This window comes from Haliotis cracherodii, unplaced genomic scaffold, assembly GCF_022045235.1.
Source record: "Haliotis cracherodii isolate W230 unplaced genomic scaffold, xgHalCrac1.p SCAF_17, whole genome shotgun sequence".
Lineage (NCBI taxonomy): Eukaryota > Metazoa > Mollusca > Gastropoda > Lepetellida > Haliotidae > Haliotis > Haliotis cracherodii.
Window position 1 is genome coordinate 17,083,399 of NW_027266272.1, and position 122,815 is coordinate 17,206,213.

The window sequence follows — 122,815 nt, forward strand, 5'->3', positions numbered from 1 at the left end:
AGAGAGAGAGAGAGAGAATATTTACAGTGTATGTGATGCAGCAAAGTGTCACTTTAGAGAGAGAGAGAGAATAAGCCGTCACCAGCGATGTAGCATGAACTACGATCTACGACATCGGGGTACACAATCATATCACAAATGAACTATCCAATCCAGATATGTCAGCTCCAACGGCACCCTATTGATTCCTGTAACAAGCGCGGTATATAATAGGTGAGGTGAAATGGGGTTTAACGTCGCGTCCAAGATTATTGCACTTATATAGCGACGTGCATGCACGTGTATGTGTGTGTGGCTGCTTGTACTAGTCCGGACTGATGCCGATTTATACTGCTAGCACACTGAGATACCATGCCGCAGTTTACCATGAATACCCCACTCAGACACAGTATACTGACTCCGAGCCGACCAGTCCTTTAATGCCGAGTGCGAGACAGGGTAACAACAAGTACCATCTTTTAATGTCTTTTGGTATGACGCGGCTGGGGATCGAACCCCGGACATTCCGCTCTCCGGGCGGACGCTCTACCACTAGACCACGGAGGCGGTCTGGGTATATAATAGCGATTTAGAGTTATTAAAGAACGGTATTCATGTTTATTCTTTATTTTCTTAGGTAATTTTCTTAATGTAATAGGTAAAAAATTAGAAGCCCCTTGAAAATATTACTTAATTACATGATTGTAATGTAAACACAGGCTATTTTGGTTATTCCTTAGTTATGGTAGGGTCAAAATATCTTCTATATTAAGTGATTCCTTTTCACAATCGTAACTCTTATTGACATACTATAGCATTACATGCAGCAACATGTAATTGTAGCGTATGTAGAGCATAACCGACGAGCTACAAGCAGCTACGGATTATCTGTCGCGATTGAACTAATGTTGTATGTTCCAAGTCACGGGGATGTAGGCAATGTCGAAAAATACAATTTAGTTGAGTTGGTGTGTTTATTATATACTGCAGTTTGAAAGACTCAGTTTTCTGAAGTTGAGAAAAGTGATATTTATACTGCAGTGAACATAACACTTGACATTTCACTGCAGTGAACATAAAACTGACGGAACTATTGGTATTAAAGAATTACCTCCCTTTAAATTGTCTCCCTTTATCGTAAGTGTCAAGCCCCAATACAAACCGTTGACGTTTTTTACACATTAGTTAAACATTGGCAACACAAAATATTGACAAATGGTCATTATGGGGTTAATATCACTTTTTGTCGTTTTTTTCATTCTCTCGAAAATGTTTCGTTATCAACGTTAAAATTCTCATTTTACTCGTCAAATCGAGACTGTTCGTTTCTCAAAGCGCCATTTTTGTTACTTGACCATATTGTATTCTTTCGCTTCCAAAAGCGGTCTTCTTGTTTTCAAGAATATTTTTGTTAAAGTTGATTTTGTATATATTAATCATATTTAAACATGTTAAATGTACGATAAATAATTTTGTTTATATTGTTTAAGATTGTTCAAACACGGAACTACCTTTTAAGTCGCAAGTACAAGGGATGGTGAACCGTTCCTGTGTGTTCGGTAGGGAGAATTTACGTTTCAAGGTTTTACATTTGTAATGAAATAATTTCATTTTCCGGTAGACACCAACACAAAGAGTATATAATACATAAGATAATTCATATATCTCGTGAAATATCATGTTTTTCTCACTTGTGAAAATATCTCCCTCGATGAGAGAAACATGATATTTTTCACACGACACTTGGAATATCCTATTTATTATATACTTTTTGTGCAGTTTTAATTTCTACAGGAAAATTATTATTTTTCATTAAAAAATGTAAAACCTTGAAATATAAATTCTCCCGGCATAACTTGCAGGGACGTTTCAACTGCAACTTAAAAAGTAGTTCCAAAATCGTTTATCATCTTTAATTATGTGCGACAATGCGTTCATATGACGTCACGTTTCTATGGACGTCTTCGCAAACTATGAACACGATAGAACAATCGAGACGAACTAATCACCATTAAGCAAACATTATATGGCCAGAGATAATTATTGAACATAAATCATGCCCGGGTGGTCACTTTTATATCAGATATCTTAAATGCGCGATTACTCCTCATACATTTCAGGAACACGAAAATGCCCCGGTTACACGATTGCTGAAAAGGAAGTAATTGTCATCTTCGCAAACCTGGTCCACACCTTGACCTTCTCCAGCATTGGCAAGGTCAACTACGGCGGAACAAGCATTGTCAACATACGCCCGACTGAGAATTTCATGGTTGCATCTCGGAGGCAAAATACATGAGAACAGTTACCCCAACGACTGGAACCATACCAAGCGACGTTTGTACGAGCGTATTAATACATATTGGATGCGTAACATAGTTCATGAATGTGCTTGACAAGTTCAAACACTGTAACACTCTACTTTAATAAACACCCAACTAATAACCCCACCGAGGTAAAAACTACGGATATATATATATTTAACAGAGGTTAAATTGTTTTGTACTTTTGACACATGTTAACGATGACCAATTTACCTTCTTTGTCTGTTTATGGTGGGTGCCACCATTGGCAGGATACGCTCACCTTTTCGCAAACACCTGGTATCACCGCCCCCCCCCCCCCCCCCCCCCCCCCCCCCCTCCCCTCCCAACACAAACGTCTAGGCATCTTGCACACCACTTAATTTGTCTTGGCATCCAAGTTAAGATCTCTTGAGTCATACCAGTGTACACAGCATTTCCAAGTAAGTTAGATTCGGATTTGAATGAAAGCATGACTATGCAAGCTTATAAGCATCAGCGGCAAACCCTTTTCAATAATCAAGACTAATCGTTGCTGAAGGCAGACTCTATTGTACGATTCCGAATACATGTACAGTAAAGTACGGTTATAACGACCTCAAAGGGACGACTAATTTTTAGTTCGTTTTAACCGTAGTTCGTTATAAGCATATATACATCATAACTACAGCAAAAAAAAGTTCGTTATATCCGTAAGTTCGTTATAAGCGTGTTCGTTATAACCGTAGTTTACTGTATGTCAGAAGCATGTCTTTGTGAATCACTATCAAATAGTGACACACTTAACTGAACAAAATGCACCCCTCAAATTGTGACATTTTTTTGGAAACTCAGAATGAGTTATCCGGTGGGGTATTCTGTGCCGGATCCTTTGACACCCAGATTAAGGTATCCGGTGAGATGTCCAGTGCCGGATACCGCGGATCTGGTATTCGGCAAGGTATCTGCCACCAGATACCAGGATGCGTTTTGGGTAAGTGTCCGGAGGTTTTCGGAAAGGATCCGGATACCGGAAAAAGCATTCTTTTTCCTGTGAATGGTACTCGGTAAAAATGTAAAGTTTTAACGCATCAGCTTGTTCTCCGGGATATTTACCAACTGCTATACATGCCAATAATATATAAGACAGGTTGGCATTGTATAAAGCGGTCTTAGTGCTAAGGTGCCTAAACTTCCGTACCTTAACATAGACTTACGAGAGTCGTAGCGCTAAGGTTGTTTTGTACAACGGCATCCTTGCCAGGCTTAGTCAGGCATCTGTGTTAGGATTAGAAAACTAGGCTTACATCATGTGTAATGCGTGTACATTAAACAACGATATAAAATAAATGATTCAAGAATAAGAACATTTGCTGGTATTACTTTAGTATTTGTAGTCAACGGCTGACCATGGGGATTCTGTGAAAGAAAAGGTTCCAGGGAACCTAGGCTTGTTCTGAGAGTGATTAAAACGGAACCCGTGAAGATCCGGGTAGAAAAGGTCTTCATGATCAGCAACCGATGCTTGCCGTAAATGGCGACTATGCTTGTCGTAAGAGGCGACGAACGGTATCGGATGGTCAGGCTCGCTGACTTGGTTGATGCATGTAATCGATCCCAATTGCGTAGATCGGTGCTCATGATGTCAATCACTGGATTGTCCGATCCAGACTGGATTATTTACAAAACGCCGTCATATGGCTGGTATATTGCTGAGTGCGGCGTTAAACAATAAACAAACAAACAAACAAAGATTAAAACGGACTGTGGGTCGGGCTTAATGAGATCAGGGGGAGTGTGTGTCATCGCGCCACACCGGCATTGATAATTCTTTCCATCGTTGGATTGCCTGGTCCCTCGGTAACTTACAGACCGGCCGTGAAATCGCTGTAATATTGATGTCTGTGGCGTACAATAACATTTATTTTCATGTTGAAGCTTTATGTTAGGAATGAACCCGGCAGATCCGGGGTAGAGCAGAACTTCAGCAACTCATTCTTGCCGTAAAAGGCGTCTGTGCTTGTCGTAAGAAGCGACTAACGTGATCGGGTGTTCAGGCTCGCTGACTTGGTTGATGCATGTCATCGATCCCAATTGCGTGGGTTGGTGCTCATGATGTCAATCACTGGATTGTCTGGTCCAGACTGGATTATTTACAGACCGCCGTCATATAGCTGGAATATTGCTGAGTGTGGCTTTAAAGAGCAAACAAAACAAACAAAATTAATATTTTACATACGATTAGCATACGATTCAACTACAACTACTACTTCTACTGCTACCTGCACTACCACTTCCACAGCTACTACTACTGCTACTACTACTACTACTACTACTACAACGACTACTACTACTAAATTGGCCCGTGAAGATCAGGGGTAGAATACGTCTTCAGCAACCCGTGCTTGCCGTAAAAGGCGACTATGCTTGTCGTAAGAGGCGACTAACGGGATCGGGTCGTCAGGCTCGCTGACTTGGTTGATGCATGTCATCGATCCCAAATTGCGTGGGTTGGTGCTCATGATGTCAATCACTGGATTGTCTAGTCCAGACTGGATTATTTACAGACCGCCGTCATATAGCTGGAATATTGCTGAGTGAAGCGTTAAACCAAAAAAAACCAAAACAAACAAAAGTTAGGAAGGACTTGTGCATTTTATGCCGCTTTCAACAGTACTTTGGTGAACCCACGAACACACCAATAGTGCGGACAAATGACAAACCAAGGATCGTTAGCATGGGTCTCTGTATCCCCATGTATGAAACCTGCATTATATATTTATATTCAATTCTTTATTTCAGTATAAAGGCCATAGGCCCACGTACAAATACTCATTGAAAAATACAGTATGAGGCAGATGAAAGAGGGTATTAAGTGACAGTATTTCGGATTGCAAGTGCTTCCAGTATATACTTAACACAATCAGTTACAATACTAGTGCGGTTACAAGATATTAGAGTATTATATTTAAATAAGGTAGGATTGGAAGAGTAATAAATAGGTAAATACTTATTTCTTAAATATCTGTAACATGGGCAGACAAGCATAAAATGAAACTCATCTTCAATTTCCTGTAAATTACAATATCTGCACTGCCTATTACAGTACTCTATACCGCATCTTCTACCTAAATTTACCATCAATGGCAACTCGCCAATTCTTAACAAACAAAACATACGTCTATAATGACGGCTTGTGATTTCACAGAGATACTTTTCAACTGTTAGCAATGACTTATATTCCTTATACATTGATAATTTACGTATTTCACAAACTTTACAATACCAGTCCTGTTGGTTACAGTCTTTTACCCTTTGAATAAATGCATTAATAAAGAGGGTCTCATTACCAACTTCCTGCGAAATCCACACGTGGCCAAATCCATAACTGAATAATAGTCTTTTGACACAAGTTACCCATGTAGTGCGATTAGCTTCATCTAAAGATTTCAGCATTAAATAACATTGCTTAGGGTATCTATAACTGGGTAAAGATAACAATTTCAACCAATATTTAATACATTTCTTGTGATAATCAATAAATAAGCCATATCTACCACATTCGCCAAGGGCAGCAAAATTTGTAACATGACTTCCAATTCCAATAGTAAATTTACAGAATTTAATCTGAAATTTTTCAATTGCTGCAATTTTTGAATAGCCCCATATTTCTGAAGTGTATAATAATACAGGCTTAATTTGAATGTCAAATATTTTAAAAAGTATATGTACGGGTATGTTCTTCAAACAATGCTGTAATTTCTTAACGACGAACAGAGCCTTATTTGCCTCTTGAACAAGAGAGTTGATACCAGTCGTCTAACACAGCCGATTTGAAAATAACAAACCTAGATAATTATAATAGGTAGATACATTAACATTAACATCTCCAAACCTCCATTTCTCAGTACTCCTAAGTTTTCCACCATTTCTGAAAACTAAAATTTCAGTCTTACTATGGTTAACTTCTAAACCCCATTTAGTACAGAACGATTTAAGGATATTAAGTTTTCGTTGGAGACCAACTACAGTATCATCAATTATGCACAAATCATCGGCATATAATAACAACAAAATGTCTAGAGATTCTTGACTCACAAATATTCCCCTCTCGCCGGAGGAGTGCAACATTGATTCTAATTCAACAATAAGCAAAGAGAACAATATAGGGCTAAGGGTGTCAGCCTTGGCGTACACCACTTAGCGTTTCAAAGTAGCAAGTTGCTGTGCTATTTGATAACTTTACAGCCGATTTCACTTTTAAATACATATCTTTAATGACATAAAATAACTTTCCATGTATACCCTTATTTAACATGACATACCACAACAATTTTCTATTTACACAATCAAAGGCTTTTCTAAAATCAACAAATAAACAGTAAAATCTGCCATTAGCTTTAGATAAGTATTTCTGTATTAGACTTTGCAACACAAATATATTATCAATGGTGCTGTATCCAGCCCTAAAACCTGCCTGAGACTCTGGTATCTTATCGTAAATGTCACAAAACATAGTAAGCCGTTTATTAAGAATAAAAGTAAATATTTTACCCAATACATCACTAAGTGTAATACCCCTATAATTGTTAACATCAAATTTGCTGCCTTTCTTATGAAGGGGAGTAAGTAAACCTCGAGCCCAATCCTCAGGAAAATTACCACTATGCAAAATAGCGTTATATAATATAACTAGATAAGGAAGAAGATTACCCTTGCAACACTTTATCATTTCTGGTAGAACTCCATCGGGACCAGCCGCCTTACCATCTTTCAAATGATTAATAGCATGTAAAATTTCTGGTTCAGTGATTTCACAATTCAAAATATCATTTAATTCTTCATCATTACAGACAAAACAGTTAGATTCCTCGTGTTCATAAACAAAACTCTCAGTGGAAGCAAGATTATCATGATCAACATCATAATCAGTTATATTCAAAATATTTTTAAAGTAGGAGACCCATTCTGATGGAGCTATAAACTGAGTTGCATTACTGTTTTTTGACACAAGTCCCTTCACTTGGTTCCAGAAGATCTTAGGACTACAAGTATGAGACATTAAATCCTCAAGTAATCGCTCTTCAAAAATCAATTTCTTTTGTCTACACATATTTCGATACGCATTTCTTAACTGTCTAAACTGTTGTAAATAGTTCAGATCACCAGTTATTCTAAACATATTAAGAATACGATATTTCTTATGTTTCAACTCTTTACATTCGCTATCATGCCATCTTGCTCCTGAGAATGTACATATGTTTGAGCTTGTAATTACCTTCATATCACTGACAGAAACACAAGTATATATTTATATATCAATTCACAAAAAGGAAATTAAATCAGATAGTAGCGTAAAAATATATAACCTTTTATATAAATAAAAGCCACAAAACGCTTTCCGCAAAAATAAGAAATATCTTCGGCATAAAGTAGTCCATTGCAGGACATGACACACAAGGCATGACAATGATGCATATCGTATGACAATGACGCAAACGCCATGGCAAGAACCCACACGTCATGACGGACGCACGCGCAATGGCAATGACGGACATGTGATCAATTCACTAAAAGGAAATTAAAACAGATGGTAGCGTAAAAATATGTAACCTTTTATATAAATAAAAGCCACAAATCGCTTTCCACAAAAATAAGAAATATCTTCGGCATAAAGTAGTCCATTTAGGAGATAAATATTTCGTTTTGTAAGATTTGCGTGATGTTATGCTGAATGGAGTGTTCAAATGAAAAAATTCCGTACATCCATTCAGCATAACATCACGCAAATCTTACAAAACGAAATATTTATCGACATTGTAACATGAACGTTAATTAAATCGATATTTAGGAGGAACTAATTTACTGAGCGCATGACACAACAAAACTGTCGTTAGTGATACGTCTCCTCGTGCTCACCTTCGAAAAGATGCATGATATGGGGTGCCGCGAAACCGATCAATGGTTTCGAGGTACTCCAATAATGAGGGTCCATTTTACGAAAGGGGTGGTCACATGTTCAAGCTCATTTCTCAGAAAATAAACAAACAACAGGAAATATCACAAATTCAATTCTTTATCACAGTTCCTCATCTTACTCGTAATTTGTAGTTATGCGTATCTATGAAATACAAATAATCAAAATTGGAAAAGACGTACATGTACATACTGTTTGGCCCCTATACAAGACAGTGTCAACTCGCCTGAAACTGAGGTGGTGACAAGAGACGTCAAACATGTGCGAAATTTCAGATATGCAGCTTAGCTTGGATTGAAAAAGTTGTTTACTGTTACAGTGGAATAACATATGTGAGAGAGGCCGTGGAAATTAGCAGAAGAATTAACCTGGAAATTATTCACGGAGCAGTGGACAGTGGCAGGATATTTGTATCTTTGACAGGTACCAAATTACGTTCGTTAGCGAGCTGCTGCTGTCTCTGAAAAATGTTCGAATAATGTCGTTTTTGAGACGAGCTCGAGTCAATGGAATACGACTTCAACGATTCATCGGTTTTGTGGCCGGTAATTCTGCAAATCTCGCGATTTTCAATACCTGCGTTTGACAGCAAAGTGACGGCAGTTTGCAGTGTGAAATTCCCGGTCTTGGATAATGTTTATGCTGCGCTCAAATGGCGGTCCCCTGATGTGCCTGTGTATGGCAGCACGCAACCCAACAAAACTCGATTTTTAGTAAAGGTCTCCCTCAGCATTTCTGACTTCGGCATAAAAGAACCCCAGTCTCTCATTCAGTTGAAAAGCAGGAAGCTCTTCGAACGTGGGTTCAAACCTCGGAAACCAAGCCATTCTGGAAGTGAAAAGATTGCCTTGTTCAGGGTACAAATGTGACGGTAAGTGGGAGTAATTCGTTATTATTACGGTGTCGTGTTTAAATGAAATTTCCGTATATCCAATTAGTATAACATATCTCAAATCTTACAAAACGAAATATTTAATTTATGTTAAGATTTCGGTCAATCTCGTTATATTATTGCCAATTTTTGCGATGACACATTGGTCACGCTTTACATTGCTATTATGGCAATGGTGTAAGGGAGGTAACTCTCGCTGATGTTGATCGACTGCGTAGGAAATTTTGGTATGTGTTTATGTATTCTTTTATGTTTCAATGGCTTACGTCGAAATATTTTAACTCCCAGTAGATTTGGAGAGGTTCCCATCCACGATGTCCTGTACTGCTTTTTTATCAAGGGACGCGAAGCGGTGACTGGACGCTTGAACTTTGGGCTCTACGGAAACGCTGGCTGTATTTCCTAGTTCAGGGGCCATCTCAGAACGGTTTTCAGCTTCAACAGCTTTTTGTGGGTTATAATAAGAACAAAATTAGGTGGGTGTATGAAAGTCATAATAGAGTTGCAATAAATGTTTTTTACTCTGTTAAAAATTGATTTTGTTTTGTTTTTTCCTTTGGCCAAGCCCAAGAAAATTACATTATTTATGATTATGATTTTGTAATAAATGGAAAAAGGTAAATTTCATTTACCTTCAAATTCTTGTATTATCTCAGAAAATGTCTCGTCGCCCCATTCACTCAATATTTCATCGAAATCTCCGATGTGGAAGTCAGGGTCAATTTCCATCTGTTCCTCCATGTTGATGATTTCAAAAATAGTTCCATTAATTAATGTATACATACACGGTGATGAGACCCCCAAAATTCAGCGATGTTATGCTCATTCGGCAACACTTTTTAACCAATCAGATCAGGGAACATACCTACATTTATGTTACAATGCAGGACATGACACACAAGGCATGACAATGATGCACATGACATGACAATGACGCGAACGCCATGGCAAGAACCCACACGTCATGACGGACGCACGCGCAATGGCAATGACGGACCTGTGACAATGACGTACACGCCGGGTCAAAATTGTGAAGACAATAGTTTCTGTGACACTTCAGAAGGTTTAACGTGAAGGTTGTACACCCAAGCATGGGATGACGGCACATGTAAAACAATGTGATTAAGACTTAAGTCTTCCAAATTATAATCTCGGAAAATGATCACTGGTATAACAAGAAATAAACGACGGATTGGAGTTGTTTATCGTACAATAAAACACTCCACGGTGAAAAAAACATGAAGGGCACAACCCCAGGTTGTTTATTCCCTATGCAGTGGCTAATTGTACGATAAACAAAGCCCTCAAGTTCTGGAATTATTGGAAGGTGTGGTCGGGGTCGTGCGGCTACTAACCGTTTGGAGGACAATCAGCGAAACCCCTATAACCTGGAACCCGTCTACTCCGGACGATTCCTGTAGGGGGCGTATCTGTAAGTATCAGCCATAAGGGTAGAATGATCAGGGTATAACATTCCGATATTGGCATTTAGCGATTCTCAATGCTGATTGGTTAATGTAAGCCATATGACGTCACAGAGTTTGAATATACACTATGACGTCATCCATGGTTCATGACGTCATAATGTGATGATATTACGTCACCTGAACTATGGGCTGCCTCTCGTGACATTTTATCTGTAGGGTTGACATTGCATACATTATCTGCTTCATTTTCTCTCTTAAAATATCAGGGGGCACGGGTGCCTCATTCGTCTTAGGCGCGGCATTTCGCTGTGCAGGGTTGCGTCCCTTGGGCAGGCCAGAAACCTATGGTCGTGGGTTCCAATCATGCCCGATAATGTTTCTAGGTTTGTCAGCACCATATCCGTGCTCGTTGGTCTCACCAAAGTGGTGACGGTTTATACCTGCATCACTTCGGGCTTTCCTCCCACATTAAGCTGAGACGCCGTAACTAGAATACTGTAAACAGTTCAAAGCGGCGGTTAACCCAACTCGCTCACCCAATCACTCACTCTCACAATGTCAATGCAAAATAAACAGAATAACCTACTCCAAACTCGGAATTATGGCTTATTTGTTTGTCGTGATCCAAAGGCTCGGGATTACCACTAATGGTATTCATTCTCCCGGGAAAGATAATCCATAATTCCTCGTAGCTCGCTGGTTATATATATGTATTTCTATAATTATACAGTTTGAGACTTCTTTCAAGGATCTCTGATCCGGAAATTCGCTCAACCAAACGATTTCACTATGATAATACCGTACGCATTACCGGGGTTGCACCGTGTCGACAAACAAGTGACGCTGCTGCATCGTACGTCAATGGGAGGGACCTTCACTCACATTATTAATCACCGAACTGTCTGGTCCAGATTCGATTATTTACAGACCGCCTTTATGGCTGGAATATTGCTGAGCGCAGCGTTAAACACTTCACACTAACACATCAGCATGCTCATCCTCACTTTCCCCAGTCATCCTCCTTATCACAATGGACAAAAAGGCTGGAAGTGAAGTAGAAAAATGTAGGACACCTTTTAATATGTGTGGAAGCTAAATATATTATTTTTTTCTAAAGACACTACAGGACGACATTTCCCATGCACACTTTACACTGTATGACACTGAATGACACGGCATGATGCTGTTCACACTAACACATACCCTATAACCACATAATTAGTAAGCGTACACTTTAACAATATAATCAATGAAGCATACACTTTAACAATATAATCAATGAAGCATACACTTTAACAATATAATCAATGAAGCATACACTTTAACAATATAATCAATGAAGCGTACACTTTAACAATATAATCAATGAAGCATACACTTTAACAATATAATCAATGAAGCGTACACTTTAACAATATAATCAATGAAGCATACACTTTAACAATATAATCAATGAAGCATACACTTTAACAATATAATCAATGAAGCATACACTTTAACAATGTAATCAATGAAGCATACACTTTAACAATGTAATCAATGAAGCATACACTTTAACAATATAATCAATGAAGCATAGTTATTACACTTTAACAATGTAATCAGTGAAGCATACACACCTTCAGACCAGGGCACCGCTTCACAAACCGATCTTACTGCTCCACATACGATTGTTCTATGTATAGGAATCAAGTTTAGTATTAAGATCGCTTTGTGGTGCAGTTTCCATATTTCCGACATGCATATTTCAGACAAAGGTTGTCATGAAGAGATTGCTACAAAAATGATTGGCAATGCTTGATTGCTACAATACAAGACTGTGCCACATCGCCCTCAATATCCCGAGGCAAGATAGTTAACTGACTATAAAAGAGCAATTCCCATCCTTGCCGAACTAGGCTGGAATTCCCGAGCTACATTTTGGCTGGACTAACGAGTCTATGCATAGTGAAATCAAAATCGCGTAACGAACTGGACATCCAGTTTGTAACCAACACGGATTTCAATGTAAGATTTCGGTCGACTGCAGGCTTGGCAACGCATGTGTACCGCCAACTGGGCGTCGACAGATATTTTGCAAATCTTTTCCTGTTTTTTACATCAAGGTGCTCAAGTGATTTGATGCACTATGCGGGGTAAGGCCCGTTTTATTACAATATAGGTGTTGATTATCGATCAGATCGTTTAGACTGGGTGCCGCCATTTTGTTTGAAGCAAATGCAAGTGATATGAGAAGTGGAATCTGATTGGACAATAGGGGAGACATAGAAGGGACATAACTCGTAATAGCCACTGGTGGCGCTACGATCGAGCCTAGAGATTCCAGCCTAGTTCGGCAAGGGTGGAAACTGGACTTTATAGTCAGTTAACGGCCCCGCCTCGGGAAAATGCATCGCCCTGTTGACGTGTTGACGTATATTGTTGGTCTTCTCATTGGCAATGTGGCCTCTAGGCTCTCTTGCACACAGTGATGTTGTTTTCTGGCGGACGGACGCCAGCCACTGTACCTATCCCGTCATAGACCATGGTATTTTCGCAGGAAAATGTAAATTCCTTGAGAAGACTTGCGAACATCATCACGACTTCCCTTTCAGCAATAGCTGAACCGGCGCACTTCCTCGGTCCTGAAATATGGGTAAATCATTGTGATACAATAACATATCATAAACCTGAAACATACTGGGCTTAAGAACTGACACTCGGAGACGAATTAAAATTAAAAAACATGACGTATTTGCCTTTTTGTAGTTGTAACAACAATAAAAACCTATAACTTCTTTGAGTGGCATTTAGAAGTTGGTGTGATGAAGTAAGACGAGTTCTATGGATGAACAACTTCTTTATTACAATTGTTGCGACGTTTCGGTGTAGAAACTTATATGTCAATAAGTATATATATACCTATGTTGTCTAGCCCTATCCATCACTTGTTTGATAAAGGTGTTAAGATCTACACCGAAACGTCGCACCAATTGTAATAAAGAAGTTGTTCAACCATAGAACTCGTCTCACTTCAATAAAAACCTATGTCATTTTGATTTTATTTACCCTTTTATTGAACACATCAGGGGGCCATACAAAGTGACGCGCATGACGTGTTATATCATCTGATATTGCTCTTCTCTTCTGCATTAAAATGTTGAACCTGGGACCAAAAGTAATTATGTATATATTCCACCTGATACATTTTTCTTGCTCTTATATTAGATGTGGTGAAGTAAAATGGGTTTTAACGTCGCGTCCAAGATTTTTACACCTATATAGCGACGTGCATGCACGTGTGTGTATGGCTGCTTGTACTAGTCCGGACTGATGCCGATTTATAGTGCTAGCCCACTGATATCCCATGCCAGTCTTACACGAATACCCCACTCAGACACAGTATACTGAATCCGAGCCGACCAGTCCTTGTTTTAGCCCCTTAATGCCGAGTGCCAGACAGGGTAACAACAAGTACCATCTTTTAACGTCTTTTGGTATGACGCGACCGGGGATCGAACCCCGGACCTTCCGCTATCCGGGCGGAAATTGGAAATTGAAACAGATAAAATACTTGTAAAATGTCAGTCTACACAGATGAAGGGTGAGGGGGAAGAGAATTTTACCTATTCCAAATGGCATAAATGCGGGAGGAATTTTGACCCTGCCGCCATCTAGAAACCGCGAAGGATCAAAGTCTTCCGGGTTTTTCCACTGGGTCTCGTCCATGTGGGCCGATCTAATATGGGTGGCAATGATTGTCTGTCCTGGAATATGGAAACCATTCAGGGTCATATCCCCCCTAGTGAGATGAGGTGCAGAGTTGGGAACTGGAATGGAGAGAGAACCGTAGCATTAAACATTAATATTGCTTTGACAAATCTTAGAAAACGTTTCCAACTGACACATTTCAATTGGCCTATTATTATTATTATTTTATTTTGTGTTTCGGAACATTCAATAATACTGGAGACTTGTGGTGGTAACCGACTTCCTTTTCAAATGCGAAATGCATACATATACATACTAGTTTCCCAACTAACATTCTCGTATATCCATCCATAGATAGTCTTTGCAATCTACTGCCCATGAACAACTCCGAACTACGTAAAATATAGACTTGCAAATTCATTTCTCTGGGTTTTTTTCATAAAACGTCAACAAACCATACTGTTTACTAGGGACACGAGGCCTCTCAGTTCATAAACAAACTCGCTGTGCAGAGTTGCGTCCCTTGGGATCGCCAGGAACCTATGATTGTGGGTTCGAATCCCGGTTCGCCCCAATTGTTTCTAGGTTTGTCAGCACCATACCCGTGCTCGTGGGTTTCACCGAAGTGGTAAACGTTTGAGACCTGCATCACTTCGGGCTTTCCTCCCACATGAAGCTGACACGCCGCGATATAACTGGAATACTGTTAAAAGCGGCGTTAAACCCAACTCACTCACTCACTCACTTAAAAACAAACAGGAGTTGCGTTAGCGAATGGACAAATGATCTGTTTATAATAGCCTGTTTGTCGAACCAATTTAAAACGGTTATGTAAAGATAGTCCTCTTTGATTCAGAGCTTGACGAAGTTAATTACCGCACTTGTAATATCAGATACATTCATTCAGTGTTTATTGTACTAAACAGATTGTATGTCAGTGCAAAAATAAAGACGTATCATATGCTGTACTGCTTTTATTGCAAACATCCTCCTCACCACAAACGGAAGATGAGGATGAGTAAGATGAGTATGGATTCCTAATACAGTGCAGTAAGTAGCTTTTGGTAAATCCATGACGATACTTTGTAAACTGCCGGGCAAAAGAAAGTATACACTTTAAAACAAGATTTGACAAAAAATTGCAAACTTTATCAAAATGTTACCAGGCTCAAAACAGTCGCCGAAACACAATAAACGTAAGGTCCAAGACACAACTATGACGCCCGTATCAAATACATCACCATTACATAACCTTTTATTGTTTGTTTCATTTTAGTCAGCATCAGACATGGGTATACTTTCTCTTTTCCAGTGGTTTATATGCATGTAATAAACGTACATGTATAGGTCCATATTTCCTCACGTATGAACCTACCTACAAAACAGGGTTTACAGATAAAGTAATGGAATTCGCTGTGTAGAGTTGCGTCCCTTACGTGTGTCAGGATCGTAGGTTCGAACCCAACGTTCATCCTTATCGTGTGTCAAGGTCACGCCCCTGCTCGTGGGTAAAATCTATATAGTAACCGTGTAAGACTTGCATCACTTCCGGTTTTCCTTCCTAATTAATGTCACAGGACATGAAATAACTGAAACTCATCAACTCACTCACCTACAGTCACCAGACGCTGTGTTTCATACAATGCAGCACGCACATTGGGCAGATTATCGATGTCCGAAAATCTGACTTGACGGGATTTGCCACATACCTTGAGAACAGAGATGATATATATTACGGTTTTTCAAAGGGTATTGCAAGTGAATATATATTCCTGCACTATCGCTTCCATATTTGTTTCTCTATATGCTTCTCGACCCATGCGTATTCTTTCTTTTCATCCGAGTAATATATCAACGTCGTTAATATTTATTTACCTATCCATGTAAATATCGAATCATCCATCAACCGTGGGATATATGCAACTACTTTTGATAAAAACAGGATTTATTTGCTGTCGCTGTACGTACAATAAAAAATACGTTCAAAACACATATTTTGCCGAATATCAGCCATGTCCAGCGATCAATTTATTTTATTTGGTAAAACCTGGTGACAAATGATCTTTTTCCAGGTTTTTTTCAGGAGCAAATAATTGTTAAACGCCGGACTCCCAGCCTTTTGACGGCTGTCTGTAAATAATCGGGCTTGGATCAGAAAATCCAGTGATTGACATAATGTCATTGAGCATCGTTCTATGCAGTTGGATTACGATGATTGCATCAACCAACTCACTGACCAAGCGATCCCGTTAGTCGCCTCTTACGACAAGCATGGGTCGATGAAGATGGATACTAAACCGGATCTTCACGGGTCACCATGTTTAACTGTACTCCACTATCATCAGTCCATCATCAGCAGGGATGTATCTAATCACCTTGTCGATCTCTTCTTGGCACGTGGTTTGCACGCTGGGATGTCCCGTAATATGAATCACAGCCCACCCGAGTGTCCACCCTATGGGAGGTCCACCTGCGGTGAAACACTCCTCCATACCCACAGCAATGTTTCCATCTGCAGGACAAATGTTTGTTTGTTTGTTGTTTAATGCCACACTGAGAAATATTACAGCTTTTTGACGGCGGTCTGCAGATAACCGAGTCTGGACCAGACAATCCAGTGATTGACATCATGAGCATCGACCTACGCAATTGGGATACGATGACATGCATCAACCAAGTCAGCGAGCCTGACCACCCGATCCCGCTAATCGCCTCTCACGGCAAACATAGTCGCCTTTTACGGCAAGCACGGGTTGCTGAAGGCATATTCTATCACGGTTCTTAAAAACTTCTGGATCGAAATTGTGATAAATATTGATCAAATGTTTTATCGATTAAGTGTAGTATCCATTTATTAAAGCCGAACGGTGTTTTATTTTCAAATGTCCATCAAGAAATAAAAATAAAAAAGCATTCCTCCGGAGTCAAAATCCAGTTTCTTTTAACAACTTTTTGTCATCCAATCAGATCGCAGGATAGTATATATATATATATATATATATATATATATATATATATATATATATATATATATATAATACCCGAATATGGTGTTGAGTCAGGATTGTTTCTTTGTTCCTTGAGGAAGAAGTCAATCACAGAATTTGGACGGCCCCCATCATAAGTTGGCTTTCTGTCTTCGAGCTCTCCCATCAACATAGCATGTAGACCGTGGTATGCTCCTATTAAATTTCGATATGCCTGAAAAACCAATGTTTGTGATTAACGAACCTGTTAACAAGATTCTGTTGATATCACACAAATGCTTTCGGATACAATGACACCTGTTTTTGCTCATCCATCAGTGATGCTTTGCAGTGATGTTTGTTTCCAACTAAGTGTCTCTAAACCATTAATAGCGCGGCCAAAAAAATATTTTGTAAATCTCCTTAAAACAGGTCATTGTGATCACTGACACTGAGGACATCTCATTACAGCTCACGTCAGAACGATCTTTCATCCGACCAATCAGAGCGTCGCTTACGAGATGAGGAAAGTGAAAATCCGAATGTGTTTTCTAAATGATGCAAACATGAAAAGAAACAGTAAACCGGAAGCATTCGGAACAACAGTTGCGGGTTGTGCGACTGATTCCGTTAAAACAGTCGTCCTTCGCTCTGTGAATATTTGAAACTGTGAGAATTTCCACAGCCTGCGGAAAGTACTGTCATACAATCCCGTTCGTCTATTTGGCATTCCAGAATTTTCATTTATCCACTTTTCAAATTTTGAATCAAACACTTTCAATTGTCAAAATACTTTCAAAGCGTAGTGCGAATGGATGTCTACATTTTGAAACTTATGCAGTAAAGGTCAAGAAAATAGTTTTCTAATTGGCTGAATCTGATTTCCTGTTAGTAATTTCATTGGTCGGTCAAAGTTCACCGAAAGGTCGTGCTGACGTGAACTGAAATTGGATGTCCTCGGGTATTTTTGGTATTATTTTAATGAGAGTGATTATTTTGTTTGACTAACCTTGCCAGTGAACGGAAGGTACTTCAGAAGAGGTACCATTGCCACAGGGGAGAGTGTCCCTCCATACTTTGAAATGTCATCTAGATATTTCAGGACCTTCTCAAGCTTAGGATCAGTGTGTGTCAATCTGAAACACCAATTACAAAAGAAAGTATTTACATCAGCCTGACATATTTAGGATATATTTTATTCTGTATTCGTGTATAAACCACAGGTTGTATCCCCAATCATTTTCATGATTGTGTGACTTTTGATTACGTCGCAAATAATTTACAAAATCAGATACCACCTTCGAAGAGGGGGCCGCCTCCGTGTCCTAGTGTTAGAGCGTCTAGCTGGTGAGCGGAAGGTCCTGGTTTCGACCCAAAGCCGCGGCAAGCTGGTGAGCGGAAGGTCCTGGTTTCGACCCTAAGCCGCGGCATACCAAAAGACAATATTGCACTTGTTGTTACGCTGCCTGCCGCTTGGCATGAAAAGGCTAAAAGAAGGACTGGTCGGCTTGGAGTCAGTATACTGTATCTGAGTGGAGTATTCATGTTAAACTGTCGATTGGCATCTAGCACGGGGGTCCAGCACTAAAAACGCGGTATTAGTCCGGACAAGTACAAGCAGCCACACACACACACACACACACACACATACACACACACACACACACATACACACACACACACGTGCATGCAGGTCGCTATGTAAGTGCAATAATCTTGGACGCGACGTTAAGCCACTTTCCTTGATGACCCCTTCAAGGAGATCTGTGTATGTCCCGAACCCTAAAACGATGTCTGTGCTTTTCCGGACCACCCCGGAAGGGTCTGTGTTTGTCCTGAAACCAAAGGAGGCATGGTGTCTCATCAAGCGCTCCAAGGAGATATGTGTTCCTCCTTGAACCCTCTTGGAACCCTCCTGGAACCCTCCTGGAACCCTCTCATCTTAGTATTTCAAATTAAGTCATACCTCTTTCCCGTAATGGCGGCATATCGACACGACAGGACTGCCATGTCAATGCTTCCCCCTGGCTGGAAACTGATCTTTCCTTCGTTGGAGAAGTCATCAATAAGTATTTTGACTTCCTCGGTTAAGATTTGTTCGTATTCCACACTCCTCAGGATGGTAGCAAGGCCTGATCGCAACAGTTTACCTGGACCCACCCAGTCCTCACCACTGGCGAACAGAACTCCTGGAACAAATAGTATGTCAAAGAAGGTAATTTGTTGTCTAATCAGTGTTGTGTGTCAATGTTAGTGGCGGCAGATACTGTTGTAAAGGTATTTGGAGTAATGGCCAATGGCAGCCAATTGTTAAACAAGTAGAACATATTTGACAATAGTGTTCGGCCACAGCAAGTAGTACTTTTGGTTTTGTTCTAGAATTTAGAGTTATTCGCCCTTGTATACATGAACATCAAGCTCCTTCCCAGCGCGTGACACCTTCGTTACACTATCGGACTATCGCTGTGAGGAGCTTGCATGAACATGGCAGGAAGCGTGAAAGTTAGCGGGGCCTTTATAAATTCAATATGTCAACCTCGGGGAATAATCAATCTTGAGTGTCTCCCGAAACAGATTCTTTTGCGCGTCGTAACAAATTCGTAACATGACATACTCCCGTCAACCAACATAACGCTGAATTAGTAGTTTCCACAGGGATTGTCTGTGACAACATCCATTTAACAAATACACCAATTATATGCTATATGCCCTGTGTCTCCTGAAACTGTCAGATTAATATATATTGTTTATTTGTGTAAGTCCCCTAACCAAGAGCCTCCTGAAGAATAATGAGGCGATTTATGCGTCAAATTGATAATATCTGAGCCTCGTAATGACATGGAATAATGCCAATTCTAGATTTCAGAAACCCAAGGTGAATTGATTCTGATGGCCAGACACATCGATAAATGAAATTTAATAGATGAGCTTCAGTGCATTATTAGAATTCTTATATAGTGACAAATGTGATGTCTGATGCAATTCCCTTGTTTGACTTGCACCATATGTTCCCGTGTTTTTTCATGTGAACAATTGACTTGCCTTTGCATGTACTTTTGACGGGTGCCACCGGTTGGCAGGATAGGCTTGGGGTCATCACTATTTGATAGTGATTCATAAAAACATGCTCATGATAAAGTCACAATCGCACTATCGACTCTACTTTTCCATTGGATATGGAAAGGGTTTTGTCGCTGGATTTATATGATAAATGAGTTTCAGTGCATTCTTAGAATTTTTAATATAATTTATTTGTGGTCAACACACATAAAACCCCTAAAGGGAAAAAACTTCTGAGAACCACCACTATTTTTCATGAATGCACAAAATATGTGTTGACCACAAAAACATATTGTGCACACGGAAGGTCAAAGTGCAAGACAATGATGTGTGGTAGGCTGGAAAAGAGGACAATATACACTGTTCACGTAAACATTGGAATGACCTTGGAGGAACAAAACACAATAATCTAAAATGTGTATTACGTGAGGATGTTATTTTAATTATATTTCTGAAAACAAATATATGTAATTTCGTGTAAAATAAAATAGCTACGCAACAAATCGCGAAGAACAATGAAGAACGAAGCGTGATTTATTTTACGAGAAATTCTTGTTCTACCATGACGTCATTTCTGAAGATTCGAACGTGCGCTCGCAAATTGATTGAACGGCGTTATTTTTGAGAGGGAAGAGTTGTTCCCCATAGATGTAACTGGGCCATGCAGATATACGCTATGGCCGAATGATTGCATTCCAAAATGGCCGAGATACGACAATCGGTATTGTTAGAAAAGGTGCAGATAATCGACGTGAAAATTGTGAGATGACCAACCTCAACCCTCCTGTACATATTCATAACGCTAGATCACTCCCAATACATACCTTTACCCAGGCGTTTTATGGCCTTAATTCCCGGGAGAACGCTAGGTCTGTCGATGGTGTTTTCTTCCTGTTTTACAAACGCATCATGTATAGCGTCATATCCCGACACAAGAATCATAGGATATTGTCCAAAATATATCCTGGCAACCTGGCCGTACGTCTTGTGCACCATCGGAAAGAAGCGATGAGTATTCTCTCGCCCTAACAACGCCATGTTGAGGTAGGAGCCAAGGAGGGGCCATCGTGTTGGTCCCGGGGGCGAGCGTCTTTCCCCGTCCCTCCGACAGATGAGGTACAGGGTACTGACAAGGAGGACAAGTACCGCTATCCCCACACATGTCAGAATGGTGGCGTTCTTCTCTATCCACTGCGCTGCTACATCAACTGCAGCCCCCATCCTGAATCACACTGTGCTAGCTTTCCGCGTTCGTTCACTTTTGACAAAGTAGCAGCTGTGGGTAACGGGGTCACATAAAGCACCCAGTGATAGAAGTACATGCAGTTTGAGCGTGATATTATACCGTGTTTCGCTACGATGTTACGTGAATCCTTCTTCCAGTCACATGTTGACCTTGAGACGGTTAAATTTCCTGTTTGGCTCAGAGCAGACTATTGCTCGCCATGCTATTTATATGCAAGCTTTAGAGGACACACACACACGATCGTATGCAAGGTGTGTCGATGCATTGAAGCAAAACGTCCTCATACAAACCGAACATTGCACTCCCTCACATTCAGTGATTTCAACCAGCCAAGCAAGCGTTCGCGGTTCACAGTGCAATGAAACTAGTAGAGTGTATCAGCTGTTATTGCTATGATCCACTTTCAAACGCGGCGGATCCACAGGGGTAGCTACTCTTCTTGAAACATACTATTTATACTATTACAATGTCATTGGGTGACGTATCTTCAACAACAAGTTGTGCCTCCCGAACTATGTCCATGCATTTATTAATTGTAAGGATTGTGGAATGCTTGCTATCCGAATTGGTATCCGGTGCTGGATAGTCGAATTGTGGAATGCTTGCTATCCCAATCGGTATCCGGTGTTGGATAGTCAAATTGTGGAATGCTTGCTATCCAAATTGGTATCCGGTGCTGGATAGTCGAATTGTGGAATGCTTGCTATCCCAATAGTTTCAGGTGCTGGATAGTCGAATCGTGGAATGCTTGCTATCCAAATTGGTATCCGTTGCTGGACAGTCGAATTGTGGAATGCTTGCTATCCAAATTGGTTTCCGGTGCTTGATAGTCGAATTGTGGAATGCTTGCTATCCAAACTGGTATCCGGTGAAGGATAGTCGAATTGTGGAATGCTTGCTATCCGAATTGATATCCGGTGCTGGATAGTCGAAATGTGGAATGCTTGCTATCCGAATTGGTATCCGTTGCTGGATAGCCGAATTGTGGAATGCTTGCTATCCGAATTGATATCTCGTGCTGGATAGTCGAATTGTGGAATGCTTGCTATCCGAATTGGTATCCGGTGCTGGATAGTCGAATTGTGGAATCCTGGCTATCACCATTACTATCCGGTGCTGGATAATCGAATTGTGGAATGCTTGCTATCCAAATTGGTATCCGGTGAAGGATAGTCGAATTGTGGAATGCTTGCTGTCCAAATTGGTATCCGGTGCTGGAAAGTCGAATTGTTGAAGGTCTGCTATCCAAATTGGTATCCGGTGCTAGATAATCGATTTGTTGAATGCTTGCTATCCCAATTGGTATCCGGTGATGAAAAGTCGGATTGTGGAACGCCCTCTATCCGAAATGGTATCTGGAGATGGATATCACAGAGAGGGTATATGGACAGGTGTCCGCTAGGTGGTACCTGGAGTAAAACCTACACCCAAAGTCACTTTGGGCTTTCCTATCGCAGTAACATGTCACGACATAATTCCATTGAAGTAGTCGTCAAAGTACTGATAAAGGCCAACATCCTCACATATTTTGAACACGGATCACATTCCGTTCGCGTCATTCGTGTTATTTGGACCGCGTACATTACATTACATTTCATTTTGAAAATCCCATCAGTTTACATGTACGGAACTTGTTCTAGCATCATGGCAAAGGCATAAACTTCTGGTGTTGGGGTAGTTATAGGTAAGAACCACATTGGTCACTTGATGTAATTATTGCAAATGACGGGCGATGAGGTAACCAAGTGGTTAAAGTGTACTCTTGTCACGCGGTTTGAGTCCCCAGTTCGAGTCCCCACATGGGTACAATGCTTGAAGCCGATTTCTGCAGTCCCACAGCAGGATATTGCTGGAAAATATTGTTGAGTGTGGCATAAAAATAATACTCACTCACTTACTATTACAAATAACCACAAAATATATTGTCTGAAAACAATACTTTGCCCATCTGGAACTATACTATTAATTATTTTTTGTCCTACGTGTACCGTGTATCGTTTTTGTGCATGATCTGACTAAAAGATATTTTGTTGATACAATAAAATTCATTTGATCTTATAAATGATGTATCTAACACTGAACCATTTGTCACAATATGCCTGAAATAGTTCCTACGTTATTTTATTAAAAAATTAATGTTACACGCATACAATAAACACGTACGCAAGCCCATTGCCACCGGGACGTTAAACCAAGCTCATCATTAACTTGATGAAGGAGCCAGAAGTACCTCTGAAAGAATGAATGAAAGAAGATGCTATCCATAAAAAAAGTGTCATGTGTTTATGTTAATTGGTGTATTGAGTTAATTGTTAATTGTTAATTTGTCACAGCCAACTTAAATGACGGTCAATGCGTCTTGTCGATTGTCTTGTCAGCTCTCTTTTTTAACAGCCGTTCTACAGTTGCTTAGCTACTCTGCTTGTATATTTGTTCTGGTTTATTAATCAGTGATTATTGTCAGTGTCAAATCGGGTCTTGGAACATCAGATTGCCTGTCTTTGGTTAGATTTAGCTGATAATAATAAAACTTGAGTTTTACCACGTTTTTATTATTACTTTATTCTTATTTATTCATCCTGGTCGCAGATCCGGGGAAGAATAGATCTTCAGCAACCCATGCTTGCCATAAAAGGCTGACTCACTGGATCGGGTGGTCAGGCTCACTGACTTGGTTGATGCATGTCATCGTATCCCAGTTGCGTGGATCGATGCTCATGATATTCATCAGTTGATTGTCTGGTCCAGACTCGATTATTTACAGACAGCCGTTATCTGGCTGGAATATTGCTGAGTGCGGCGTAAAACAAACCAATCACCCTGGTCTCAGAAGCACAGCCCCGTGACTCTCAACCATACACACGTCAACAATCTACACTTGCTGGGTGGCTGTAGTAGAATTTCACCAATATATTAATCACAATTATTGTTTGACATCAGTGTTCTTGTTGTTCAAGGATACATAAAAATTCAAACGGATTCAACGAATTGGGAGATTCAGAAAAGTGTGATTGCAACCATCCCGTCTACCATCAAAATGTCATTGACTTCGCTACCATGTATGTGTATCGTCGAGTATCACTTACAATGACAAAACTCTGACCTTTGTTAACGGTTCTGTGGGTTCTACTTCCACTTGACTGGTCAACCACGAAACCAGATCACGGCACGAACACCAGCAAATGGTGTAAAAATACTCAACAAACTATTTAGGAATCTCGAGAATCAGTTTATCTCTAAATTGCGTCTACAGTACATGTATATCTAAATCTTCTGACACATTATTTATTTTATAGGCGAAGTGTAGTGATGTGGAGAAAATTGAGGTTTAACGTCGCGTCCAACGTTATTTCACTTATATATAGACGTGCGTGCGTGCGTGCGTGTGTGTACTCGCTTGTACTAGTTCGGACTAATGCCGATTTTATAGTGCTAGCTAGTTTAACATGAATACCCCACTCAGACATAGTAGACTGACTCCGAGCCGACAGGTCCTTGTTTTAGCCCCTTAATGCCGAGCGCCAGACAGGGTAACAATAAGTACCATCTTTTAACGTCTTTTGGTATGACGCGGCCGGGGATCGTACCCCGGACCTTCCGCTCTCCGGGCGGACCACTAGACCACGGAGGCGGTCGAGCGAGTGAGTTAGGATTGTCGCCGTTTTTAACAGTATTCCAGTTACATCACGGCGTGTCTGCAAAATGTGGGAGGAAAGTCCGAAGTGATGCAGGTATCAGACGTTTACCACTTTGGTGAAACCCACTACGCGGATTGGTGCAACCTACTAACATCACCCGGTCAAACCGGGATTCGAACCCTCGATAAGAGGTCCCTGGCCTGCCCAAGGGACGCAACTCTGCACAGCGAATTGCAGCGCATTAGACCGGACCTCCCGTGTCTCCATAGACGCAAGGAAAAGCACACACGTCTCGTAATTAACAAATACTGGGATTGACAGGTAACAGCAAATAAAATATTTGAGCAGATCAAAACATGGGTCGGATGTTCGACAGTGGGCTTCAATTGTCATTAACATTTACTGTTTCGTTTCGCTTTTTGCATTTTTTCGAGGTTGTTCTTTTCACTCGCCGACAACGCCACTCGCAATGAAAATAAAGGCTCGCATTTTTATGTTCTTATTTATTTATTCCTTGCCGGATACGCTCACCTATTTACGAACGCCTGGAATCGGCACTATTTGCAAGCGATTCATAGACACATGCTCATAATATAGTCGGAATTGTACAATCGACTCTTCTTTGGGGAGATAATTTTTTTTTATGAATATAGAAAGGGTTTTGTCGCTTTTGATTACTGAACTCAATGAAGTAAGAATAAAATCACTGGTTTGTTTTTCGGAGATATTTCTCACAAAAGTCTTGCACTACAAAGATTTCATCAGTTTGTGCATCATGTATCATATTGTCAAATTCAATCCGATTTCGTATCCTCTGTTCTAGAATTGATGGGAATATTTTACCTATAACAATAAAGAGCGATGGTGTGTGTGTGGGTGGTGCGGGTGGGTGGGTGGGGGAGGGGGGAGGGGGGGTGAACCCAATCGTCTAAGGCGCCGCAATTTGCTGTGCAGAGTTGCGTCCCTTGGACACGCCAGAAACCTATGATTGTGGGTTCGCTCCGATTATGTTTTCTAGGTTTGTCAGTACCATACCCGTGCTCGTGGGTTTCACCGAAGTGGTAAACGTCTGAGACCTGCATCACTTCAGGCTTTCCTCCCAGATTAAACTGACACGACGTCATATAACAGGAATACTGTTAAAAGCCGCGTTAAACCAAACTCACTCACCTACTCACTTATAAAGGGAGAAAATCATTCCTGGGTTCCAATGTCTTCTAATCCACTACAATCAGATAAAGAATAAAAAGTAGATTTAGATATTGTACAATATTTGTAGAATGTTTGTAAATATCATGCCTACACCAGGTGCTTTACCAGTTCAAGCTTTTAAACAACTGCCCTTACCATACCATCGGTGATGGTTGTGGATAGTGTATCTGTATTTGTAATGTTACAGAAACACGACTACATTAAACTACGGTTATAACGAACACGCTTATAACGAACTGACCGATATAACGAACTTATTTTATAGTCCCGACCATTTGTTGAATATATGCTGTATATCTGCTTAAAACGAACTACGGTTATAACGAACTGAAATTAGTGGTCCCTTTGAGTTCGTTATAACCGTAGTTTACTGTATTATCATGGTCATGTTTTACAATGAAGTCTTTGACATGTTTATCAACATCACTTTGCTGTTGTTTATCTTTGATATTTAATTTTTTTATAGTAGTTTTGCCAATGTGGACTTGACACACTGTTGTTAACAGTGATAAGGATTTGATCTTTTTCCGAACATTTTACAGTCGCTTGCCTGTACGTATACTGGGCATTCAACTTTCCAGCACGGTATTCTAAATGATCTCGGCTTTCTTTGGAAATGTATATGCTACACCCCATCTGTGCAACTGCCCATTACGTACATTGGACAGGCAGGTAGCCCAATGGGTGCAATGGGCAATACAGCTTACCAAATGCACGCAATGTGCAAACAATTATCTGCTTATTGTATGCAATTGGGCAACAGTTGTGAATGAAAAATAATTCTCAAAATTTTTCACAGCTTGCTCATTTCACGCAACTGACAGGTAATTGTTCTACCCAAAGCAAGCAATTAAAATTGGTATTGTTTTATATGTTTTGTTTTTGATTAAGTAAATTCAATTATTGAGTGCATAAACAGTAATAAATAACAACAAATATGTGATCAGGAAATACAATTTTGGGAGTTGATATATATACACGAATATATAATTCTTTTAGCACATTCAGAGTCAAGTCAATGAGGTTGTCTCTATCAACTTTGTACAGTGTTCCTTTAACGACCTCGAAATGATTGTCAGCCCCATAAAGTTATTTGACAGGTTTTGCAGTCCCTGCACACACACACACACACACACACACACACACACACACACACACACACGTGCATGCACGTCGCTATATAGTGCAAAAATCGTGGACGCGATTGTGACTTCGTTAACCCTCTGGATGCCATTTGGACATAAATGTCCCTACACAAAACGCAGTTGCTGTGCCAGAGGGACATATATGTCCTTCTGAAACATCATGTTAAAAGAATTGAATTACCCCAAGCCCATAGCAATTGCAACATCGCAAAAAGCAGTAAATTTCCAACACATCTGTGTCATTTTCACAACTCTACAGTAAATAAATTACGCATATGGAGTTAGTCAAGATCCCCTTGTTTACACTTTCGTTCAAATGTGCCGCCATTGAAATATTTTTTCATTTCGAACAAATTGCACCGACTGACTGAAAATCCACAGGAATGTTTGAAACCTTCATAAATATTTTGGTTGAAAGATTGAAAATGGTCAAATATCTACCCATCTATGTATTAATTAGCTAATGAAACCAACTAAATGCCCAGTTTATCGATGGTGAATGGAGTGTATATTTATTTATGTATAGAGGACATCAGTTACTCACTATTTGACTTGCAGCATCACATCGACATCGATTATCAAACTTGCCGTTACCAAGCCATGCCATGTATACCTCAGTAGAGATTCAGTATTTGGTTTAGTCTGTTTGTGATGTCTATTTTCGAAGCTGTGTGTACGCACATATTGTGTCCTGCCATGAACACTATGTAAACACCAACCTTTAAACAGTTCCAGTAGAAGTAAGACGTTCATGTTTACAGTATTGCTGTTGACAGACCCGTGAAGGTCCGTGGTAGAAGAGGTCTTCGGCAACCCATGCTTGCCGTAAAAGGCGACTGTGCTTGTAGTGAGAGGCGACTAACGGGATCGGGTGGTCAGGCTCGCTGACTTGGTTGATGCATGTCATCGGTCCCAAATGCGTGGATCGATGCTCATGATACCAATCACTGGATTGTCTGGTCCAGATTCGATTTTTTTCACAGACCGCCGTCATATAGCTGGACTATTGCTGAGTGCGGCGTCGAAGAACAAACACACAAACAAACAAACAATTTAGTTCTCACCATATCTGCTACATTTTCTACTGGTTTGTCAGTCTTAACTCTCTCTTTACGATGTAGTCCGACTGATGCCTTATCCCTGGTTTTATTTCCATGTCACAGCAAGCTTCTAACAAATTTCGCAATAAATGGTTCATCACTACCACATTTTGGGTCAACATTTCCAATTAACAACTGCTCAAAAGCGCCTTGACAATAATTTAATTGCATGGATCGATGCGCATGATATTAATCACTGGATTGTCTGGTCCAGACTCGATTATTTACAGACCACCGTCATATAGCTGGAATATTGCTGAGTGCGGCGTTAAATAACAAACCAACCAACCAACCAACCAACCTGTAAGTATGCAGGAGCCAAACTATGCATTTACGGTACTGTACATTTAAGATACGACATAACAGAAAGCAATGATGAATTTATACCTTTAAGATACATTAGACAAAGCTCTCAATAAAACACACTTCAATCGAAGCTATGTAAAACAATGCAGTGATTCCTGTTCCGTAACCTTATTTATTCTCGAAACAAATCCGTTCGCGTGACAAATATAATCACTTGACCATTTGAGCGTAATTACTTGCGTTTTGTGAAGAGTATGAGTGAAAAACAATGTCATTGTTCTAATTCGATTAGATCTCGGCGCCTTGCCAAGCATAGAATATTTTTTCTACAATCTTGAATCTTTTAACGCACGACTCTGGAAACAATATATGCATGCATGATATATTTGACATTCATCCGTCAATCCACTGATCATACATAATCTCACTAATTGAGTGAGTGAGTGAGTGAGTTGGGTTTAACGCCGCTTTTTACAGTATTGCAGTTATATCGCGTGTCAACTTTATGTGGGAGGAAAGCTCGAAGTGTACAGGTCTCAGACGTTTACCACTTCGACGAAACCCACGAGCACGGTATGGTGCTAACAAACCTAGAAGCATAATCGGGGCGAACCGGGATTCCAACCCACTGTCATAGGTCCCCAAGGGACGCGACTCTGCACAGCGAATCGCGGCGCCTTAGACGCCCACTAAATGGATATGATGCATGATTCAATGTTATGAAAGAGATCAAATATTGTTTTCACCTAACCCTAACCATAACCCTAACCATAACCCTGGGGAGCTCACCATTTGATATTATAGAGGGGCTTCGAGGGGTGCCTCGCACAAAAATCCTTTCAGAGTAAACATTTGTAGGTCTCTTGCAATCCCAAATCCACAACGGCATTGAGCTAGCACTATACATTGGCATCAGTCCGGACTAGTACAAGCAGCCACACACACACACACACCAAAATGCAGTTGCTATATAAGTGCAACAATTTTGGACGCGACGTTAAACACCATTTCACCTCACCTCACCTCACCTCACCTCACCTCTTCCATCCATGGCATCACCGAAGGCTGAGGGAGGTACTAGAGTGCTGGTGTCCGGGGACCCAGAGAGGGAACATATGGCACTGTGTACACAGCTAGCTATGGCAGGGACACCCTGTCACGCGAAGCAGATTCGATTTGCCGTCAGTTATCATGCAACATGATGCAACACTGTATATGTCGATTCCAACGATGATAGAGCACCTAGGTCTCGATCAGACTGCATTTAGAAACATGTGCCAAACTTGACATTGGCATTCGATTTAGTGTTTAACAAGGTCATTCTTCACTTCATGAAGCCAATCCACGGAATGGGAACGGGAGGCCAAATCGTTTGAGCCCCGATTATGTTTCTAGGTTTGTCAGCACCACACACGCTCGTGGATTTCACCAAAGTAAAAAACCATCTAAAACTGCATAACTTCACGCTTTCCACCAACATCAAAATGACACGCCATGGTGTAGTCAAAGTCAAAATAAGTTTATAGTACAAAAGGCCTATGCAAGAGAAAGTTAGCATGTAAATCCAATCATAAATGTTACATGCGATATACACGTTGTTTGATTAATTCATTTCTTTTGGCTAATGCATGCTTTATATATAGAGAAGGATTTGATATATTAGATTCGTTCTTTGGCGCCAGAATAACTCCAAAGGCGTTTATCGGTGACATTGCCATTAAATAATATTTTATATATTTCTTTTGAAGATCATTGTAAAATGGACAGACAAAGCCAAAATATATTTCATTTTCTATATCTATATCACATAATAGGCAAATTCTTCTCTAGACAGTTTTCTTCCTTTATTTACAAATAGGTCGAGTAAATCAAGTCGATATTTGATGCAATGTTTCTTAAGTCTCTCAAGTGAGTATTGATAAATATATTTCTGGTTGAAGTAAAGTCTTAAAAGTTTTGAACTATCCTCTTAAGTGGAATGCCATTTTAGGTAGAACATATATATAGACCGATTTCGAAATTCATTAAGAAACATATTTACATTTCCCAAATAAAAAAAAGTCTTATATGCAGTGTCCAAGTTTTCTTTCTAATGTTATCTAAATGTAGAAGCATGTTACAAGCTAATTGAGGGAGACGTTGTTCATGTATATGCATATAAACATCTAATCTGAGAGTTAATATATAATGGGTATCTACCAGAATCACCATTAACCATACAATTTGGTGTAGAAGATCCGACATAAAGAAACTTTTTACATGCTAATAAGTGAACCTTCTCTATACAGTCATAACGTTCAAATTCCCATACTTCAGAACCATACAATAAAATTGGTTGTAACGCGATGGTGTAACGGAACACTCTTTTCATGGAATCTAATGTTAAGAATGAAGATACACATACTGAAGATATGTAGGGTAATCTGCAGAAATGGAGATGGTCAAGTGTAAATGTGTTTGATCCATGGTCATGAGGAGGTGTTCATTCCGGGTCTAGTCGTTGCAATAATTATGTATGTGTATCTGAGACGTGTTTCTGTGCCCATTTTCCCGATGCAAGAGAGTTAACTGACTTTGAAATTCCAGTTTCCACCCTTGCCGAACTAGGCTGGAATTACTGGGCTCGATCGGAGCGCCACCAGTCTCTATTACCAGTTATGTCCCCTCTAAGCCTCTCCTATGGACCAATGAGATTCCACCTCTCGTATCACTTGCGTTTGCTTGACCCAAAATGGTGGCGCCCAGTCAAGACGATCTGATCGATAACCAAGATCTATATTGTGATAAAACGGGTCTTACGTCGCGAAATACATCAAATCACGTGAGCTCCTTGATTAAAAACATGAAAAGATTTGGAAAATATCTGCTGACAACGAATTGGCGATGCACATGCTTTGCAAATCCTGCAATCGACCCAAAATGTGCACAACAGTTTACGAATCAGTGTGCGACTTTGAATGGACTATGAATAGACTCGTTAGTCCAGCCAAAATGTAACTCCATAGTACCAGCCTATTCCGGCAAGGGTGGAAACTGGACTTTTATAGTCAGTTAACTCGGGAAGATGCTCTGTGCCAAAGACGAATGACGAATGTAAAATGCCGGGCAAAATAAAGTATACACTTGAAAATTGACTTGGCCAAACAATTACAAACTTTACCAAAACATTACTGGTCTGAAAACAATCGCCGAAAAACTGTAAACCTAAAGGCTAAACAACTACAATGATACTCGTATCAAATACAGCACCATCGAGACCCGTGAAGATCCGGGGTAGAATAGGTCTTCAGCAACCCATGCTTGCCGTAAAAGGCGATTATGCTTGTCGTAAAAGGCGATTAACGGGATCGGGTGGTCAGGCTCGCTGACTTGGTTGAGGCATGTCATCGATCCCAATTACGTGGATCGATGCTCATGATATCAATCACTGGATTGTCTAGTCCAGACTCGATTATTTACAGACCACCGTCATATAGCTGGAATATTTCTGAGTGCGGCGTTAACCAACCAGCCAACCAACCAACCAACATCACCATCGAACTATTTTTTGTTTGTTTCATTTTCAGCTACCATCATACTTTCGTTAAATTAGCAGTTACTGTGTCATTTTCAGCATACCGTAAAGAAATTACTAAATTGAGAGATAATTGTATTATATGTTAAACTACAAAACTGACAACATTAAAATATCATTTACGGATTCTGTTAAAATTACGAGGTAGGATAAAAATACCGGTATAGGAAAGTTCCATGTCCCAGTGTCTCACAATAAGCCTTTTTTTGTTATACTTGCACGATTTAAACTTTTGACGTGATCAAATACAAGAGAATGCCTTAAATTAGCGAGAAACGGTTCATCTGTACAGTAAGCCGAACTAGACTCGTGCGCCGCTCTTGTGTATTGTGGACTGTGTTCCGTCTAAACACAAGCATGCTTTTTAGATTTGCGCAAATAATCGCATTCTCTTCGCCACATGATTGTGATTTGTGCTGACGAGATATTTAACCGGTATTGTAACTTTAATGTATCAAATAACCCGTCCACGTACATTTCATGATTATCACATTACTTGCAACTGTTTTGTCACGTTTTGTCACGTTTTGTCTCCTGTGGGATGACATTGCTGCAAGGTTAAAGGTCAAGGCCTTTGTTCGTGAGTACAGAGGATAATTTCCATAATTGAATGTCTTCATCGTGATAATATTATGAGTTAAGATTTAAAAAAAATCCAGTTTGATAAATCTTCCCATGATCTGTTATTTGTTATCACTGTCATAGCGACTGATTTACGACTACCATTGTCTGAAGTACATTTGACTCCGAAGGCAAATTACCCTGTAGCCGTGTCTCCCAAACTTAATTGTTATTACGTTTTAGGCGCTAATCCCCGTTGTTAATCCACACCAACATTTCATTGTATATTGACTGACAGCCAAACTGGACTACTTTATCACTTCCCGTTAATTACTGTTATTTATAGTATGACATTTATTGCCTTAATTGTGTTGTGTCGATTCGTCACCCCCAGAAGTCCCATGTCCAGAGCAACGTCATTGTCTTTCCATTGTTGTTCATTACTATATATGTGCTACCATTACACTGTTACTAGGGTGATAGTCAGACTTTGTATTCCGAGTGCTGGTGTAGGGACGACCTCGAGCAGGATGTGCCGCTCGTAGGAAACGCCCTGAGGTGAGCTGGAGCTCCGCTCACCTCTTGTACGCCTGAGCTGGAAGGTCCGCTCATCGCTGTTTTTGTGTTGTCAGAGCAGGTATTCCGCTCATTGTGCAATTGTTGTTTATTGTTTACATGTTGTGCATAAAGCGTTCCGGGACAGTGATGTCGATTTTGTCCTTTATTCCCCGAAGAGCTAATTCCCCGTCAACATGCGCGTTGACATCACATTGAGATATTTGTGTCTACTTTCTATACGAATAAATACTATGTACTAATCATAAAATTGTGATAAAGCAAACTTTAAAAATTGAATGTCTGTTTCTTTTTCACCAGCAAGAGTCACCAGCTGATTAAAACAGAGCAAATCCAAAGACAGTCAAAGCGATGCACAAGCGAGTTGTGTACCTTAGTCGTGGAGCTTTGAGTGAGTGAGTTTTACGCCGCTTTTAGCAATATTCCAGCAATATCACGTCTGGGGACAGCAGAAATTGGCTTCACACATTGTACCCATGTCGGGAATCGAACCCGGATCTTCGGCGTGACGAGCGAACGCTTTAACCACTAGGCTACCTAACCGCCCCCTTTGAGCTTTGAACAAATATTCCAACCATGCTACCGACTCAGCCCTTCACCCGCTGATATACGGTAGACAGGGAGCCGGATGTCCGATACTCTTTAAGTGAATGAGTGAGTGAGTATGGTTTTACGCCGCTTTTAGCAATATTCCAGCAATATCACGGCGGGGGACACGAGAAATGGGCTCCACACATTGTACCCATGTTGGGAATCGAACCCGGGTCTTCGGCGTGACGAGCTAACGCTTTAACTACTAGGCTACCCGACCACTTTAAGAGAGGGCCCGTTACTCAATATTATTCAAAAAGACAAATCTTACTGACCTAAACACGTCGATGCGACCAAGAATCCTCTACGAAATAATTTGCTGCAGTACAGCCAATGTTGAATTGAACTTCATTTTCATAGCACGCTACTTTTAACACTTCAAATAACTAAAAAACTTCTTTCTTTATGAGTTGAGAGTATTTTAGCTCCAATGAACAATGTCAGCTGTTGTTAATTTCAAGCACAAGGAAGTGACAGAGATCACCTGTCACCTCACGGCAGGTGCCCACGTGTCAACTTGCAAATATAATTTCGTAATATTAGCATATCGTAGGAACATTTTAGTATATAATCTAAAGTAGTATTATGCTTCCAATTTCACCCTATGAAGTCATGACTAAGACATTTGTTTGCTAACAGTGACAAAACCCATAAAGCAAAATCCATAAGCAAGGTCCTTTCCACAATTTCCACTGTATCTTAAGCACATGTGTGTGAAAATCACTCTCAAACAATAACGTCACAGCGAATAGTTGCAAGATTGCTGGTGCGGCGTTAAGCAGTTATCAATTACTCACTTTCTCGAATGGTGATGATACCAGGTTTTCGCGAAAAGGTTAGCGTATCCTGCTTCATCGGTGCACCCGTCACAAACACATGCAAATGCATGTCAACTGTTCATTAAGAAAAACACGGGTGCAAAAAGGGATTTTCATCAGACATATTTTTTGCCACCCATGATGCGTCTAATTTAGAAATGTCTTCCACATGGCGAACACAAAACTTGTTGAAGGTTTACTGAGGACTGAGCTGTAACAAGAGTAATGTGACGCTCTTCGAACTCTTCGTTGAAAGAGCATGCGCCATTGTACCAAACAATGCGTGAAGTGTAAACACAAACACGTTTGAGCCGCTGGGGTATTGATCGACATGAACGGAGCGTTAACAATTTGAAAAGTGAAGTGATCGCCCTTGTCACACAATCGTGTGTATAGTTTTTTTGTCACTCTGAAACTTTATGCATAGATCTAGATATAAAACACATTGAGGCCGTGTCACTTATTTCCAGCTCAGTTGGGCAAATCTGTGTACAGGAATTGGCTATTTGTCAATTATGAGCCATATCAGATCATGGATATACTTGCTGTTTAAGTTAATCATCTCTGCCGAATTTACTTGTTTGATTTTGCCAATCTGAGCAGAAAATGTGACTTGCATCCTCACAGAAACAAATCCGCAAAAAAAAGGGTGTGGGGTGGGGTGGGGTGGGGAAAGTGAAGGGAGCATCTCTTGACACTAGAAATAATGAATTAGCTGACCGGGGGGACTATCAGCATTGCACACTCAGGGCAGGAAGGTATATCTGTATATATACGACATATACGACGTTTTGTATAAGAATTTACCGAAACGTTAGAGTTGACTGTACAGTATTTTATCCGGAAGTATTCCGAAATAAGATAATGAGACCTCTTAGGTGTATCTCGGTTACAATTCAAGCTACTCCTGGAGTGCAGGCCGATATTTCTAAAAATGTATGGTACAAATGAGAAACGTACATTTGAAAATATAGACAAAAAGTTTATTTTTTTGGTTTCAGCGTACAGTCACTATGACAGAATATACACAGTTGTTTTATTTCACAAGAAATGGAAAATGATGTCAGTATTCCACAGCCTGCGAGGAACCAAAGTGAACCACCATACGAACAGTCATTCCTTGACAACCAGTCTACCCGCTTGGATCCTCATTTGGAATTAAATGTTCTATGTTCTTAATAAGAGGTGTAGCTGCGTTTCTTTCCATAATATCCCCCTTTGCCCCCGTTGCTTGAGGAGGCCCTTGCACTAGCTCTAGCAAAAGCTCTTGCCCGAGCACTTGCTGAGCCGCCTGAGCCACCTGATCCGCCTGAGCCTCCTGAGCCTCCTGAGCCGCCTGAGCCACCTGAGCCACCTGAGCCACCTGATCCTCTTCTTCCTGCTGCACTTGCAGAAGCTCTTGCTCTAGCACTTGCTCTAGCAAGAGCTCTCCTGAGGAATGCGTATGCGCCGTTGCCATTATCATCATCACCATTATCATCGTTGTCGTCGTTGTCTCCCCAACGATCATCATCATCCCAGTCATCATTATCATCGTTGTCGTCGTCGTCTCCCCAACGATCATCATCCCAAAGATCATCGTCATCCCAATCATCGTTATCGTCGTCTCCCCAACGATCATCGTCATCCCAATCATCGTTATCGTCATCTCCCCAACGATCATCGTCATCCCAGTCATCCCAGAAATCATCATTATCGTCATCAAAATCATCACCATTGTCATCGCTCCAGTCATCATCATCCCAGCCAAAGTCATCCCAGTCATCACCATTGCCATTACCATTTCCATTACCATTGTCGCCGTTGCCGTTGCCGTTGCCGTTGCCATTGCCGTTGCCGTTGCCGTTGCCGTTGCCGTTGCCGTTGCCGTTGCCATTGCCATTGCCCCAGCCATTGCCATTGCCATTGCCATTACCGTTGCCATTGCCATTGCCATTGCCATTGCCATTGCCATTGCCGTTGCCGTTGCCGTTGCCATTGCCATTATCGTCACCGCAGTCGTCATCGTCATCATATCCAAAGCGTCCAAATCCTCCAGATCCGAAGCTTCTAGAGCGACTAGATCCGCGAGAACCTCCGGAGCCACCAGAGCCAAACGATCCAGCTCGAGCAGAAGCAGATGCATCAGCAGAGGCGCTAGAAGAGCCGAAATTGAAACCGCCTGAGAAACCAGAACCGGCGTTTGCAGCAGCACTAGCACTAGCACGAGCAGAGGCTTGAGCAAATTGACCTAGAAGGGCGGCGATGTTAGCAGATGCCGAGGCATCAGCAGAAGCCGAAGCAGAGGAGGATCCAAACCCACCAAATCCACCACCACTGGCACGGGCAGCTGCATTAGCTCTTGCGCTTGCACTTGCTGATCCAAATCCCAAACCGCCAAAGCCGCCACCGTTTCCGCCGCCAAAGCCGCCACCGTTTCCGCCGCCAAAGCCGCCGCCGTTTCCTGCGCCGTTTCCGCCACCAAATCCGCTTCCGCCACCAGCACCACCAGCACCACCAGCACCAGCACCAGCACCAGCACCACCGGAGAGCACGCTAGTGAGGAGGCTGACAACAGTTGAAAGAAGGTTGAGGATGGCCCCATCGTCGTCGTCGTCATCGTCGTCATCATCATCGTCATCATCGTCATCATCATAAATTTCGTATTCATCATCGTCATCATCGTCATCATCATCATCGTCGTCGTCATCGTCATCATCATCATCATCGTCGTCGTCGTCATCATCATCATCATCATCATCCCAGCCTCCTGAGCCACCACCTCCTCCACCACCTCCAGAGAGGAAGTTCAGGAGACCCGGTAGAGGTCCGCCAACGACTCCGATGGGGAAGCCTTCTGGGAAGGGAGCCTCTGGGTAAGGCTCTGGACGGCCGCCACCGTACAGCCAGCTATCATCGTTGCCATTTCCATTTCCATTTCCATTGCCATTGCCATTGCCATTGCCATTGCCATTGCCATTTCCATTGCCATTGCCATTATCATAACCATTATCATAACCATTGCCATTGCCATTATCATAACCATTATCATAACCATTGCCATTGCCATTGCCATTATTATAACCATTATCATAACCCTTTTTGCCATAGCCTTTGGACTTCCAGCCATAGCCAGGTTTGACACGGTCATCTGCAAATAGAAATGATACAGATAATTTTACAGGATAAACGTCATCAATGTTCAGATGATACACATGAAATGGCGTTTAACGTTAATTAACATTGTCAGTGAAGAGATATGTCTAAAGTGGCATTCACTGCACTTGGTAGAAAGCTCATGACGGGGCTGTCAGGTGCGAATTGTAATATTTCGTTATTAAAAATCTCAAGTCTTACCTTTTCTAATGGTGATGGAACAGTCGCATGTAGCTTGATTGTAAGCTGTGCCGACGGCACACCACATGGCTTTCCATCCTACCCCAGGAATGAACTGTTCAAACTTCCTTTTGTCCCCTTTGTATGGCCTTTTATCGCACGGTGCTATCAGTGGAGTAAAGAACAACATTGATACCATCAGACAAAAATGTGCAAGATATAGTGCGTGAGAGAGTGAGTGAATATGGTTTTACGCCGCTTTTAGCAATATTACAGCATTATCACGGCGGGGGACACCAGAAAGGCGCTTCACACATTGTACCCATGTTGGATATCAGATTTGGGACAGGGCCACGTTCCACAAAGCGATCTAAGAGCTACGATTGTCGTAAGTCTATGTTAAAGTATGAGAGTTGCGATCATCTTGTTTAGGGGAACGGGTACCTGGACACCAGCCCAAAGTGGAGCAAATCCTAGACGTTTATACCATTGGTTAACCCCCCCTTCCCCCCCCCCCCCCCTCTCCTGGAACAATAATCAGGTTTCGAGCCCATCCTGGCACGCCTAAGGGACGAAACTCTGCCCAATGAATTGTGAGCAGCATAGACGAATGTGCCATCCCTGCCCTACACACATTCATATAGGCGGTTCAGTGATCGATCGCATTAATCCATTCGCATACAGATATGCAATCTATCCACATGCGTCACATGTATAGCAATGATTGAATGCAGGTATGGATAGTTACTGATATTCAACAAAAGAACTGCACTTTTTTTCCACTCAAAGATATAGCCCGGCATTGCATGAACCTAAATCGGTCAGTAATAAATAAGATTTCAAGGATGTCATATAGGAGTTATTCTTTGATTAAATTAAAAAAAAGTATGTTCTTGATATGAAATAGGAGGCCGACGAAATGCTTAACAGTAACTTCAATCAAAAATTGTGTGAGGAATGGCCATTGCACGTTTGGCTTACATGTGAAACTATTCTAATATAAAATATACACACAATATATTTGTCAACAAAAAGGTTCTCATCTGATAAAACTCCGTACTCTTAGAAATAAATGCATCGAAAACCCACTCCATAACTTTAAGAAATCTTTCCTGAAGTCCTGAATATTGTCCACTATGCAATTCCCAATCCATGTATCTGTTTATAAATCAGTGTCAAATAGTGACGATACATGTGTTCGCGAAAAGGTGAACGTATCCTTCCCATCCGAGCATACAGTATTCAATAAACTTCGAAATACGAGTTACTGAATGTTATATCACAAAGACACAAACTCTATCACGCCATGTGATACCGCCTCCGTGGTCTAATGGTAGAGCGTCCGCCCGGAGAGCGGAGGTCTGGGGTTCGATTCCCGGCCGCGTCCTACCAAAAGACGTTAAAAGATCGTACTTGTGGTTACCCTGTCTGGCGCTCGGCATTAAGGGGCTAAAACAAGGACTGATCGGCTCGGAGTCAGTATACTGTGTCAGAGTGGGGTATTCATGTTAAATTACGGCATGGTATCTCAGTGAGCTAGCACTATAAATCGGCATCAGTCCGGACTAGTACAAGCAGCCACACACACACACATACACGTGCATGCACGTCGCTATATAAGTGCAATAATCTTGGACGCGACACTAAACTCCATTTCACCTCATCTCACCATCACGTCATGTGTGACATGGGTCTGGTCCAGAGGCTGAACGTTTGATCAACGATCCACGCCACAAGTAGATGACAACAATCAGGCAGATCAAGAAGCCTAACCACCCTATTTCCTTCGGCCGTTTCGACAGACATCATAAACTGAGCATTTTGTGACCCAACTGAGTTATAGGACATTCAATGAAAGAGACATATAAAAGATAATATGAAATAACCTACGTTTCTTTACTGCGTATCCTGTGGCCACCACCAAAAGACACGCGAGAGGGACGAAACACTTCATTTTGAAAGATGCGGGCCAACGAAATTCTGAAAAATAAAGAGAAAAATAGAATTCTTTCATTTGAAGAAGAGTTGTACCAAAATATCATGCTAACAAAGCTGAAGTACACATATCAAAAATAAAATACGCGAATGATTTTAAGAAACGAAGGTAAATGACAGAAATGAAGTAATTTTGAAAGCAAAATTAATTTTCCGAGGAATGTATTTAACATTACTGATAAAGTATAGAAGGTATGGAAAACAGTAACACAATATCCCAACAATGGTTTAGAATATCCACGTTTGCGGGAACAGTTCCGATTCTGTATGCCAATCCACTTTTCACACTTACTCACCTATTTGGCTCTGCCCGCCCGGACAGCTGTGGATTAAGCAAGGTAGCTGTTGTGGCGGATTCAGAACCTGTTTCAGTTTTATAAGCAACCCAAATGTTTGAGCATGCGCAGTGAAGTCTCCGTAATGCGCGTTGACAGCAAGCCAGTGCTACCTCGTGTCTACGTGAATTATTATTGGGCGGAACCTGGTTCGCCAAAATTTGCGACATGTGTCATTTTTATGGTGATACTACGACGTCGACACGGGATTGCCATAGAATGACCGCTATACACCACTGAACTTTACATTTGAAATCTCATAAATCACGAAGCCCGTGAAGATCCGGGTTAGAATTAGTCTTCAGCAACCCATGCTTGTCGTAAGATGCTTGTCGTGACTTTGTTCATGCATGTCATCCTACCCCAGTTGCTTAGATCGATGCTCATGATGCCAATCACTGGTTTGTGTTCCAGACTCCATTATTCACAGACCGCCGTCATGTAGCTGGTGTTAAACAACAAACAAACAAACAAAAAATCAAAATAAATAACCAAGAATTCTTAAAGAAAGTAAATGCAAAATCCAAATTCAAATAGGCCATTGCTTTTTAACAAACTGCTTTATCAGTGTTTTTATGCCATTCTGGACAGGTTCATAAGACTATGTTGGGGTCCGAGATTCGCCCTGATTAAGATTTGAAACGTACGTTTTGTCCAGATTAAATATAGGTGCATCAAATCATCGTTTGTAACCTCTACATTATTGCACATTTTCAAAGGAAAATGTTACAAAGACTTCATGATGAGTGAGTGAGTGAGAGAGAGTGATTAACGCCGATTTTAAAAGTATTCCAGTTATATTGCGGGGTGTCAGCTTAATGTGGGAGGAAAGCCCGAAGTGATGCAGGTCTCAGACGTTTACCACTTCGGTGAAACCCACGAGCACGGGTATGGTGCTGACAAACCTAGAAACATAATCGGGGCGAACCGGGATTCGAACCCACAATCATAGATTTCTGGCGTGCTCCAAGGGACGCAACTCTGCACGGCGAATCGCGGCGCCTTAGACGACTGGGCCAACCGTGCCCCCGACTTCATGATGAAGCAGCTGAATTAATTTAGCTTATCGATAGCTTGAGTTCAAAATGTATGAAAACCTTACTGATAAATGAATATCTTCAGGTCTGTCATAAGACAAATGGGACTTGGATGCTACAAATTGCTATGCAGAGTTACGTCCCGTAGACGTGCAAGAATCCAATGAACATATGACGTTTGGTTTGTTAGTGTTATTCTCGTGCTCGTGGGTTATTTAAAGTGGTAAACGTCTAAGACCTGAATTACTTCGGGGTTCCCTCTCTACTGATAGTATTGATATAATGTTAAAAGCGGAGGTGAGGTGAGGTGAGGTGAGGTTAGGTGAGGTGAGGTGAGGTGAGGTGAGGTGAAATTGGGTTTAACGTGGCATTCAAGATTATTGCACTTTTTGCGACGAACATAACCCTTTCATGCCGAGCGGCAGGCAGGGTAACAATAAGTACCATGTTGTAACGGCTTTTGGTATATGACGCGGCCGGGGATCGAACCCCGACCTTTCGCTCTCTAGACAATTTTCAGTGATACCATTCATTTCATCTGCACCACCATTTTGCCTTTACGCCCAATGGAATGTTTCGTGAATCAGTAGTTTTATTCTTTAATAAAACAGGGAATAATTTTATTATTTTATTTCACACACCAGCAACAATGAATCTACCATCAAAGGTTTATACCAACAGTGACATGTACTTTTAGCTCCTTTGGACAAAGCAACGTGTCTCGTGCAATGAACAATTTTATTAACACTGATTATTGCAGCATTGTGTAAATGCATGAATATTGGACCTTTGCGTAGGTATATGCTAGTTCAGATGCCTCGCATCCGGAGGAAAGCATTTAATCATTGTATCCGTACCTTTGGCATGGACGTGTCATGGGAGGTGTGGAAGGTATGTCATGTCATAACCGTTGGCACATTCCTGGGACATGCAATTGCGTGTCTTTTGAAACAAAGAGAGGCCCTCCCCCGCTTGATCGAGCAAACCAATGTGTAGATTTTGAAAAAGTTTTATCATTTTGGATATTCAGCAGTTGCTTTGTAGGAGTAAATTGGGAATATATTTCTGGGAATCTAAAGATGATCTGTGAGTTGACATAACTACTATTCTGTATGGCGATACAGAGGTGTGGTTTATTGTGTGAAAAGTAAGTTGTAAACACTCTCATAATATAACAATGAAAGAAGAAGTGCTTATACAAGGAACAGTAAGGTCCATCACTGTAACGTGTCGTTTAAATATGTTTTTAGTTAATACAAGTTGTAGATTATTATTAGGTAGGATACACTTGTAGATAAATAAGCATTTTGAACTGTTATCTGTCAGCAATGGTTCGGTTATTCATAAATTGAATTGTTCGAAACAGATTCATGCAACCGGGCACATTGCATTAACAGTTTTAGGTTTGGCCGACTTTGTTCTGTTGCCTGGATGCCATATGTAATTGTTCGCTTTCAAGCATGTTCACAAAATATCTACCTCAATGCGATGCTTGATCATTTAATGTAAAGAAATTTACATTAACGGCGTTGACAAGCAAAATGTACTGTTTAACCTTGAGACATCGTTCTTTTCAGTTTCTGATTTGTTGGGGACGATCGGGTAGCCTAGTGGTTAAAGCGTTCGCTCATCACGCTGAAGACCCGGGTTCGATGCCCGACATGGGTACAATGTGTGAAGCCCATGTCTGGTGTCCCCCTCCGAGAGATTGCTGGAATATTGCAAAACACGGTGTAAAATTCCATGCTCACTCACTCATTCTGATCTATAGAGCAGGAACATGATGTTGCAAGGGGAGACAACCATGTTTATTTCCGCTTGAGATAATCGTGTACAATATATATTGCAGATGCGATAGATATGAATTGCACGAGGTACTTGGTATCTCTATGATAATTAATGTGCCTGGAACGCTCGACTTTACACGACCGATAGGACGTGAAAGTACTATATGAGTATGAGTAGCAGTATCGTCATCTGCTATTGGTATGTAGGCTTACCACAGTTCGTTAAGATCAGAAGAACTCTGAGATATTCTGAAAATACTACAGTAACTACATCCAATGTTTATTAAATTTGACAAAATCGGTTCGCTGGTATATTGTCCTATCTAGATATGTACGATGACCATATAGAAATAGATGCAATGCTTTACACAGACGAATCAGTGGTTGAACGTCACTTTGAACAGTTTTTCAGTAATGTCACGGCATGTCAGAAGCCCAAATGGTATGCTAGGCTTAGACGTTTACCACAGGTATGGTGCTGAAGAGTCAAAAAACACAGTCAGGGACAAAATTGGATTCGAACCAAAGGCTGCTCACTGGATCCGGACGCACGTACACACACACACACACACACACACACACACACACACACACACACACACACACACACACACACACACACACACACACACACACACACACACACACACACACACACACACACACACACACACACACACACAGATGCTACATGGCATCTGATGCCAAACATTTCATTTACTTATGCTATGAACTGTTCTACTGTGGCTTCTACTACAATGTGTGTGTGTGTTGGTGTGTGTGTGTGTGTGTGTGTGTGTGTGTGTGTGTGTGTGTGTGTGTGTGTGTGTGTGTGTGTGTGTGTGTGTGTGTGTGTGATGTCACTTAGCATTAAGTTCAAACGCTGCTTACAATCTTCCTGAAATGAAGCGCCACACCTTCACAGGTGTAGTAACTGTGCCGCTGCTGTATTACGTCACAACAGATATTCATACTCCTCAGCTATTCTTCAAGACGAAGTGGAACTAAACTCAAACTATAACTATAAGGTTTATCATGGTTTATTCACGTCCAGTAGCTACACGTACATTAACGTTACATGAGTTGGTTCGTCTGTATTCCATTTTCACTCAAATCAGTAAATTGTAAAACAATATTAACAATTTCAAAGTGATGATGTATCTACATTCTCCATACCCATACTGTAGATTCCTTAGGAACCATTACCAAAAGGTGATATTCAGATATATTTTTACATGAATACTGATGTATGTCGTGAAATCGAACCCCTTCAACAAATATGTGTCATCATTGGTGGGAACAAGCATGAGATGTTGCAGCTTCATTGGTCAAGCGGTTCCAGGGGAGAATATGTATACAACGCACGATGTTTCCAATCTGGCTACTGGAAGACATATTCGATTTACGACCAAGATGTTCAGTACAAACTTGGAACTGAATATGGTGACCATCTCACCCATCACGTTTCAGACATAAGAACAGTTTTAGGTAACCACTAATACACACAGCACGCGTTTATCATGCGGATGTGGACGAAATAGGCATCCGATGTTTGCATTACCTGCGCTGCTTTCTTAAAATTCAATTTTAAACTATTATATGCAATAAGTATTAATTAAGTTATGATTCCATACGCCATCATTCATTTTATTTTATTGCATTATTAAATGAAAAACAACCTTTTATGTTTCAATTAAGAGGACTGTATAAAACTGTTGGTTTAGTTCTCCATCACATTGGAATGCATTCAGTCAAGGTTTGATTCTTCTAAATTGATTGCAAAGCATTTATTACATGACAATGAAAAAAGGAAGAACATATTACTCTCACATTAAGACAAAACGACTTAATCAATTTCGCCAGTTCAACAATTCTAAAACTGTGTTACATACATCTGTATAATTCCCTCAACGAAGTAGATGATATGCAAGTATTTAAATGGAAACGTATATTTAGAGTATTCACATTTTCATCTGTTTCACAATAATAGCTTTTACTGTGGGAGTAGTCGCCTACGGTCCAATGACACAGTGATGAACGTCTTGGGGATGCTTCACATTTGACTTGTGTGAAGCCCATTCGTAGTGACCCCCGCCTTGATATTTCGGGACAATTGCTCAAAGCGGTGTAAATCGCGACCCTTTTACTCACTGAATACAACTGGACGTCATATGGACGTAATATTCAGAAAACTAATATTGCACATCGAGTCATGGTATGCAAACAATACATTGATTAGCACCATAAGCAATTGGGATACGATGACATGCATCAACGTCGCCTCTTTGAAAAAGGACACGCCTTGATTGCTGAAGCCCTATTCTGTTCCGGTAAAAATATTGTATATATCAGATGACCTGTAGTAGTACTGGTTGGGGAACTACGACAGGCTATCATGTTGACCACTGGTGAATGGCGATATGCCATAGAATCAGATGACCTACTGTTGTTTGGAGATATGGCATAGAATCAGATGACCTACTGTTGTATGGAGTTATGCCATAGAATCAGAATGACCTACTGTTGTATGGAGATATGGCATAGAATCAGATGACCTACGGTTGTATGGAGTTATGCCATAGAATCAGATGACCTACTGTTGTATGGAGATATGGCATAGAATCAGATGACCTACTGTTGTATGGATCTATGGCATAGAATCAGATGACCTACTGTTGTATGGAGTTATGGCATAGAGTCAGACGACCTACTGTTGTATGGAATTATGGCTTAGAATCAGACGACCTACTGCTGTAGTGAGTTACGGCATAGAATCAGATGGCCTACTGTTGTATGGGGATATGACATAGAATCAGACGACCTACTGCTGTAGTGAGTTACGGCATAGAATCAGATGGCCTACTGTTGTATGGGGATATGACATAGAATCAGATGGCCTACTGTTGTATGGGGATATGACGTAGAATCAGATGGCCTACTGTTGTATGGAGATTTGGCATAGAATCAGATGACCTACGGTTGTATTGAGTCATGGCATAGAATCAGACGACCTACTGTTGTATGGAGATATGGCATAGAATCAGATGACCTACTGTTGTATGGAGTTATGGCATAGAATCAGACGACCTACTGTTGTATGGAGGTATGGCATAGAAGCAGATGACCTTCGGTTGTATGGAGTTATGGCATAGAATCAGATGACCTACTGTTGTATGGGGATATGGCATAGAATCAGGTGACCTTCTGTTGTATGGGGATATGGCATAGAATCAGATGACATAGTGTTGTATGGGGGATATGGCATAGAATCAGATGACATCCTGTTGTATGGGGGATATGGCAAACAATCAGATGACGTACTTTTGTACTGATTTTCAGCATACAATCAGATGATCTACTGTTGTATGGGGCTATGCCATTCAATCAGATTACCTACTGGTGTATGGGGATATGCCATGGAATCAGATGACCTACTGTTGTATGGGGATATGGCAAAGAATCAGATGACCTACTGTTGTATGGATCTATGGCATAGAATCAGATGACCTACTGTTGTATGGAGTTATGGCATAGAATCAGATGACCTACTGTTGTATGGAGTTATGGCATAGAATCAGACGACCTACTGTTGTATGGAGTTATGGCATAGAATCAGATGACCTACGTTGTATGGAGTTATGGCATAGAATCAGACGACCTACTGTTGTATGGAGGTATGGCATAGAATCAGATGACCTACGGTTGTATGGAGTTATGGCTTAGAATCAGACGACCTACTGCTGTAGTGAGTTACGGCATAGAATCAGATGGCCTACTGCTGTATGGGGATATGACGTAGAATCAGATGGCCTACTGTTGTATGGAGATTTGGCATAGAATCAGATGACCTACGGTTGTATTGAGTCATGGCATAGAATCAGACGACCTACTGTTGTATGGAGATATGGCATAGAATCAGATGACCTACTGTTGTATGGAGTTATGGCATAGAATCAGATGACCTACTGTTGTATGGAGGTATGGCATAGAAGCAGATGACCTACTGTTGTATGGAGTTATGGCATAGAATCAGATGACCTACTGTTGTAGTGAGTTACGGCATAGAATCGGATGACATAGTGTTGTATGGGGGATATGGCATAGAATCAGGTGACCTTCTGTTGTATGGGGATATGGCATAGAATCAGATGACATAGTGTTGTATGGGGGATATGGCATAGAATCAGGTGACCTTCTGTTGTATGGGGATATGGCATAGAATCAGATGACATAGTGTTGTATGGGGGTTATGGCATAGAATCGGATGACATAGTGTTGTATGGGGGATATGGCATACAATCAGATGACCTACTTTTGTACTGATTTACAGCATACAATCAGATGACCTACTGTTTTATGGGGGTATGGTATATAATCAGATGACCTACTTTTGTATGGGGATATGGCATAGAATCAGATGACCTACTGCTGTAATGAGTTACGGCATAGAATCAGATGACCTACTGTTGTATGGGGATATGCCATGGAATCAGATGACCTACGGTTGTATGGGGATATGGCAAAGAATCAGATGACCTACGGTTGTATGGGGCTATGCAATACAATCAGAGTATCCTACTGTTGTATGGGGATATGGCGTACAATCAGATGGCCTACTGTTGTATGGGAATATGGCATAGAATCAGATGACCTACTGTCGTAAGGGGGTATGCCATAGTTACAACTTTCATTCAGATGACTTTGTGTTGTATGCCCGAGATTAGCAGCGATAGCCATCTTTGTGTTTTACAAAATGTTGTTTGTGTGTTTGTTTGTTGTTGAACGCCTCCCACGCGGTCTTTAGCTATTCGAGTCTGCCATCATGGGCATCGATCTATTCAGTTGGCATACGATGACATGCACTACCAAAGTCAGCGAGCCTGACCACCCGATCCCGTTAGTCGCCTCTTACGACAAGCATGGGTTGCATAATTAGAAAAGAAGAAAATGCTGGTAAAGAAGGACTGTCTGCACTCGAGTATTAAATGCCCCACCCCCACCTCCTGAAATATTCAACATTAAGTCATACAGAAACGGCTTAATGTTAGATCTGCGTCGTACGTCATTTACAGATATTGCGTGAAAAAATACACACTACTGTAAACAGTGACACATTTTGTCGTCAGTGTAGTCCTAAGATTCTGGACCGCCCCTTGGTCTTGTGGGGAGACCGGAAGGCCGGGGGTTCGATCCCCCACCGCATCGTACAAAAAAAACGTTAAAAGATGGTACTTGTTGTTAACCTGCCTGGTGCCCGAAAACAAGCACTGGTCGGATCGGAGTCGGTATACTGTTTCTGAGCGGGGTATTCATGTTAAACTGATGCATGGTATCGCACCGGGCTAGCACTGTAACATCGGCATTAGTCCGGACCAGTACAAGCGCACGCACTAGCACACACGTGCATGCACGTCGCCATACAAGTGCAATAATCTTGAACGCGACGTAAAACCCCATTTCACCTCACCTCACCTGGAGTGATTCTGATTCTGGAGTATATATATCTGAATCTCTATGATAGCGTATGTGGACCTCGTGTAAAAGGTTCATTGAAATATTTAATCTAACGACACTTACAATTATGGTATGTTAACGAATATATGTTTATGTTCGATTTCTTGTTGCAGTGCACGAAAACACATTGATAAATCACCTTATTTATCAAAGAAAAACTTCATACGACATTGTAATTGTAATACATTAACTATACATGTTGGCCATGTACCCCTTAATGTTTATTGTCAGATAATGAAAAAGCAGCAAAATGAAGCCCTTGCTCTTTCAGTGAAAGGTAGCACTTTAAATAGACAAAAATAGGTAAATGTCAAAAAATTAACAATCAGCACATTATCTACCCTCTCGTAAACACGTCGCTAAAGTCGTAAAAGTGTCTTCATTTCAAATTACGACACTTGACGCTAGAGGGCGTGGGTGACATTTCCTTGCAGCGATAACATTACTTGGTGTTCAGAGCTCGCATCAGCGATTCCTAGTGGCTGAGGATAAAAAGGGCAAAGCCGTTCCGTTCATAGGTTCACTTCATTTGACTAGATGAGAAAGTTTTCTCCTTATAAAGGAAATTTCGGACAATAAATTATGAGGTTGTCAGCTTCTCATGTGACACATGGTATCATTAGTACAGAGTATTCATGTTATCAGTACTGTCTGAATACATTCAAGCAGTTGACATTTTCAATTCACAGTTACTGAGAGCAACAAAATGATATTTGATTTGCTTCCAATTATTTATTCTGAATCAGGTTAAGGAAATCTAAGTAATTTCAGATATTTCTACAACCCGAATATACTCTCTTTCCCAAATATTGAGTGAGTGAGTGAGTGAGTATGGTTATACGCCGCTTTTAGCAATATTCCAGCGGCGGGGGACACCAGAAATGTGCTTCACACATTGTAAAACCCGGGTCTTCGGCGTGACGAGCGAACGCTTTAACCACTAGGCTAACCGACCGCCCCACGCCACCCCCGACATTAAGCTTAACCAAAGTACTCGCAAACAGTAGGAAAGTCATTTAATTAAATTGCTTCCTCCAGATCAGTGATGATCTTACAACACATACAGATACGACCACCTTCTATATATCCACACATGTTCGACAATAATGATAGTATGCCTAAAAAGGATAGAATGCCTAAAAATGAAACCGCGCATCCTGTTATCCAAAGAATAATGCGAAATTTGAAAACATTTTCTTTTGTCAAATTATTTTTTGGCGTTTGAAAATGTTTCCTTTTTTTATTGTCACTTTGTCCGCACTGTATCCAGCTCATAACTGTAACACACAATGGTATGTGTTTCCTATTTGTTTGAAAATAACAGCTCTATAACACTATAAGCAAAAAAACATAATACATGCTTATTTTCCTTTCCAGAATAAATCAAGGTATCCCGCGAAATAGATTAAAATCTTATCAACACGCTCCTGCAGGTGTAAAGGACTCGTACCACCGCTCATGTCACGCGTCACGCGTCCCTGTCATTCGTACCGGTGTATTTAGAGTCCATATTAAATCCATAAAACTTAAATTATTCACGATACTATTTCTTCTCAAAATATATTCACGTAATCTAACAAAATACCAGTAAAATTATTTGAACTTTAACCTTGCTAATTTCTGTCAACGTCATGTCACGTGTCATTGTGACGTCGCGTGTCAGATTAGATACAGCCGGTGACCCTATGTCAGCAAACTTTGGTTATGTCCTCGTACAATTTTCAATAATATTTTGGTACAAAGGAGATTTCAAGATGATGAAGAATAAGATATATATGCACTTCCCTGTTGCCTTCGTAATTTGTAGGTCCTTGTTCAAAGACATAGTTGTTTGAGTTTAAAGATTATAATAAAAGGTACAAAGTCATCTCCACAGCCGCGGGAAATCTCAGATAAAGTCGGTTGTACAATTCCGACTATATCATGAGCATTTGTTTATGAATTACTAGCAAATAGTGGTTATACCCAGTGTTCGTTAAAGGGTAAGCATATCCTGCCTCACTTGTGGCACCCGTCCCAAACACATGCAAAGGCAAGTCAATTGTTCACTTGAAAAAACCGTGTTAATTTATAAAACTAGTCCAACTTCAAGGGATAACAGGGATATGCACCTCCCTGTAACTGGTGTAATTTGAAAGTCCTTGTTCAACCTTGTTATAGTTTAGAAAAAAACAATTCACACAAGAAAGAATTCAGTCATGTTTATTTGATCATATCTGTGAACATGTGACCTGTTTACACGTCAGTTACTTAGACAAGAACCAATGGGCGACGAAAAATTACGAATTATCTGCCCTAAGTTATTACATTTGTGATAATCGATAATTCCAAGTTGCGAGTTATTATTTATATTACACACAATATTATTTTTCGTGAGAAAAAGTAAATAATGTGTTTTATTTTTATCAATTAGAGACATGAGCTCAGTTGTCCTAATGTTGGAATGACGACATATAAATTCGTTTGTTGCGCCATGAACAAGTTGACGTAATTGCGATGATGCGTACATTTGCAGTCATATTGTCATCGTTTTTTTCGCAATTGACTGCCTTCAGTGAAGTTTCTCTGTTGGGCTGACATTGTGTCATTTCAAACGTTTTCTTCTTCTTTTTCTCTCTAAATGTCAGTGAGTAAATTAGAATAACCTATTCGAACCTCGGAATTACAGAGTATATGTCCGTCCTGAATCAATGCTGTAAGTCTTTCGGAAAAGACTGGGGGTTAACACTATTCATTCACACGGGACACACAATCCGCAATTCGTCGAAGATCACTGCTTGATCTCTAAATATGTCAGCAGATCTCTTCTGAGCACATCAGTTTACTGTCTTCATCAATGTATTTTATCCTGAGGTACAGAACCTTCGCTTCTCTTCATTGGTTCGACTCCGTATTCCTGTGCAATATCGTCCTGGAAGGAAAAGAATCTCATATTTTTTCCAATCTTTCTAGAATTGCCCTTTATGGATTGTATTGCAAATTAAAACACTATACCATATTATGCAATAAGAAAGGGCAATGCGATTACTGGAGGATTATGTGCATTTACATTATAGAATCATCTGTAGTATATAGTAAGGTTTGCGGTTGTGTGTCCCAGATCTTTATCATTTGTGACGTCAAATAAAGGTATGATCTCAAAACAGTATAACCTATACTCATTTAATTACAATGAATATTACTGACCAATAATACCGTGTGTGTGTGTGTGTGTGTGTGTGTGTGTGTGTGTGTGTGTGTGTATGTTGTGTGTGTTGTGTAATCTTGTGTTTGTTTCCGAGCCGACCAGTCGTTCTTTTAGCCCCTTTAATGCCGAGCGCCAGACAGGGTTACAACAAGTACCATGTTTTCATATGACACAGCCGGGGATCGAACTGGGACCTTCCGCTCTTCGGGCGGACGCTCTACCACTAGACCGCGGAGGCGGTCGAAGACCTACATGACTTTACATCAAGCTGTCACGTCGTGATTTAACTGAATACTGTTTAACGCAATAACACAAAACACACTGACTTACAGCGAAATGGATCTGGTTTTCATGGTAAGGTATTCCCCCTCTTCTGTCACACATCGCAATGTGGTTTCTCTCTGGGTCACCTGCTATCAGGACCTCCGTCTCTCCATCAGCCTGCCAACAATTGGTGTTGGAATACACTCTGCACCATAACGGGATCAGTAACGTTGGAGACGTCATAATTATATTCTGACAAGGTTAAAGTTACTAAGGTAACCTCGTTTCCTGATGCTGTAGGGTGATAGGGTGGGTAGCCCAGCACAGCAAATCGCAAAACATTCATTTACCTTTTAAACATCGCATTAAAACTGATGGAAACGAATAAGGGGAAAATGAAAGTAGAGTAAATTAAGCTTTACTGTAAGGTTGGTTGGTTTGTTGTTTAACGCCGCACTCAGCAATATTCCAGCTATATGATTGCGGTCTGTAAATAATCGAGTCTGGACCAGGCAATCCAGTGATTAATATCATGAGCATCGAACCACGCAATTGGGATCGATGACATGCATCACCCAAGTCAGCGAGTCTGACCACCTGTTCCCGTTAGTCGCCTTTTTACGACAAGCATAGTCACCTTTTACGGCAAGCATGGTTTGCTGAAGACCTATTCTACCCCGGAATCTTCACAGGATTAACTGTGAGGACATTTGAAATAGCGCGCATACAAATTCAACACACATCAGAATCAAATGTTGAGATGCGTTTGTGTGCATTGTTTCCAACGCGTAAACAAGACTGGGAACCCAGGATAGCATAATTTATCATTTTACTGTGTCTAAAACTAAATGTTCCCTTATTCATTTCAATCGATATATTTTGTTATAATATAGATTTTGTAGATGATGAATTGTCAACGCAAGAGAATAACCAGATTATCAAGATTATTCGCCGAAACAGATTCCATAAACAACAAAACAACAAAATGACATGAATGGACCACTGAAAATCTGTGAGGACAACAGGTGTTCGCGAAAAGGTGGTGAGGTGAGGTGAGGTGAGGTGAGGTGAGGTGAGGTGAGGTGAGGTGAGGTGAGCTGAAATGGGGTTTAACGTCGCATCCAAGATTATTTCACTTATATAGCGACGTGCATGTACGTGTGTGTGTGGCTGCTCGTAAGTCCGGACTGATGCCGATTTATAGTGCTAGCTCACTGAGATACCATGCCGCAGTTTAACATGAATACCCCACTCAGACAAAGTATACTGACTCCGAGCCGACCAGTCCTTGTTTTAGCCCCTTGATGCCGAGCGCCAGACAGGGTAACAACAAGTACCATCTTTTAACGTCTTTTGGTATGACGCGGCCGGGGATCGAACCCCGGACCTTCCGCTCTGCGGGCGGACGCTCTACCACTAGATCACGAAGGCGGTCGTTCGCAAAAAAGGGTAAACATCACCCGCGCTACTGGTAAGTATGTAGTTATTGCCTGACGCAGCACAGCAGTACTGCCATGCAATGAACACATACACTCAGATATTTTGAGTTTCTACAAAATGCATATTTAACGACAAGACCGCTCCGTGTTTAAAGTGGTCGAGATGTATATGTATACATGTGGTAAAATATAGACACACAGTTTAACACAGCATCATTCGTCACCACTCGCCCCTATCCGTAACCAGCAAGAAGACTCGTCCCCCGATAAATGGTATGTGCGAAAATACGACAAACCAATCAGAATGCGCGTATGATTTCAAGTTCTTCGTCAAAGAATCCCTCAGAAGTATTTTTTGATTTTATATATGTCTTGCATCTAAAAATACACCAAAGACACAGTTAAATGTGTTCAATCATACTGCATAGTTCCGCATGTCCCGATGTGCTTTAAATTGCATCTGAAATATATATAATATATGGGGAAATGTAAGTGAACCATTACGCAAAGAGTTGACAATTGTTTTAGGTATGCCCGTTTGCGCTGAGACGGAACCCGGTCGCAAAAAATGGCCATGAGCGGGGCACGAGTCGCTATTCGGCTTGTCCCGGAATAACACGAGTTGGTCGCGAATGACACAGAATACGTACCGGCTGTAGCCCTCTGCAGTGGCCAATCAGCTGACTCATCCTGTCCTCGAACCCAGGAGCAAAGGCACGGGGGTCAACGGCCATGAAACACTGACCCTACCGACCACAAGACAACATGTGTCACAATATACACTGAGCGATTAACCTGTACATAGCGGCATTAGGTAACAAAGATCTCACCTATATGGTCTATCAAACATACAAGAGTGCACAGTCAAATTATGGATATATTCATATATGTGCTACCTATATACTCGCTGTTTGTTGTGTTTGTTTTGTTTTTTGTTTATTGTTTAACGCCGAGCCCACGCAATTAGGATACGATGACATACATCAACCAAGTCAGCGAGCCTGACCACCCGATCCCGTTAGTCGCCCTTACGGCAATCATAGTCACCTTTTACGGCAAGCATGGGTTGCTGAAGACCTATTCTACCCCGGTTTTTCACGGGTCTTGTTTGTTATGATTTACATAATGCGTACAAATTACATTATCAGCATAACCGGCGTTGCCCTAGGCCTCATGCTAAAATTGGGGCACGGTTGGGCCAGTCGTATATGCCCCACAATTCGATATGCAGAGTTGCGCCCCTTGGGCACGCCGGAAACCTATGAGTGTTGGTTCGAATCCAGTGTCTAGGTTTGTCAGCACCTTACCCGTGTTCTTTGGATTTTCCTGAGACCTGCATCACTTCGGGATTTCCTCACACATTAAGGTGACACACCTTGCTATAACCGGAATTCTATTCAAAGCAACTCACTCACTCATGCTTAAATTGGTCAGGAATTAAAAGTTTATTTCTTTGATGTTTGACGTCACTGTCCAGTAATATCATGGCGGCCTCAATACAGCGTCTCCCATTCCTCTAGCGCCGATGAACGAAAGTTGAATGACATTGTCGTTGTCTTCATCAATGTTCTTCATCAAAAATGTGTTGGTTTGGGGACTCCGAGTAAGAATTGGCCCCCAGCCAACTGTGCGTTTGGGAAAAGGAGATTTAATGGATCCAGTTTTCAGGCTTGGTGTCAAGGTCGATAGCATGTCAAAGTTGCCAAAATGACGTGAATCGTTTCTTGTCAGTAGTTTGTCTGGTCCAGACTCGAATGTTTACAGGCCGCCGTCATATAGCTGGAACATTGCTGTATCCGGCGTTTAACAACAAACAAACAAACAAACAAACAAGTTACACGAGAGCATGCAGTTAATCCAAAACAAATATATTCTGTTTGTTCTTGACTTATCATATGACCTGTGCCACCGTCCTGTTCAACATATGTACCGAATGTCACATAAGGATGACAGCGAAATACTGTCGTACAGCTGAAGAATGCCCTGTTGTGTTCGTCGTGACAAGCCTGAGTGGGGTAAGACATGGGAGGTAACTCCTGACGGCTTACCAGGTTCGACTCATGCTGCGAATTTGGGTGTCTTACATCAGGACTCGTGTTCGATCCACTCAGAACGCTACTAAACATTTCTACCATCATAGCCAAACCATAGCCTTTGTAACCACCTGTGAATGAAAGCATATTACATAATTGATCTTCAATGTTAGTATCGTAGCCAAAACATAGTCTTTGTAACCACTTGTGAATGAAAGCATATTATATAATTGATCTTCAATGTTAGTATCGTAGCCAAAACATAGCCTTTGTAACCACCTGTAAATGAAAGCATATTATTCAATTGATCTTCAATATTAGTATCGTAGCCAAAACATAGCCTTTGTAACCATCTGTGAATGAAAGCATATTATATAATTAAACTTCAGTATTAGTATTGTAGCCAAACCATAGCCTTTGTAACCAACTGTGAATGAAAGCGTATTATTTAATTGATCCTCAATATTAGTATCGTAGCCAAAACATAGCCTTTGTAACTATTTGTGAATGAAAGCATATTATATAATTGATCTTCAATGTTAGTATCGTAGCCAAACCATCGCCTTTGTAACCTTCTGTGAATGAAAACATGTTATATAATTGATCTTCAATGTTAGTATCGTAGCCAAAACATAGCCTTTGTAACCATCTGTGAATGAAAGCATATTATATAATTGATCTTCAGTGTTAGTATCATAGCCAAACATTAGCCTTTGTAACTATCTGTGAATGAAAACATATTATATAATTGATCTTCAATGTTAGTATCGTAGCTAAACCATAGCCTTTGTAACCAACTGTGAATGAAAGCATATTATTCAATTGATCTTCAATATTAGTATCGTAGCCAAAACATAGCCTTTGTAACCATCTGTGAATGAAAGCATATTATATAATTAAACTTCAGTATTAGTATTGTAGCCAAACCATAGCCTTTGTAACCAACTGTGAATGAAAGCGTATTATTTAATTGATCCTCAATATTAGTATCGTAGCCAAACATTAGCCTTTGTAACTATCTGTGAATGAAAACATATTATATAATTGATTTTCAATGTTAGTATCGAAGCCAAACCATAGCCTTTGTAACTATCTGTGAATGAAAACATATTATTTAATTGATCTTCAATGTTAGTATCGTAGCCAAAACATAGCCTTTGTAACCACCTGTAAATGAAAACATATTATATAATTGATCTTCAATATTAGTATCGTAGCCAAAACATAGCCTTTGTAACTATCTGTGAATGAAAGCATATTATATAATTGATCTTCAGTGTTAGTATCGTAGCCAAACATTAGCCTTTGTAACTATCTGTGAATGAAAGCATATTATATAATTGATCTTCAATATTAGTATCGTAGCCAAAACATAGCCTTTGTAACTATCTGTGAATGGAAGCATATTATATAATTGATCTTCGGTATTCGTATCGTAGCCAAAACATAGCCTTTGTAACCAACTGTAAATGTAAGCATATTATTTAATTGATCTTCAATATTAGTATCGTAGCCAAAACATAGCCTTTGTAACTATCTGTAAATGAAAGCATATTATATAATTAAACTTCAGTATTAGTATCGTAGCCAAAACATAGCCTTTGAAACTATCTGTGAATGAAAGCATATTACTTAATTGATCTTCAATATTAGTATCGTAGCCAAAACATAGCCTTTGTAACCACCTGTGAATGAAAGCATATTATATAATTGATCTTCAATGTTAGTATCGTAGCCAAACATTAGCCTTTGTAACCTTCTGTGAATGAAAACATATTATATAATTGATCTTCAATGTTAGTATCGTAGCCAAACATTAGCCTTTGTAACCTTCTGTGAATGAAAACATATTATATAATTGATCTTCAATGTTAGTATCGTAGCCAAAACATAGCCTTTGTAACCACTTGTGAATGAAAGCATATTATTTAATTGATCTTCAATGTTAGTATCGTAGCCAAACATAGCCTTTGTAACCATCTGTGAATGAAAACATATTATATAATTGATCTAAATTGCTAGTATCGTAGCCAAACCATAGCCTTTGTAACTATATGTGAATGAAAACATATTATATAATTGATCTTCAGTGTTAGTATCGTAGCCAAAACATAGCCTTTAATTTGTAACCAACTGTGAATGTAAGCATATTATGTAATTGATCTTCAATATAAGTATCGTAGCCAAACATTAGCCTTTGAAACTATCTGTGAATGAAAGCATATTATATAATTGATCTTCAATGTTAGTATCGAAGCCAAACCATAGCCTTTGAAACTATCTGTGAATGAAAGCATATTACATAATTGATCTTCAATGTTAGTATCGTAGCCAAACCATAGCCTTTGTAACCTTCTGTGAATGAAAGCATATTATATAATTGATCTTCAATATTAGTGTCGTAGCCAAACCATAGCCTTTGTAATTATTTGCGTTAAGTGAACGACATCATCTCTGTATACATGTAATGATCTTCAATGTCAGTATTATAGCCAAACCGTAGCTTTTGTAACCACCTGCGTTAAATGAATGAAAACATCTTTATATAATTGATTTTCCATTTTAGTATCGAAGCCAAACCGTAGCCTTTGTAACCACCTGCGTTAAATGAATGAAAACATCTTTATATAATTGATTTTCCATTTTAGTATCGAAGCCAAACCGTAGCTTTTGTAACCACCTGCGTTAAATGAATGAAAACATCTTTATATAATTGATCTTCCATTTTAGTATCGAAGCCAAACCGTAGCCTTTGTAACCACCTGCGTTAAATGAATGAAAACATCTTTATATAATTGATCTTCCATTTTAGTATCATAGCCAAACCGTAGCCTTTGTAACCACCTGCGTTATATGAATGTAAGCATCTTTATATTATTAATTGATCTTCAATATAAGCATCATAGTTCAGGGACATATCTGTGATCGAACACCAACATAACACAGGGCATATGGGCAAAATAGCGATGAAAATGATGTGAATAGATCAGGGATGACACTACGCATTCATAAAAGATAAAGGGCAGTCATATCCTGCTCTAAAGGTAACACACAATTTCCCACTCACAATGACACGGTCAACCAAGTCACAACACCTGACACTCGGCCCCCTTGTAGGCGATTGCTGCGTTAAACATGGGATGCAGGGGATAGGTTCGTAGGATCACAATGGCATCACTTTGAGCATGTATCATAAGTATACATAAAACGTCACCGCCTCCGTGGTCTTGTGGTATAGCGTCCGCCCAGAGAGCGGAACGTCGGGGGTTCGAACCCCTGCCGCGTCATACCATGGCGCTCGGCATTAAGGGGCTAAAACAAGGACTGGTTGGCTCGGAGTCAGTATACTGTGTCTGAGTGGGGTATTCATGTTAACCTGCGGCATGGTATCTCAGTGGGCTAGCACTATAAATCGGCATCAGTCCGGAGTAGTACAAACAGCCACACACACACACACACACACACACACACACACACACACACGCGTGAATTCACGTCGCTATATAAGTGCTGTAACGTTAAACCCAATTTCACCTATAAAACGTAAATGCAAAAGAATAACCAGTTTAGGATATCCACCGAAACAGATTACATTTGGCGTAAAGGGCAAGAGAGCTGTAACAATGATATGAATGGCCCACTAGACATCAGTGATGACACCAGGTGTTCGCGAAAAATGGAAGCATGGCCTTCCCTACCGGTTGCACCCGTCATTCACACAATTTACATAAAGAGTACTAGGTAATTATTTCATCCCGCCGCACAGCAGTACTCTTGCCATGGGACAGCGGCCTGTAAACATACCTTCAATCAAGTTATCGATGAACCAGATATTCAAGTGGCACGATAGCGCGTTTATTGATGTTGTTGAAACCAATATAAACGATATGTTTAGTATGAATTACCTCTGCTGTGTACAATTGAGCTCTTCTGCTTCTTATAAGTAAAGAAAAACGTTAACGAAGTATATTCATTTTGCAACACAGTGGGGTAGTTTTAATGTCTGTAAATGCTAAACTTACTCGTCTCTTCCATTCCTCCTAAAGGGGTCAACTTTCTAGTCTTAAGAACCGAATCCGCATCCGTGGTTCCCTGAAACGTTAAACATCAATGCATCAATTTGTTCCACAGTGTCATATAATGAGGCCAGTGGGGTAGCCTAGTGGTTTAAGCGTTCGCTCGTTGCGCCGAAGACCCGGGTTCGATTTCACGCATGGGTACAATGTGTGAAGCCCGTTTCTGGTGTCCCCTCCGTGTTATTGCTAGAATATTGCCAAACGCGGCGTAAAACCATACTCACTCACTTATTCTCATACATGTATAATGAAACACTTTAAAATGTTTGGACTGAAAACGATCAACAATGAGATTGTAAATCAGCGAGGTCTTAAACCATCAATGCGACTTTACCGTTGTTATATGGCAGTGTAATTATTGTTAAACAATGATATCACATTGCATTACATTGTTTCCGTTGAGATTCAGTATCTAGAAGTTCATTGCATTGGACAATAAATAGTTGTCAGCAATGTAGTACGATTTAATGTAAGCAGTGGTGAGGAAGATGTTATATCTAGATGCCCGAATTATAATTGTGAACTTACAGAATAGCATGGATAGATGTCAAGCGTTATAGCAACATGTGGAATATTCTTTGATGTTCTAGTAACATTGGGCTAGTCAAGCACTGTGTGGAAAGTTCTGGAAGCTAGTTAGAAGTGCGCGATCCTGTCATCTCATATATCATCTGACATTTCATCCGACATTACATCAAGACCAGCTTTTGTGTGAAGACCACTTATCACCCCGGATTCCAAGCCTAGGCCTGTCTCTTAAGCATGAACACTGTTGCAGATAGGTGAATAATGTTATCACTGAACATTTTGCTGTAACCATTGCCATCATATTTTGTACCACTCTTCTGTGTACTGCCATTTTATTTGCAGTGCAGTTATGTATACTATTTGTTGGTTGTTTTCAAGCCACGTAAAGTACATATTTCTGGATTAACATATTGTTTCAATTTGGGACTCAATACGTAACTCAGAGAACCAGCGAATGCCATTTTACGCAACAGTCAGACATAATCGAACTTCGTATTCATAACGGCGTAAATAATCGATCCATGGATGACAACTGGAAAGATGATTCACGTCGCCTGAGTACACACAGCCAGGTAACACACTGTGACCACCAGATAATCATTTGTCGATTGTGCGATGACGTTAGACGTAACGTATAACATTAATCACTGGTTTGTCTGGCACCGACTCGACAATTTACAGGCGGAAGTGACATAGCGGGAATATTACTGACTGACTATACTTTGAGAGAGTGTTGTCCTGCGTCTCACAACGTCCTTTTCTTCAATATGTTTGTTAATTATCAACGTCTACTTTCAGATTTTCTCATAGTCTCCTAGGCTGCCATATTATAATGATTAATTAGCTATACCAAGCACAGGCATATTGGCCTCACTTTAGCAAATTTTGAATTATTCGAAATATTTTTTCTGAAAGCTATAATTTCAAATCGCTTAAATATTCACATTTATCCCTAGATCCCTTATCTATCAAACTCAAACTTCTTCTTAAGATTTAATGTCCAAATTGAGACTACTGTATGAATAATGTTTATCATCGGTGACTGTGGGGATAAACAACAGACAAACAAAAATCATGGTGTTACAATCCGTATCATCGTGGAACAATACTTGACCAGTGAAGATCAGGGTAGAGAATAGGTCTTCAGCCTATTCCGGTCAACCCATGCTTGCCATAAAAGGCGACTACGCTTGTCGTGGGAGGCGACTAACGGGATCGGGTGGTCAGGCTCGCTGACTTGGTTGATGCTTGTCATCGTATCGCATCTGCTTAGATCGATGCTCATGTTATTAATCACTGGATTGTCTGGTCCATACTATTATTTACAGACCGCCGTCACATAACTGGAATATTGCTGAGGGCAGCTTTGAACAACAAACAAACGGTACAATACTAAGCTAATCAGATAGCTAGATGTTTAAATGCTTCATGGTGATTGGCCGTAAACCTGGCCTATTAGGGAATTACATACACGCATGTCTATTCAACATTGGTAGAATATTCTATTGTCTATATGCATCTTACTTTCCCGTCGTCATCAACAGCCCAGCCCTCCGGTATTCGCTCTCCGAGACGATGTTTTAATTCAACCTGGGAAGAACAATAAGCGTGTATAAATAATAATAATAATAATAATAATAATGATGAAGATGATGATGATGATGATGATAATAATAATAATAATAATAATAATAATAATAATAATAATAATAATAATAATAATAATAATGTGAGAAAGTAATTCTTGAATACGTAGACGTAGTAGCAGTGGGAGTAGTATAGGTAGTAGTATAAGTAGGAGGCGTGGTAGTTGTAGAAGTAGATGTAATACATGACGTGCAGGTTGAGCTAACAGTAGTCGTGATTGAAGTAGTAGCGGTAGTTGCAGTAACAGTAGCTGTAGTGTCGTAGTAGTGGTGATAGTGGTAGAAGTGGTGTTGAAAGTAGAAGTAGTGCGTTGGTAGTAGCAGTAGTGGTAGTGGTAGTAGTGGTAGGGGTAGGGGTAGTGGTAGTAGCAGCAGCAGCGGTAGTAGTAGTAGTGGTCTTAGTAGTAGTTGTAGTGGTAGTGGTGTTTGGTAGTAACAGTAGTAGTGGTAGTAGTAGTTGTAGTAGTAGAAGTGTTAGTGGTGGTAATGGTAACAGTGGTAGAAGTGGTAGTAGTGGTAGTAGTAGTAGTAGTAGCGGTAGTGGTAATGGTAGTGGTAGTGGTAGTAATAGTAATAGTAGTAGTGGCAGTGGAAGTAATAGTGGTAGTGGTAGTAATAGTAGTAGTGGTAGAAGTAGTAGTAGTGGTAGAAATAGTAGTTATGGTAGAAGTAGTAGTAGTGGAAGTAGTAGTGGTATTGGTAGTGGTAGTGGTAGTGGTAGTGGTAGTGGTAGCAATAGTAATAGTGGTAGAAGTGGTAGTAGTGGTAGTGGTAGTAGTAGTAGTAGTAGTGGTAGTAGTAGAAGTAGTGGTAGAAGTGGTAGTAGTAGTAGTTGTGGTAGAAGTGGTAGTAGTAGTAGTAGTTGTAGTAGTAGTAGTAGTAGTGGTAGAAGTGGCAGTAGTAATAGTAGTAGTAGTAGTGGTAGTGGTAGTAAGCAGTAGTAATAGAATCAGCAGTAGTAATAGAAGCAGCAGTAGTAACAGAGGTAGCAGCATTAATAGAAGTAGCAGTAGTAATGTAATCAGCAGTAGTAATAGAAACAGCAGTAGTAATAGAATCAGCAGTAGTAATAGAATCAGCAGTAGTAACAGAGGTAGCAGCAGTAATAGAAGTAGCAGTAGTAATAGAATCAGCTGTAGTAATAGAAACAGCAGTAGTAATAGAAGCAGCAGTAGTAATAGAAGCAGCAGTAGTAACAGAGGTAGCAGCAGTAATAGAAGCAGCAGTAGTAATAGAAGTAGCAGCAGTAATAGAAGCAGCAGTAGTAACAGAGGTAGTAGCATTAATAGAAGTAGCAGTAGTAATAGAAGCAGCGGTAGTAATAGAAACAGCAGTAGTAATAGAAGCAGCAGTAGTAATAGAAGCAGCAGTAGTAACAGAGGTAGCAGCAGTAATAGAAGCAGCAGTAGTAATAGAAGCAGCAGTAGTAACAGAGGTAGCAGCAGTAATAGAAGTAGCAGCAGTAATAGAAGCAGCAGTAGTAATAGAAGTAGCAGTAGTAACAGAGGTAGCAGCAGTAATAGAAGTAGCAGTAGTAATAGAATCAGCTGTAGTAATAGAAACAGCAGTAGTAATAGAATCAGCAGTAGTAATAGAATCAGCAGTAGTAACAGAGGTAGCAGCAGTAATAGAAGTAGCAGTAGTAATAGAATCAGCAGTAGTAATAGAAACAGCAGTAGTAATAGAAGCAGCAGTAGTAATAGAAGCAGCAGTAGTAACAGAGGTAGCAGCAGTAATAGAAGCAGCAGTAGTAATAGAATCAGCAGTAGTAATAGAATCAGCAGTAGTAACAGAGGTAGCAGCAGTAATAGAAGTAGCAGTAGTAATAGAATCAGCAGTAGTAATAGAAACAGCAGTAGTAATAGAATCAGCAGTAGTAATAGAAGCAGCAGTAGTAACAGAGGTAGCAGCAGTAATAGAAGTAGCAGTAGTAATAGAATCAGCAGTAGTAATAGAAACAGCAGTAGTAATAGAATCAGCAGTAGTAATAGAAGCAGCAGTAGTAACAGAGGTAGCAGCAGTAATAGAAGCAGCAGTAGTAACAGAGGTAGCAGCAGTAATAGTAGCAGCAGTAGTAATAGAAGTAGCAGTAGTAATAGAAGCAGCAGTAGTAACAGAGGTAGCAGCAGTAATAGAAGTAGCAGCAGTAATAGAAGCAGCAGTAGTAATAGAAGTAGCAGTAGTAATAGAAGCAGCAGTAGTAACAGAGGTAGCAGCAGTAATAGAAGTAGCAGTAGTAATAGAATCAGCTGTAGTAATAGAAACAGCAGTAGTAATAGAAGCAGCAGTAGTAATAGAAGCAGCAGTAGTAACAGAGGTAGCAGCAGTAATAGAAGCAGCAGTAGTAATAGAAGTAGCAGCAGTAATAGAAGCAGCAGTAGTAACAGAGGTAGTAGCATTAATAGAAGTAGCAGTAGTAATAGAAGCAGCGGTAGTAATAGAAACAGCAGTAGTAATAGAAGCAGCAGTAGTAATAGAAGCAGCAGTAGTAACAGAGGTAGCAGCAGTAATAGAAGCAGCAGTAGTAATAGAAGCAGCAGTAGTAATAGAAACATCAGTAGTAATAGCAGGTCGTAGCTGTCGTAGTCGTAGAAGTAAATGTAGCAAATGCAACAGTCCCTATCACACACTTATCAAGTGACCATTCATTGATAAGCTCTAATCGGGATGTTCGCAGAAATTTTTTGACAAGTCACGTTTGTGCAGGACGCCAAAATGTCGCATGCATTAATAATAGAGGGTAACATCAAGTTGGTACCTTTCCGACAGCTACAGTCGACGTCGCCATATCCAGCACGAAACTGTCAGCGTTGTTGGCTGGGGCGGCCACGCTGATGGGGTTGGTACCGAATACACTCTGGAAAACACCGGGAACACAGAGCGTCAAGCCGGGAACCGACAGTGTAGTTTTGTACGCCGGTACTGTAGGGGCAGTGTTAAATCTATACTTATGTGACGACATGTTGGTTAAAAAGGGACAATCTTGAAACATATCCAGGTTCAGGGACCAGCCCTGATTGCCTTGGTTTTCGGTTGTGGGAGAAGGGAGGCAACTCCTTCACTCCTGTTCGGGCTATACTTGTGTTGATCTCGTGAGCCATTCATTGCGAGAATTTTCTCAAAAGGTAAAGTGCAGATTAAAAAAAAACACACTTTAACACATTCTGATTTCTAGTTACTGTATCATTTTATCATTAAATTAATCAAGTTGTGTGGGGAGTCTTCAAAGACGCTTTGGTAGTGCAGTGTTATGACTGAAATGGTACATAAATAATTATATATATACGACAAATATGGCCCAGTCGTCGAAGTCGCAGCAACCTATGATTGTCGGTTCGAATCCCTGTTCGTCCCGATTATGTTTCTAGGTTTGTCAGCACCTTACCTGTGCTCGTGGGTTTCACCGAAGTGTTAAACTGCATCACTTCGGGCTTTCCTCCCACATTAAGCTCATTAAGCTGACACGCCGTGACATAATTGGAATGCTGTTCAAAGCGGCGTTAAACCCCACTCACTCACTCACTCTAAGGACGGAGCAACAATGATTAAGGGGGGGGGGGGGGGGGCGGTGGGGGTTAGCTGTAGATTGTACACGTATAAATAAGAACAATGTTTAACTGCTGGAACGTTTAGGAGGTTGAGACTAACTTCAGTACTAACATTCACCATTTGTCTCAATCGTTCACGCATCAAAGAATGATAATGAATCTTACCTGTTTCGCTCTGGTTGGGACAACTGTAGGTGTCGCATTGCAAAATGCAATCCCCTGTAAACAGACGCAGTTTTACAGCAGTATAGTTTCATTTGAGAATATTAAAACAAGCAATTCCCAATAATCGCATAGGTATAGGTGACATTTTTTTCAGTAATTATCACTGAATATAATAACAATTGTTCCATTACAAGTATCCCATTGCTTGTCAGAGGAAACGAGTTGGATCAGGTGGTTAGGCTCAGTGAATTGGTTGATTGCATGTCGGATCAATGTCGTTAGGCCTTTTTAGCCCATTAGCATATAAACTGCCGAGCAAAAATGTCTTCATCCGTTTTTGATGGTGGTTAGAAATTAAACAGGAACTGGTTAATCGATATTGATGTATTTGATACGGGCATCATAGATGTGTTTTTAACCTTAAGTTTGCAGTGTTTCGGCGACTGTTTTCGGCCTCGTAACAGTTTAAAAACGTTATATAATTTTCAAGTGAATACTTTCTTTTGGGCTGCAATTTAGGTGTGACTTTTATAACACTTAAACTGAAATACTGTGGGTAACGCTGACAGTAACTAATATGAGTCTAGTGATGTAATTCAGTACAGGAATATCATCGGGGAACACTCGAGGGCGTCTGCTGTCACGATGGTTGCTTAACGTGATCGGCGAATCGTTTTCCGAATTGATTAGAGGTCATTCAACTTGAACTACTTACAGCCAACCATAGGTAAACATCACTTGGTTTCTTGGTTTAATGCCCTCCGTACGGGTACCGGGCACTGTCCTCGTTCACGAAATCCTCTCAAATAACCAACCTGGCCCTTATTCACACAGCGACCACAGAACGACGGCAGCCAGAACCTAGCTTCGTATAGGGTCGTGAGATCGCTTGTGAATAGGGGCCGTCGTGTATACGGATGACACAGTATTTACCAACACCGCCATTAATGAATACAGTCAGTGGGTTTGGCTTTTACGTCGCTTTTAAATTATTTAAGTTATTATATCACGACGTGTCAGCTTCCTGTGGCAGTGATGGAGGTCTTACACATTTACTATTTGAAAAAGGTGAATTTGAAAACCACGAGCACAGGGATGATGCTGACAAACATATTAAAACATAATTAGATCAACTGGGATTCTAACAACGATCACAGAAACTGTATCACAACGCTTTGTAGACAATTGTGACGTCATAGGTTACTATGACATCACAATCAAATAATCTCTGCCTCTGAACCTGGTCTACATTCTACACTCAGGACACTTGAATGATTAATAAAATTTCACCCTCGAGTCTTTTGATATCAAATACAAAAAGTGTTTTACATAAAAGGCCTCGAGGATGGGATACTCTATATACAAGTCGGTTGGCCGGCCTCACACTCCGTCGCAGTGGTGACTCAGCATAACACCACTGCCACAGGCTAATTTGCATATCACGTGACCTGACTTTTCTCTTGTTTGTAAAAAAACGCGCTTTTTCAGAAATCAGTATAGAACGGACTAATGCAAGTATTTGGGGCCGCTTTACATATTGTTTTGCATAACTATATAGATATGCTGCTACAACTGCGACAGAGAGTTGCATGACAATATATATTTACGCATCAAAGTGACCGTGTCGCTAGCTCCCCGTTGGGCTTCGATGACAGCACGTGGAGCCGTATAACCAATGTAAACATAGGAAAACTACGCAAAAACAAGTAGATTTTTACGTATTTGCATACTTTCTCAATGAAAGTTAACCATTCTTTGACATTTGTTTATGAAAATGTGTAGACTTGTCAAACATGAAAAGGATGAAAAGCATATGCAATATCTTGAATGGACTGTGAAAGATGTGACGAATCGTCACATGGCGCTGGCCTGTGGCAGAGGTACTATGCTAGCTGGCTGCCGGCCGCATGGAACTCTGGGTAGGAGAGTGTGCCGGCCTATATGTACATCATGACGTCATTGTGTTCCATATGACGTCATCTACTTGTCACGTCATTATTGCCCTTGGTACTGTTGTACAAAACAACCTTAGCGCTACGCCTGTCGCAAGTTAAGGTATGGGGGTTACGATCGACTTAGCGCTAAGGTCGCTTTGTACAACGGTACCCTGTTCACTTTCTACCAGACTGAACCCACTGGAGGGCCGTACAGCAGATATAGGGTCACTCAAACAATTATTGCCAAAGCCTCTGTACTTGTGAGTTCCTAATAATTCGTTACATGTGTGACTACAGGGGGTGCGTTCGTGTACACCATTCAACCTTATGTCTCGTGGCACACAAGTCCATTCAGCCTGTAACACTCCTCTCACCCAGCGAGGGACACGTGGCGTGTATAGTTTCCAGCAGGCAACGACGCATTGATGCTGAGCATGATCAACATGGCAGCCGAATAAAAGAACCTGCCTACGCGATTCATAGAGTAATCAAGGACCCGTGAAGATCCGGGTAGAGAATAGGTCTTCAGCAAACCATGCTTGCCGTAAAAAGGTTGACCACGACTTGGTTGATGAATGTCATCATATCCCAATTGCGTAGATCGATGCTCATGATGTCAATCGCTTATTTACAGACCCCTGTCATATAGCTGGTACATTGCGGTGTTTAACAACAAACAAACTAATAAACAAACAAACAAACAAACACTCCTAACTTGTCATCGTAAAGATGGACCTGACTATGGAGGAAAAAGTTAGAACTTCAAGTAAAATGTTTATGTACCGTTATGAGGTAAAATTGCATTCTAAAAACCTTAGAAAAATGACACCTACATTCTCGATGTTTTATAAGTGTTACCGAAATTAGAGACTTAAAGTCGCCAAGTTAAGAAATAATGATATGGAATTGATCGATGTCACTGATCCGCCTTAAATCCTCCGATCACGAAAAAAATAACAATGTCATGTGATCATGGTCTGATATGCTTTCTTAACAAATCAAAATGGAATTTCTGGGTATGAAGTTGGCATGGCAGGCTCGAACACCTTAAAAAAACTTTAATGGATAAGCGAGTAGTTTGAGGTCTTGAGATCGAGTCGAAGCTATGTGTCCCCAAGACGTCAATTCTATAACGAGCCTTTCTTGTCCAGGTAGTAGTGTATTGGAGGATAGACTGAAGCACAGTTAAGTTTAGCAATCGATTCTGGACTTAACTGAACTTAACTGAACACTTGTTTGCATGTGTTTGTGACGGGTGCCACCTCTTAGGCAAGCTAAGCTCACCTTTCGCGAACACCTGATATCTGATAGCGATTCACAAACACGTGCTTATGATAAAGCCGGGTTCGTACAAAGGACTATTCAGATTGTCGAAAGGTTTCACCGCTATTATTTAGAGACCGCCTCCGTGGTCTAGTGGTAGAGGGTCCGCCCCGGCCGCGTCATAATACAGACGTTAAAAGATGGTACTTGTTGTTACCCTGTCAGGCGCTCAGCATAAAGGGGCTAAACAAGGACAGGTCGACTCGGAGTCAGTATTCTGTGTCTGAGTGGGCTATTCATGTTTAACTGCGGCATGGTATCTCAGTGAGCTAGCACTATAAATCGGCATCAGCCCGGACTAGTACAAGCAGCCACACACACACGTGCATGCACGTCGCTATATAAGTGCAATAATCTTGGACGCGACATTAAACCTAATTTCACCTCACCTCACCTATTATTCAGATAACTTCTCACTGCCAAGCGGGTTGCAGAATAACGCCTCAAAATCACAATGGCGACAGGGAACGGCAATATGTTGGACACCTCAAAGTCACTTGCAACATTTCGTTGCTCCGTTTCCATAAACTTTGACCAATTTGTCACGGGTTTTAACCGCCAGGACAACTGTACATCATATGTACTAAACATATACTAAGTCTGACTTACTATAAGCCCTTCATTCATCGCCATCATACTGTAGTGAGCGGCAATCCCAAAATGATTTGATCCTGTAGAAATAATGAAATAACTGTTAAATACACGATGATTCATACTGAATATTTATAATATCGATAACTTGCCAAAAGAGACAACACAGGGTTCTGTACGTTTGGTACATGTTGGTTGGTATTCCAGCCATAATCGAGTCTGGACCAGACAATCCAGTGATAAGTATCATGAGCATCGATCTAAGCAATTGTGATCGATGACATGCTTCAACCAAGTCAGAGACGGTTAGAATAGGACTTGGCCAAAGAGAAGACTAAAACTAGTTTAAGACGCTTACAATATGTTGTGGAGCTGACAGGGTGTCACAGTAACGAGTTCCTTGGACCGTGCCTCATGACATCAACCACTGGTTGTCTTCGCCCATCTTCCATTATTTACAGGCGGCCATGAAACAGCTTGAATATTGCTGACATAGGCGTAAACAAAAACTTGGGTCACTTGTCGCCCAAAACGCTCAAATAGTATGCGATTAATGTTGAGACTCTGTTCTGACCTGAAATGGGGCACGGGTGGCCCAGTCGTCTAAGGCGCCGCGATTCGCTGTGCAGAGTTGCGTCCCTTGGGCACGCCAGAAACCTATGATTGTGGGTTCGAATCCCGGTTCGCCCCGATTATGTTTGTCAGCACCAAACCCGTGCTCGTGGGTTTCACCGAAGTGGTAAACGTTTAAGACCTGCATCACTTCGGGCTTTCCTCCCACATTAAGCTGACACGCCGTGGTATGACTGGAATACTGTTAAAAGCGGCGTTAAAACCAACTCACTCACTCACTCTGACCTGAAAATAACCTATGGGTGGCCCTACGTTTGTGCAGCATCGTGGCATTCCTTTTCATACCGATTTTCAACACGTTGCGATGCATGAGGTTTCAATGTTGACCGCTCCTGTTCCACGAGAGAAATGTTTCGCAATCAGCATCGACTGATTTTATACCACGTCCTTTAAGAACATAATTGAAGACCTTTGAATACTTACAGAAGTATTGCTGAATTCGCCCTCTCCATGTTACAACATTAATAATCAGGAGATCATTGGATGTGTTTTGTTTGTTTGTTGTTTTACGCCGCACTCAGCAATATCCCAGCTATATGACGGCTCATTGGATGTGAGAGGTTTGGCTGAATGTAACGTCGCCTAGAACATTATTTCAGTCAATATTGTTGGTACGCCCAAAGCTTGTGGACAATTAAACACTTGGATGACAAAACACAACACGGTATGATACTGATGAAACAAGGATAACAATGTGGGCAAATCCAGCAACCGCATCCAATGATGGGAAACATTCATGATACTCATATATTACTTACGATATGCAGACACCATCCCGACACCAGTGGTCTTGGCTTTCCTCATGGCCAGATTCATACAAAATCTACCTACCACAGGCCCTGAAACATATTCGACAATTTACCACATGACTGACATTTATTTCAGTTTCCCTTTGAAAAGCAAGCAGCTGTGACAACGACTGAAACAATACAAAAAGCGAAAGGGAAATCATCTGTAAATATTTTGATCAAACACATACATGTTATATCGTTTATTGAAAGGTAAATCATGTTAATCCGATGTTCTTGTGCGTCGCAATTCACGGTGCAGTGACGAGGACTTAAACACTGCCAGGACTATATGTCGATCATTGAGTGTCCAGACTTATTGTTGTGTAGTGTTTAGATTTATTTGATTTGATTACACAGCTACTGAAGCCCATGTAATCAAATCATTGATGCCAATATATAATAAACAAGTAAATATTTTGATCAAACACCCAACTCGCAGATGGCATACACATAATAACCTTGGTCACGTCTAAATCGGATTCAGACTTAAAGTGTATAACTGTTCAGATTTATTGACCATTCCCTTCGTAGGATTACTAAAGATATTGAAAGAAGAGCTGACTGTCAATTTGAGAATGTGTGACAGGTTATGAGAAGAGGTTTCCATGGAGTCCTACATCACAGTTGTTGCAGAGATTGTGTTTGATGATTACTTTGGGTGCATAATATAGACACAATAACCATATATAGTCTGCGGTGAGTTAACCTGGGATAATCATTATATTTGTGATTCATACATGGTCAGTTCGGTTTGTTGTTTAACGCCGCACACAGCAATATTCCAGCTATATGACGGCGGTCTGTAAATAATCGAGTCTGGACCAGACAATCCAGTGATTAATATCATGAGCATCGATCCACGGTATTGGGATACGATGACATTCATCAACCAAGTCAGCGAGCCTGACCACCCAATCCCGTTAGTCGCCTGTTACAACAAGCAGAGACACCTATTACAGCAAGCATGGGTTGCTGAAGACCTATTGTACCCCGGAATCTTCACGGGTCGATTTATACATGGAATAATAGGGGTTGTGTGGTAATATAGCTAAAATGGGTAGAATTATCATTAAACCGCCCGCATGTTATCAAAAATGATAACTTGATAATGCCCTCATATTGCTTGACGACGGGCCATTATCCCGCCCGTTGTTAGGTGACATCTTAGGATAGGGATAAGTGACGTCACGTTCAATAGTGACGCCATCTGGTTTGTTCTATGATGTTTCCATATTTGTAAAAGTGGGTCAGTGACATTGGTGTCGATTGTAGTAAATGTTTCAAAACCGATAAGGTTGTTTCTTGTTATTTGATAACAAATTCCAACCATTTTAGCTATAATAACGGTAACGCTATTTTCAGGGCATTATCATTTGCAGAAGCATTCTTCGTCGGGCAGTTGATAGAAGACCTCGGGCTTCTGCAAATGATAATGCCCTGAAAAATAGCGTTACCGTTATATGCTTCTTGTTGATAACAGTTTGGACCGTCGCTTAGAGTGAGTGAGTGAATGAGTGAGTGAGTATAGTCACATCGGCAATATATCAGCCATATCGTGACTAAATCAAGTTAGACAGTAATACATACAATTTGATTATAAAACCTGCCGGCAAGGACAGTAAAACTAGATTATCACAGATGTATACTATAAAACGTGTGGAACAATAAAAAGATATCATGATAAGTAACAAATACATTATAAAAACAGGCTAGGGATCGCCAGCAACTAAAGGTAGGCCACCATACTAGGAACCCGTCGCTTAGAAATACCAGTAAATATGACGCCATGCATTCTTGGTATTGCAAAGATTAATGACTTGATGGTTGCCTGGCTATCAATGCTGGTTTTTCCTTTTCGTTATTGTGTTGGTTTTTTTGTGTTTTTTTCATGATTCCTTTCTAAATTGCCCGTGTGGAGGTGCTTGAGTCCCTTGCTTTGTATTACGGGACGTGGTATAGCTGGTTGTGTCCACAATTTAGTGGCTTCATAATTATAATAAATCTGTGATGTTTTCATGCTTAAGTTCCTCACGTACAAAACATGCTTTAAATTATCCCATAAACCATGGAGGTCGTCACAAATCTCCTCACCCAATAAGCTGCTAGGTGACGTGCTCGGAATATTCTAAGCCACGTGCTAGAAACACGTCATTCATAATGTCTTCCGCTATAAATGAGTAAGTTACCATGACATTTTTGTTTTTGTTTCTAGAGGGCACTACGTATCATATAACGTAGTCTATAACGATGGCTTCACGTGCAGGGCCACGAGATCAGCATATCTACGTGTATCCGTGTACATACATACATACAAACATACATACATACATACATACATACATACATACATACATACATACATACATACATACATACATACATACATACATATTAATACATATGTTTGCTCGAAGATTTATTTTATAAGTTGTGAATGAACGTACCTAGCATATTGTTTCCATCAACAAGCGCTGTTGCTTCGGTTTCCTTGACAACAATCGGCTCCTGGCGTTCCTTCTGATTGAGGAATTGATAACTATTTATGTAGAATCCTGAAAAATAGCACACACGTAATGACTCACATTCCATATGAAAGACTTTCATTGATAACATCTGTGTAGAATTTGGGGGTAAGACACTGAGGTGTAAAGTAGCCAATCCCCTTCCAGCGGTTTACCCGCCTAGAAACACAGGTTGGTTGGTTGGTTGGTTGGTTTGTTGTTTAACGCCGCACTCCAATATTCCAGCTATATGACGGCGGTCTGTAAATAATCGAGCCTGGACCAGACAATCCAGTGATTAATATCATGAGCATCGATCCACGCAATTGGGATCGATGACATGCATGAACCAAGTCAGCGAGCCTGACCACCCGATCCCGTTAGTCGCCTATTGTGATAAGCATAGTCACCTTTTACCGTAAGCATGGGTTGCCGAAGACCTATTCTACCCCGGCGTTAGATACACAGGAGACCAGTGAGACCGCCTCGCCTGTTTCATCAATAGATCTATGCATAAAGAATCAGACTTTGCCAAAACATTCCCCACAAGACTGACAAGAGGGTTGACTTCGACTTCCCAACAGTCAAGAGAATGGTGAGGTGAGGTGAGGTGAGGTGAGGTGAGGTGAGGTGTGGTGAGGTGAGATGAGGTGAGGTGAGGTGAGGTGAGGTGAAATGGGGTTTAACGTCGCGTCTAAGATTATTGCACTTATATAGCGACGTGCATGTACGTGTGTGTGTGTTTGTGTGGCTGCTTGTGCTTGTCAGGACTGATGCCGATTTATAGTGCTAGCTCACTGAGATACCATGCCGCAGTTTAACATGAATACCCCACTCAGACACAGTATACTGACTCCGAGCCGACCAGTCCTTGTTTTAGCCCCTTAATGCCGAGCGCCAGATAGGGTAACAACAAGTACCATCTTTTAACGTCTTTTGGTTTGACACGGCCGGGGATCAAACCTAGTCAAGAGAAAGTTTCCAGCAACTCAATACATTTCACAACGTGTGAGGTATAATCGGGCATGCTCTTTCTGCAAAGATTTCAAAGAGCGCCATACGTCTCTTGCTCAAGAGTTGTGTGATTAGCCCTTCAAAGCTTCAGAAAAGCTTTCAAAACACATTATGGCAGACACGTGGACAACATTTCTAAATATGACACCTCAGTGACAAAATGTATGTCCGTGGCGATTCCCTATTTGGACTCGGACCATCAGATTTAATATGTTTAATAATAACTCGAAGTCATCTTTTATGGTAGGTAAATCTTTGGGAGGATACATACTTCACACAGCTATCATTCGAACCATGTCAATCTACAGTAAACTACGTTTATAACGAACACGCTTATAACGAACTGACGGATATAACGAACTGTGTTTGGTCCCGTCCATTTGCTGGATATATGTTGTAAATATGCTTATAACGAACTACGGTTATAACGAATTAAATTTAGTGGTCCCTATGAGTTCGTTATAACCGTAGTTTACTGCGACCAGGTACATGTAGCAACCATACAGCTCAAGCTGCTCGCGGTTCGAATGCTGTCGCCAGTCGCGACGAGTAGGGAAGTTAGTTTTGAATGGTAGCGTACATGTGTGTACTTACCCTATATAACGCCATGGCGAGATTTACTTACGTAGCCTGTTTAAACCGTGACTGTAATGACCTCTACAGTCTGCATCTGCAACAACCTCTGCTAGAGAGATTGCGTGATCAATGGGAACCCCGACCTTGAGCATGCACCGTTTACAAAATTCGAACAGATCAACCCTTCTCACGATATATTCCATTGATGCGGCCATTATGAAAGATCCTGTGTGATAACTGCGGCGAGATACGACCTGTCTGGTTATCGTGCCAGATTTGAATCCGTCCTACTTTAACGTAGTCTACAACGATGGCTTCGTATGCAGGGTCACGGGATCAGCATATCTGCGTGTATCAGCTGTGTACTACGCATACAGATAAAGCAGCATGCCACTCGGTATATGTAACAGTGAGTGAGTGAATATGGTTTTACGCCGCTTTTAGCAATATTCCAGCAATATCACGGCGGGGGACACCAGAAATGGGCTTCACTCATTGTACCCATGTCGGCAATCGAACCCGGATCTTCGGCGTGACGAGCGAACGCTTTAACCACTAGGCTACCCGACCGCCCCTTCGGTATATGTAACAGTGAGTGAGTGAATATGGTTTTACGCCGCTTTTAGCAATATTCCAGCAATATCACGGCGGGGGACACCAGAAATGGGCTCCACACATTGTACCCATGTCGGGAATCGAACCCGGGTCTTCGGCGTGACGAGCTAACGCTTTAACCACTAGGCTACCTGACCGCCCCTGTATATGTAACAAATATTAGAAGTCAACAGTGTTGTAAGCAGCTGTGATATCGGAGCGGTGTACTGCTCCGCTTGCACTGTCCGATGTCTACTGGTTGGTATTACATAGCCACGATTCACGCTTTCATACTAAAGTCCGATGGTGATTATGCGCTGGTCTCAACAAGGATCGTCCGATTTCGACTTCCATAACATCACGGAAAGCGTAGCCATGTATCAGGTGTTTCCGGTTGACGTAGGATAGTGAGAGGAGAGTGAAGGTCCTACATATGTAGCGTTCCTTTCAGTAGGTGAGTGATTGAGTGAGTGAGTGAGTGAGTGGGTGAGTGAGTGAGGTGGGTTTAACGCCGCTTTTAACAGTATTCCAGTTATATCACGGCGTGTCAGCTTAATGTGGGAGGAAAGCCCGAAGTGATGTAGGCCTCAGACGTTTACCACTTCGGCGAAGCCCACGAGCAAGGGTATGGTGCTGACAAACCTAGAAACATAATCGCGGCGAACCGGCATTCAAACCCACAATCATAGGTTTCTGGCGAACCAAGGGATGCAACTCTGCACAGCGAATCGCCCGTGCCCACGCTTTCATTATTGGTGAGTGAGTACGGTTTGTGCCACTTTTAGTAATATTCCAGCAATATCACGGCAGGGGACTCCAGAAATGGACTTCACACATTGTACCCATGTGGGATTCCAACCCAGGTCTTCAGCGTGACGAGCAAACGCTTTACACACTTGTCTACCCCACTGGCTCTCTTTCATTTAATTTAGGAGTCAATTGATATAATTAGGGAGATGAACTTTTCATTGCAGATTGTCCATGATTATTGCAGCCAAATCAGTATTTAATGCTTCACAGCTTTCAAGTATGGATTTCATTAATGTTGATATAGCAGGGCGTGGAGTCATCCCACAGATGACATCCTTACCTTGTCAGCTTGCTGACGGGGTTAACCCCTTTGGTCATGTGGACAGAGGGTCCGTGGCTCGAATCCCGTCACGGGACTCGGAAATTTTATGGCCGCTACATTGAATCAATATTTATTTCAGATACATCCGATATATGTGGTTCGTGCGGCGACACCGGTGATTCTTCCTACTAGTTAAGCAGCTACTGTAATAAAGTAGACACTGAATGTTTTATGGATAACGAATTCTTTATTATACTGACAGCGTAATTGCGACATTTCGGAACAGATTCTCGACAACGGTATAAGAATGATCTGCCATGTGGAATGTCTATCAAACAAGTCACCTGCTGTAATAGGTAGTACTACACATTTACCGCAGAGTGTTGATTGGTAAGAAAATAGAGGATTAAGGCTGGTATATTTTACGAGCTCGACTCAACTAAGTGGTGAACATATCACGCAATATAATGACACAACATTTGGTGAACTACTTCCAAGGGTCCTCTACAGTTTTTGAGATGAGCCCCCAGCTTAGCAAACACAGTGGGGATTATCCCTTGACCCACGATCTGGACAAGAGGGAAGACACCGAATCTCGGACCGACAATGCAATCTAGGTCACTCGCACAGCCCATAAGGTTACTTCCTACTTGTACGTATACATTGTTGTGTAGGTCAGACACTTAAAGGGCGGCAAAGAAGAAGAAGAAGAAGAAGAAGAAGCAGAAGAAGAAGAAGAAGAAGAAGCAGAAGAAGAAGAAGTGGAAGAAGAAGCAGAAGAAGAAGAAGCAGAAGAAGAAGCAGAAGAAGAAGAAGCAGAAGAAAAAGAAGAAGAAGAAGCAGAAGAAGAAGCAGAAGAAGAAGAAGAAGAAGAAGAAGAAGCAGAAGAAAAAGAAGAAGAAGCAGAAGAAAAAGAAGAAAAAGAAGAAGAAGCAGAAGGAAAAGAAGAAGAAGAAGAAGAAGCAGAAGAAGAAGAAGCAGCAGAAGAAGAAGAAGAAGAAGACGACGACGACGACGACGATGACGACGACGACGATGATGATGATGATGATGATGATGAAAATTATTTTATTATACTGTCACACATGTTACATGCCCGACCAGACTGGCATATGCGACACCTGTAAAATAGTTAATGTAAAATATAAGTACAAAATATGTTAAAATATATGAATGCATACAAATGGTTCCTCTAAAATAACTTACACGCACGTACACAAGCATACACAGGTAAACGCACACCGCACACTAATATCTCCTCTCACACACACATGCCTACCTACATACCTTCATACTGACACAAGACAGCTTATTATATACTCTAATCTGTCTGTAGATACATGTACACATCATAGTTCTTGCATCCATTATTCTAAAACACATCGCGGCCATAAAAACCGCTAGCTGATCATCCACCAGCATACAGGGGCAGACAACCCGATTGCTCACACTGGGTATAACACGACGCACATTATGAAAAACACTTTCCGATTCATTCCCTTTCCTGCATAACTCCACCCCTGAAGCCATACACCCATCTCCGTCAGTTCATCCATCCAACCATCCATGACACATTTTACACAGACAGACAGTCTGTATATAAAGGGACAAGTGCGTGCCTCTCGTATCTCTCACACATTTCGTCTCTAACACAGTCCATTACATCAAGACTGTCTTTCGTTTGAAGATCACTCATACCCCGCCACAGCAAAAAAAGTGTAGGTTTCCGTGCATATCAGACAGCTGTTGTAATATTCTCTGTTATTTCAGTGGTAAATATCCTCCTGAAACTGAGATCTGTGGGCATGCATTGTTCACAAGTTCGATTCGCGACATGGGTACAAATGTGTGAAGCTTATTGCTGGTGTCCAACCATGATATTGTTGCGGTATTGCTAAAAGTGGCTTAACACAATTATCACTCAGAAAAAATGGAAAGTCATTGGCTATGTGCTTTGGCATTTGGCCATGGTGAGATTAAAAGATTAGTTTGGAACGGTATCAGTACTTGTTATATCTGGAAGGTGTAGTTTAATGGGAGTACAGAACAGAATACAATTGTCCCAAATTGGTGCATAAGACTAATGGCATCCATAGAAAACACATAAATAAAGTACAGAAAAAAATATCAATGTCATTTGTCTACTTACGTGGAACTACAACCTTTATTTAGTGAGCTGTATTTATAGTAGGAAAACATTCAGAGCATTAGTATATTTTCTATTTGTTCAGCACCTATGTTATGGCTGATCAGTATTATATTTCTTTATGCTTATGAAGCAAAACAAATAATGCTTTTGGAAAAAAAATCATATTTATTGATTATATTTCATTTCATTGGTACATATCACAAATTGAAATTTGATCAAGCAAGAAGAGGAACTAGAATAGAGTAACCTGCCTAGGCCTATCTCGGAGGCTTGACTACAGTCACCGCTGGGTGAATATACAAGGATCACTGAGTTTTGCTATCACCACTGCATTTTTATATTTAATACTGAACACTGCCACCATATAAATTGCTAATGAGTGAGTGAGTATGGTTTTACGCCGTTTTAGCAGTATTCCAGCTATATCACGGAGGGGGACACCAGAAATGGGCTTCACACATTGCACCATGTCGGGAATCGAACCCGGGTCTTCGGCGTGACGAGCGAACGCTTTAACCACTAGGCTACCCGACCGCCCCGAACTGACATGCAAGGATAATAATGATCCTTATACCGTTGTCCAGCAAGGCTGAATAATGAACACAGTACAGAATATTTATAGTAGGCTGAGGTTTGACAGTAACAACAATTGAATACATGAGAGGAGTGACTGAGTATGGTTTTACGCCGCTTTTAGCAATATTCCAGCAATATCACGACGGGGGACACTAGAAATGGGCTTCACACATTGTACCCATGTCGGGAATCGAACCCGGGTCTTCGGTGTAACGAGGAACGCTTTAACCACTGGGCTACCCAACCGCCCCGAACTGACATGCAAGGATAATAATGATTTCTGAAAGAGCTGCCTTTCCTCGGCTGGCGACTGGATACTTCCGTTAGTTTTTGTCACAAAATGCACAACTGCCATGGGGGCAGGGGTGGCCCAGTCGTCTACGGGGCCGCAATTCGCGTGCAAAGTTGCATCCCTTGGACACGCCAGAAACCTATGATTGTGGGTTCGAATCCCGGTTCGCCCCGATTATTTTTCTAGGTTTGTCAGCACCATACCCGTGCTCGTGGGTTTCACCGAACTGGTAAACGTCTGAGACCTGCATCACTTCGGGCTTACCTCCCACATTAAGCTGACACACCGTGATATAACTGGAATATTGTTAAGAGCGGCGTTAAACCCAACTCACTCACTCACAACTGCCATACCATTGTTTTATCCATATCTCAGATGCGACATTGAAAGACAGAAAACAAATAACACTAACTGCCTCAACCAAATAACCGTCTCAGTGATTAACATTATTGGGTCGAATCGACTAACACGTCATAACGGCGCGAGGGTACGAGCGTAAGTGATCATACATGCATTCCAAAAGATAAAAAAAATATTAAAAGTTCAGGCAGATATTCTTATATCTTCCAGGAAGTAATCTGCGTTTCTGCTAATAGTAAATAAAGTCAGAAAACATTAGTGTTTGTGATAACTGCACATCATTTAAAAAACACTGTCTGGAAACAATTATTGAACTGTTCATCAGGCCACAAATGTTATTATTCCTAAACTGATCTACACAGCTCAGATCTGCGTCAGTACATTCAGTAATTTTCGCATTTTTATGAAATTGTCTGAAAGATACAACCCAAGCATGTTTTAAAAAAAATAAAATATCTTTACTTACTTGCCCATAAATGAAATCGTTAGTGTAGATACCAATATCACCGATGTACATTAAACTACGGTTATAACGAACTCGCTTATAACGAACTGACGGATAAAACGAATTTACTTTTTGGTCCCGACTGCTTGCTGTCGTCTTGCTGTATATGTACTTATAACGAACTACGGTTATAACGAACTAAAATTAGTGGTCCCTTTGAGTTCGTTATAACCGTAGTTTACTGTACATTTATTTGGACAGAAGTTATGAACCTTAATATTCTAAAAGTCTCAACATTGCCGTCATTATAATGTTTGGCTTACCTAAATATTCGAAACATTAATAGTTCGACTCTAGTTCATTCCCTACATAGTTTTAGCTTCAAATAACAATAAAAGTTATGTTAAGTAGGGAAAATATGTAGTTTTTACGGAAACAATTCGCGATTTCAGGGTCCAAACATTAATGAACCAATATTAATCTTTAAGTAAAAAAAATCCCGAGAACTTTTCATAAATTTGAAATGACAGAGGGTCATAAACAGTGCATCGTTACGTTTCAATTTGGATACCACATCGTAACCAAAACAAACAATATGCACGCCAAAAGATTTTCGTCGAACCGAATAAAGTAACATGAAGGTGGGTGTTCCGATAAATGGCATACATTCGTTTTAAAACCTTTTTCGCAGTTTGTAATTTTACATAAGTGGCAATGTATGTTATGAGGCCCTTTCAACTGGGTAACAGCTTCTGTTTGTAACGTCCCGACCACTTAAATGTAGATTAAACTATTACAATGTTTGTATTTGTCTCGGTGGGGCGATGAGGAGGGAAATATATGTAATTAATGCACGATTTGCTTTCCCAGTAATAGAATTGGTACGTTAAAATTGCCGATGACTCACATGCTAGTAAAGGGAAATAAATGAATGTACAGATTGGTCAGTCCATGCTGTGGACAGTCCCTCCATGCTGTGAACAGTCTCTGTCAAAGGTAATTACGAAATTGATCATGCTGTTCTCATGGGTACATAAAAAGGAATAAAAATTGTAAACAAAATCTTCCGAAAACTCAAAATTTAAACTATGCTACCATGGGCCTGCCCACGGGCGAAGAGTGGCCCGTTGGCAGGCCCATGGGCGTGAATATTGTCCTTTGCTCAAAAGTCATGTTTTTCATTTGCAAATACATAAAGGTGTGTCTACAAGCATCATAACACATAATTCAACTAATTGCAACTTAATTCAACTCATCTGTGGTTTTATTAAACTATTTCGCCAATGGGCGAGAATATTTTCCAATACTTCTAAACTCATGTTTTTCTTTTGCAAATACATAAAGGTGTGTGTACAAGCATCATGATTCATGATTCTACACATAATTCAACTCATTTTAACTTAAATCAACTAATTTATGGTGTTATTAAAATATTTCGTACAAAATGTATATTTATGGCAACAGTCACAATAAATAATACGTATTCTTTCTTTTTTTCTGTAATACAGATATTTAGCGATATTAATTATGAGCATTGTGTTAGTTGTAGAATATTATTTAAATATTATTTTGAAGGAATATAGAGATTGCGTAGGCGTGTATGTGCATGGCACAGTAGCAGGAAATGAAACTTCTCTTCTATCAGGCCAAATTGACATTGTTTGCAAAGTGTTTCTTTACGAGGGATGTTAAGGTTTCTAACAGTTTCTATTTCCAGCCAGTGTGAACCTGATCTAAACCTTGACATACATGACCGGAATTACTCACGGATACCCAATACAAATATTCACATTTCAACGTTAATTTATGTTGAGAATAGAAGGACATTCTCGAGCTATTACATAAACGTCTGTGCCATATTTGTTGTAAATTGCCTTCAACAAAGTAAATACCTGTACATTGCCGGGTGATTGTGATAACAAAACATGACCGAATCCGATAGAAAATAACGTTGCTCTAATATTAGTAACCCAATTCTTCTTTCCTTGACTATCATATAAATACAACATACCGTAACACCTTTGCGTGACCCGGCATACACATTAAACGTAGCCAATATTTAAAAGCTCTCATCATTAAATTGATATGTAAAGGGATTCTGCCACATTCACCCAATACGGCGCTGACTGATGTACCTTCACAGACTATTTACACGCATATAAATGAACATAGGTGATATCTTAGAGTCAATCAATCTTTTTTTTTTTGGAGAATAAGGTTGTAAACAATTAATGCATTTTAATGGGTTGATTAGTACGATTTTAACTTGAACAGCTATGTTGCTTAAAGCTTAAAAAAACTTGTGCCCATGACTGCCTGCTGCTACAAAACAAACCTAAATATTTATACCCCTGTGTGACTTCCACAAGCAGTCCATTCAGGTACCATCTTCACTTTTACACAGCCGCCACCCTTTCTGAAAAACTGCAATTTTAGTTTACCGACATATTCCAGTCCACACAATAATTATCTAAGATAGACCATTCCTTCTGTAATCCCCTAATAGTGTCTGAAATTAAAATTAAATCATCTGCAAAGAGCAATAATTAAACTTGTATAATATCAGGTTGTAACTGTACTCCAGATAACTGCTCCTGTTCCATTGTGTGTACAATTTCATTTATGAATAATTGAAATAAGAAGGGGCTTAAAACGCAACCTTGTCTAACACATACTTTACATTGAAATTGGTTTTGACAACAGGTTATTACTTCTGACACATGACTTTACATTACCATAAATTGACTTTAACATTTTGGAATATCTTAGAGCTGACACCGTGCTTTTCAAATAATTTCCACAAATAAGAACGACGAACAGAGTCAAACGCCTTTGAAAGGTCTATGAAAGCTGCATATAACTTACGACCAGACATACCGAAATATCGTTAAATGATAGCATTAGAAATAAATAGATTGTCAATTGTCGAGTGTCCTCGTCTAAAGCCAGATTGACATTCTGTTATCTTTTCATAACATGAGGGACAATGTTTTGTAAATTTCAGGTATTCTGGGAGAATTTTGTCCATACCTGGTGGTTTAGAGTTTTTGAGGGAATTAATACTGTCAATAATTTCATAATTAGTGAGTGGTCCATCCAAGATGTCGCAGGAGATTTCCTCGCTTTCTATTATTAGTGGGTCGGTTTCGTCGTTTAAGAGATCACTATCTTTTTTAATTGTAGATCGATTAAATACTAGTAAATGATCAAAGTATTCTACCCATTCTTTTGAATCTTACTTTGCAAGAGCTTGATATTCTTCAAGAATGTCTTTGAATCAGTTCTGTCACGTTATTATCAACATATACCTTTTCGACCTATTCCACCCATCATCAATAAACATGGCTGCTGTCGTCTGAAACTTCACCCCTCAGCGTTGTCTTCCGTCTCCACCCTGAGCTACAGTTGTTTAGTTCATTATTTTGTTTAAAAATCAATTTCAATTTGTTGTCACCATTATCCTATACCATTTTATGCATGTTTACGTTGCTAACTCTTATTGCCCGTGTTTTACCCAGGCCATTCACTGATCCTCTAATTTAACTTTATTTCATTCCCTAAGCTATTTCATTCATTCATTCCTCCAGGCGGCGCGATTCGATATTTTAGATATCCGGTATCTTATAGATCAGATCTTTTTCACCGAAATGAGCCATGCGACGAATACTTGTAACATATATATGCAACATGGTGACCATTCATTATGTCACCATTATCCTATACCATTTTATGCATGTTTACGTTGCTAACTCTTATTGCCCGTGTTCCAAAGTATTATGAAACACTTTAATATTTCTGGCGCGGCCGGGCAGCCTATTGGTTAAAGCGTTCGCGCGTCATGCCGAAGACCCGGGTTCGCTTCCCAACATGGGTAGAATGTGTGAAGCCCATTTGTGGTGTCCCGCTTCTTAGTATTGCTGGAATAGTGATAAAAAGAGGCGTAAAACCTCTCTTACTCACTCACTCACTCACTTAGTTTCTCCGTCCTAATCTAACGTTACAACATTTCAGATCATTACCATCATCTAATATTCAATAGATGATCATATGAGACATATTTTATTCAGTTTTATTGTCTATGCGGTCTTAAAATTTTATAAGTCTTTAAATCTTATGTCTAGTGCATATTTTCACAAACAGGGCCGTTAATTGATATTAGGAATGTAACATTCAGTTGATTTTGCAGTTAACTTACTTACTGTTTTTTCAAATAAGAGGGCTGTATACGAAATACGTCAGTTTGTTAACGAGGTTTTTACAATTGATATTTTGAAACAGCCAGTTAAACGCCAGTTGTGACAGGGATTATGGCACGGTAGATGTAGCAGACAGATTGACAGCCGTTGTGTCGTACGTCACTAGGTTATTTGAACGGCATTGGCCTCGTTGATTTTTACTATACTTCGAGGAATTCTGTGGCAAGGGAAGGACGTAATTCAGACGCCTGTTCTTACTTAATTAAATTGGAAATTTAACGTGCGCTTTCCGACTAATGCGTGTTTCGCGCACGGGCCCACCAGGCCATTTAGTGTTTGATCGAAAAGGGGATGTCCGAAAAGGTGAGGCATCCTAGGTGCAGGTTGCTTACTTAATTTGGAGAACAAGATTCGTTTTTTGTCAATATATATCAAGGCACCAATTCATCTTTCATAAACCTTTTGTGTCTTTGTGCTTAATATATCCACAATTAACGAACATATGCAAATATACATGTATCTACAAAATATTTATACAGGCAAGGTATTTACCCACAACCACACCTGCATAACTGTTTATTCACGTTGTATTTCGAGATTTTATTCGTTAGAATGAAAGATATTCAGCCAGACGTTATGCAATTAAAGACGAATAAGCCATTTTCATCAACATACGCGCACGGGTACCTGTATATCGCACACCTAGTGTCACTTAATCGCCCAGTGTGATCGATGGAACGTATATGGAACGCAACATCCACTAAAAGCGTAGGCCTTTTACATTTTACAACAATACACCAGATGCGGCAGGCTGGGTTCTTCTGCTCTGTAGCCTCGTCTTTGTAAGTCATCATAAACAATGTAACGAATAGAGATATAAAATGGGAAATGAGAAAGAAACCAACTCAACTTTAATGCTGTGGATAATAAGAATTGGTGTACACACGCGTGAATTTATATGATAAGCTATAAATATTTGTTGAGAGGTGAGGCCGGGTTCATTAAAGATCGTTTCAATATGTACAAAAGGTAAAACTTGTAAAACCTCTATAAAGGTAACATCCAACCAAAGGCCCTTTTTAAATGGTAACGTAATGATATAATAATTGTAAAGTATATTTCACATGATACAATATACATGTACTTTGCACACAATTAGTAGTTGCTTAAAGAGACTGACCAAAACATGGGCGAAATATTTTAATAACGCCACAAATCAGTTGACTTAAGTTAAAATGCGTTGAATTATGTGTCATGATGCTTGTACACACACCTTTGTGTATTTACAAATGAAAAACATTAGTTTTGAGCAAAGGAAAATATTATCGCCCATGGGCAGGCCAATGGGCGACATAGTTTAAATTTTGAGTTTTCAAAAGATTTCTTTTTCATTTTTTCTTCCATTTTATGTATCCATGATAACAGCATGTTCATATTTGTAACTACTTTTGACAGAGACTGGTCATACCATGGAGAGTTTTTGGACAAATGGGTATCCATAATTAAAATGGAACGTGTTTTACCCATTCACTGATCCTCTAATTTAACTTTATTTCATTCCCTAAGCTATTTCATTCATTCATTCCTCCAGGCGGCGCGATTCGATATTTTAGATATCCGGTATCTTATAGATCAGATCTTTTTCACCGAAATGAGCCATGCGACGAATACTTGTAACATATATATATGCAACATGATGACCATTCATTATGTGTGGGGGGCACGGGTGGCCCAGTCGTCTAAGGCGCCGCGATTCGCTGTGCAGAGTTGCGTGCCCTGGGCACGCCAGAACTCTATGATTGTGGGTTCGAATCCCGGTTCGCCCCGATTATGTTTCTAGGTTTGTCAGCACCATACCCGTGCTCGTGGGTTTCACCGAACTGGTAAACGTCTGAGACCTGCATCACTTCAGGCTTTCCCCCCCACATTAAGCTGACACGCCGTGATATAACTGGAATATTGTTAAAAGCGGCGTTAAACCCAACTCACTCACTCACAACTGCCATACCATTGTTTTATCCATATCTCAGATGCGACATTGAAAGACAGAAAACAAATAACACTAACTGCCTCAACCAAATAACCGTCTCAGTGATTAACATTATTGGGTCGAATCGACTAACACGTCATAACGGCGCGAGGGTACGAGCGTAAGTGATCATACATGCATTCCAAAAGATAAAAAAAATTATTAAAAGTTCAGGCAGATATTCTTAAACCTAACTCACTCACTCACACTCCTCCAGAATTTAAATGGCACGTGTTGTACACAAGCGTTGGAATAACGAATGACGCATCATTAAGACAAATACGACACTTGAGAGACGGATGTAAATCTGAAGTCCTGTTTCTCCCCTGCTTTAATTTTCTCTGATAATTATCCAGTGGTAGTGGTAGTGGTAGTGGTTTCTGAGAATTATCAATTACTCATGACACGGATGTCATCTGCATGTCAACAGCAGGTCGCATTTGACGTATTGTGACGTGGGCGGAAAAACGCAATAAGGCTTGGAACTACAACAATCTGAAGTCCAGGTCCTCCCCTGCTCTAATTTCTCGAGAAATTATCAAATTCCTAATGAGTGAGCGAGTGAGGTTTTACGCCGCTTTTAGCAATATTCCAGCAATATCACGGCGGGGGACACCAGAAATGGGCTTCACACATTGTACCCATGTCGGGAAGCGAACCCGGGTCTTCGGCGTGACGAGCTAACGCTTTAACCACTGGGCCACCCGACCGCCCCCAAATTCCTAATGATCAGAGTAACCAGCACTACAACTGGCACATATGTTCATCCTCGCCATGGCAACAGCTAATTTCCCAATCTCTGCAATGTCTGTAGTCCTTACAGCGTCTATTAACAATCATTGACTTCAGATGTTCGTCATGCAAAGTGCATAAACATAAACAAATGCCTGGAGCTCACCTTGCAATATGTTTTACGGTGGAATGGGTAATACGGTGTAATGAGAATTGGCAATCGAACAAAAATATAAATCATTTTTTTAAAATTCGGTATATCCGCTGGTTGAGTGGTGTTTTGCGTCGCGCGTAAGATTTGGTCACCTCTGAAGCGTGTGTGCGTGCGTGTGTGTATATTTATATATGTATGTGAATGTCTGAGTGTGCATGTGTGTGTGTGTGTGTGCATGTGTGTGCGTGCGTGTGTGTGTGTGTGTGTGTGTGTTCAACATGGATACGCCACTCAAACACAGCCGGCCAGTCCTTGTAACATCAAGTATAATATATAGCGAATATGGGATTCGAAGGATGATCAGCAATTCGTGGCACCGATTGTACGATGGCTTGACATGTATCGGAAAACAGTAACATCGAGTGCAATTCAAGCTCAAGGTGAAACGATTGATCAACCAACTTGAAAAGTACGAAAGGGTACTACAATGTCGCCATGTAAACATTTCCTGCTTCACAAAGGCGAGGATTTCGGGAGGATTTATGTCGACCACTTGATTAACATGCGGGGCCATGCTTGAATGCATTCTTTGAGGTTTTCACCGTTTGGTGGTCGTAGATTTACCTTTAAAGTACAGCCTCACATGGTAGTTCATGTATGACGGTCACAAACACCTCGACCTACTTGCGCGGAGAACCTTGACCACTTCATGGACTGCTTTGTTGAATACGTACAAACAGTTTAGAGTGTTGGCAACAGCAACGATAAATGGGGTAGAGTTTCCAGTTTTTAAACAGGTCCTAGTCAAACAGTTGATATTGTACGTTCTGACATTTCTTGAACGCCAGCGCTCTTTCGCTGTTCTTGTACTCGCATACGTGATCATCTTGATTTGTTGGTTCATCAACGAAGAAAATGTTTTCAGTTCTATATTTAATAAACAGAGGTGAATAAAAACACCCGCGGGGCTTTCAGAACCCATGTGTTGACAACCGTAATGTTGCTTGAACATTTGGGCCGCCTCCGTGGTCTTGTGGTAGAGCGTCCGCCCGGAGAGCGGAAGGTCCGGGGTTCGATCCCCGGCCGCATCATACCAAAAGACGTTAAAAGATGGTACTTGTTGTTACCCTGTCTGGCGCTCGGCATTAAGGGGCTAAAGCAAGGACTGGTCGGCTCGGAGTATACTGTGTCTGAGTGGGGTATTCATGTTAAACTGCGGCATGGTATCTCAGTGAGCTAACACTATAAATCGGCATCAGTCCGGACTAGTACAAGAAGACACACACACGTGCATGCACGTCGCTATATAAGTGCAATAATCTTGGACGCGACGTTAAACCCAAATTCACCTCACCTTGAACATTTGGTCAACAATAGGGTGTTGCATGGTTGTGTACACCAATCGCGCTTTTGTAACTTTGTAGTGAGTGAGTTGGGTTTAACGCCGCTTTTAACAGTATTCCAGTTATATCACGGTGTCAGCTTAATGTGGGAGGAAAGCCCGAAGTGATGCGTTTTGCCACTTCGGTGAAACCCACGAGCACGGGTGTGGTGCTGACAAACCTAGAAACATAATCGGGGCGAACCGGGATTCGAACCCACAACCATAGGTTTCTGGCGTGCCTAAGGGACACAACTCTGCACAGCGAATCGCGGCGCCTTAGAAGACTGGGCCACCTGTGCCCGCTGTAACTTTGTCAACAGGAACACAATCAGATATGTTGCTGTTGTTTGGGTACACGAAGTGTAGACGTATACAACACAATACCTCTTTTCCTTATGTATTCCTTAAATGGAGCACGTTTACTAAAACGCACTCGTGTGTGAACTGGTAACCAAATACCCCCCCCCCCCCACCCACCCACCCACCCTTGACACACACACACGCACACACCCCTAACCTCACCACTCCCGACCATTTATTATCCGCCAAGGATATAACCATGGTAAGCACGCTAACTAAAGCAATAACGTAATATAGCTGAGTACTGTGAAAGAAACGTGATTAAAACTTTCATAATGTCTTAACTACCTCAACACCATGAGACGTCACACATCGCTCCCGTTCACTTCATGCATAGGTGCGCTGGGTCACATAGACTGTGTGGGATTGCTCATTTCCGACCGAGGCGCGTATCGAGACATTCATACTAACAATCCAAGATCGAATCGGACGTACAATTCTGGATACATGTGCACGATATTACAGGAAATACAGACACAGGTAGGTGAAATAATGTTACTAATAAGGATATCACGTTACTTTGACCTGGCCTGCTAAGATGACAAAATACTACGATGGCTGCGTTCGTTTATTATACCTGGAGTCGGGAGGTTGATTGGAGGTCTCAGCGAGCTCATACAACAGGTTTTGAGGCATTCAGCGCTCAGGGGCTACCTGCACTTTTCAACGTAGTTCTTGTGCTTACTGATATTACTCCAATTTCCACTTTGCTGTGCTTATTTTTATTTTTGTTTGTTTTTAAATAACACGACTTGCTTGAGTCAACAGCAGAGAATGCACTAAGGTGTGACAGGTCGTCATCTAAATATAGCAGTAAAATGATGAACCAGTTGCACTTCTGCGTTGTTGTTTAAAAGTTAGTTGACTGTTTACAAGAAACACAGTGTGATTAACCGAACGTAAGAAAGAAAGGTACAACGCTACTGTTAAGAATGGGCGAGGAATGTCATCAGATCCTGGCTTAGGAAAGATATTGTGACCCCGAAAGAGCGTCAGCGTTCTCTTAAATTATATTTCTCTTTGGGTCGAGGCATGTCGGGAGATCTCGGTTAGGTGTTTTTGAGTAGGGCAGATGTTTTAACTCAGGGTAGGCATATGCATGACTGTACGTGTACGGTGGTGTCCTGGCTTTGAGATTTAGGGTAATTGTATGTGTCGAATGAGGTTTGATCCAAAAAGGATACAAAACACTAATGGGTGGGCCCATGTAGGACGGGAGAGTGTCGATTGTGCTTCTACATTTCGTCACGGCTTTCAGTCCGTGCTTTTATGATAGTCTTTCGCCTGCGAACACTATGCGAGTTTATTCACGACATATTTTTATCGAAGCTTGGACGTCTCCTTCTGGACAATGTACCTCTCGTTGCTTTTGTCATTTTAGTATTTCTGATTAATTACTTTTTAACTTCTTAAAGTTCTTATGTCCGTTTAAGTTGTCCTATGTTCAACTAATTAATTAAAGACGCATTATACGTTATGGCTATATATTTGATATTTCATTTGGGCCCACCACAACTCTTTTCCTGATGTCTGATCTTGAATATGATCATGTTCATTACAAGAAACTATGCATGATACATAATCCCTGACACATTTATGTCAGAGGCTAAGCGTTAATCTAGTTTCAGAATAATGTGTTTGTGTCTGTGGAGTTTTGTCGGCTGCAGCCGCAAGCGTTATGTAACAAACCTCAAAGGTGGTGTTCAGGTATGTTGTTGAATTTTGTTCACACAACACGGCGTCACTGATCTTTTGTCATAATGTCGAACATCTTTACCAGGCACACATTCTGTTTGTCACGGTTAGAGGTCGTCACGTATGGCATAGATCGGGACCTACCCTTTATATGCCATTAAATAGTTACGATACAATGAAGAGGTAAGAAGTGAAATTATTCATGAGAGACTCCGTTGACCAACAAGCTTCAGGGGGAGTGTATGTGTGTGTTGGGAAGGGGGGGGGGGACCTTGTCCTCTCTCAGCCATGTGTGGAGTGCCGTAGGTTCAGTGTTAAGTGGGCCAGGCAAACATTGCCTGTAGCTTGTCACTTTGAGGGGGTTATGAATTTGCTTGGTCCTTATATTTGAGGAACACGTAGAAATACCTTAGGGATGCCAAAGGGGTAACCAGAAAATACATATAATTGCAGATATGACTGGGAAACCGTCGTATCAGATAGAACGCACTCGGGACAGATGACGTTTGATTTCCTCCTAGCCCATCTATAGTTCTCTAAATATGTACGCGCAAATTCCGGGAACGAACTGGCGTGCATCGTTGCTCATGGTATCAACCACTGGTTGCTTGAAGTATTAATTAAAGCCCCACGTGAAAAGAACTATTCCTAAAATTAAATCCCACTCACTTTAAACATATGCGATTGCTTGTGTGCCATCGTATTCATTTCATGTTTTGGGCAAATTAGTATTTCTGACCAACGACTTTTTACCTACTTTAAGTACTTTTCATCCACGTTTAGGTTTTAATATTCAACTAATTATTATTGTTAAAGACGCGTTATACGCTATGACTATGATTCACGAACGCTCAGTATATTTCCTCAGCTTAAATAATAGTTTCCAATTATTTTAACTCAGTCTAGTATACTAATGTCAGAATACCAAAAGGTGCATGAGTGAACAAGGGCGCTCAGTAGTCATCCTTTAAATATGTCTGTTAATTCTTATGCCTTTAGTTTATATAAATTCTTAAATTGTCAGGTTTGATATATCGTGTGGGCCCATCACGACCCTTCTCTACCCCGTTCTTTGGACAACCATACTGCTGTGCATACTGAGATGAGTGAAGTTGAATATGTTCATGAACATTAAAAAACTGTGCATGACACATTATCTGTAACACATTTTGTGAGGCTACTTCGGTTCTCGATGTGTGTCTTAGATATCCATGAAGAATTGATTATTTACTCCTTGTAATAAAACACTTCAGACACGACAGCATGACTATCACGATTTACTGCGACACTTTGAACAAGTATATGAATCGAATTTCTGACATTACTGCTTCTTCAGTTTCGAAGCAAATTTTTAGGTTTGATATTCCGTGTGGGCCCAACACGACGCTTCTCCTTCCCCTTCCTTTGGAAAACCATACAGCTGTGTACACTGAGATGGGTAAAGTTAAATTTGTTCACCAACATAAAAAAACTGTGCGTGACACATTATCTGAAGGGGCGGTCGGATAGCCTTGTGGTTAAAGCGTTCTCTCGTCACGTCGAAAACCCGGGTTCCGACAAGGGTACAATGTGTGAAGCCCATTTCTTGTGTCCCCACGCCGTGATATTGCTGGAATATTGCTAAAAGCGGCGTAAAAACATACTCACTCACTCACATTATCTGAAACACATGCTGTAGGCCAACTCGGTTCTCGATGTGTGTCATATGATATCCAAGAAGAATTGATATTTACTCCTTATAATAATACACTTTAGACACGATAGCATGACTATCACGATATACTGCGACACTTTGAACAAGTATATGAATCGAATTTGTGACATAACTGCTGCTTCACTGTCGAAACGCATCAGCAATAACATGGTCTCTTTATTTTGAAAATACACAATATACACTTCTCCCGAATATGTATTACTAAGGCGTCCTCCCCAAATATTTTTCCACGACCAAATCACGTCGCGCGTACCCTGGAACAAACTTATATTATGATTCACATTTAGCTTTAAATCCGACCCTCGGGTATGTCCCATCATATCATAATCTCCCCTATTTGGGCCCCTGTTCATACATATATTTGTACTCAACCATCTATTTGATAAATGACTTGCTGTCGACTCTACAATGCTGGTTTTAGAAAACATCTATTTCAAAGTCCCTGAACCATATCATTTTCCTTTCCGCCCAGCCCTTACTGTAATGCTATAGGCCTTGATTTGTTTCCGAGACTAAGCGTTAATCTGGTTTTAAAATTACGTGCTTGGTTTCTGTGAAGTCTTGTGGCCGCAGCCGCAATGGTAATGTAACAAACCGCAAAGACTACCAAGGTGGTGTTCGGGTATGTTGTTGTATTTTGTTCACACAACATGGCGTCACTGATCTTTTGTCATTTTCCTTTCCGCCCAGCCCTTACTGTAATGCTATAGCCCTTAATAAGCATGTCTATGGTTACATTCTCCACAGGTTCAGAATCCCCCTTCCCGCTCGGACTCCATTTCAAGTGGCTCCATTTAAATTGAAATGGAGTTGTATGTTTGAATCCCAAACATTTGTAATCTGTAATCTGGTTTTAGACTAATGTGTTTGGTTTCTGTGAAGTCTTGCGGCTGTAGCCGCAATGGTAATGTAACAAACCTCAAAGACTACCAAGGTGGTGTTCGGGTATGTTGTTGTATTATGTTCACACAACATGGCGTCACTGATCTTTTGTCATAATGTCGAACATCTCTACCAGGCACACATTGTGTTTGTCACGGTTAGAGGTCGTCACGCATGGCATAGATCGGACCATCTACATGATGTACGACAAAGCGGTGACCTTAAATTATAGAGGGCATTTCAGAAGTTACATTATTCATGAGAGAACCCGTTGACGAACAAGCCCCAACTGGTGGAGGAGGGTGTTGTCCTTGCCGTCTGCAGGTTCTCCTGATGACATGTACATACTATTTGGTCAATTAGCATGAAGTTGTTGTGAGTGAATGAGTTGTGTTTAACGCCGCATTGGACAGTATTCCAGTAATAACGTTGCGTGTCATCTTGATGCGGAAGGCCCGACGTGATGCAGGCCTTGGACGTTTACCACTTTGGTTAAACCCACGAGCACTGTAACAACCTTGAAACATAATCGGGTCGAACCGGGAATCGAACCCACAATAATATGTTTCTGGCGTGCCCAATGAACGTAGCAAGTCATGGTAATTAGAGCTGTGAAACAGTGATGGCGTTATGGTGGAGTTACTGCTTTGGCTTAATTTTAAACAGAATGCATCAAGCCAAACCCCGTTCTCATGCACATGTATACATATGTGTGCACATTTGCATACGAGTGTAAACATACACACGTGAGTATTCTTGTATGTCATGTGTACGCGCTGGACTCATTTGTGTATATTTACAACATAAGTAAATTAATGTCTAGAGCACGTATAAAGTGTAAATTCATACCAGTGCAACACGTGAGTATTCTTGTATGTCATGTGTACGCGTTGGACCCATTTGCGTATATTTACAACATAAGTAAATTAATGTCTAGAGCACGTCTAAAGTGTAAATTTATACCAGTACAAATTTGCGCTGCATATATTATATTGTCATGTGAACGTTTATGCCAACGCAAGAGGATGACTAATAAATATATCTGTTGATATGCCAGTACCAAAGAAATTAGCTACAGTTCTGTATTCTGAAGTTGACGTTATACTAACATCTAGTCTCTGAAATCAACATATCGTACAGAAAAAAGGTTGTTCAATTATCTTAATGAAAAATGTAGTATAACGGAGCCCAGTGACTCTCTGCATTTTCAGATACTGCATTAATCTAGACTTGCCAAACATTATAGACTTGCATGGGCTGTATTTGATATATATATATATTGGTATCAGGCTCTGTAAGACAGACTAAGAAAACAGCAATACCAACTTTTATCCGACATCTAGAGTTGGGTGGACAGTGTTTTCTTTTGGTTTCAATGGGCAAAAGAATCATGTTGGTCTCAAACGAAAAATGTTGAAAGGTAACTTAGTCCTAATTCCACTTTGATTTGGAAAAATAACCTTAAAAACATTTTCATGTTGAAAGTCATGAACAGACTAGTGAACATGTGTGCCTTACACAATTTACACACTTCATCAATAAACCTATTCAGTTTCGATGTGAAGTCGTTGTGGATTTAACACTCGTATGTATAGTTACACATGTGCACAATCACGTACGAGAGTAAATGTTGTGCATTTGAATGGGGTATTGAGTCGAGAGCTGACACTGGACACTGTGGTCCAGTTCTGTAATATAGGTATATGGACCCACAGATTCAGGTGTTTGCCGACTCAGATGTTCAATATAATTATGAGTGTGGATTAAGCATGTTCCCGCATCTATACATTTCATGATGACTTTGTGTCTAACCTGCAGTCGATTGGCACATTTTGTGGTTTCGTGACAGATCACTGCAGGAGCTACCTAGGAGCCCCGAGTGAATTAAGATCCGATGCTTGGTGAGGAATTTTCAAAGACAATTTGACTTTCCTAGTAGGTTATCACCGATACAAATGGATTATCATCCATTGTCATTGTTCTTAGCAAATGTAGAACAATCGTGGTTTCCTAAATTCTTCTACCAAGAGTTCCTTGCGATCAACCTCGAACCTCAGCTCTCCCGATCTCAAGTGGAGAAATCAGCTGAACTGATGAAAGTCATGGTATAAAATCATTTGTGACGTCATAATGAATGACGTCATTTTCAATTATTTGCAACAATGCGTTCATTGCTATTAACCTTTACGAGAAGGTAAAACAAAATACCTTCTGCTGTCTTGTGGCGGCCATCTTAGATTTGATTGCAACAACTATTTAAACTCTCCCAACGTTATTGCACTTTGATTCCAAAACTGCCTTCCACGTGAGATGCCACCTGGGTTAGATCTAACTAACCACGTATCACGCAGTGTGTCGGGGAAACTAAACATGAATGTTTATGCCCAAAGTACCCGCACAATGATCAGCTCTCCTCCTTGACATAAAGATGACCATTCCTAATTTAGCAAGGTTGAAACAAGGTAGATTTCCCTCCTACTGTGGAATTATTGTAGATGACGAACTGTGAGCATCGTGGTCAGTGGTAGTCCGTCTGGCACCAGTTTGGACTCACTGCCTGGATGTGGTGTGTTGACATAATGAACTGATATGGACTCCTCATCCCTGACAGTCGTACCAGCTTAATGCATGTTAATTATGACATATTGAGTTTAGTAAACGTTTCCCTGTTGTTGGGTACAGAGTACGTCAATGGTTACATGTGTTATCGTGTACATATTTGTCCCAATTCGTTGAAAATTCCTTACATTATTTTAAATACAATTTATCAAAACTATAGCTTATATTATAATAAAATATTCCCAACTTAATCTTATATACCCGTATATCCATTTAAAATTAGTTACCTTTATTATTCTACTTTTATTTCATTTTAATTAATTTACTTTCTATATGTTTTATATAAACTTAATATTACTTTCTACAAACAATGCATCTGGTATAATGTTTGCCTTGTGGTAATCCTTTGCCTAAGGGGGGTAATTAGAGGTGATGGGTAGGTAGACACTGACGGTGATTGAGCTACGCTCACTAGTTGACGTTGACGGGTATAGTATAAAAATAGCAGGGGATTATGTTTGGACAATGGGCATGTTGATTTTGTGCCTTATGGGTATGAATTTGGACGGCTTATTGTTTATGTAAGTAGGATGTAAAATGAAAAAGCCTGGATAACTTTTATCAAAGTAATATAAAGTTTTTATAAAACATATGGAAAATAAATTAATTAAAATGAAATAAAAGTAGAATAATAAAGGTAACTAATTTTAAATGTACAAGAATTTGGATATACGGGTATATAAGATTAAGTTGGGAATATTTTATTATATATATTGATGAATTGTATTTAAAATAATGTAAGGAATGTTCAACGAATTGGGACAAATATGTACACGATAACACATGCTTTAACACTCATTGACAAATTGCGCTCATATACACACAGACTTAAACCTATTACCCTAAGTGCTTTACCACGAAGACTGCCCTGACCAATGTGTGTAAAACCCGTCAAGGATGGTTATTGGTAACCCGAAGTCTGACCTCCGAACCGGTGTGCGCCTGATGTATTATATCCGTTGCTTTTACGGACGCGTACAGTGGACACCTACGGCATCGACCGACCAATTGGCCTTGTGAACTACATTATATCAGGCGAGGCCCACTCCTGTCAAGTTTCAGTCCACTTGTCACACTTTGAAAATGTTGTAATCAAATTACTGAATATCGCTGGGGTATACTATCTTTCATCTTCACTCTTGACGTGACATGCAAGGTGAGTATGTGGTGTGTGGTGTGTGGTGTGTGGACACAGTTATTTTAGATATCCGTTATCTTATAGATCAGATCCTTTTCACCGAAATGAGCCATGCGACGAATACTTGTAACATATATATGCAACATGATGACCATTCATTATGTGTGGGGGACACGGGTGGCCCAGTCGTCTAAGACACCGCGATTCGCTGTGCAGAGTTGCGTGCCTTGGGCACGCCAGAAACCTATGATTGTGGGTTCGAATCCCGGTTCGCCCCGATTATGTTTCTAGGTTTGTCAACACCATACCCGTGCTCGTGGGTTTCACCGAAGTGGTAAACGTCTGAGACCTGCATCACTTCGGGCTTTCCTCCCACATTAAGCTGACACGCCGCGATATAACTGGAATATTGTTAAAAGCTGCGTTATACCCAACTCACTCACTCATTATGTGTGCTTGAATACAATACGTTATCTAAGATTTAAATATATGATGATGAGTGTCCGATATGGTTCCCAGCTTTACTTTAGTGACCCCCGAACGACGAACCAACTACTCTGCATTAAGCACATGCTGTCATGAAACATGTTTTGAAAATAAAGGCTCGATACATTCTTGAAACTTGTTACCGTGTGAAACAAATCGGCTATATTACATTCTATCCAGCAAAGGGGGCGGTCGGGTAGCCTAGTGGTTAAAGCGTTCGCTCGTCACGCCGAAGACCCGGGCCCGATTCCCGACATGGGTACAATGTGTGAAGCCCATTTCTGGTGTCCTCACGCTGTGATATTGCTGGAATATTGCTAAAAGCGGCGTAAAACCATACTCACTCACTCACTATCCAGCGAAGAATGAAGGGGATATCCTGAGCAAGTGCAAAAGTACTTATAGCTGTTTCATATATTTGAACGACTCTATGTAAAGAATACACAGTCCTCCCAACATTTACACTGAGGCTTACACCATGACATACATTTATGGCAGACATTGTTAGAATACGTTCAATTATTTACCTGTCCACAAAATATTTCGACTATCGTCTGCATGCTTTTACAATCAGAGTTTTCGAATCAGGGTATTCTTTCGGCAATTATATATTACTATTCATCGGCGTCCTATACCTACAGTACATTAAACTGCTGTTATAACGAACTTAAAAGGCCTGCTGATTTTAGTTCTTTGTGACCGTAGTTCGTTCTAAGCATATATACAGCATAACTACAGCAAATAGTCGGGACCAAAAAAGTAAGTTCGTTATATCCGTCAGTTCGTTATAAGCCTGTTCGTTATAACCGTAGTTTACTGTAAATCCAGTAATGTGAGCTCCACATTGACTGCTAACATAAACATTAATCCAACATTATTCCAACATTCATCCAACATTAATCCAACAACATTAATTTAAGTACGTATACACAACCAATATCATGTGGAAGCATGCGTGAACTACATAAAGGCACATTTGTGTGCGCTTTGTATGTATGTAGGTCAGATAGTCCCTTGTAAAACTGTAATTCTACACTTTCCGTGCTACCGTGAATAGAGTTTATGGTGAAAAAATACAGCGCTTTCAGAGGTGCCTGCGCAGATGCTTTGTTCTGTTCAGCCTGAGAAGTCATTAATGATGTTATGTTATCTTATGTTTCTGTTTGACCCCGCACTCAGCACTATTCCAGCTATTTGACGGCGGTCTGTTAATAATCAAGTCTAGACCTGACAATCCTGTGACTGACATCGTGAGAATCGATCCACGCAATTGGGATACGATGACATGCATCAACCAAGTCAGCGAGCCTGACCACCCGATCCCGTTAGTCGCCTCTTACGGCAAGCACGGGTTGCTGAAGACCTATTCTACCCCGGAATCTTCACGGGTTATCAGTGATACCAGCATGATATCAACGCTGTGTTGTGCACGTACTGGCAACTTTTTAGTATCGAAATCATTCACTTTATTTTCTTATAATGTATACACATTTCCACATCTTTGTGTTAGATAATATAATGACTAAACTACGTATGTGTTAATGAATCGCCATTAAATGGTCATGATACCCGGTGATCGAAAAAAGGTGATCCTACCCTGCCCTGCCCCACCAGTGCTACCTGTCACAAACACATTATCGCCCGAAAACATACGGAAATATATGGTACTTGTCAATATAAGGAATTGCATCGGACATTATTTTTGTTACTGATGCGTCCAATCTAGAACTGTCCTCACATGTCTACCATACAACATTTTGAAAGGTGGGTGAGTAAGTAAGTTTGGCTTTACGTCATTTACAGCAATATTCCAGCAGTATCACGGCGGGGACACCAGAAATGGGCTTCACACATTGTACCCAGGTGGGGAATCGAACCCAGGCCTTCGGCGTGACGAGCGAACGCTTTAACCACAAGGCTACCCACCGCCCCGGTTACACATTAAACGCCGAGGTGCATTGTAGTCTACAAAGAGATCTGGAGTTGTGTTAAATTGTGGATGGTGTGACCACGCGTGTCAATCTCCTGTGAAAACCGAGCTGCTTCTGTTACGGGAGTACTTCTCAGGTCTTTCACCCACTCTGTCAGTAAACAGAGAATGTGACAGATCAACATCATGTTATTAAACGTACTCAGAGCCATGCTGACATTACCATGATAAACCATCACATTGTCACCATCCCCGAATGAACGCTATTCACGCTCAGGAAGAGATCCTCGGTGATAATTGTGCTCTGGTACGTACCCATTTCGTAGACATATTTACACAGTAAAGCATTGTTGTCACAATACATTCCGAAGGGCTGGAGCTACTGAAGTCAGGTTAAAAAGAAACATGGACGTCGGTAGGCTCAGCTAACAGTCTTCTTGCGCGTGTAATTTATGCTTCATGTATATATGTTTTACCCGAAGTTCTGGAGTCGTTTTGGCTTTTAGCCTTCTTGGGAACATAAGACATGTTCCTAACTTCATGTAAATAATTTGGTTGAATGGGTGACTTGAACCATATTCGAGGAGGCTACTGGAGGGGCACATGTTGTCCTGTGATCTAAGGTGCACCTATTCGCTAATAGTGTCCCTTAGTCGTGACTGGATCCGCTGATTCGGGTTTCGAATCTCAGATACGCCACGATTGATCCTTGTTTGGTCCCAACCATGCCCGCGTTGCAAAGGTTTGCCACTTTGCTGAAACGCTGTGACATAACTGGAATACTGTTCAACGAGTCTCTTTCCCAACTCACTCTCATTCAGCGAGAGCCACGTGTTCGCGCAGTTACTGCGGTTTGTTTGCGTCCATGACAATAGTAAAGGGAAAAGAGTAAAACCATCATGGATATATAATATTATCTCCTCTTATAGATGCATCTGGATAAGTGAAGGAGTGTGTGAGTGAGTGAGTTGGGTTTTACGCCGCTTTTAACAGTATTAGAGTTATATCACTGCGTGTCAGCTTAATGTGGGAGGAAAGCCTGAAGTGATGTAGGTCTCAGACGTTTACCACTTAGTTGAAACCCACGAGCACGGGTATGGTGCTGACAAACCTAGGAACATAATCGGGGCGAACCGGGATTCGAAACCACAATCATAGGTTTCTGGCGTGCCAAAGGGACGCAACTCTGCACAGCAAATCGCTGTGCCTTAGACGACTGGGCCACCCGTGCCCCCTGATAAGTGAAGGAAAGGGGCATTTAGACAGGATCAACTCGCTCAGTTGTTTCTTGTGGCATTGTAGTTTGTCCTCATAACATCAGTCTTTTCAAGTTGTGACAGTAGCAGGACATGCCTACCTTTCTCGCGAACACCTGGTGTTTTCATCGACTTTATTGATCCATTCATATAATTTTCATCCAATGGAATCGACCCGTGAATATTTCGGGATAGAATAGGTCTTCAGCAACCCATGCTTGCCGTAAAAGGCGACTATGCTTGTCGTATGAGGCGACTAACGGGATCGGGTGGTCAGGCTCGCTGACTTGGTTGATCCATGTCATCAATGCCAATTGCGTTGAGGGGCGGATAAAGCGTTCGCTCGTCACGCCGAAGACCCGGCTTCGATTCCCGACATGGGTACAATGTGTGAGATATTGCTTGAACATTACTAAAAGCGGCGTAAAACCATACTCACTCACTCACCCAATTGCGTGGATTGATGCTCATTATATTAATCATTGGATTGTCTGGTTCAGACTCGATTTTTTCAGATCGCCGTCATATAGCTGGAATATTGCTGAGTGCAGCGTTAACCAACAAACCATAATCGCCGTTGAGTCATGTAAGACAGCTCTATTGACCTAACTTTCCCATTCATACAAACCTTATCTTTTTCAGACTCAGTGAGGGAGAGTTCATTTTTCAAGAATGGGTGAAGTTCAGCTGAAACATATCAACCCTCTGGTTGCGGACAGTACAGGGAATGGTCACGACAACCCAGCTTATGTTCACACAAGTATTGACAGTCTTCCAAATGTAAGATTATTACTAAACAAAAACATATCAACCGTTCAAAAAACGTAAGATGTTCCTTTAGGTGAAGGTTGTTGCCTGTTAAGGGGACACGGATAACCAGTCGTCCCAGGGCGCCGCAATTCGCATTGTTGCGTCCAATAGGCGTGCCAGAAATCTATGATTATCCCTTTGCCCTGATAGGATTTTTGGTTAGTCAGCACCACACCCATAGTCGAGTGTCACCATTATGGTAGACGTCCGAGATCCGCACAACTTCGGGTTTACCACATCACTACCACATTAAGCTGATGTGCCGCGATATAACTGGAACACCGTTCTCCTTATGTTAAACCCCATGTCACTCACTCGGTCTCTCACTCGTGTAGGGGGCGGTCGGGTAGCCTAGTGGTTAAAGCGTTCGCTCGTCACGCCGAAAACCCGGGTTCGATTCCCGACGTGGGTACAATGTGTGAAGCCCATTTCTGGTGTCCCCCGCCGTGATATTGCGGGAATATAGCTAAAAGCGGCGTAAAACAACAAACACTCTCACTCATTTGTATATCCGGGGTAGAATAGATATTCAGCAACCCATGCTTATCGTAACGGGCGACTAATGGGATCGGGTGGTCAGGCTCGCTGACTTGGTTGATGCATGTCATCGTCCCAATCGATGCTCATGACGTCAATCACTGGATTGTCAGGTCCAGACTCGATTATTTACAGACCGCTGAAATATTGCTGAGTGCGGCGTTAAACAACAAACACTCTCACTCATTTGTAGAGTGAAGAATCTGTCCAACTGTTATCGTTTCTATTCATGATATCATGATAGTTTACATTCTTTGTAGTTCAAGGAGTTTTAGTATTTCACATCAGACATGTGATAATATGCGAAAGGGTAATGCAGGATAATACACCCTGTATGCTGCTCGCCTAACATATGTTAATCTCCTTTCTTTATTCGCCGCAATGCTGTATCGCATATCTGCGTCAACCCTGTACCCTTCAAATCACACAATGCTTAATACTGTCATCATTTATAAACCTTTCAATGCAATAGTGTAGGTATTTATGAAAAGTTAACGCGACACGTCTTACGTGAAGCGATCGCATACAAAAGCAGAAAAATCAAGTGCTCGGCTTATAAATTAAAAAAAAGTTATAATGCCCAGGATGTTGACACACATGCTTGTAAGAACAAGACCAGGGATTTGTTGTCTCAGCTGACGCGAAATATCTCCTTCTCGTATATCGCATGAGTGACATTGCAATGCAATGCGCCAACAGGTTAAGAGGGCAAAAAAATGTTAATCGGTTTAAGCTCCTTTCTCCTTTTGAAACCAACCCCAGTGAAGCTAGGACAACACGTTCCTGTCTGTTTCACCTGACCGAATCGCTTATACATTGAAGTGCAGTGAGTGAGTGAGTTGGGTTTAACGCCGCTTTTAACAGTATTAGAGTTATATATCGTGTCAGCTTAATGTGGGAGGAAAGCCCGAAGTGATGCAGGTCTTAGACGTTTACCACTTCGGTGAAACCCAGGAGCACGGGTATGGTGCTGACAAACCTAGAAACATAATCGGGGCGAACCGGGATTCAAACCCACAATCATAGGTTTCTGGCGTGCCCAAGGGACACAACTCTGCACAGCGAATCGCAGCGCCTTAGACGACTGGGCCACCCGTGCCCCCGCATTAAAGTGTAGAAATTACAGTTTCAAAAAAAACGTATTTTAGATGAGTAACTGAAACGTTTACGACAATGAAACATGCTCATTGTTGGCAATGTGGTTAACCAGAGACGCTTGTGATGATGTTAAACGTACCAAGCACATTACGCTCGCTTCTTTGGTACGACCAATCTTCTCTAGAAATTAAACCAACCGAGTACTACAGATGATAAATATGGCAGGAAATATTCCCGCAGTATTATTTTAATGCGTCTTAAAAATTGCATTGTTTACTGATCCGATAACACAGTATCTTACTGCTAGATCGGATGACAATTTCATGAGTGAGTGAGTGAGTGAGTGAGTGAGTGAGTGAGAGAGAGTTATAGGAACGGAACTAATACTTTCAATTTTTTTTCAATAAAACCACGTTTTAATTATTTAATGATATCACATACAACGTGTGTTTTATTTTTATTTTTTACGATTTGTGGAATAAATAAGTTAACACAGTTATCAAATAAGGTTTACATGTTACAGTGCTAAAGTTATATTCAGGATGAATACAACCTCTGAAACTTGGTTAGAATTGGCCTTCATCATCCCATGGTGCATGTCTTAGGAGGCGACTCAGGCTCGCTGATTTGGTAGAGGCATGTCTTCATATCCCAATTGGGTGGACCGATGCTCATGATGTCAATCACTGGATTGTCTGGTCCAGACTTGATTGTTTACAGACCGCCATCATATAGCTGGATCATTGCCGAGTGCGGAGTTGAACAACAAACAAACAAACAAACAAACAAACAAAACAATGATTACATCTTAAATATTAGAGGATAAGATTATCCGTTTGTTTTAACATTTCTATTGTGTGTCATGAACACGTCAGGACTGGCTGTACTTTCCCAGTAAAACAATCTTGTAAGAAGGTGACACGGCTGTTTCGTGGACACCTCCACACCCATGAGTGGCTCGCGATACAAACCTAATTAATTCACCTTGTCCCACATTGGATCTCTTGAATGTAAACAAGACGTAGATCGATGTCCACAAGAACTGGCTAGTTACACTATTGTATCTACACATGAGATGATTTCAATAGAAAGCTGAATACAATTATCCTTATCCTGTTTATCTGTGGTTGGTCAAGATGTGTCTTGGTTCCCATATGCTGATATCATGATACCACGCGAGAATCCAAATGAAAGTATATGGCATGTGCAATAATTCCAAACATGAAAGTCCAACCAGCGTCGTCTCTATATATGTCACCAGTCTTCTGAGGCACTTCAAATCGCCGTACAGGGGGGTTGCCCTACGGAGTGACAGAATTCCCTGAACGTGCGTTGGAATCCCAGTTTCACCCTGAGTATTATTGTTCGTTCGTCAGCAGGATACTCGTGCTAATAAACGTCTTAGACCGACTGTCATCCCTGAACAAGCTGAGGTGTCGTGATGTAACTAAAATGCTGCTCAAAGCGTTGTTAAACTCCACTCACTCACTCACTCACTCACTCACTCACTCACGCCTTCTTCCACGATGTGCGTGTACCCACAATGTACATGGTCTATCTAAATGTGCATGGTTGCATTTTCACAGTCGATATCTACATATACTACCCAATGTACACCTACCTACATTTACAAGTCTATATCTACATATACTACCCAGTTACACCTTCTACCTACATTTACAAATCTATATCTACATATATTACCCAATGTACACCTACCTACATTAACAAGTCTATATCTACATATACTAACCAATGTACACCTACCTACATTTACAAGTCTATATCTACATATATTACCCAAAGTACACCTACCTACATTAACACAGTCTATATCTACATATACTAACCAATGTACACCTACCTACATTTACAAGTCTATATCTACATACACTACCCAATGTACACCTACCTACATTTACAAGTCTTTATCTACATATACTACCCAATGTACACCTACCTACATTTACAAGTCTATATCTACATATACTACCCTATGTACACCTTTTACCTACATTTACAAGTCTATATCTACATATACTACCCAATGTACACCTACCTACATTAACACAGTCTATATCTACATATACTAACCAATGTACACCTACCTACATTTACAAGTCTATATCTACATATACTACCCAATGTACACCTACCTACATTTACAAGTCTATATCTACATATACTACCCAATGTACACCTACCTACATTTACAAGTCTATATCTACATACACTACCCAATGTACACCTACCTACATTTACAAGTCTATATCTACATATACTACCCAATGTACACCTACCTACATTTACAAGTCTATATCTACATATACTACCCAATGTACACCTACCTACATTTACAAGTCTATATCTACATATACTACCCAATGTACACCTTTTACCTACATTTACAAGTCTATATCTACATATACTACCCAATGTACACCTACCTACATTTACAAGTCTATATCTACATATACTACCCAATGTACACCTACCTACATTTACAAGTCTATATCTACATATACTACCCAATGTACACCTACCTACATTTACAAGTCTATATCTACATATACTACCCAATGTACACCTACCTACATTTACAAGTCTATATCTACATATACTACCCAATGTACACCTACCTACATTTACAAGTCTATATCTACATATACTACCCCATGTACACCTTCTACCTACATTTACAAGTCTATATCGACATATACTACCCCATGTACACCTTCTACCTACATTTACAAGTCTATATCGACATATTCTACCCGAGCAATATTCCAGCAATATTCCAGCAGTATCACGGTGGGGGACACCAGAAATGGGCTTCACACATTGTATCCATGTCGGGATTCGAGCCCGGGTCTTCAGCGTGACGAGCGAACGCTTTAACCACTAGGCTACCCGACCACCCTTGTCTATTAGCAGCTTGTTGTGATATTTCGAGTTTTGTGTACTTTATATGAAGTTAATATCAAAATTCACCTATTTGATTCGAAATGGGAAGTTCGTTATATATGCATTCTACAAATACTTCCCACACGTACACATTCTGCCTGACAGATGCACACAATGTACACGATTTGTCTATGTGTGTGCCTATATTGTTTCCACTTGTGAGGGACGGAGGGGTAGCCGAATGGTTGAAGTTACAGGTTGGAATCCCATCATGGGTACAATATGTGAAGCACATTTCTGGTCTCACCCGCAAATAAATTGTTGTAATATTGATGGTTGGTTGGTTTGTTGTATTACGCCGCACTCAGCAATATTCCAGCTATATGACGGCGGTCTGTAAATAATCGAGTCTGGACCAGACAATCCAGTGATTGATATCATAAGCATCGATCCACGCAATTGGGATTGATGACGTGCATCAACCAAGTCAGCGAGCCTGACCACCCGACCCCGTTAGTCGCCTCTTACGACAAGCATAGTCGTCTTTAACGGCAAGCATGGGTTGCTGAAGACCTAGTCTCCCCCGGATCTTCATGGGTCTGAAATATTGATGACAGCGACGCAAACCCATCTCGCCCACCAACAAACGTGTCCTCACGTACGAAGTCTAACTACTCTACACTTTATATTATGCAAAGGCAAATAAAGAACATGTGCAGAAATTTGAGTAGTGTAGATGATATAAGGTGATGAAATAAATATTTTATTATTCAGACACAAGAAGAGACTGGACTGAGGCATCGCAAGAACAACCTTCCATATGATCCCGAAAACCAGATGGATGACGATATGAATTGTTGTCAAAGAGGCATCACATCAGCGCAAGCAAAAGTCATATCTGTTTACAAGGAAAACGCTACATGGATATGGAGAATCATTGCTATTGTTGTATTTCTGCTATACATGGCATATTTTGGCTATGCCATGTACTACAAATTTGGCGATGAGGCTTCCTACAGACTTTTAGTATTGACCATATTTGTTGTTTTTCTCATCGTGATGAATCTGATGTGGGACTACATCAAGTCCCCGTTTGAAGCATGTGGAGAGACGTTCACTAACACAGACAATGCCAAAAAAATGAGAGTTGTTAGATAGTGAGTCATCCTAGTTAATGTTAAAAAGCAATAGGTATGAGTGTTTGGGAATTTGGGGGGGGGGGGGGGGGGGGGGTATATGCCTTCTAATCGGAATCGATTGCCTTCGTGAAGGAGCTACTACCTTAATGATATTCTGTTTCACAAATTTGTATTTACTGTGCACGACCAACACTTTAATGAAAATCAATCTGGTCACTTCACCCAAATTACAGCTATAGCTACTGATCGGTGCCACTGTAGCACTGGGCACACGTGGCTCTGTGGCCTGAGACGCAGCAAAGTCCATCCACATCGCCTGTGTTTGTGGGTTTCCAAAGTCGTACATACGTCTATGGCCTTTTGGGGCTTTCCTCCAAAGTTATGTCGCAAACTCATGAAATTGTTTGTTTGATTGATGTTTAACGCCGCACTCAGCAATATTCCAGCTATATGACTGCGGTCTGTAAATAATCGAGTCTGGACCAGACAATCCACCCGATCCCGTTAGTCGCCTTTTACGACAAGCATAGTCGCCTTTTACGGCAAGCCTGGGTTGTAGAAGACCTATTCTACCCCGCATCTTCACGGGTTGAGATCCTGTTCAAAGGGGCATTCAAAACCAAAACCCACTCACCCACCTCTCCTACATGCTGACACATATATTATATTATATTATATTATATTATATTATATTATATTATATATATATTATATTATATTATATTATATATATTATATTATATTATATTATATTATATTATATTATATTTAATGCCGTACCATAGCTATTGGTTTGCAAAGTTACAGGTTTTCATATTCACTCCCTCACCTCGTTTACAGTCGTGCTATAGGAACAGATTTGGGGCCGGTGATTATCATTTCTATTTACCATGTTTCAGTGTGATGTACGTGTTGTGCATGATTGCCATCATCGTGATCCTGGTGATTGAGGTGGCCATCCCCACACCTGACAACCTGATATCCCTGGCAGGTCTTGCTGCCTTCATCATCTTGTGCTTCATCACCTCCACTAACCCTGGAAGGGTGGGTAGCGCACCTCATCCACTTTGGAAGTAATGCCATCTATAAACAAATCCCATGACCCCTTTCGTGAGAATACCCAGTCAGAAGTAACTCTGTGCACCCCATCGATGACTTGTTTAAACCACATTTGTGTATTGGTTGTTCTTGGAAGGATGAGCAAGTATCAACTTTCACCCTTGTCAGCATTATAATGTGCATGGATGTTCTCGATATCAACCACCGTTTTTGTGAGGCTTCACGCTCGATTCTGAGCTCCAGCTGACAACCCAAAGAGACCAAACAATTTAGACATAAATGACCGCATCCTCCAATGTTATTCTTTCATGATCAGCATGTCTTCAATATTTGGAATTCAGGTCGACTGGCACCCCGTGTTCTGGGGACTGGCTCTGCAGTTCTTCTTTGCTGCCATCATCCTGCGGACACAGTGGGGATACGATGGGTTCAAGTGGCTTGGTGATCGAGTAACAGAGTTTCTGGCTCACACTAATGCTGGATCTGAGTTCGTCTTTGACAAACCTGGGCTTCATTTCTTTGCGTTTTCTGTAAGTATGTTTTTTTTGTAAAAAGTTGTTATCCATAAATTGTGTCTACTTTGTCATCCACCAACTTCTAAGTAATACCTATCAAACAATGCATCCTCAAAATACTCAAAAATAATATCATCTTCATATAGGAACATCTTCAGCTATTTTTATTTATCATCCACTGTCTGTATTGTGCATACATCCGATTTCAAATCCAGAAGGGAGACAATTTTATGGTAATAGGTGAGGTGAAATTGGGTTTAACGTCGCGTCCAAGATTATTGCACTTATATAGCGACGTGCATGCACGTGTGTGTGTGTGTGTGTGTGTGTGTGTGTGTGTGTGTGTGTGTGTGTGTGTGTGTGTGTGTGTGGCTGGCTGCTTGTACTAGTCCGGACTAATACCTATTTATAGTGCTAGCTCACTGAGATACCATGCCGCAGTTTAACAAAAATACCCCACTCAGACACAGTATACTGACTCCGAGCCGACCAGTCCTTGCTTTAGCCCCTTAATGCCGAGCGTTAGACAGGGTAACAACAAGTACCATCTTTTAATGTCTTTTGGTATGACGCGGCCGGGGATCAAACTCCGGACCTTCCGCTCTCCGGGCGGACGCTCTACCACTAGACCACGGAGGCGGTCTTATGGTAATAGATAGGTACTCTGTCTTAATTCAACATCACACATATACGGACCAACATGCGCACTGATTCATAATACGCTCATGTTGTTTAAATTGCATTCACCTGAAGAAGGAGTAACGATATACTCCGAAACGTTGTGTTCCTCATAATCAAGACGTTTACATCCATAAATTCTCTCTCTTACGTGTGGTGGTACGGGTGGCCCAGTCGTCTTAGGCGCCGCGATTCGCTGTGCAGAGTTGCGTCAGAAACCTATGATTGTGGGTTCGAATCCCAGATTGCCCCGATTATGTTTCTAGGTTTGTCAGCACCCTACCTATGCTCGTGGGTTTCAACGAAGTGGTAAACGTCTAAGACCTGCATCACTTCGAGCTTTCCTCCCACATTAAGCTGACACGCCGTGATAGTATTGAAATACTGTTAAAAGTTGCGTTAAACCAAACTCACTCACTCTCTTACGTGTATCTCCTCCGCAAGCCATCTAACACATGAACCATCTGTTTTCAGATTATGCCTGTGGTCACTTTCTTCAGCGCCTTCATCTCCATCACCTATTACCTGGGTGTCATGCAAGCGATTGTTAAAGTCTTTGGGCGCTTCCTGTCCTTCTGTCTGGGAACGACACCAGCGGAATCGCTGAATGCTGCGGGCAACATTTTTGTCGGAATGGTACTTAATTCCCTTACATTTCTTCTCTGTATTAGGTTTGGTTTGGTTTGGTTTGTTGTTTAACGCCGCACTCAGCAATATTCCAGCTATATGACGGCGGTCTGTAAATAATCGAGTCTGGACCAGACAATCCAGTGATTAATATCATGAGCATCGATCCACGCAATTGGGATCGATGACATGCATCAACCAAGTCAGCGAGCCTGACTACCCGACCCCGTTAGTCGCCTTTTACGACAAGCATCTATAGTCGCCTTTTACGGCAAGCATGGGTTGCTGAAGACCTATTCTACCCCTCTCTGTATTAGGACAGTCATCATACATATATTTAAAAGTGCGTTTGCGTAGACGTTTTATATTTAGAAATACCCCAGTGCCGCGTCAGGCAACAAACAAAAACTTACTCTTTAATGCAAATTGCGTGAGTGGCGGGAGTGTAGGGCTGGACGTGTTTGACGTGAACACTTTTACTGTGGACTTGTGGGAGACACATGCATCATTGACTAAAATGATACCCGATGTTGTTTCTTATTTTGATTTGTATCTTGGGTTGGTTGGTTTGTTGTTTAACGCCGCACTCAGCAATATTCCAGCTATATGACGGCGGTCTGTAAATAATCGAGTCTGGACCAGACAATCCAGTGATTGACATCATGAGCATCGATCCACGCAACTGGGATCGATGACATGCATCAACCAAGTCAGTGAGCCTGACCACCCGATCCCGTTAGTCGCCTTTTACGACAAGCATAGTCACCTTTTATGGCAAGCGTGGGGTGCTGAAGACATATTCTACCCCGGAATCATCACGGGTCTTGACTTGTATCTAATGCTTTCGCGTTTCTTCAGGTAAGCAATTCATTTGCCTTTGCATGTGGCAAGATACGCTCCAGCTTTTCGCGAACACCTGGTATCATCACTATTTGATAGTGATTCTTAAGCACATAGTCATAGTCTGAGTGGACTTATGATTATGGAAAGGGGTGTGTCGCTTTCATGTTCATGCTAGTTAGGCTCGCAGGGCAGATTGTCCGCCAAGGTTCCATTAATAAGACCAGTCTGTTTAATGCATCCTGGTTTTTTAAAACCAAGTTTAACTTGTTCTATGTTTTCTACAATTTGCCACAGAATCATGCAGCCACCTAGATCTGGAATACCTGAACTTGCCATTGTGAACAACCCCAGTATTGTCGGTTTTCAGACTGAAGCTCCTCTTATGATAAAGCCATTCTTGGATACGATGACAAAATCTGAGCTCCATGCAGTGATGACAGGAGGATTCGCTACAATTGCAGGAAGTGTTCTTGGAGCCTACATTGGGTTTGGGGTAAGCAATTATGTAATCTCCAGAGTGATATATCATTACAACCTTATTTGAAGCAACAACTTTGGTCGCAAAAATGAAAATATAGAGACATATTTTATACTTTGTTCCATGTATTCATTTAGAAGATAAACCTCCTGTGTTTTGAAATTTGAGGTTGTCTGAGTGTGGATTTTTTAAAGGGTCACAGTAAAAGATATTAAGTTCAAGATTAATTACCTATATTCTTGAAATACGACAAACGGGATCGGGTGGTCAGGCTCACTAACGTGGTCGATGTATGTCATCGTATCCAAGTTGCGTGGATCGATGCTCATAATATCAATTACTGGTGTCATTGCTTGGTTCAGACTCGATTATTTACAAACCGCCGTCACGTGGCTGAAATATTGCTGAGTGCAGTATCAACAAACAAACAAACAAACAAACAAACAAACAAACGTTTAAAATAATCGTTACAATACAGACAGGTTTTAAAAAATATAATTGATCAAATAACCATCCATAGTTATATATTTAATTACATCAATGAAGTCATTTCTTGGAAATCAACCATTGTAGGGGCGACAGTGTAAAGAAAAATGACCAAAAACTTTCAAATAACTTTTCAATCACAGTGTTAATTAAAAACAATTTAAAGTTGTACCAGTTGGTTTGAAATAACTCTGCAGTAACAGTAATTCACATTCAGAATGGCTATCTCTGTTTACAAATTACATCAACCAGAGGACAACCCGGATCTGTAATCATGTTCACCATTAACGTGATGATTTACAAATGGAAAAGAGCGTACTGGCACAACCTCGTTGCCAACGGAATCACCCCGAAGAAGGCTGAATACCGCAGTTTGTAGCTAAGGACGATTCAGAAGTGTACGACACGAGAGATGTTTGATGCGGATGCTTGTGTGGCCCTTACAGTTGGTTGTTGATTGTTTTGTTGTTTAACGCCGCACACAGCAATATTCCAGCTATATGACGGCGGTCTGTAAATAATCTGGACCAGACAATCCAGTGATTGATATCATGAGCATCGATCCACGCAATTGGGATCAATGACATGCATCAACCAAGTCAGCGAGCCTGACAACCCAATCCCGTTAGTCGCCTTTTACGACGAACGTAGTCGCCTTTTACGGCAAGCATGGGTTGCTGAAGACCTATTCTACCCCGGAATCTTCACGGGTCGGCCCTTACGGAGTGTAAAAATAATTTTAAAAACCAGTGAAATCACCCCATCTTCTTATATAGATTTAGATTTAGATCAGTTTATATCAAAATAAATTCCCAACCGCACTGTACTATGTCAAGAACGATGACTTATATAAATTAAACTTTCCAGTAATCAACTCTCATTTTATGTCGAGCATACTCCTGCAGCTCCAACCTTTGGTGTTTACAAGTCACAACCTTTGAGGTACAATCGATCATGCTCTTTCTACGAATGTTTAAAAGACCTCCATGCGAATCTTGCCTGAGGTTGCATGATGCAGGGTACGACATTCAAGGCATAAAAAAAGTTTCAAAACGTTTGATGTAGACACCTGGATTGACGAAAATGTCAGATGCAAGTCCCTGTTTTGACTTCACCATGTTTCACCGTTTCTGTTTCAAGTAAACAGTTGATTTGCCTTTGCATGTGTTCGTGACGGGTGACTACGGTGGGGCAGGGTACCTCACCTTTTCGCGAACACTTGGTACCATGACCGTTTTGATAGTGATTCCTAAACACATGCTCATGATATGGTCCGGAATCCTACTATGGACAATGCCTTTAGCAACGATTTCTTATGCTTTGTGGAATGGTCTGTAGCCTTGTTTAATAGATACAGTACGTTCAATGCAGTTGTTACACGTGGCAAATAATCCTCACAAACTCTTACTTCAGATTTAATTCTGTCTTCAGGTTCCTCCCAATCATTTACTGTCAGCGTCAGTAATGTCCGCCCCTGCGGCCCTCGCCATCTCTAAACTGATGTGTCCAGAGACCGAAGTCACTATTTCGTCGTCGGACGACTATAATAAAATGAAAAAAGGGTAAGTTTGTCGCGCAGTCTTAGATAAAATTATGACTGCCATTGACTTACTTGAATCATTATTTCTTTCAATGGTAACAGTAATTCTTACTTAAATATGAAATGTATCATTGATATCTGTTATTCTAGGTGCTAGGATAACTAAAACTTGATAATCATTGATATGATGGAAAAAATTAAACATATCATTAAATGACTTAAAAATATCAGTAACTGGACAAACGATATCATTAATTGTAAGCATGGTATCAAAAGAATAACTGTCATAATGAATTTCAAGATATCATTTATTATTTCTATTGATTACTTTATTTCACGATGCTATCAACTATTAACATATATCATGAAGTATTTTGATGATATCAGTCAATAATTTATGAAACCAATAAAACATACATGTAACTGATATCATTTAATAAATAATATTATCACGAAAATGGTAAGTATAACAAATATGAAAATGGCACACTTGTTGTTTGTTTGTGTCTTGTTTAACGCCGCACTCAGCAATATTCCAGCTATATGACGGCGGTCTGTAAATAATCGAGTCTGGACCAGACAATCCAGTGATTGACATCATGAACATCGATCCACGCAATTGGGATCGATGACATGCATCAACCAAGTCAGCGAGCCTGACCACCCGATCCCGTTAGTTACGACAAGCATAGTCGCCTTTTACGGCATGCATGGGTTGCTAAAGACCTATACTACCCCGGATCTTCACGGTTCAATACGACACTTCTGACTTGTTCGTATGACTAAGGAGCTCTTGCTTTCACGTTGATGGTGTCATCTGAGGACTGTCTCCGCATCTTGGCAAAACATTTATAGTCTATAGTTAACTATGAGTTGTTAGTAAAAGTACACTAAAGAGTTTGCCTTCGTGTGTTGGTATAACACATATATTATTAATCATACATATTACATTAACGGACCGCCTCCGTGGTCTAGTGGTAGAGCGTCCGCCCGGAGAGCGGAAGGTCCGGGGTTCAATCCCCGACCGCGTCATACCAAAAGACGTTAAAAGATGGTACTTGTTGTTACCCTGTCTGGCGCTCGGCATTAAGGGGCTAAAACAAGGACTGGTCGGCTCGGAGTCAGTCTACTATGTCTGAGTGGGGTATTCATGTTAAACTGCGGCCTGGTATCTCAGTGAGCTAGCACTATAAATCGGCATCAGTCCGGACTAGTACAAGCAGCCACACAAACACACACGTGCATGCACGTCGCTATATAAGTGCAATAATCTTGGACGCGACGTTAAACCCCATTTCACCTATTACATTAACCATCGATATGAACTATAACCTTGTATTGAAAATATGTGTACACTTTTATATAGTTCACCATAACACAAAGGTAAAATATTCCAAATACTCATACCAAATACCCGAAATCTCATCAAAGACTTTTGAATATTGTTCATTGATATAAAGACCGTTCAGTTTCGTATTTACTCAAACGTTTCATTCCATATGAAAAGGTAACATTTATTTCAGATATCTCACCGGTTCAAAATCTATATCAATCCTTTTAGTCAATGATCATGACTCGTGGTCTTCACTGCCATTAATTCATGCTTCACAGGCAACAACGCAACCTGATTGAGGCCGCTTCTGAGGGTGCATCAACGTCCATCGGCCTTATCGCCAACATCGTTGTCAACGTCATTGCTTTTCTCGCTCTCCTCGCCTTCGTCAATGCCACACTTACCTGGTTTGGGGACCGGGTAGGAATAGAAGGCTTGACCTTTGAGGTAGGATATTATCGTTTATTAACATATGAGTGGATGGTTCATTGTTTGTTTTATGTTCATACTCCTTCCGACCCGTGAAGATTCCGGAGTAGAATAGGTCCCATGCTTGCCGTAAAAGGCGACTATGCTTGTCGTAAGAGGCGACTAACGGGATCGGGTGGTCAGGCTCGCTGACTTGGTTGATGCATGTCATCGATCCCAATTTCGGGGATCGATGCTCATGATATTAATCACTGGATTGTCTGGTCCAGACTCGATTATTTACAGACCGCCGTCAACGTCGCACTCAGCAATATTCCAGCTATATGACGGCGGTCTGTAAATAAACGAGTCTGGACCAGACAATCCAGTGATTGACATCATGAGCATCGATCCACGCATTTGGGATCAATGACATGCATCAACCAAGTCAGCGAGCCTGACCACCCGATCCCGTTAGTCGTCTCTTACGACAAGCATAGTCGCATTTTAAGGCAAGCATGACCAAATCTAACCCTGATGCATTGCTACATTCATGACATTGTCTTCTTCTTTCAGTTAATTTGCTCCTATCTGCTGTACCCAGTAGCCTTGTTCATGGGTACACAGCCATCTGACTGTCGTCGCGTGGCTGAGCTGATTGGCGTGAAGACCTTCACGAACGAGTTCATAGCCTACAAATCTCTTCAAGAACTGCTGCAAAACAGACAGACGTTCCTTAACTACACACAGAACTACGGCTACCAGGATGATTGGCACTGGGATGGCCAAGCTGCTGTTCTTACTCAATGGAATATGACGCTTAAGAGAGGATTCATGGAGGTAATGGTCGCTAAATTAATTATGACGATATTCACGTAAGCAAGATACATGTTGGACGTTGCAAATATGACCCGTGAAGATCCGGGGTAGAATAGGTCTTCAGCAACCCATGCTTGCCGTAAAAGGCGACTAAGGGGATCGGGTTGTCAATTTCGCTGACTTGATGCATGCAATCGATCCCAATTGCGTGGATTGATGCTCATTATGTCAGTTACTGGATTGTCTGGTCCAGACTTAAAGAGTAAGTTTTTGTTTGTTGCCTGACGCGGCACTGGGGTATTTCTAAATATAAAACGTCTACGCAAACGCACTTTTAAATATATGTATGATGACTGTCCTAATACAGAGAGGGGTAGAATAGGTCTTCAGCAACCCATGCTTGCCGTAAAAGGTGACTATGCTTGTCGTAAAAGGCGACTAACGGGATCGGGTGGTCAGGCTCACTGACTTGGTTGATGCATCTCATCGATCCCAGTTGCGTGGATCGATGCTCATGATGTCAATCACTGGATTGTCTGGTCCAGACTCGATTATTTACAGATCGCCGTCATATAACTGGAATATTGCTGAGTGCGGCGTTAAACAACAAACAAAAAACAAACGTTGCACATGTGGGTCATGATCAGTCCTGCGTATATTCCAATCTAATGCCATATAAAATGAAATCTTTAATTGTTCATGATCATGTCTGATGTCTGCCTCTGGTACATGCATTTTGTCTAAGGCTTCGTGGTGTGTCTTGACTTCCAGGAACGCTCAGAGGTGATATCAACGTATGCATTATGCGGGTTTTCAAACGTTGGATCCATGGGCATCCTCCTGGGTGGGCTATCGGCGCTCGCTCCGTCTCGGAAGAAGGATCTTTCTTCCATAGTACTGCGGGCCATGATAGCAGGGAATATGGCATGTTTTTTCACAGCATGTATTGCGGGTAAGAATATACCATTCAATTCAATATTATTTATTTAGAAAAGTGAACATCGCATTTTGCACTTCAATGGAACACAAATTACATTAGGATTTCCAAGATTTCAGTTATTGTCGGCGGTCGGGTAGCCTCGTGGTTAAAGCGTTCGCTCGTCATGCCGAAGACCCGGGTTCGAATCCCGACATGGGTACAATGTGTGAAGCCCATTTCTGGTGTCCCCCGCCGTGATATTGCTGGAATATTGCTGGAATATTGCTAAAAGCGGCGTAAAACCTCACTCACTCATTCACTCAATGATTGTCCCCCTTTTAGGCGTTGACTGTATATGCACTGCCACGTCGATTGTCTCAATTGTCATTTAATAGCTATCATAAGTAATACGTAGTATAAAATCGAAGCATAGAATAATTAACTAATTTGTCGAACATGTATGTGATGTTTAGTCTTATATGTTCATTGTTTCTTTTGCAGGTTTGTTTTACAAAGAATTCTAAGCCATCAGTGAGGAACAATATAATCGCTGGATTTACAGTGCAAGAAACTATTGAGATAAACACACACTGTATTTACCATTATCGTACTCGACTCAGGTGGATAGAAAATGGCAGAAATGATGCATAATACATATTTATCATAAGAGAGATATGACATGATACAATTTGTTGAATATATTTTTGAATTAGCTAATAAGAAACAACCAATGCCCATATGGGTCCATATTGCTCAGTGTTGCTTCTTCAATGAAGTTGGGAACGCGTGGCCCAGTCGTCTAAGGCGCCGCGATTCGCTGTGCAGAGTTGCGTCCCTTGGGCACGCCAGAAACCTATGATTGTGGGTTCGAATCCCGGTTCGCCCCGATTATGTTTCTAGGTTTGTCAGCACCATACCCGTGCTCGTGGGTTTCACCGAAGTGGTAAACGTCTGAGATTTGCATCACTTCGGGCTTTCCTCCCACATTGAGCTGACACACCGCGATATAACTGTAATACTGTTAAAAGCGGCGTTAAACCTAACTCACTCACTCACTCTAATATGTTGCTATGCCATCCGCACCGGAAGTATATTTCAGACCACATCTCATTGGCAAACTGTAGCAATGCCTTGTCACAGAGACATTGTACGTGCGCATCATTGTCGGCACTTTGCATGTTGCTTTAAGCTTTGATCAATCGGCTGCATGTTTTTTTTCTCTTAAATATTCACAAACATTACACCTCAAACCTCTCTCCTTGAAAACTAATCTTGAATGAATATAAATCAAAAGGATTTTGTAAAATAATTGTTTGAAATAATTGATTTTTTCTCAAAGTGTCAATACTGCAGAATCACTTCAGGACAGATTAAATATGTTTAAATAAATGAAAGCTCCAAACCCACTTTCATAATCATTAGAAATCATTCCTATTTAGAACAAATTTTGAACACAGTATGCCTATTGACCTTGATTCATATATCTTACTTGGCTAAGATAAATACCATGTACACGATATTCCAACCAAATAATCAACCATTACTGTTGGAGATTCGTATGTTTATTCGTATAAATCATCAGGCAATTGTGAACTTGAATGTTTTTAAACTTACAAAATTTGTCGCTTCTACTTTTCATTGTTTGTATCAAAATATGTTTGTTAAACATGATTATTGTTGAGAATTTTGTGGATGATAGCTTAACTTAGAATGAGTTATTCTATATGTCAAGTTTCTATATTTCTAAACTGAGGGTTAATTCAAACATAAACTTGAATTGATTACACGATTTATTAGAAATGTTTATTTGCTCAAATGTATAATTCTCAGCTATTCTGTGTTGCTTATATCGCATGTTGTGATATATCACAATGATTCAATCAAACTGAGGGCAAAAGAAAAATTATTATACCTCTCCTTTGATTTATATGTTTGATTTTCAATTGAAAACATCTTAAGTTGGCGATATTATATAAAAAATGAGCAGTACTCAAAGAATAGTTCTATATGGTGTTACTTTGTTAAAGAAAGAATGAAAGAAAGACAGCTTTACACAGCTGCTAATGGGTATCTCATACATCTTGTCTCATCTAAATTAGGGGTAGGGGTCATGTGGTTGCAGCTTGATTTCTCACCCCAGTCTTCATTGAAACATAGAGAATCTCACCCGAGTGTCTTTTGATATCAAATATATCAACACGAGTTTTTTTTAAATCTATAAGTGGCAAAACTCCGAGGCTTGTCAAAAGACATTAGGGTGAGATTTTATTTATCATCCAACATCATTCTTCCAGTTTTTTTCAGTTTGTAGACAGTAATAAGCAGTGTCTTAAGTGTAAAACGTACTGCTAACAGTTTCAGTAGCAGAGCCATTGGTGATGTCATTTGATTGTGACGTCATGGTAGCCAATAACGTCACAATGGTCTGCAAAGAATTGTGATCGATTTCATTGAAGCGATATCTACACTGTAGATACCGCTCGATCTCACCCAAGTGATATCTCCTGTGGGAGCCAGTTTTGGATGATGAAGTTTATTTGTACACAAAATTACCCAACAGAAGATTACATTTTTACAAACTGTTGCAGAAATGAGTGATGGTAATAGACATAATCATATTTAACAACAGTTCTTTCAATTCTGAATTGCAGAAAAAACAAACTCGATATACTTCCTTTTCCCCTCAGTTTATGAACCAGCATTTGATATATCGAGATCTAGTGGATTAAAGCAATGTGACAATGTACACGTTTAAACGACATGTAACAGAAGGCATGATTTGTGTATGTTTTTTTTTAAATCATTTGTACATATTTTATTAATAAACGTTTCTATTTATGCTGTGTTTGAACTCTTACCTGTACAGACTCCTAATGAGAGACTTCCGTAGCTTTTATAATGTTAAAAACTTCGTAACATCAACGATGTGACATAGAGAGTGAATGTTAATACTGATTAGGACCCCGTGGATCCAGACATGAAGCTGACATCAAGTTATGCACTTGATGATTGTCCTGTTGGTCATCAATGGGTCAACACCTTCAGCGGTCCACGTTCAAATTTAACATTATTTTTGTTAAACGCAGCTCTCTGTAATAATATTCCAGCTATACGACGACACCCTGGACAGAAGTAGGTTCCAAATAAAACCAGTGACGAATAGTATGAGCAATGTCTCACGTGGTCGGGGTATGATGACACGCAATCACCCAAATCACAAAGTCGACTAAATTAATCGCCACTTTACGAAACACAACCTCATTAACATCAGATCTTAGTTCTCGCTACTGCTTAGTGATATCTCCTGTGGGAGCCAGTTTTGGATGATAAAGTTTATTTGTACACAAAATTACCCAACAGAAGATTACATTTTTACAAACTGTTGCAGAAATGAGTGATGGTAATAGACATAATCATATTTAACAACAGTTCTTTCAATTCTGAATTGCAGAAAAAACAAACTCGATATACTTCCTTTTCCCCTCAGTTTATGAACCAGCATTTGATCTATCGAGATCTAGTGGATTAACGCAATGTGACAATGTACACGTTTAAACGACATGTAACAGAAGGCATGATTTGTGTATGTTTTTTTTAAATCATTTGTACATATTTTATTAATAAACGTTTCTATTTATGCTGTGTTTGAACTCTTACCTGTACAGACTCCTAATGAGAGACTTCCGTAGCTTTTATAATGTTAAAAACTTCGTAACATCAACGATGTGACATAGAGAGTGAATGTTAATACTGATTAGGACCCCGTGGATCCAGACATGAAGCTGACATCAAGTTATGCACTTGATGATTGTCCTGTTGGTCATCAATGGGTCAGCACCTTCAGCGGTCCACGTTCAAATTTAACATTATTTTTGTTAAACGCAGCTCTCTGTAATAATATTCCAGCTATACGACGACACCCTGGACAGAAGTAGGTTCCAAATAAAACCAGTGATGAATAGTATGAGCAATGTCTCACGTGGTCGGGATATGATGACACGCAATCACCCAAATCACAAAGTCGACTAAATTAATCGCCACTTTACGAAACACAACCTCATTAACATCAGATCTTAGTTCTCGCTACTGCTTAACAAAGATCTGAGGACATTCCATTGCGGGTAATGTCAGAACGACCAATCAGACCAATCAGAGCATCGCTTATCAGATCATAAAAGTTACGGTTGGAATGTGATTTTTGGTCGTGTAACCCTCGAAAAAACAACACAATCCGCACGACAGTTATGGGCTATTTTTTAATCGAGTGTATGTCAAACTATGTTTCGAAGCGTAGTCACCAGTTTGAAACTCGTGCCATAAAGATTAAGCTGCCTTTTGATTGGCTATTGTCGACTTCTTGTTAGTCATTCCATTGGTCGGTCAAAGTTCGCGAAAGGTCAGTCTGACGTGACCCGTAATGGGATGCCCTCAGATCTTTGTTTAGCCGTAGCGAGAACTAAGATCTTATTTCAATGAGACTGCAAGAAACATGTCTTGCTGGGGATCGGTTCTAACCTGAAATGCACGAGAAGTCCAATTCCTAAAATAATACACTGGCACTAAAGGGATGTGTGTGGACGGACTTTCACCAGTTTGAATTCAAACTGACGACTATCCAAACGCGCAAGGTGCACCAAGATGGACTCAAACTTGTAAGACACATCTGTAAGTCGACTTTAAAGACTGATGAGGTCCATCCTATAAGATGTCTTTGTAATCACGGTTAGATAATTGGACTAAGAAAGAGATTTACCATTTCAGTCAAGATTTGGAAGATGCATTACCACGATTATTTTCAAATCATGCATGTCATATGGAAGCATGTGGGTGAGCATGTGACAGCATGTGGGCAGCTGAAGAAGGGTGTCAAGGAAATAATAACACAAGTTATTGACATCGAACAATAATATTATCAGCTGACAAAAAGAATATTTTGTATGCACCATTACCCCGATACTCCCAGTCCATCACTGGCATGGTTGGCCCAATAATCTTATTCCAGTGCTCCTGTATTTTTCCCAAATGGTAAACGTATGACATCTGCGTCACTTTCGACCCACACCATAGGCCGTGGTGTTACTGGAATACTGCCCAAAGTGGCGTCACACAAAACTGACTCACTCACACAATGATTATCCCACTCAATGCCGGATCAGTAAAAGCACTTACGATTTTCTGGCTTTATCGCTGATTTTTTGGTTTGTTGATTAACGCCACACTCAATATTCCAGCTGTATGACGGCGGTCTGTCAATAATCGAATCTGGACAAGACAATCTAGTGAT

The 122,815-nt window shown here is 40.7% G+C and overlaps 6 protein-coding genes across 6 annotated transcripts in view; 3 read left to right on the forward strand and 3 right to left on the reverse strand.

Moving 5' to 3' along the window:
- Positions 1–2,578, forward strand: part of LOC139464458 (cytochrome P450 2J5-like) — a 21,139-nt gene extending 18,561 nt beyond the window's left edge. The window contains exon 8 of the mRNA XM_071245985.1: positions 2,100–2,578. Within this exon, the coding sequence (XP_071102086.1) occupies positions 2,100–2,278 (179 nt within the window). The 3' untranslated portion in view covers positions 2,279–2,578. The remainder of the gene's footprint in view (positions 1–2,099) is intronic.
- Positions 2,579–12,658: 10,080 nt separating this feature from the next.
- On the reverse strand, positions 12,659–21,756 carry LOC139464459 (cytochrome P450 2J3-like). The gene is made up of 8 exons (XM_071245986.1): positions 21,098–21,756; positions 19,180–19,402; positions 18,223–18,349; positions 17,289–17,448; positions 16,623–16,759; positions 15,860–15,956; positions 14,163–14,366; positions 12,659–13,181 (listed from the first exon to the last, which is right to left on the reverse strand). Exons 1-8 carry the CDS (start codon positions 21,492–21,494, stop codon positions 13,006–13,008), a joined length of 1,521 nt encoding a protein of 506 aa, XP_071102087.1. The 5' UTR covers positions 21,495–21,756; the 3' UTR covers positions 12,659–13,005.
- Positions 21,757–36,145: 14,389 nt separating this feature from the next.
- LOC139464460 (uncharacterized) lies at positions 36,146–40,315 on the reverse strand. The gene is made up of 4 exons (XM_071245987.1): positions 40,246–40,315; positions 38,377–38,520; positions 37,138–38,170; positions 36,146–37,086 (listed from the first exon to the last, which is right to left on the reverse strand). The coding sequence occupies exons 1-4, from the start codon at positions 40,307–40,309 to the stop codon at positions 36,216–36,218; spliced, it is 2,112 nt and encodes a 703-aa protein (XP_071102088.1). The 5' UTR covers positions 40,310–40,315; the 3' UTR covers positions 36,146–36,215.
- A 10,942-nt stretch (positions 40,316–51,257) lies between these two features.
- LOC139464461 (uncharacterized oxidoreductase YjmC-like) lies at positions 51,258–75,502 on the reverse strand. The gene is made up of 12 exons (XM_071245988.1): positions 75,325–75,502; positions 73,629–73,736; positions 71,152–71,232; positions 69,779–69,840; positions 65,910–65,963; positions 64,955–65,053; positions 62,075–62,140; positions 59,969–60,038; positions 55,962–56,077; positions 54,564–54,659; positions 52,541–52,651; positions 51,258–51,934 (listed from the first exon to the last, which is right to left on the reverse strand). The coding sequence occupies exons 1-12, from the start codon at positions 75,488–75,490 to the stop codon at positions 51,857–51,859; spliced, it is 1,107 nt and encodes a 368-aa protein (XP_071102089.1). The 5' UTR covers positions 75,491–75,502; the 3' UTR covers positions 51,258–51,856.
- On the forward strand, positions 63,655–64,269 carry LOC139465076 (uncharacterized; the record flags this gene model as incomplete). Its single annotated transcript, XM_071246774.1, has 3 exons — positions 63,655–63,730; positions 63,870–63,991; positions 64,198–64,269. Coding segments are annotated over 3 exons (270 nt in total), but the record flags the coding sequence as incomplete, so codon positions are not given.
- Positions 75,503–89,832: 14,330 nt separating the features above from the next.
- LOC139464923 (solute carrier family 28 member 3-like) lies at positions 89,833–121,609 on the forward strand. Its single transcript, XM_071246524.1, has 12 exons — positions 89,833–90,098; positions 101,981–102,118; positions 107,462–107,844; positions 108,726–108,870; positions 109,227–109,415; positions 110,553–110,714; positions 111,916–112,041; positions 113,944–114,074; positions 115,664–115,832; positions 116,370–116,633; positions 117,384–117,564; positions 118,033–121,609. The coding sequence occupies exons 2-12, from the start codon at positions 102,011–102,013 to the stop codon at positions 118,053–118,055; spliced, it is 1,881 nt and encodes a 626-aa protein (XP_071102625.1). The 5' UTR covers positions 89,833–90,098; positions 101,981–102,010; the 3' UTR covers positions 118,056–121,609.
- Positions 121,610–122,815: the final 1,206 nt, after the last annotated feature.

Coding starts and splice junctions, on each gene's coding strand:
- LOC139464461 (XM_071245988.1), bottom strand. CDS start 75,490: ATGGCCGCATCAATGGAATATATCGTGAGAAGGGTTGATCTGTTCGAA. Junction 71,233..73,628: donor TGATGGAAACAATATGCTAG/GTACGTTCATTC, acceptor AATATGTTTCAG/GGCCTGTGGTAGGTAGATTT. Junction 60,039..62,074: donor CTGTTGATGACGACGGGAAA/GTAAGATGCATA, acceptor TTAACGTTTCAG/GGAACCACGGATGCGGATTC.
- LOC139464460 (XM_071245987.1), bottom strand. CDS start 40,309: ATGAAGTGTTTCGTCCCTCTCGCGTGTCTTTTGGTGGTGGCCACAGGA. Junction 38,521..40,245: donor AGGATACGCAGTAAAGAAAC/GTAGGTTATTTC, acceptor CTCCACTGATAG/CACCGTGCGATAAAAGGCCA. Junction 38,171..38,376: donor TTCCATCACCATTAGAAAAG/GTAAGACTTGAG, acceptor TTCTATTTGCAG/ATGACCGTGTCAAACCTGGC.
- LOC139464923 (XM_071246524.1), top strand. CDS start 102,011: ATGGGTGAAGTTCAGCTGAAACATATCAACCCTCTGGTTGCGGACAGT. Junction 108,871..109,226: donor CCTCCACTAACCCTGGAAGG/GTGGGTAGCGCA, acceptor TTTGGAATTCAG/GTCGACTGGCACCCCGTGTT. Junction 114,075..115,663: donor TATAATAAAATGAAAAAAGG/GTAAGTTTGTCG, acceptor CATGCTTCACAG/GCAACAACGCAACCTGATTG.
- LOC139464459 (XM_071245986.1), bottom strand. CDS start 21,494: ATGGGGGCTGCAGTTGATGTAGCAGCGCAGTGGATAGAGAAGAACGCC. Junction 16,760..17,288: donor TGACTCAACACCATATTCGG/GTATTATATATA, acceptor TTTGTCCTGCAG/ATGGAAACATTGCTGTGGGT. Junction 15,957..16,622: donor GCCAAGAAGAGATCGACAAG/GTGATTAGATAC, acceptor TCTGTTCTCAAG/GTATGTGGCAAATCCCGTCA.